We start from the raw sequence: 144,179 nt of genomic DNA on the forward strand, positions 1-144,179 counted from the left end.
CCTGCCTTCTTCCCGGAGGAACCCAAATCTCGGGACGAGATTCTTTTGAGTGGGGGTGAGTTGTCACATCCTAGTTAGCCATGCATTAGAGTGTTGCATCATGTTTACTCTTTCATCAGAAACTTGAAATGGGGATCTGTGAAACCCTCAGAATCATTTTTTGAAATGACCCAAATAAAAATTTCTCCAAAAGGGTCCAAGAAAATGCTCATGTTGCTCTCTGAAAATATTGGACAGAGATAAAAATCAAACCAATATTTTTAAGAGCTCATAGGTATTTATTTTGGGCATTTGGAATTAATGCATAAATATTTGCATTGGAAATATATTAATTATATATATTAATATATGTCCAAATATTATGCCAAATATAAAGGAGCTCTGGAATAATATATATAGCTCCTGCAAAAATTGGCATAAGTTAAATAAATGATTTAATATATTATTTAAATCAAAACAAATGTCAGAAATTAGAAAACAAAAAAAATAAAAGGGAGAAGCTTACTTGGGCTCCTCCCTGTGCAGCCCAGCCAGCTGGTCGGCCCAGCCAGCAGCCGGCCCAGCCCACCTCCCTCCTCTGTCGTCTTCGTCCCGACAGAGGGAGGGGAGTGTGGCCGGCGCGCGCGCGCGCCACCGCGCCACGCCACCTCTCTCCCTGCCTGCCTGCCCTCCCCTCCTCGCCTCGATGCCCTGGACGACACCACGCCTCCCCCCTGCTCTCTCTCACTCTCCCCCGGCTCTTCCCTCCTCTCCCTCGCTCTCTCTCTCACACGGCCGAACACCACCATCGCTGCCGTTCGCCACAGCAGCCGTCTCCGGCCACCCCTCGCTCCCCCGACTAGCTCAGAAGCTCCGCCACGACCCCCTCTTCCTCCCCACCGCTCCACAGCTCCCCGGAAGCCCTGCATCGCCGCCACGTCGCTGTTCCCCTCTTCGGGCTCCGACCATCGTCGCCGTCGAATTCGTCGTCTCCAGCGCGTCCCCGAGCCCGCTAACCATCCCTGCAGCTCCGCGGTGAGCCCTCGGATCGTTTCCCCCTTCTCCCCTGGCCTCTTCCGACCTCTAGGCCGTAGCCCCACCTTGGCCGAGAGCTCCACGCCGCCGGCGATGTCGCCGTCGTGGCCACGGTCACCGTAGCACCCAACCGAGCACACTATCGTGCTCCACACCTCACTAGGAGCACGCAGCACGCACTAACGCCTCCCCAAACCCCCTGCAACACCGATCCCGACCGCACCCGAACTCCGGTGGCCGCAGCCGAGCTCGCCGCCGTCGACTCCGGCCACCCCAGGCCCAACCACGGCCACCGTTCGACGCGCGGGAGCAAGAGCTCTCCAACGAGCCCAAGCACGGCCTCGCCCGTGCCCTGTAGCGCGATCCCGCGTCGCGCCGCCGTCTCGGGCCTCGCCGGCGTCACGTCGCCGGTGGGTTTGACCCACTTTGACCACGGCAGGACCCCCCCTGAGTCCCTGACAGGTGGGCCCAGCCCTGTAGCTAATTAGGATTAGTGCTAACCACTGTTAGTTAACCCCTGACACTGACCAGTGGGCCCCAGCGCCACTAATCCCTAATTAGGATTAAACTAACCCTGTTTAACCCCCCTGTCACTGACGTGTGGACCCCACACGTCAGGTTTGACCCCAGACAGCCGCAGTTGACCACTGACGTCATGCTGACGTCATGCTGGCGCAATAATTATAATTTCTAGATTTAATTTAAATCAGGAAATTCCAGAATATTATTTAAACTTCAAAAATTCATAACTTTTATTCTGTAACTCCAAATTGGACAAATTATATATGAAAAATGATCAGAAAAATCCAATCTATCCATCTGTACTATTTTCATGCATGATCAAACAAGTTAAATTGATGTTTTAAGCAGAACAAGGAAAAGCACTTTAAAAGGCCATGTTTGAGTTTGAAATTTGGATCTTTGATTCAAATTTGTTCAAACCCTTCTGGTTTTAGTTGCATTAGCCCAACACACTCATTTTGCCATGTATCATGCATGCATCATATTGTTGCACATTGTTTGGTGATGTTTGCGTATCGATGTCCTTTGCGACAGGTTCTGCCCCCGAGGAGTACCGTGATTACCCTAACGAAGAACCGTATCAGTGCATCGAACCATCAGGCAAGCAACCAACCATTTGATCATATCGATACAATCCCATGTTCTCGCTCCTGCTCTCTTTTACTGCATTAAGACAACGCGTTTCAAACTGCTGTGTGCTACGGTAGTTGAACCCATTTCCTCTGCATGACCTGTCATTGCCACAGTAACTAGATGAAACCCACTAGCATGTGTAGGAGTTGATTGAGCCATATGTATGTGTTGTTCCTACCTTGCTATGCCTGCTATGCTTAGAGTCGTGTCAGGTCTGGTTCATCTGGGTGATGGGCTAGAGTGAAATGATTATGTCGGTAATGAGAGTGGTGTGGTGAACACGATTTGGTAAAGGTATCGATGAGAGGCCATGTAGGAGTACATGGTGGGTTGTTTCATTGAAGCCGACCTTAAGCACTGAGATCTGTATGTGTGATTTAAGATACAGCTACTACCATGCATTGGGCCCTGAAATATGACCCCGCTCGACTTCTTATTCACCCTAGCTCTCTGTCCAGGAGTTGCAAGTAGTTTCTGGTGTTTGTAGCCTACTGGAGGCCGTGGACAGCACTGACCGTAGGGGTGGGCTGTGATACGGTAGGTACGTGGCACGGTGTACCGAATACCCGTTAGGTATCTCGGGAACCCTGTTCACATCGTTCGGGGCCGTATGGGAAACCTCAGCCGGACTCCCTGCGGATGGAACCTGAATAGGCGATAAACCTGGACTAGAGGCTTAAGTGTTTAGGTAGGTCGTGGTCTACACCCACGTCGGCTTTCGCTTGAAGTCTGCCGAGCACATGTCGTGTGCAGACGCTAAGTGGTGGAAACATGTATGAAGAAGTACACCCCTGTAGGGTTATCATAATCTATTCGAATAGCCGCGTCCGCGGTAAAGGACTACTGGGTTGCCTATACAGTTCATAGACAAGTAAATGGAAACTACTAAAAGCCTCAAGATAAGTGTGAGTGCCGAGGATGGCTCTTTCGTAGGAAGACGGAGGTGGATCCTCGGTAGTGTATTGAAGTGGTGAGTAGTGGACTCGTGTACGCAAAACCATTTCAAGTTGAAGTATCGTAGGATAGTCTAGCCAAGAGTCAAAGCTGGCTTGCTGCATTAACTCCACCAACCCTTCTTGATAATATGCATGTATGTAGGATCTGATGTAAGTCTTGCTGAGTACCTTTGTACTCATGTTGCTATAATCTACATTTTTACAGAAGACGCTGCAACCCCTTCTGATGGGTTCTATGTTGACGTTGACATCAACGAGTAGGCTAAGGACCCAGGTGGTGACCCTGAGCTTGTGATGGACCACGTAGTATAGCTAGGCTTTCCAAGCCTCTTTTATTTTACTAGTTGTCTGTACTCAGACAATGTACTTCCGCTGCTGGTTTGTATGACTGTATGACTTGTATGTTGGGTCGTGAGACCCGTACCTTTGTGTGTGTTATGTATGGCTCCCTGAGCCTTAAATAAAGTACTTGTGTCGTAGAGTCATGTTGTGATGCTTCGTTGTATTTGCACATATCGAGCATATTGTGTGTATGATTGAAATGCTTGGTATGTGTGGGATCTGACTATCTAGTTGTTTATCTTTAGTAGCCTCTCTTACCGGGAAATGTCTCCTAGTGTTACCGCTGAGCCATGGTAGCTTGCTACTGCTCTGGAACACTTAGGCTGGCCGGCATGTGTCGTTCTTCGTTCCTGTGTCTGTCCCTTCGGGGAAATGTCACGCTTTGAGTACCGGAGTCCTGTTAGCCCGCTACAGCCCGGTTTACCGGAGTCCTGCTAGCCCAGTGCTACAGCCCGGACCCACTTGCTGATGACCGACACGTTCGAAGCTGGGTCATGGATGCCTGTCCCTGTAAGTCTGTGCCACTTTGGGTTTACGACTAGTCATGTCAGCCCGGGCTCCTTATCATATGGATGCTAGCGACACTATCATATACGTGAGCCAAAAGGCGCAAACGGTCCCGGGCAAAGGTAAGGCGACACCCATGGGGATACCGTGCGTGAGGCCGCAAAGTGATATGAGGTGTTACCGGCTAGATCAATGTGACATCGAGTCGGGGTCCTGACAGCGTTGGTATCAGAGCCGGACTGCCTGTAGGTTCTCCAAGCCAAACTGGTCGATGTTGAGTCTAGAAATTCTTTAGTTATATGTAGGGGAATTGTTTGTGGGTTGGAACGTAAGGCTCTTTTTACTCCTTTATCTTATGACCTTCTGATCTGAGTCAGTCCATTCTTCCACCGGGGGTTAAGGAATTAGGATCTGTTCTCTCTATCAGGATCACGAGTTACTAATCAGTAGTACCTTATAAGTTTGATGGTTACAAGCCTAGTTCAGTTCTACTACCACATTATGTTGCTAGAATGGTTTCAGAACTTTGATATGATGATGTTGAGTGTGTACGAAATCCTTTGTCAAATGTCTCAAAATCCTTTTTGAGCATTTACAGCTGTTATGCTGCCGAAATTTTGCTAGGAATTCTAATGCCTTTGCATTATGATTGTGCTTTCAGATGGCCACTCGCGACCTCAATCAAGTAGTTCGCCTGACTCGATGCCTAGATGTACCCGGCCATACTGCCAAGTTGGTCAGGGTAATGGCTGAGGCTGGATACCGCTGGTATCCTGAGTACACGGTCGAAGAGCAATTCCGAGACTTTAATCAAAGCCAGTATCTCTGCACTGTCAGTATATTTCCATCTTATCCTGGATCCACCGAGCCTCTTCACTGCTCCTATGGACTCGGGGTTACTATTGAGATGGCTGTGCAGGACGCCGCCTACTCTATGATGACCATTATGCGAGTCAGATCTGGTTTATTTCGGGACTCTGATTTCCGGTATATGCCAGGATCACTTCCGGGAGCACAAGGGTATCTCCAGGCTATTTATGCTGACCCCACTCAGGAGGATTCACGGACTCGCACCACTGCTGAGATGCTCGAGGATAAGGACCGTGAAAATCGGGCCTTGAGGTTAGAGCTCTTCAATACCCGTGCTGACCACTGGGCCACTTTGACTCGGTTCGCACCGGCGGTGCAAGCTGGATGTTCAGATATGCGCGATCTCTATCCTGTGAGATCTGCTCTGCCGGACGTGATGGTTTGGCGTGATGTAGGAGGCATCACCCCACCTCGCGGTCGCCGCAGGCCACCGTCTGTTGGTCCAAGGCCTCATCCTAGCCCCTATGGTCCACAAGCTCCGCGAGACCGTCTGTTTCCGGATGATCATGTTGAACTTCCAGGCTATGGAGCCGACTTCTACGAGGACTACTACGGATCGGTCTGAGTTAGCGGCAGTATCACTAGTTCGCACTAGCTGTGTCGTCTATCGTCCCGCGTGACTCGTGGGATATGACCTAGTTTGTACTCCTTCCGGAGGTGTAGAAAAATAATGTATAGGAGCTTGGGATGCCTCCGATGAGATGTAATCCTCTTTTCACCGTATTAGTACTTTGTTTGGTCTTGTACTAAACCCTGTATGGTGTGTATGACGATGGAATAAAAGAAGCAGTTTCTGTATCTACCATGTCGTACGGATGATCATCTTGCATTCCGAGTTATTCCTTACATTATGTATCCTATGTCGGAATTATCATCCTGACTAACTCATTGTCTTGTTTACCTAGGATGGTCAACACGCGCACTAACCCTGCTCCTCAAGAGCAGGCCGAAGGCAGTGAAGTCAGGGATGCAAATCTGCCTCATCCTCCTTCACTAGCCGAGGTTATGATGGAAGCTGAGAGAAACAAGCGGGAGACCAACCGTTTGTTGGAGCGTATTGAACAGAACACAGCACATCATCAGAGGACTAACGTGGTGTCACTCAGTGATTTTATCAAATTACATCCACCCACGTTCCACCACTCCGTCGAGCCTCTCGACGCTGATGACTGGCTTCGCAGTATCTCTCACAAACTGCATTCCGCGCTGGTAGCGGAGGCTGACAAGGTCACCTTTGCTGCATATCATCTTGAAGGCCCCGCCAGTCTATGGTGGGAGAATTATGGAGCTATGCGCCCAGCGGGCCATGTCACTTCCTGGACTGAGTTCAGTGAGGCTTTCCGTGAACATCACATTCCGGAGGGTCTCATGGACCGTAAACGTGAGGAATTCTGCAATTTCACCCAAGGCCGACTTTCTGTGGATGTTTATAGCAAGGAGTTTGGTAATCTCGCACGATATGCAACCGAGGAAGTTTCTACTGACGCCAAGAAGCAAGCAAGGTTCCGTAAGGGACTTAGTCCTGAGCTTCGCCGCGACCTCCGTCTGCATGAGTGCACATCTTTTCAGAAACTTGTCAATAAAGCCATCAGTGCTGAAACTTGTCAACTAAATGCAAAAGACGCTCCAAGACTTGCACATAATGCATAAACGAAACGAATTCGAAAACATACCGATACTTGTTGAAGAAAGAGGGGATGCCTTCTGGGGCATCCCCAAGCTTAGACGATTGAGTCTCCTTGAATATTTACTTGGGTTGCCTTGGGAATCCCCAAGCTTGATCTCTTGCCTCTCTTCCTTTTCCTCATATCGAAACCTCCTCGATTAGACACTTCATCCACACAAAACTTCAACAGAAAACTCGATAAGATCGGTTAGTATAATAAAGCAAATCACTACTCTAAGTACTGTAGTAAACCAATTCATGCTTTGTATTTGCATTGTTTCTACTTTAATATAACTTTTTCATGGCCTAATCCACTAATATAAATTGATAGTTTCATCAAAACAAGCAAACTATGCATCAAAAACAGAATCTGTCAAAAACAGAACAGTCTGTAGCAATCTGAACATTCACCATACTTCTAGTACACCAAAAATTCTACAAAAATTAGGAAAAATAAACAAGTTGTATATCAAGATAACGCAAAAAGAATCAGAACCAATTGACGTTCCAGATAAAAATGTAAAATCGTGCACTACAGCCAAAGTTTCTGTCCTGCACCGTACAAACCAACAAGCATTGTAAACATCCTAAAGGCAAACCTTGGCACATTATTTTTATAATACAATGGAATTGTACAAGGGGATAATTATTTTTGTTGAAACGTTTCTGTAATCAAGATTCACAAAGTTTCCGTGAGCATGAACAAAGTTCAAGGCTAGCTCCCACTTCAACAATGCTTGTCTTTCTCACTTTCACTTTCCTTTTTGAAAATTTTTAGGTTCCCCTCTTTATTTTTTTGTTTTTAAACCATATGAAAGCACTCAACAGAAATAAATGACTCTCTAAAACTTCCGGGTTGTCTCCCTAGCAGTGCTTTCTTTAAAGCCATTAAGCTAGGCATATAGTGCTCAAGTAATGAATCCACCCGGATCCCAAGGTATATCAAAGCCAATTTTAATTAACAATGATTTGTAATTTAGTAGTGAGCACAAAGTAACATATATCAAGCAAGAATGAAGCTTAACTCTCTTCCGATGCATCGGCATGTCATAAAAGAACAATTCATGCACACCAAGTAAAGGCCAATGCATAGTATAAGCAGTTTCTTGCAATTCTATCGTATTGGATACATAAAGAGGCGAAGATGTAGTTCCTCTTTCATAATAATTGCGAGTAGGAGCAGCAAGCACATGCATATTACGTTCATCAAAATCATCATGTGCAATGGTAAAAGGCAACCCATCAATATAATCCTTAATAAGCACAAACTTCTTCGATAAAGTGTGGTAGGGAGAATTCAAAAAGATAATAGGACTATCATGCATGGGTGCAATAGCAACAGTTTCATGTTTAACATAAGGAACTATAGCAAGTTCATCTCCATAAGCATAATTCATATTGGCATCTTGGCCACAAGCATAACAAGCATCATCAAAAGGGGATATTTCAAAAAAATTCAAGGGATCATAGCAATCATCCTTCGGTAAGCACGAAGGGGAATTAAACAATGTATGAGTTGAAGAGTTACTCTCATTAGAAGTGGGCACGGGTAGCTAATCCGCTCTTCCTCCTTTTGTTCTTCGCTCTCCTCATCATCTTTTTCATCCAATGAGCTCACTGTTTCATCAATTTCTTCTACCATAGCTTCCTGCAAAATATTAGTCTCTTCTTGGACAGCGGAGAAGACCTCAATATATGGTTTAACATAGGCATTAGAAGCATAATTATCATAACAATATTCAAGTATGGCAAAACTTTCAGATTTTTAAAGAGTAGCATCATACTTTTCAATCAAAGAAACAATTTCAAAAGCACCCTTAAATGCAACAAATTCTTCAATTTGTTGAACATCATAGTAATTATAAACACCCTTAGCATATGAAGATACGATCCCATTATCAAACTCACATTGGTAGGGAAGGTGTTTCTTAGGGTTTTCAGAACAACAAGTAATATCATATAATTCACATAAAGTCCAAGCATAGCATTGCAAATGTTGAATTTGATCCCATAATAGTTTCCCTTTTTCCGATATACGGTGTCGCACATAACAAGCATGCTCATCTAAAGATTTGCCCTCAACTAAGCTAGTAGGGGTTTCAGCATAAGCACTAAGGGATCGAAGATGATCCAAGTAAAAAGCTTCAATAATGTGATAGATTTTGAGTGGTTCTTCAACTGTTGGTGCAGTAGGTACAACTAATGTTTTTGGTATTTTGCATTTCCTACCCATAACTAAAGATAGAAAACAACTAAGAACAACAAATAAAAATTACTTAGTGATAAAGCAAACAAGCACACACAAGAATATTCACCCCACGCTATGACTCCCCGGCAACGGCGCCAGAAAAAGGTCTTGATAACTGTCGGTGTCAAAACCGGCGGATCTCGGGTAGGGGGTCCCGAACTGTGCGTCTAGGCGGATGGTAATAGGAGACAAGGGACACGATGTTTTTACCCAGGTTCGGGCCCTCTCGATGGAGGTAAAACCCTACTCCTGCTTGATTAATATTGATGATATGGGTAGTACAAGAGTAGATCTACCACGAGATCAGAGAGGCTAAACCCTAGAAGCTAGCCTATGGTATGATTGTTGTTCGTCCTACGGACTAAAACCCTCCGGTTTATATAGACACCGGAGAGGGCTAGGGTTACATAGAGTCGATTACAATGGGAGGAGATCTACATATCCGTATCGCCAAGCTTGCCTTCCACGCCAAAGAAAGTCCCATCCGGACACGGGACGAAGTCTTCAATCTTGTATCTTCATAGTCCAGGAGTCTGGCCAAAGGTTATAGTCCGGTCATCCGGACACCCCCTAATCCAGGACTCCCTCAGTAGCCCCTGAACCAGGCTTCAATGACGACGAGTCCGGCACGCAGATTGTTTTCAGCATTGCAAGGCGGGTTCCTCCTCCGAATGCTTCATAGAAAATTTTGAACACAAGGATAGTGTCCAGCTCTACAAAACAAGTTCCACATACCTCCGTAGAGAGAATAATATTTGCACAAATCTAATATGCTGATGTATTCTGCAGTGTGACATCACGCCACGGCCAAGCCTTTATTCGAATCATTTTACTGTCCCACCTCAGCGCGTTTAGCGAGGCAGTTTCCTTGGCACGTCTTGTCAAAGCAGAGATCGTGTCCCCTTATTCCGGGATTCTCACAAACACGGGCGTGGGTAACGCAATCGTGCCTGTTGGTATGTATCCTCAATCGAAGGCGAGTCCCAAACGGTCACGGGGAGGGCTCTTGGTATTCAACCTCTTTATAAAGAGACCAAGGCTCGACTCCTTTCTTTCAATCTCAATCAAATCCGCCTCTCACCTTGAGTTCCAACACCCAAGGCTCCAGATTCAGGTGCTTCGGACCTCCGATGATGTCCGGCTCCGACCTTCAAGGCCGGTGGATGCCTTCCTCCATTATGGAAGAAGATGTGCAAAAGCTAAGGGATGCCAGGTATCTAACCGGCAAAATCTCGCATAGGCTGCCTGCTCAAGGGCGGGTTATTCCCACTCCCAAGCCTGGTGAGAGCATGGTGTTCGTGTCTCACTTCCTTCGGGTGCTAGGCTTCCCGACGAACCCCTTCGTGAGGGGGCTCATGTTTTATTACGGGCTGGAATTTCACGACTTAGCTCCGGAGTCCATCCTCCATATCTCATCGTTCATTGTCGTGCGCGAGGCCTTCCTCCATATTACTCCTCACTTCGGATTGTGGCTTAAGACCTTCAAAGTAGAGCCGAAGATGATCGAGGGGCAGCACGCAGAGTGCGGAGGTGCTGTTATAAGCAAGAATGCCGACGCTCCATGGCCCGAGGGCTCTTTTCAAGAGGAGTTCAGCTTATGGCAACGAGAGTGGTTTTATATCACAGCTCCCAGGGGCACCAAATGGGCGGCGCCACCTGCCTTTCGCTCAGGTCCCCCACCACAGCTAGCATCATGGTTCAATAAAGGGCTTAACTGGGGGCCATCCAAGGACGTGCCCTTGTTGCAGGGCCGCGTTCGAGATCTCCTAGAAAGAGATATCAATCTGGCCATAGTGACGCAGGTTATGTTGATTCGCCGCATCCTGCCGTGTAAACGTCGCCCCCTCCGCTTGTCGGAGTTTAATCCTGAAGGACCACGAGCCCTCCAACATTTTGTGGGCGCGACGCCCATGGAGATGTACAAATTGTTCTTCGGATAACAAGCAATGTGTCCGGACTCGTCCGAGCACGCAGGTCTGAGCTGCAATCGCCCGGATAATCAAGTAAGTAGCCCTGTACCCGGACATGCTATTCATATATTTATCATAAAACTGCCCTTAAAAGAGTTGTCCCTTAAACAGGAGTGGATAGCAAAAGCAAAGCTAATCAGGTGTCCGGCCCCCCTCCCTGAGACTACGCCGGATCCCATGTTAACCAGGATGCTGGAGGTTGCGTCTTTGGAAGAAGGCGAAGAGGGGAACAAGGAAGTTACCGCCTCCCCGAAGGAGGCTGTCAGGAAAGGAGGAATCAAGAATTCCTCTAACCAAGGGAAGAAGAGGACCGTCTCTGAAGACCCGGAGGCCATGGTCTCAAAGCGGGGGAAGAAATCTTTGTCAGAGGGTCCGGCACCGGGGGGTGCCTCGGTCACATTGCGCCCCCAAGGGAATCATCTCTCCACCGAGCCGTAAGTAAATAGGGGGGTTTCAAAATGAGAGACATCCCTGTTCTATTTCTGAGGAAGATATCCGAATTTTTACCTTGTAGTTCGGATCTCAGCCCTTCTCAGCAAAGCTCATCTTCAAGGGATCTTCGTCCGGAGATGATGGACAGCGGAACGCCTCCCCCTGCCGTACCCCCTTGCGAGGCGGGCGACCCTGAGGTGGTCGTCATGGAGGGTTTCTTCGAATCCAGCAGGGTCGGAAGGCAGTCGTATGGCCCCCCAAGGCCTTCCGTGTCTGGCCTTTGAAAAAGGCCATCGGACGAGTCCGGCACCGTCCAGTGCACGGTCGGAGGAGCTGAAGGATCTGCTCGGGCGAGCGTCTATCTCAGAAGAACACCGTGCATTGATGGATACAGTGATTGGAAGGATTTCATCCGCTGAGAGCAGGTTGTATGAGGCCGTCGGGAGTTTACTGACAGGTTTTGAGGTACGCGAAATGATGTACCTTTTGACAGATCCGCATATATAAGATGCGCCCTGTATAGATAGTAGCCCCTGAGACTCTGTGCGTTGTCAAAAATGAAGGCGCACTGAGGATCATAATCCCAGGTATAATATGCCGCCTTTCCTATGTAGGTGGCGAAGTGTCCGGTGGCTAGCCGGACTGATGAATTTGCCGAGCTAAAGCGGCAACTTGACGTGGCAGATGCCGACATCACGCTTGTCAACAAGCGGCTGGACGAGGCACAAGGTATGTAATTTCTTCGAAGACAGCTGGTAAGAGGAGCTTGATGCCCGTACCTTACAACATGTGTGTTTGATGCAGATGGTGTTGCTGCCATGGAGAACCTTCGGGTGGAACTTGCCCGAGCCAAGGAGCAGGCGAGGAAAAGCGATGCGGCTGCCTTAAAGGCGGCTGAAGAGCTGAAAGCCGAACAAGCTGCTCACTACCAAAGCAAGAAGGAAGTGGCCGAGATGGCTGTAAAGTTGAAGAATGCTGCCGACCACTGCAAGCTTCTTGAAAAAGAAGATCGGGTGGCACAGAAGGACCTAGAGAAGGTCACTACCGAGGCCAAGGATACTCGCTCTGCGATGAGAGCTATGAAGGAGGAGCTACGTCAGGCCGGAGATATCACGGCTGGAAAGCCCTTTATGCTGCGGATGAAGTTCGGGGATCCTAAATATGCTCCGTTGGACCGGTAGTGGAGTGCGGCGAACACTTATCTGGACTTGGCGGCGAGTGCCGCGGACGCGGCCGAACACTTCCGCGATCAAGAAGACCACGAAGTGGAAAAGCTTTTTTGATCGCAGTTCCACAATCCAGAACGCCCACTTCCATTAACTGATCGCTTAGCCGCATGGGCGGAGCTGAATAGGTTATCCGGACTTGCCATGAAGTATGTCGTGAGTCATCTGTGGCCGAAAAGGCCCGAGCCAAAGAGTTATTTTAACTTGGTGCAGCAGTTCCTCGGTGCGGTGCCGCATATTAATGCAATGAAGAGGTCAGTGTGCATAGAGGGTGCGCAGATGGCTCTTGCCCGTGTCAAGACATACTGGGCGGAGATGAAGGCCATTGCGGTTGCATCCCAAGATTCGGACGAGAGCCGAGTACCTGTTGAGCACTATTTTCAGGAAGTTCTGCAGGGCGCTCATTTAATAGAGACGCAGTGCTTGAAGGATGTTATGTTCGAATAACGTGTATTATTGTAAAACAATGTTTCGATGGAATATAAAAGCTTTTTATATTTGTGCCTTCAAGAATTAGAATACCTCCTATGCGGCCGTTAATGTATATGTGTATACAACCTGAAAGATGGCAGTCTTCGGGTTCATCCCCCACGCATATAATGCAGGGGGTGTTCACAGAAGGCGCATTTTCACACTTGATACAACGTCTTGGTCCTATGAGGGAGGTGATAGCGCAACGAACTAGGTAACCGCACTATAATGCTTTATCACTTTCACTTAGCCATAGGAGTTTGACAGTGGGGCTACGATATAGCCCCTAGGGGCACCACACTCACCCGAATTCGGGGCGCGTGTGTGCCTGGCCGGGAAACGTCCCTTCGTTAATGCGGAGGAATCCTAAAGATTCCGGAGGGTCATCGAGTGGTTGACCAGTCTCACGCTATATCATGACAACCAGTTTTCGGCTTTCTCTACTAAGGTGCTCGCTTGGCCGAACCGGGGCACAATCGCAGTAGTTCTCCTGGTGCTGCCTTAGCCGATAGAGTAGAACGTAAGGCAGCAAAACACAGGAGTCAGGCAAACCCAACATTTGACCAAAGACATGATTCAGAGCTGATGCATATAATGCCAAACTCGCGATGCCGAACACTCCCTAAGGTATTCGGTCTTTATGAAAACGGGCTGAACAACGCCCTTGGTAAGAAGCCCCTGGTGTCCAAGTACGCGAAAAATTCTGATGTGGCCACATGCCAAGACGCCAGCCTCCTCGGTTATAACAAGAAACCGAGGGATGTGTATCAACAAGAGACAATGAAAAAGGTTTACGCAGGGTCTTAATCTGAAAAGAATCCTTGGAACGGGTCCCTACTGCATGTCTGCGCCTGTGTCTCCGTTGTGCCGTATCCTGGACGGGTGTAGCACGGTGTTCATCTGTAAAAGAGAGGAACTTAGTTGAAAACAAATCGTGCGAAAATCTATGTTATGTTAAATAAACAAAGTATAATTTAGAAAATGGGTAGAATTGAGCTTTATTGTCTCTTGTTGTACACGCGCAGAGCCCCTTGTACGGGGATATGTGGCTAGTAAGCCCTTGTATGTTTACGCCGGACTCGTCTAGCCATGTCCGGGGACTGAATGACCTGTTTAGGTGCTTTGATTAGTGAAGCCGGTGTAGTGTGTGGCTGTCAAGGCAGCCGCACAGTCTTCCGCGCTCGAGGAACACTCGATATTCCCTTTAATGAGATGATGCCTCGCGGACCGGGCATTTTAAGCGTAAGGATGCATAATACGGTATTGCGTTAAAGCGGGCGAAAGCTTCGCGTCCCAGTAGTGTTTGATAGCTACTTGTGAATGGGGCGATGTGGAAGGTTAGCTTTTCGCAGCGGAAGTTGTCGGGGGAGCCGAACATAACTTCTAACAGGAGAGAACCCATACAATGGGTATCTGGGCCTGGCGTTACCCCTTGAAAGGAAGTGTTGCCATGGCAAATTTTTGTTGGGTTTATCCCCATTTCGCGGATTGTGTCCTGATATAGCAGGTTTAGACCACTGCCACCGTCCATTAGGACTTGTGTAAAGTGGAGTCCGTCAATTATCGAATCTAATATCAAGGCAGTCCAGCCTGCATTCTGGATACTTCTAGAGTAATCCTGATGGTCGAAGGTGATTGGTTTTAACAACCAGTGGCGGGACTCCTCTGGGACAGGCCGTATGGCGCGTATCTCTGTAGGCGCCACTCAGTTTTTCCCTCTTGTCACGTGAAGTGAGTTTACTATTTTGACTTCTTTTGGGAACTTCTTTTGTTCTCCGGTGCTCTGCTTGGGGGGTTCGTCATCGTCCTCGCTTGGTATGTCGAGCCCCTTGTGTTTGGCGTTGAGTTTGCCAGATTGCTTGAAGACCCAACAATCTCTATGGGTATGGTTTGCAGGCTTCCCGGGAGTACTGTGGATTTGGCATATTTTGTCCAAGATTTTGTTTAGGTTAGATAGCTCGCCCCTGTTATCCTTGAGGGGCGGCTTTTTCTGATTCTGCTGAGAGCTTTTGAATCCGGCATTGACTGTCGTGCTCTTCGGGCTATTTCCCTTGGTCCGGCACTGGTCCTTGCTACGTCGCGGTTTCCCGTTTCCATCCCTAACTTCGGATGTACTTGGGTCGCTGGTACTGCTTCTTGCCAACCAGCTATCCTCTCTTGCGCAAAAGCGGGTCATGGGGCTTGTTAATGCGGCCATTGTTCTTGGCTTTTCTTGGCCGAGGTGTGTTTGAAAGCTGCTAGGGCTTCGGCGTCCGGACAGTCGACTATCTGGTTCTTTTTAGTAAGAAATCTGTTCCAGAGTTTCCGGGGTGACTCTCCGAGTTATTGAGTTATATGACTTAGATCGTCTGCATCCGGAGGTCGGACATAGGTCCCTTGAAAATTTGCCCGAAAAGCATCCTCGAGCTCTTCCCAACTTCTGATGGTGTTTTCGGGAAGGCTTTTAAGCCAATGTCGGGCTAGCCCTTTGAGCTTGAGGGGTAAGTATTTTATGGCATGGAGGTCATCTCCTCTAGCCATGTGTATGTGGAGGATATAATCCTCAATCCAGACTCCAGGGTCTATTGTTCCGTCATATGCCTCTATGTTTACGTGCTTGAATCCCGCTGGAAATTCATTGTCCAGCACCTCATCGGTGAAACATAGGGGGTGTGCGGCACCCCTATATTTGGGTGTGCCGTGATGTTTGGATACTTGTTGTGTTGCATTGCTTACTAGAGCTTGCTTTCTTGGCCCGTAGATAGATCTGGCTGGGCCGTCTTTTTGACGCGAATCCTTGTGCGGATCGTGTGCCGGCTTGTGTGCGGCGCCATTTGCCGCTCTATGTTGGCCATGGGGTTGTTTATCCGACCGGGTGGCTTCCTTATTTTTTGATTGCGGGGGCTCTAAGGCCTCCTCATCAAATTCTGGCAGTAATTTTTGCTTCGGATAGCTCTTTGGGTGGCGACTGTCGCCGTATTTGTCTGCGGTGTTGAGTACTTTGCCCCATCTAATTCTGAGTGCATCTTTCGCTGTTTTGAGCTTCCGCTTCTGCTTTTTCAGGCTACGCCCAGTGGCGACGAGCCTTTTGTGGAGGTTCTTCTGCTCCAGCAATTTGTCCGGCATGAGGTCGTTCGGACTATTATATTCGCCGGGGACGGATTGTTCGGTTTGTTTACCCAAGTTTCCCTGTTCGGACGGTTGCTCAATGGCATGTTCGTCGTCCGCCGGTTCGCCCTCCTCTGTGGCTGGGTCTCTGTCGAGGTGGGGTTTGGAGCGGTGCTTACGCCGCTGCTTTGATTGCTTTTCAAGGGAACGATCCCTCGTTGTGTCCCTTTGTTCCTCGTCGTTGTTTCTTTTAGGTGTGTCCACCATGTATACATCGTGGGATGAGGTGGTTGTCCAGTGCCCTGCAGGCGCTGGTTCCTGTTTGTCTCCTACATCGTCGTCCATACCGTCGATGTCTTCGAAGTCGAAGTCGAGCATGTCGGTTAAATCATAGACACTGGCTACGAAATGGGTGGTGGGTGGGCTGTGAATTTCTTCATCGTCCGCATCCCAACCTTGCTGGCCATAGTCCGGCCAGGGCTCTCCTGATAAAGAGAGAGACTTTAGTGAATTCAGAATGTCGCCGAAGGGCGAGTGTTGAAAGCTGTCCGCGGCGGTGAACACCATGATCGGCGCCCAATCGGGTTCGATCGGCAGGGGCGCGGAAGGTTCGGAGTCCGGAAAGGAGTCCGGCACCTTGGAGTCACGAGCTTCGCAAAGGACAAGGCTGGTGTTCGGCTCGGTCGCCGTAGAGATTGCAGCCCCCGAGGCGGTGTCCAGCCACCCATCCTCGATTGGCGCAGTCGACTCCGAGCTAAGGGTCGGAGCGGACACTGGGGCGGCCTCCTGGGCACTGTTCGGCGGCAAAGCTAGATCATGCCCATCGTGACAGTGCGGCGCGCTCGGCTGTGGCTCGAACCCGTCGAAGATCAAGTCTCCGCGGATGTCAGCCGTGTAGTTCAAACTTCCAAATCTGACCTGATGGCCAAGGGCGTAGCTTTCGATCTGCTCCAGACGGCCAAGCGAATTGGCCTGCAATGCGAAGCCGCCGAACACGAAGATCTGTCCGGGGAGAAAAGTCTCACCCTGGACCGCATCGTTGTTTATTATCGAAGGAGCCATCGGGCCTAAAGATGACAACACAGAGGAACTCTCAATGAAAGCACCAATGTCGGTGTCAACACCGGCGGATCTCGGGTAGGGGGTCCCGAACTATGCGTCTAGGCGGATGGTAACAGGAGACAAGGGACACGATGTTTTTACCCAGGTTCGGGCCCTCTCGATGGAGGTAAAACCCTACTCCTGCTTGATTAATATTGATGATATGGGTAGTACAAGATTAGATCTACCACGAGATCAGAGAGGCTAAACCCTAGAAGCTAGCCTATGGTATGATTGTTGTTCGTCCTACGGACTAAAACCCTCCGGTTTTTATAGACACCGGAGAGGGCTAGGGTTACATAGAGTCGATTACAATGGGAGGAGATCTACATATCCGTATTGCCCAGCTTGCCTTCCACTCCAAGGAAAGTCCCATCCGGACACGGGACGAAGTCTTCAATCTTGTATCTTCATAGTCCAGGAGTCGGGCCAAAGGTTATAGTCCGGTCATCCGGACACCCCCTAATACAGGACTCCCTCAATAACCCACAAGTGTAGGGGATCACAATAGTTTTTGATAAGTAAGAGTGTCGAACCCAACGAGGAGCTAAAGGTAGAATAAATATTCCCTCAAGTTCTATCGACCACCGATACAACTCTACGCACGCTTGACGTTCGCTTTACCTAGAACAAGTATGAAACTAGAAGTACTTTGTAGGTGTGATAGGATAGGTTTGCAAGATAATAAAGAACACATAAATAAAAGCTAGGGGCTGTTTAGATAAAGATGCAATAAAGTAAATATAGCGAGTGTGGAAAAGTGGTGGTAGGAGTTGTGGAATTGTCCCTAGGCAATTGACTATGTTACTAGACCGGTAATCACTATTGTAATTCTATTTGAGGGAGAGGCATAAGCTAACATACTTTCTCTTCTTGGATCATATGAACTTATGATTGGAACTCTAGCAAGCATCCGCAACTACTAAAGATTCATTAAGGTAAAACCCAACCATAGCATTAAAGTATCAAGTCCTCTTTATCCCATACGCAACAACCTACTTACTCGGGTTTGTGTTTCAGTCACTCACGCAACCCACTATAAGCAAATCATGAACGCATTGCAACAACCTACAGCGGTAATCCCTCACGCTTGCGCGACACGGAGGGCACCATAGGACAGCACCAATAATAAGACATACAACTCAAACCAATCATAGCAATTCATCAATCACCGATAGGACAACGGAAATCTACTCAGACATCATAGGATGGCAACACATCATTGGATAATAATATGAAGCATAAAGCACCATGTTCAAGTAGAGGGTACAGCGGGTTGCAGGAGAGTGGACCGCTGGATATAGAAGTGGGAAGGTGATGGAGATGTTGGTGAAGATGACGGCAGTGTTGGTGAAGATCGCGGTGATGATGATGGCCCCCGGCAGCGCTCCGGCACCACTGGAAGCAAGGGGGAGAGAGGCCCCCTTCTTCTTCTTCTTCCTTGACCTCCTCCCTAGATGGGAGAAGGGTTTCCCCTCTGGTCCTTGGCTCCCATGGCTTGGGAGGGGCGAGAGCCCCTCCGAGATTGGATCTATCTCTCTGTTTCTCTCTGTTCCTGCGTTCCCTGATTCTACCCCTTCACTGTTTCCTTTATATCTAGAGATCCGTAACTCCGATTGGGGTGAATCTTTCGCCCAGATTTTTCTCATGAAATTAGCTTTCTTGCGGCAAAAGTAGAGCCTCAACCGCCTTACGGGTTGCCCACGAGAGCCCAGGGTGCGCCCAGGGGTAGGGGGCGCGCCCCCCTGTCTCATGGCCACCCCGGACACCGTTTCGCGTTGATTCTTACTCCGGAAAATCCCAAATATTCCAAAATAATTCTCCGTCCGTTTTTATCCCGTTTGGATTCCGTTTGATATTGGTTTTCTGCGAAACATAAAACATGCAACATACAGGAACTAGCACTGGGCACTGGATCAATATGTTAGTCCCAAAAATAGTATAAAAAGTTGCCAAAAGTATATGAAAGTTGAAGAATATTGGCATGGAACAATCAAAAATTATAGATACGACAGAGACGTATCACCCTGCAGCCACGATGAACATGACCTAAATCTGTCGTCGGACCACGCTCAGGAGGTAGCGCCTGCAACTATCCTGCCTTAGATCCAGAGCAGATTGCGCCATCCGAGGACAGGAGGCTTAACCCCGCCACGGAAACTGCTGACTCAACAGCGTTAGAGCCGAACACAGATCTGACCTCCAATGAGGCCCGTGTCATCCGGACTTTGTACTCATTTCCGGTCATAAGTTCTGAACCGCGTGTATCCGCGCTCATCGAACCTGACTGGGCGCCGATCTTAGAGTTCAGCTCTGCGGACATCTTCCAACACTCACCCTTAGGTGATGTGTTAAACTCATTGAAATCCCTCTCCTTGGCATTCTTGGCCGAACTATGTCCGGCTTGAGTGGGAAGCGGACAACGAAGAACTTCGTTACCCACCCACCACCCACTTGATAGCCACTATCGATGACTTAACCGACATGCTTGACTTCGACTCCGAAGACATCGACGGTATGGATGACGATGCGGGAGAAGAACAGGAACCACCGCCCACAGGGTGCTGGACAGCCACCTCCTCATATGACATATACATGGTGGATACACCCAAAGAAGACAATGGCGAGAACAAAAAGGATCTAGTCGAGGATAAGCTTCTCGAAAAGCAGCCGAAGCGCCGACGTCAGCGGTGCCGCTCTAAACCACGCCATGGTAAAAACAGCGATAACGGCACAAGAGACAGTAGCACTCCGGATGATGCCGAAGATAATGAAGACCCCGTCGGGCCAACTTCCGAACAGGCCGAACGGGAGGACGGGCGAGCCAACCCTGATGAACAGGCCATGAATGAAGACTCGGAGGACAGTAATTACATGCCACTCTCCAAGGATGAGGTGAGCCTCGGCGACGAAGAATTTATCATGCTTGAGGATCCCGCTGAGCAGGAGCACTTCAAGCACCGACTTATAGCCAGTGCAAAGAGCCTGAAGAAGAAGCAGCAACAGCTTCAAGCTGATCAAGATCTGCTCACTGATAGATGGACTGAGGTCCTGGCAACCGAGGAATATGGACTCGAATGCCCAACCAAAAGTTACCCAAAGTGCAAATTGCTACCTCAATTCGATGACGAGGCACTGGAGCCAGCACTACCAGTGCATAATGCGGCTGGCCGACCACCGCGTAGCCGAGATAAAGCGGCAATCAGCCTGAGCACCAGCCCACACCATGTCGCCGAACAAATAGAAACACAATAGCTCGGGGATACATACCTGACCTGCGGTATGACTTGCAAAATAGAGCAGGACAGACCAGATCGATCTATGGATTGCGGGGGTGCGCCCCAATGTGCAACGACGGCCACCACGCCGGATATAACAAATACAAACCCATCCGGGCTAAATAGCACAGACCAGCTTCCTTGGAGCTGCGTCGCAACGTAGCCCAGCTTAGAGGCGCCGCACACCCCCTATGCTTCACCGATGAAGTAATGGAACACGAATTCCCAGAAGGGTTTAAACCCATAAACACCGAATCATATGATGGGACAACAGATCCCGTGGTATAGATTGAGGACTTCCTTCTCCACATTCATATGGCCCGCGGTGATGATCTCCATGCCATCAAGTATCTCCCGCTGAAACTCAAGGGACCAGCTCAGCACTGGTTGAACAGTCTGCCCGAAAACTCTATTGGCAGTTGGGAGAACCTGGAAGGCGCATTCCTTGACAACTTTTAAGGCACATATGTCCGACCTCCGGATGCCGATGACTTAAGTCATATAATCCAATAGCCCGGAGAGTCAGCCAGGAAATTCTGGACTCGGTTCTTAACTAAAAAGAACCAGATCATCGACTGTCCGGATGCCGAAGCCCTAGAGGCCTTTAAGCACAACATCCATGACGAATGGCTTGCCCGATACCTCGGCCAAGAGAAGCCGAAGTCCATCGCTTTTGTGCGAGTGAGGACAGCTGGCTAGCTCGTAGCAACAGCACCTCAAGTAAACCTGGAACTTCTAAAGCTAGAGATAACAATGGCAAGCCCCGACGTAGCAGACACAAGCGTTGAAACAATGGCAATAGCACCAAAGACACGGCTGTATACGCCGGATTCAGTGGCTCTAAGTCCGGTCAACGGAAGAAGCCATTTAAAAGAAGCAATCTGGGTACGTCCGGTTGGGACCGCATACTCGACCGTCCATGTCAAATTCACGGCACCCCAGGTACACCAGCTAATCATACCAACAGAGAATGCTGGGTCTTCAAACATGCCGGCAAGTCAAACGTCTAAAGCAAAGAGAAGGGGTTGCAAAGCAATGACGATGACGAGGAGCCCCGGCCACCAAAAACATGAGGGCAAAAGAAGTTCCCTCCACAAGTCAAAACGGTGAATATGATATACGCCACCCATATTCCCAAGAGGGGACGGAGGCGCGCACTCAGGGACGTCTACGCGATGGAGCCAGTCACCCAAAAGTACAACCCATGGTCGTCCTGTCCGATCACTTTTGATCGCAGGGATCATCCGACCAGTATCCATCACGGCGGTTCAGCCGCACTGGTCCTTGACCCAATCATTGACGCATTCCACCTTACGCGAGTCCTTATGGACGACGGCAGCATCCTGAACCTGCTTTATCAGGACACAGTGCGCAAAATGGGTATCGACCCCTCAAGGATCAAACCCACCAAAACCACCTTCAAAGGTGTCATACCAGGTGTTGAGGCCTGCTGTACGGGCTCAATCACATTGGAAGTGGTCTTCAGATCCCCGGATAACTTCCGAAACAAAGAGCTAATCTTCGATATCGTCCCTTTCCGCAGTGGCTATCATGCACTGCTCGGACGGACCGCATTCGCTCGATTCAATGATGTGCCACACTATGCTTATCTCAAGCTTAAGATACCCGGTCCACGTGGCGTCATAACAGTCAACGGAAACACGGAATGCTCCCTCCGTACCGAAGAGCACACCGCCGCCCTAGCAGCAGAAGCACAGAGCGGCCTCTTTAAATCGAACCTCAATTCGGCGGCCAAGCTCCCGGACACTGTAAAGAGTCCAAACTACCATGTGGCAGGACAGCATAGCTCGTCAAGAGCTCAACTAACCACTTGGCCTTCATCCCAACCTCAACCAAACTGCAGCCCTCGTTCCGCGCGTACTTAACTACGCAATAAGGATACCATGGGGGTAGACAGAGGCACAACTAGGTTTTGTTCCACAATGCGGCTCAACCGCTCTCGGACATACACACATTATTTTACATTTTCTTTTCAGGTTAACTTTTTTCTAGGCCATGACTGGCGACCTGACGACCGAACCTATCAAGGGACGGATATACCAAGGAGGGAAGTAGCTCGAACGCGCGAGGGAATCCCTAGAGATTCTTCTTAATGATCATCCTATCGCTCTCTGAATCCGCACGCAGCTCCCCCTGGTCTCAGCAGGTTCCGAAGTCATATTTTTTATTGCACTACTTGTACTTATATGCTTTGACATATTATTCAATTACAATGAAAACAATCTGCGCCTTTATTTATATGACGTTCACTTGTTGTTCTTCTTTGTTGATATTTTTTGTCAAATAGCAGTCGTATGCTCTAGTACGCCTTAATTCGCCAGGGGCTTCATTGTACCCCATAACACGAGAAGAAAGTCTGAACACCTTCACGGTTGTTTGACACCCCGAACTTATAGAATTATATGCATCGGCTCCGAATCATGTCTTGGGTCTGGGTTTCCCGGCTCCTGTGCTTGCTACCCTACATTCCGCTATATCGGGTAGGGTAGTAAAGGGAGAAAGCCGAAAACTGACTGTCATTATGCGGTGAGAGCTGGTCAGCTATTCGAGCTTTCACAAAATCTTTACCGATTTATTCCGCATTATGCGATAACTAATGCATCGTGCGATGGATCGGTTTTTATCCGATCAAGTGTTTATAGAACCCCAAGTTTGGTTTTCCGAACACTAGGGGCTGCGCCTACCTTTCTTTTGTCAAACTCCTATGGCTAAGTGAGGGTGATAAAGACTTATAGTCCGATTACTTGGTTCGTTGCGCTAAACACCTCCTTCAAGGACCAAAATCTGGAGTAAAGATTGTTTAGATTTACCCCAAACACCCTCGTACTTCCTACGTGGGGGCAGAAGCCGACGACTGGCCAACTCTCAGAATTAACATAAAAACGGCTGCGCAGGAGGTAAAAATTTAAATAACCAGCATTATATTACATAACGACCTTGTTTCATATTACAGCACATGATAACATGAACATATTCATGGGAAAATAATGTCCTTGGCACATTGCTTCGCCACAAGGCGGGATCCCTCCAGGACACTGTCATAATACAACTCAGGCTTGCGGTGCTCCTTCCCTGCAGGCGGTCCTTCGGTCATCAGCTTTGCAGCATCCATCTTCGCCCAGTGCACCTTGGCGCGGGCAAAGGCCATTTGCGCACCTTCGATACAGACCGACCGCTTGATGGCGTCAAGCCGAGGGCAGGCACTAACCAGCTGCTTCACGAGCCCGAAGTAGCTGCTGGGAATCTCCTTGGCAGGCCATAGCCAGATAATCAAATCCTTCATGGCTAGTTTGGCCGCCCTATGCAGCTCGACCAGTTGTTTCAGCTGATCGATAAAGGGCACTGGATGTTCTGGCGCAAGATATTGCGACCAAAACAACTTCTCCGTACAGCTCCCCTCTTCGGCTTGGTAGAATAGTGCGACATCAGATACGCTGCGTGGAAGGTCCGCAAACACCCCTAGAGAACTCCGAATTTGGGTTAGTAAAAGGAATCTCTCCTTCACATATTTGCTTTGCATAGTAAAAGCCTTACCCACCGCGATCTTTCTGGCCTCCTGGATTTCTTGGAGGGCACCTTGGGCTTCACCCCGGGCATCGTGTGCGGCTTGACAAGCCTTGGTGAGTTCGGATTCTCTATCTGCCATACTCTGCTCCAAGGTCTCGCACTTCTTGATGGCCTCTTGGAGCTCTTGTTGAACCTCAATGACCCTGGCCTCATGTTTTTCACGAGTGGCCTGCTCCTTGGCTGCCTTCTTCTCGGCCTCGGCTACCGCCTTCTTAAGAGCCTCGACTTTGGTCGCCGCTCCTAATACATATCATGACATTTTTTAGTCACATTTAATCATTCATTCGTATTGAATACAAACAAGGTTTTGCATACATTGGTTATCCTCCGATTGCTTCTTCACTTGGACGAGCTCTTTTTCGGCCCGCTCCAGACTCTACTTCAATCCGGAGACTTCCGCAGTATGGGAGGTGGCAATCAATAAAGGTGCCTGCTTATTCAAATAGGTATTGCATGGTAAGTCTCCTGCGAAATATATTTGATCCTATGTCCGGCTTCTCTTTTCGACCACCAAACAGTGCATCAGGGGCTACTATCTATACTATGACACTCTTTTAACTTCACTACTTACCTCAAAGCCTGTTAGAAGGCTGGTGCAGGCTTCGGTCAGCCTGCTTTTGCCAGACTGAATCTTCTCAATCACCACACACATAAGGGTACGGTGTTCTTCAATGATGGAAGCATTCTTCAGCGCTGCCAATAAGGTATTCGACACCTCTAACTGGAGAGAGGTCGCCAGTGGAACAGGCGCACCCCCTTCTGTTGAAGGAGGTTTCTTGCCTGAATCCGGAGCCATATTGGTCTCCAGAACTGTGTCCGGCTCGGGGCCGAATCCAAGATGACCCCCGTCGTCAGTATCCAAGGGGGTCTGCTCCACCATATGTCCGGCTGCCAAGGTTTGACCCACTGGTGCCGCCTCGACGGTCTCCTGAGCTCCTCCCCGGCCTGGGCCCCTTTGGGACGACACTTCAGTGTTCTCCATGTGTTTGGGGGAGGATGCCGTCGGGAGAGTCCCGCTGTCCATCGCGTCCGGGCCCAGCGAGTCTTCTGATGAAGATTGCTCGATCTTGGACCTGGCCGGACTGCAAAATGCGTGACCAATACATTAATGCTATGCAATAGTGAGACTGGAAATATGAATGTGTCCAGGTTTCTTTGTACTCACGATCTGGCCAGGGGCTTGACCCTGGGATCCCACTCTGGGCTGCTGTCAGTGGTTGTGGTGGATTCGTCTGGAAGGGAGGCTTTCCCCTTCTTAGACGATTCATCCTCCAAACATGTGGAGGCCGTCCTCTTCTGTCTCCCCCTCACTGGGGGGGATTGGCTTTCCTTCTTCCTCCTCCTCTTCCTCATCTTCTTCGGAGGAGGAGTGGGCCTCAGAGTCTTCATACACCACGTCTGTAGTACCCTTGCGATGAAGACCGCCCCGGGTCTCCTTGGCCTACTTCTCGGCCTTCTTCTTTGACGCCTTATAGGGCGCCGGGACCAGCATGTTCATCAGAAGTGGGCCTGCTAGTTCCTCGGGCAGCGGGGCCGGATAATAGATCTGCTCTGCCTTCTTCACCCAGCCTGGGAGAATCGTTAGGGAGAGGTTAGGTGTTTTCCTTAAGCATGCAAATAAAGGGAACATCTTGAAAACATATAAGGATGTACCGAACTTGCGGGACGGGACAATTTGTACCCGCAGTCCTCGGTAGAGTCCAGCCATGACTTGTCGGGCTTGAAGAGCACCTTCCAGATGTCTTCATGCATTGTGTCGAAGAACTCCAGCAGGGTCTGGTGCTTGGCCGGATCGAACTCCCATAAATTGCAAGTCCTACGTTGACATGGGAGAATCCGGCGAACTAACATCACCTGAACCACATCAACAAGTTTGATGTTCTTGTCTCCCATGCTCTTGATGCGCGCCTGGAGCACCGTCAGCTCGTCTGACGAAGACCAGTCTAGGCCCTTCTCGGGCCAGGACGTAAGCCGCAATGGGGCTCTGGATCAGAATTTGGGAGCTGCGACCCATTTGGTGCCGCGTGGCTCAGTGACATAGAACCATTGCTATTGCCATCCTTTGACGGACTCATTGAATTTACCTGATGGCTATTTGACGTTGGGCATTGATAACCCACAAGTATAGGGGATCACAACAGTTTTCAAGGGTAGAGTATTCAACCCAAATTTATTGATTCGGCACAAGGGGAGCCAAAGAATATTCTCAAGTATTAGCAGTTGAGTTGTCAATTCAACCACACCTGGATAACTTAGTATCTGCAGCAAAGTATTTAGTAGCAAATTAGTATGATAGTAATGGTAACAGTGGCAAAAGTAATGATAGCGGTTTGTAGTAATTGTAACAGTAGCAACGGAAAAGTAAATAAGCAAAGCACAATATGTGAAAAGCTCATTGGCATTGGATCAATGATGGATAATTATGTCGGATGCAATTCATCATGTAATAGTTATAACATAGGGTGACACGGAACTAGCTGTAGTTCATCAATGTAATGGAGGCATGTATTCCGAATATAGTCATACGTGCTTATGGAAAAGAACTTGCATGGCATCTTTTGTCCTACCCTCCCGTGGCAGTGGGGTCCTAATGGAAACTAAGGGATATTAAGTCCTCCTTTTAATAGAGTACCGGACCAAAGCATTAACACATAGTGAATACATGAACTCCTCAAACTACAGTCATCACCGAGAAATATCCCGATTATTGTCACTTCGTGGTTGTCGGATCATAACACATAATAGGTGACGATAGACTTGCAAGATAGGATCAAGAACTCGCATATATTCATGAAAACATAATAGGTTCAGATCTGAAGTCATGGCACTCGGGTCCTAGTGACAAGCATTAAGCATAGCAAAGCCATAGCAACATTAATCTCAGAACATAGTGGATACTAGGGATCAAACCCTAACAAAACTAACTTGATTACATGGTAAATCTCATCCAACCCATCACCGTCCAGCAAGCCTACGATGGAATTACTCACGCACGGCGGTGAGCATCATAAAATTGGTGATGGAGGATGGTTGATGATGACGACATCGATGAATCCCCCTCTCTAGAGCCCCGAATGGACTCCAGATCAGCCCTCCGGAGATGTTTTAGGGCTTGGTGGAGGCTCCATATCGTAAAACGTGATGAAACGTCCTCTCTGATTTTTTTCTCCATGAAACGGAATATATGGAGTTGGAGTTGAGGTCGGTGGAGCAGCAGGGAGCCCACGAGACAGGGGGGCGCGCCCAGGGGGAGGGAGCGCGCCCCCCACCCTCGTGGACAGGGTGTGGGGCCCCTGACCTTGATTCTTTCGCCAATATTTTTTATATTTTCCAAAAGTTATCTCCGTGGATTTTCAGGTCATTCCGAGAACATTTATTTCTACACAAAAATAACACCATGGTAGTTCTGCTGAAAACAACGTCAGTCCGAGTTAGTTTCATTCAAATCATGCAAATTAGAGTCCAAAACAAGGGCAAAAGTGTTTGGAAAAGTAGATACGACGGAGACGTATCAAGTCCCGCAAGCTTAAACCTTTGCTTGTCCTCAAGCAATTCAGTTGACAAACTGAAAGTGATAAAGAAAAACTTTTACAAACTCTATTTGCTCTTGTTGTTGTAAATATGTAAAGACATCATTTAAGTTTTCAGCAAAGATTATGAACTAACCATATTCACAATAACACTTAGGTCTCATGTTTACTCATATCAATGGCATAATCAACTAGCGAGCAATAATAATAAAACTCGGATGACAACACTTTCTCAAAACAGTCATAATATGATATAACAAGATGGTATCTCGCTAGCCCTTTCTAAGACCGAAAAACATAAATCCAGAGCACCTTTAAAGATCAAGGACTGACTAAACATTGTAATTCATGGTAAAAGAGATCCAGTCAAGTCATACCCGATATAAACTAATAGTAATGCATGCAAATGACAGTGTGCTCTCTAGCGGGTGCTTTTTAATAAGAGGGTGATGACTCAACATAAAAGTAAACAGATAGGCCCTTCGCAAAGGGAAGCATGGATTTGTAGAGGTGCCAGAGCTCAAATTTGAAATAGGGAGATAAATAACATTTTGAGCGGTATACTTTCACTGTCAACATAACAACTATGAGATCTCGATATCTTCCATGCTACATACATTATAGGCAGTTCCCAAACAGAATGGTAAAGTTTATACTCCCCCACCATAAACAAGCATCAATCCATGGCTTGCTCGAAACAACGAGTGCCTCCAACTAACAACAATCCTGGGGGAGTTTTGTTTAATTATTTTGATTTGCTTTCATCTTTTTGATCATGGGACTGGGCATCCCAGTTAGCAGCCATTTTCTCATGAATGAGGAGCGGAGTCCACTCCTCTTGAGAATAACCCACCTAGCATGGAAGATACAGACAACCCTAGTTGATTCATGAGCTGCTCGAGCATACAAAACAGAATTTCATTTGAAGGTTTGGAGTTTGGCACATACAAATTTACTTGGAACGGCAGGTAAATACCGCATATAGGAAGGTATGGTGGACTCATATGGAATAACTTTGGGGTTTATGGAGTTTGGATGCACAAGCAGTATTCCCGCTTAGTACAAGTGAAGGCTAGCAAAAGACTGGGAAGCGACCAACTGAGAGAGCGACAACAGTCATGAACATGAATTAAAATTAATCAACACCGAGTGCAAGCATGAGTAGGATATAATCCACCATGAACATAAATATCGTGAAGGCTATGTTGATTTTTGTTTCAACTACATGCGTGAACATGTGACAAGTCGAGTCACTCAATGCATTTAAAGGAGGATACCACCCTATCATACCACGTCACAACCATTTTAATAGCATGTTGGCACGCAAGGTAAACCATTATAAGCTCCTAGCTAATTAAGCATGGCATAAGCAACTATAATCTCTGATTGTCATTGCAAACATGTTTATTCATAATAGGCTGAATCAGGAATGATGAACTCATCATATTTACAAAAACAAGAGAGGTTGAGTTCATACCAGCTTCTCTCATCTCAAACAGTCCATCATATATCATCATTATTGCCTTTCACTTGCACGACCGAACAGTGTGTGTAATAATAAGAGTGTACGTGCATTGGACTAAGCTGGAATCTGCAAGCATTCAATTCAAGAGAGAAGACAAAGTAATATGGGCTCTTGGTTAAATCAACAATCATGCATATGAGAGCCACTAAGCATTTTCATTATGGTCTTCTACTCTTGACCCCCATAGAAAATAAAAGAAATAAAACTATTTACACGGGAAAGCTCCCAGCAAGCAAAAGAAGAACGAGAAATCTTTTTGAGTTTTTCTTTTAGTTGTTACGACTATAGACATGGAAATCAAACTAACTAATTTTTTTGGGTTTTCTTTAAGGTTTATCAAACACACAAGAAGAAGACTAAAAAAAGAAATTAAACTAGCATGAATAGTACAATGAAAGAGTATGAGCACCGACACTAGAATGAGTGTGTGAACATGAATGTAAAGTTGGTGAGGAATACATACTCCCCCAAGATTAGGCTTTTGGCCTAAGTTGGTCTATGGCCATGGGTAGCCTGGCTGATATCCGAGGTTGTAACTGGGGTCGTACTGAGATGCAGCAGCCATTGCCTCCTGAGTTGTAGCCTGGCGGTGGGCTGCCTCCGCTCTTCTCTCGTACTCGTTTGCCTCCTCCCTGGTGACAACATATTTTTGTTTTGCCTGATAATCAAAAAGGGTAGGAGCAGGAAGAGTAATATGGATAGCATGACGTCTGTCGAAGATTAGTCGATACTGGAGGAATTGTTCATTCCTCTCAAGAAAATGATGACTAACCATGGCATTATGATCTAAATAAGCAGGAAGCAACTCCGTATCATTTTCATGTATAGGTATATCAAGATAATTAGCCACACGGGTTGCATAAATTCCTCCAAAAAAGTCTCCAGCTAAACCATTATGATGCAACCTACGTGCAACAATTGCCCCCAAGTTGTATTGTTTATCACCTAATACAACACTCTTGAGAACACAAAGATTAGGAACACACATGTGACATGCTTCATCTTTACCGTTAATGCATCTACCAATGAAGAGAGCAAAATAATGTATAGAAGGAAAATGAATGCTCCCTATGGTAGCTTGTTATTTCCCTAGATTCTCCCAGAGTGATACTAGCAAGAAAGTCTTTATATTCAGATTTACTAGGTTCGTTAACACTTCCCCACTGCGGGAGTTTGCAAGCAGTAGTAAAATCTTCTAGGTCCATGGTATATGATTTATCATAAATATCAAACAGGACACTTTGAGAATTGCGCGAGGATGTAAATTTAAATCTTCTCACAAATGAATCAGTGAAGTGCTGGTATTGCGGGCACTTATCTTGCATGAATTCCTCAAGGTCAGCATTACGCACATATGCATCGAATTCATCCTTGATACCTGCTGCAACCATAAACGGCTCTAACGGCCATTCACAAGGCCGCACATCAGCTTCCCTTAGTGGTTTGTCGTCGAGCTCACGTATCACGAGTCGGGGTCCTTTCTTCCTTGAAGAACTACCTTAATACATTTTCCTAAACATATTTATTTTTCTGCAATACTTCTGAAATTTTTAGTAACTTCAAAATAAAAGTGAAACAAACTAAACAAGATTGATACCAACTACTCCTATAGGTGCCTAGAGCCTATATCATGCATTAGAATTACTTGGGACCTCATAAATTTAACATGCAAGCTCAAGAATAGGGTCACCAAGGCAGCAGGAATTTGCAATGAATAAAGCACTAGAACAAAAACTAATTGGATCATTGGAGGAGTCACATACCAAGCAACAATCTCCCAAAGCAGTTTTGTGAATGGAGCTTTGAGCAAGGAGATCGAAAATCGCAGCAAAATAAGCTAGAACTCGTGCTTGAGCTGGATGGGGATTTTGTTGGCAGGAAGATGGAGTGTGTGGATGCAGGAATAAGTGGAGGGGAGCCACCATGGGCCCACGAGGCAGGGGGCGCGCCCTGTAGGGGTGGGCGCACCCTGGACCCTCGTGGCCAGGTGCTTGCTCCCCCTGCTGTGTTCTCAGTGCCAAATATTCTCAACTATTCCCGAAAAAATCATATTAAATTGGCATGGCATTTGGAGAACTTTTATTTTCGGGATATCTTTTTATTGCATGGATAATTCAGAAAATAGGCAAAATATACTATTTCTACTTTATTTATTCTAACTAACAGGAAGTAAAAGAAGGGTACAGAAGGTGGTGCCTTCTAGTTTCATCCATCTCATGATCATCAAAAGGAATCCACAAACAAGGTTGATCAAGTCTTGTTAACAAACTCATTCCGAATAACATGGAACCGGAGAAATTTCGATGTGGCACTATGTTACCTCAACGGGGATATGAACATCCCCAATAATAAGAACATCATACTTTTTCTTTGCAGTAGGAAGAGGAAACTCAAAACCTCCAAATATAATTGATGGAATTTTCCCAATAGAATTTGTGCTGTGAACTTGAGGTTGTTTCCTCGGAAAGTGTACCGTATGCTCATTGCCATTAACATGAAAAGTGACATTGCCTTTGTTGCAATCAATAACAACACCTGCAGTATTTGAAAAGGGTCTACCAAGGATAATTGACATACTGTCGTCCTCGGGAATATCAAGAATGACAAAGTCTGTTAAGATAGTAACATTCGCAACAACAACAGGCACGTCCTCACAAATGCCGACAGGTATAGCAGTTGATTTATCAGCCATTTGCAAGGATATCTCAGTAGGTGTCAACTTACTTAATTCAAGGCTACGGTATAATGAAAGAGGCATAACACTAACACCGGCTCCTCTCCTAAATCACATAAGGCAGTTTTAACATAATTTCTTTTTATGGAGCATGGTATAGTGGGTACTCCGGGATCACCAAGTTTCTTAGGTATACCACCCTTAAAGGTATAGTTGGCAAGCATGTTGGAGATTTCAGCTTCGGGTATTTTCCTTTTGTTTGTAATGATATCTTTCATGTATTTAGCATAAGGGTTTGTTTTAAGCATATCAGTTAAGCACATACGTAAGAAAATAGGTCGAATCATTTCAGCAAACCGCTCAAAGTCCTCATCATCCTTTTTCTTGGATGGTTTAGGAGGAAAAGGCATGGGTTTCTGAACCCATGGTTCTCTTTCCCTACCATGCTTCCTAGCAACAAAGTCTCTCTTATCATAACGTTGATTTCTCGATTGTGGGCTATCAAAATCAACAGCAGGTTCAATTTCTATATCATTGTTATTACTAGGTTGAGCATCTACATGAACATCATTATTAGCATTATCATTGGGTTCATGTTCATCTCTGGATTGTGTTTTAGCATCGGAGATAGAAGTGTCATTAGGATTCTCAGGTGTTTCTACAATAGGTTCACTAGAAGCATGCAAAGTCCTATCATCTTTCTTTTTCTTCTTTTTAGAAGAACTAGGGGTATCTAAATTATTTTTCTGAGAACCTTGCTCAATTCTCTTAGGGTGTCCTTCAGGATACAAAGGTTCCTGAGTCATTTTACCAGTTCTAGTAGCCACTCTAACAGCGAAATCATGTTTATTATTTAATTCATCAAGCAATTCATTCTGAGCCTTAAGTACTTGTTCTGCTTGAGTGGTGACCATAGAAACATGTTTACTAGTGAGTTTAAGTTCACCCTTAACTCTAGACATATAATCACTCAAGCGTCCAATCATATAAGCATTATTTTTCAATTGTCTACTACCATAATCATTAAAATTTGCTTGTTTATCAATAAAGTCATCAAATTCATCTAAGCAATGGCTAGCAAATTTAGTAGACGGGATTTCAACTTTATCATATCTATAGAGAGAATTTACCTTCACTACCTGTGTCGGGTTATCAAGACGATGTGTTTCTTCAACATGTGGTATATTAAGACCATGTATTTCTTCAATAGGAGGTAAATTTTTAACATCTTCAGCTTTAATACCTTTTTGTTTCATTGACTTCTTTGCCTCTTGCATATCTTCAGGACTGAGAAATAGAACACCCCTCTTCTTTGGAGTTGGTTTAGGAATAGGATCAGGAGTTGGCTCAATTCGCTCAGGAATTGGCTCGGGAAGAGTCCAATTATTTTCATTAGTCAACATATTATTCAATAACAATTCAGCTTGGTCGACTATTCTTTCTCTCAAACACAACCATCACAACTATCCAAGTGGTCCTTGGAAGCATCAGTTAGTCCATTATAAAAGATATCAAGTATTTCATTTTTCTTAAGAGGATGATCAGGAAAAGAATTAAGTAACCGGAGAAGCCTCCCCAATCTTGTGGGAGACTCTCTTCTTTGATTTGCACAAAATTATATATTTCCCGCAAGGCAGCTTGTTTCTTATGAGCAGGGAAATATTTAGCAGAGACGTAATAGGTCATATCCTGGGGACTACGCACACAACCAGGATCAAGAGAATTAAACCAAGTTTTAGCATCACCCTTTAATGAGAACGGAAATATCATAAGGATATAATAATAGCGGGACTTCTCATCGTTAGTAAACAGGGTGGCTATATCATATAACTTAGTGAGATGTGCCACTACAGTTTCAGATTCAGTGCCATAGAAAGGACTAGATTCAACCAAAGTAATTATCTCAGGATCAACAGAGAATTCATAATCCTTATTAGTAACAAAGATAGGTGAAGTGGCAAAAGCAGGGTCATATTTCATTCTGGCATTCAGAGTTTTCTGTTTCAGCTTAGCTAGTAATTTCTTAAGATCTGATCTATCATTGCAAGCAAGAAAATCTCTAGCAGTTTCTTCATCCATAACATAACCCTCAGGAACAACAGGCATTTCATATTTAGGGGGAGAACCTTCATCATCACTATCATCAATATTATCAATTTCAATAATTTCATTCTCCCTAGCTCTAGTAAGTTGTTCATCAAGAAATTCACCTAATGGCACAGTAGTATCAAGCATAGAAGTAGTTTCATCATAAGTATCATGCATAGTAGAAGTGGCATCATCAATAAAATGCGACATATCAGAATTCATAGCAGTAGCAGGTTTAGGTGTCGCAAGCTTACTCATAACAGAAGGAGAATCAAGTGCAGAGCTAGATGGCAGTTCCTTACCTCCCCTCATAGTTGAGGGATAAATTTTAGTTCTTTGATATTTCAAGTTCTTCATAGTGATCAGCAGATATAAATCCCAAGTGACTCAAAGAATAGAGCTATGCTCCCCGGCCACGGTGCCAGAAAATAGTCTTGATAACCCACAAGTATAGGGGATCGCAACAATTTTCGAGGGTAGAGTATTCAACCCAAATTTATTGATTTGACACAAGGGGAGCCAAAGAATATTCTCAAGTATTAGCAGTTGAGTTGTCAATTCAACCACACCTGGATAACTTAGTATCTGTAGCAAAGTATTTAGTAGCAAATTAGTATGATAGTAATGGTAACAGTGGCAAAAGTAACGATAGCGGTTTCGTAGTAATTGTAACAGTAGCAACGGAAAAGTAAATAAGCAAAGCACAAAATGTGAAAAGCTCGTAGGCATTGGATCAATGATGGATAATTATGTCAGATGCAATTCATCATGTAATAGTTATAACATAGGGTGACACAGAACTAGCTCCAGTTCATCAATGTAATGTAGGCATGTATTCCGAATATAGTCATACATGCTTATGGAAAAGAACTTGCATGACATCTTTTGTCCTACCCTCCCGTGGCAGTGGGGTCCTAATGGAAACTAAGGGATATTAAGGCCTCCTTTTAATATAGTACCGGACCAAAGCATTAACACATAGTGAATACATGAACTCCTCAAACTAAGGTCATCACCGAGAAGTATCCCGATTATTGGCACTTCGGGGTTGTCGGATCATAACACGTAATAGGTCACTATAGACTTGCAAGATAGGATCAAGAACTCACATATATTCATCAAAACATAATAGTTTCAGATTTGAAATCATGGCACTCGGGCCCAGGTGACAAGCATTAAGCATAGCAAAGTCATAGCAACAACAATCTCAGAACATAGTGGATACTAGGGATCAAACCCTAACAAAACTAACTTGATTACATGGTAAATCTCATCCAACCCATCACCGTCCAGCAAGCCTAAAATGGAATTACTCACGCACGGTGGTGATCATCATAAAATTGGTGATGGAGGATGGTTAATGATGACGATAGCGACGAATCCCCCTCTCCGGAACCCCGAACAGACTCCAGATCAGCCCTCCCGAGAGGTTTTAGGGCTTGGCGGCGGCTCCATATCGTAAAACGCGATGAAACTTCCTCTCTGAGTTTTTTCTCCGCGAAACGGAATATATGGAGTTAGAGTTAAGGTCGGTGGAGCAGCAGGGGGCCCACGAGACAGGGGGCGCGCCCCCCACCCTCGTGGACAGGGTGTGGGGCCCCTGACCTTGATTCTTTCGCCAATATTTTTATATTTTCCAAAAATTATCTCCGTGGATTTGCAGGTCATTCTGAGAACTTCTATTTCTGCACAAAAATAACACAATGGCAGTTCTGCTGAAAACAGCGTCAGTCCGGGTTAGATTCATTCAAATCATGCAAATTAGAGTCCAAAACAAGGGCAAAAGTGTTTGGAAAAGTAGATACAACAGAGACATATCAGGCATCTTGCTCACCATGGCGCCTCCACACTCGGCGTGCTCGTCGCCTATCACCTTCGACTTCCCATTGAAGATCTTTAGCCACAGTCTGAAGTGTGGAGGGATGCGGAGGAAGGCCTCGCACACGATGATGAATGTTGAGATGTTGAGGAAAGAATTGGGGGATATATCATGGAAATCAATCCCGTAGTAATACATAAGGCCGCGAACAAATGGGTGGACGGGAAACCCCAACCCACGGACAAACTGAGGGAGGAATACAACCCTCTCGTGGGGTTCCGAAGTAGGGACGACCTGTCCCGCCATCGGGAGATGGTGCGCGATCTTCTTGGCTAGGTACCCGGCCTCCCGGAGTTTCTTGATAACCTTCTCCTTGACGGAGGAGGCCATCCACTTGCCTTGCGCTCCGGATCTGGACATGGTTGGAGTGCTTTTTGGGCGGAAGAGATGAGAACTTGGGTGCTGGAGCTCGAGAATGGGAAGCAGGAGAGAAGGATTGGGTGAAAGAGGGGAATCCTTATCCCTTTATAAAGGCAGAAAACATCATGCGCCTCCCCACTCGCCCTAAAATTCGCTTATTCCCCAAGTGCCATGCTGATGGCACGGTTGGGTTACCCATACCCATATTGATGAGAATCCCGCGATAAGGGGACATGATCTCTGCCTTGACAAGACGTGCCAATAAAGCCGCACCTCGAAATATGTGAGGGCAGGCTAAAACGGTTTGAATAAAGATCGGGTTGTGGCGTGATGACATGAAGAAGTTGTCAGCAGATTGGACTCATGGGATGTTATACTCTCTACGGCGGTATGTGGAATTTGTTTTGTAGAAGCGGACACGATTCTGGTGTTCAAGATCTACTTTGAAGTATTCAGGGGCTACTGAGGGAGTCCTGGATAAGGGGTCCTCAGACAGCCGGACTATATACATTGGCCGGACTGTTGGGCTATGAAGATACAAGATAGAAGACTTCGTCCCGTGTCCGGATGGGACTCTCCTTTGCGTGGAAGGCAAGCTTGGCAATTCGGATATGAAGATTCCTTTCTCTGTAACCGAATTTGTGTAACCCTAGCCCCCTCCGGTGTCTATATAAACTGGAGGGTTTAGTCTGTAGGACAAGAACAATCATAATCATAGGCTAGCTTCTAGGGTTTAGCCTCTACGATCTTGTGTAGATCAACTCTTGTAATACTCATATCATAAAGATCAATCAAGCAGGAAGTAGGGTTTTACCTCCATAGAGAGGGCCCGAACCTGGGTAAACATCATGTCCCCCACCTCCTGTTACCATTAGCCCTAGACGCACAGTTCGGGACCCCCTACCCGAGATCCGCCGGTTTTGACACCGACACCCCTCCCCTAGGGTTTCCAAACCCTAGGTGCCTCGGGCCCTTGGGGTGGCGCACCAGCCCACTAGGGGGCTGGTTCCCTCCCACATTCAGCCAGTTAAGTCCCCCGAGGCAGATGGCCCCACCCGATGGACCCCCGGACACCTTTCAATGGTCCCGGTAAAATACCGATAACCCCCGAAACCATTCCGGCGACTGAAACTGGACTTCCCTTATATAAATCTTCACCTCCGGACTATTCCGGAACTCCTCGTGACGTCCGGGATCTCATCCGGAACTCCGAACAACCTTTGGTAACCACATACAATTTCCCATAACAACTCTAGCGTCACCGAACCTTAAGTGTGTAGACCCTACGAGTTCAGGAACCATGCAGACATGACCGAGACGTTCTCCAGCCAATAACCAACAGCAGGATCTTGATACCCATGTTGTGTCCCACATGTTCCATGATGATCTGATCGGATGAACCACGATGTCGAGGATTCAGTCAATCCCGTATACAATCCCCTTTGTCTATCGGTATGTTACTTGCCCGAGATTCGATCATCGATATCCCTATACCTTGTTCAATCTCGTTACCGGCAAGTCTCTTTACTTGTTCTATAACGCATGATCCCATGGCTAACTCATTAGTCATATTGAGCTCATTATGATGATGCATTACCGAGTGGGCCCAGAGATACCTATCCGTCATACAGAGTGACAAATCCCAATCTCGATTCATGCCAACCCAGCAAACACTTTTGGAGATACTTGCAGTGCACCTTTATAGCCACCCAGTTACGTTGTGACGTTTGGTACACCCAAAGCATTCCTACGGTATCCGGGAGTTGCACAATCGCATGGTCTAAGGAAATGATACTTGACATTAGAAAAGCTCTTAGCAAACGAACTACACGATCTTGTGCTATGCTTAGGATTGGGTCTTGCCCATCACATCATTCTCCTAACGATGTGATCCCGTTATCAACGACATCCAATGTCCATGGTCAGGAAAGACAATTATCATGAACAAAGAAATATAATAATAATCATTTTATTATTGCCTCTAGGGCATATTTACAACATAAATGTATACACCCCACCATACAGGGGGGCTTCTTTTAAAGAAGAATTTTATTGAAAAGCTTTTAAGCTTCTTTCGTCCATAACGGTTGTTGCTTCTGCCATTTTATGCACCTCTATGACTTAAGTTTTTGCCAAGCTGGGTTGCCTTGCTCCTTTGTTTATACCATATGTTCCCGATTGTTCAACTAGGGTGTAAAGGGAGTACCTCTATGATTGCTACAACTGGGTTATCCGGGCTTGTACCTCAGACAGGTGAAGCCGAAAGCTAGCGTTCTTAAGGGAATAATTGGTCGACACGTATACAATAGACTGTTTCTGGAAATTATGAAATTGGATGCCTGCATTTCGGACACGAGCCTAGGCATGCATCATTTGGCACGCCAGCCCAAGGAAAGGAACCCCTAACGGAACTATTTTTCTTGGAAGATGTTTCTTATGTTAAATAGTAATATAACATAACTCCCCTAACACTTTTTGTCTGTTCGAGCAATACGACCGGATTGCATGGTTTCCAAAGATACTAAACATTTCTTAGTTTAACATGGTATATGGAAACACTCCGACTTCTTGGTTCGGAGGTGGAAGCCGAAGGTATGCGATGACAATTTTTTTATAAGTTCGGCAAGAGATAAGTTCGGTCATAAAGTACATTGTTACATCGAATCGAACGCCTACTATCTTTCTATGCATCTAGTAGACTATCTAGTTTACAATCTTGTTGCAAATATGTCGCCGCTGTCATTACTTGGTCGTATACTGAGCTTACAGGAATTTCCTTCCCGTTAGGTCCTTGAGGTCCGACTCGGGCCATATGGTTCGAATCAAGTCCGGTGTAGCGTGTCTTCACCATGGCCCATGCCTCTCGTGCACCTTCATGGCATGCAGACGTCTTCCACAGCTCGAAGCAATGCCGATCACCCTTGAACAGATCTGCCAACTCCTCGATACTTTCTGGAGGGGCATAGGAGGACCATAAGGCTTTGGCCATATTCTTCATGGCCTTCCGGGCACGCTCGTGCAACTTTGACAATTCTTTTAGAATGTTGATTTCTAGCCCGACACTTCCTCCTCGTGACGCCCAGTCAACATACCTGTATCAACCGAACTATAACATTCACATTATATGATTATATTAATAATTCGGATGGGTCACAACTCATACCGGACATGCCGCTCTTCAGCTTCTGGTTTTCCTGTTGTGCCTCCAAGAGTTGAGCCTTTAAGCTCTCTATCTCTTCGGCTTGCTTCTTCACTTCTTCTTCTAGTTTTTCATTTGCCAAAGTACATCGAGGCACCCTTCATTTCTTCAAGCTCGGAGACAGCGGTATTTAGTTGTGTACAGCTTGCCTCGAGCTCCTGGGACAATGCACTGTTCTTCTCCTTGAGAACCTGCGGTCATAAACAATCCTCAAATCGGTTTGTTCCACCCGCTTTCAGTCTCGGGGGCTACTGCTATCTATCTACTAAATTTATATAAATTAATACATGTATATCTTTTGAGAACAGGCGAGCGACTCCTGTAAGTCCATCTCGGGCAGCTCGGATGTATGCGCCACGGTGCTAAGGGTGGTAAATTCCGGCTCTGTTAAAGCAGGAGTGTGCAGGGCTTCTTTCAAATGTCGATGATTCATCGCACTTTCCACTTCGGAGTTGCTGACGGACACCTCATCCGGCTCTTCATGGGGCAGATGGGTCTGCGCCGAAGCAACATGCGCCCCGGTCCTAGTTGACATATCCGGTGCCGGATTGGTTGCGGCTCGGCTGGTCGGGATCTTATTTACGTCCGTCGGGTACGCCTCCTGAGATCATAGAAGGAGGATGAAAAATGAAAATTTGGCTTCACGCCTGAAAACATGAAATTAGACACATACCTTTTTGGTGATGGAGCACGCTCAGCGGTGCTCCCGGTTCCCTTTTGCTTCACACGACCACCCCTTGAGGGTGTCTTCCTTCTTCTTGTTGCCCATCCTTGGGTGCGGTTTGCTGAACATCGATCCTGCGAAGTACTGTTCAGTGCGGAGAGTAAGTTTTGTGCGGAAATGTCACTCCTTTTTTGACTACCGAACACTTACCTTAACGAAGGGGTAGAGATTGGGGTAGTCGGCCATGATGGCTACCTCTGAGCCGTCAAGGCTCGCCTGGTAATAGACTCTGTCTTTGAATTCCACAAATATATCCAGATCTTCGTGGAATCTGGGATCTTCGTGACGTGCGTGGTCTTTTGGTTGGGGAGGAGGGCAATGGATGTTCTCGACTACCTTCCTCCACGACTGTTTTGAAACAACCAAAGTATTTAGTCAATTCACCCCAATGATAAAAAGGTGTTGAATGATTAAGCTTACCCAGTCAACAGGGTTGTACATGGAGTAGCCGTCCCGTCATTGTAGACAGGCGAAGTCTTCCTCCTCTCCTTTATAAAGATCCATAAGCATGGCGACCAATGCGGCTTGGTCATTCGGACCCTTTAGCGTATAGCGGGAAGCGTCGTCCTCCCCATTGTAGTTCCACAAAGGACCCACTCTGGATTGAAGCGGTTGGATACATCGCTTTATCACAATAGCCATGACTTCAATGATGGAGAGTCCGAAATGGGTCAACAATCTGAACTTGCTGACCAATCTCATTACTTCTGCACTATCCTCTTGTCTAGGAGACTTGGGGCGCCAGCTGAATAGCCTCTTTAAGGGAGCGCTGGAGAATTCGGGAAGCCCGTGCCGAATAGGGTCCGGAAGAGGAACATCCTCAATGTATAACCATTTCGAAGACCATTCGTCGGACCCCCTCTTCGGAGTCCCGACTAGATAACCGAATCCGGCTACGCACCATACTTTGGCACCGCCCACCTCAAATATAGACCCTCCGCCCTGATGGCGGGGGGCGAGGCAGAAGAACTTCTTCCATAGTTCAAAATGAGGCTCACAGCCTAAAAATAATTCGCAAAGGGCGAAAAAACCAGAAATGTGCAAAACGGAACCTGGTGTGAGGTTGTGCAGTTGGATCCCGTAATATTCCAGTAGACCCCTAAGGAAGGGATGGATTGGGAATCCCACGCCCCTCAGAAGGAACAAGATGAAGCACACCCTCTCTCCTTGGCTGGGGTTGGGGAAATTTTCTACTAATGCATCATCGCCCATGGAAGTTAACATTGCCAGTACGGAGAGTAGTTCCATGGGGGGGATGTCCTTGTGTCTGGAGCCGATTGAGCTAGAGATGAGGTATGGAGTAGCTCTGCTAATCCCCCTCTTGAGTGCCATGAGGACGCGAGGAGGAGCCGCGAACAATAGCCATGGTTTAAGTTTTTTCCGTGGTTCGCTCTGTAGCTCTTGGGGCTATGCGAGATGGCGTTTTGAATATCTAACTTTGCTATATAGGTGATGCCTGTACCTGTTGGAAACATTAAAATACAAGGGTAACAGACTGTTCGCATTCACTCAGGTGTGTGGAAATCGAGGCAACGGCAAGGAGGAATCATAAAGAATGGATGCAGAAACCGATGTTGGACTATAATCAATCCGGAGTATGCTGGCGAGCCCGCCTTGCAAAGCCGAAGACTTACATCCACACACAACATCGTCATTGAAGGCAAGTTCTGGGGCTACTGAGGGAGTCCTGGATTCGAGGGTCCTCAGGTGTCCGGCCCAGGAGTATAGGCCGGGTTGGATGGGCCATACAAGATCAAGCCAAAGATTACTCTTCGTGTCTGGATGGGACTTCTCAATACATAGGCGGCAAGATTAGAGTCGGCAAGCTTCCTTCCCTGATGAACCGACCTTGTACAAACCCTAGGCCCCTCCTGTGTGTATACAAACTGGAGGGGTTGATACGTCTCCAACGTATCTATAATTTTTGATTGCTCCATGCTACTTTATCTACTGTTTTAGGCAATATTGGGCTTTATTATCCACTTTTATATTAATTTTGGGACTAACCTATTAACCAGAGGCCCAGCCCAGATTTGATGTTTTATGCCTATTTTAGAGTTTCAAGGAAAAGGAATATCAGACGGAGTTAAAACGGAACGAAATCAACTGGAGAAGTTATTTTTGGAAGGAAAGCCACCCAATAGACTTGGACTCTACGTCAGAAGATACGGGAGCTGGCCACGAGGGTGGGGGGTGCGCCCACCACCCTAGGGCGCGCCCCCCTGCCTTGTGGGGCCCCCGAAGCTCCACCGACGTACCCCTTGCACCCATATATACCTACGTACCCTAAAACTTCCAGAACAGAAGATAGATCGGGAGTTCCACCACCGCAAGCCTCTGTAGCCACCAAAAACCTCTCAGGAGCCCTTTCCGGCACCCTGTCGGAGGGGGAACCCATCACCGGTGGCCATCTTCATCATCCCGGTGCTATCCATGACGATGAGGGAGTAGTTCATCCTCGGGGCTGAGGGTATGTACCAGTAGCTATGTGTTTGATCTCCCTCTCTCGTGTTCTCTCTCGTGTTCCCTCTATGGCACAATCTTGATGTATCCCGAGCTTTGCTATTGTAGTTGGATCTTATGATGTTTCTCCCCCTCTACTCTCTTGTGATGAATTGAGTTTCCCCTTTGAAGTTATTTTATCGAATTGAGTCTTTTATGAGAACACTTGATGTATGTCTTGCTTGGGATAACCGTGGTGACAATGGGTTATTCTATTGATCCACTTGATGTATGTTTTGGTGATCAACTTGCGGGTTTCGTGACATTGGGAACCTATGCATAGGGGTTGGCACACGTTCTTGACTCTCTGGTAGTAGCTATGGGGCACTCTTTGAAGTACTTTTATGTTGGTTGGATGAATCTAAGATTGTGTGACGCATATCGTATAATCATGCCCACCGATACTTGAGGTGACAATGGAGTATCTAGGTGACATTAGGGTTTTGGTTGATTTGTGTCTTAAGGTGTTATTCTAGTACGAACTCTTTTATAGATCGATTCGAAAGAATAACTTTGAGGTGGTTTCGTGCCCTACCATAATCTCTACGTTTGTTCTCCGCTATTAGTGGCTTTGGAGTGGCTCTTTGTTGCATGTTGAGGGATTGCTATATGATCTATCTATGTTATTATTGTTGAGAGAACTTGCACTAGTGAAAGTATGAACCCTAGGCCTTGTTTCCTATCATTGCAATACCATTTACACTCACTTTTACCACTTGTTACCTTGCTGTTTTTACAATTTCAGATTACAAATACCTTTATCTACTATCTATTTTGCACTTGTATCACCATCTCTTCGCCGAACTAGTGCACCTATACAATTTGCCATTGTATTAGGTGTGTTGGGGACACAAGTGACTCTTTGTTATTTGGTTGCAGGGTTGCTTGAGAGAGACCATCTTCATCCTACGCCTCCTACGGATTGATAAACCTTAGGTCATCCACTTGATGGAAATTTGCTATTGTCCTACAAACCTGTGCACTTGCAGGCCCAACAACGTCTACAAGAAGAAGGTTGTGTAGTAGACATCAAGCTCTTTTCTGGCGACGTTGCCGGGGAGGTGAGTGCTTGAAGGTATATCTTTAGATCTTGCAATCGAATCTTTTTGTTTCTTGTTTTATCACTAGTTTAGTTTATAAAAGAAAACTACCAAAAAATGGAATTGAGTTTGTCTCATACGCTTCATCTTTTTAATATCTTTCGTGAGTATGATGGAAAGGAAAATTGTGCTCAAGTGCTAGAAGAAGAATTACATAGAATGCTTGGCATAAAATATGTGAATGATGAGCATGGTTGCAATGTTGTTAGTATGAATTCCCTGAATACCCATGATGCTAATGATATGCAAAGCCACAAGCTTGGGGAAGCTATGTTTGATGGAGATGATATTTTTTGTCCCCCAAGCTTTGATGAGCAAATTTACTATGATGAAAGCATGCCTCCTATCTATGATGATTATTGTGATGACACGTATGCTTTAAAGAATAATAATAACCATGATATGTGTCATCTTGATCTTAATTTTCAATCATATGATAGTTATTTTGTTGAGTTTGCTCCCACTACTATTCCGAATGAGAAGAATTTTGCTTATGTGGAGAGTATTAAAAATTCTATGCAAGTAGATCATGAAAATAATGCTTTAGGTCCTGGTTATATTGTTGAGTTCATTCATGATGCTACTGAAAATTATTATGAGGGAGGAACATATGCTTGTAGGAATTTCAGTAATGTCAAGTTTCCTTCCTATGTGCTTAAATTCTTGAAGCTATGCTTGTGTTACCTTCCTATGCTAGTTGATTATTGTTCCCATAAGTTGTTTGCTCACAAAATCCCTATGCATAGGAAGTGGGTTAGACTTAAATGTGCTAGTCATATGCTTCATGATGCTCCCGTTATGTTTCAATTCTTATCTTTTATGTGAGCATCATTGCCATCATCATGCCTAGCTAGAAAGGCATTAAAGAAAAGCGCTTGTTGGGAGACAACCCAATATTTACCCTTACTGTTTTTGTGTGTCCACATGATTACGCTACTGTAGTAATCATGTTTTATAGCTTTTGTTTCAATAAAGTGCCAAGTAGAACCTTTGGGAAGACTTGGGTGAAGTTTATGTGATCTTGCTGTAAAAAACAGAAACTTTTGCGCTCACGAGATTAGCTGCCATTTTTTACTGGAGAGTGCTTTTAGGTTGATTCTTTTTGCAGATGATTAATAGAAAAATTTCTCAGGTCCAAAAATTTATTTCATAATTTTTGGGGTTCCAGAAGTATATGTTTGATACAGATTACTACAGACTGTTCTGTTTTTGACAGATTCTGTTTTCTATGTGTTGTTTGCTTATTTTGATGAATCTATGAGTAGTATCGGAGGGTATGAACCATAGATAAGTTGGAGTACAGTAGATATTACACCAATATGAATTTATAATGAGTTCATTACAGTACCTAAGTGGTGGTTTTAATTTCTTATACTAACGGAGCTTACGAGTTTTGTGTTGACTTTTGTGTGGTTGAAGTTTTCAAGTTTTGGGTAAAGATTCGATGGACTATGGAATAAGGAGTGGTAAGAGCCTAAGCTTGGGGATGACCAAGGCACCCCAAGGTAATATTCAAGGACAACCAAGAGCCTAAGCTTGGGGATGCCCCGGATGGCATCCCCTCTTTCGTCTTCGTTCATCGGTAACTTTACTTGGAGCTATATTTTTATTCACCACATGATATGTGTTTTGCTTGGAGCGTCATTTTCTCTTGTTAGTTTTTGCTTGATGTTAGTTATAATAATGTTTTGCATCTTTAGTTTCAATAAAAAAGTCAAGGATTGCCTTTGCCATGCTTATTTTGCTTGTATACATGTTGCTGTTTGAAAACAGAAAGTTTACCGTTGTTGCAAAAATTCCCTAGAAAAGTCAGAAAATGGTATAACGTTGAATCTTTTTGAATATTAAGATCTGATAAATTTATTACAGTGGTAATTTTAGTTCATAATTTTTGGAGTCAGGGAAGTATTGATACTCTTGCATTCTTTACAGACTGTACTGTTTTGGCAGATTGCTGTTATGTTTGCATTGTTTGCATATGTTTGCTTGTTTAATGATTCTATTTAAGGATAGTAGTATTAAATATGCAGAGGAATTTAGTATGCAATGTTGAATAATAATTTTAGTGATTTGTTACAGTATAAAATGATAAGGTTTTGCATTGGTTTATACTAACCTATCTCACGAGTTCTTGTTGAGTTTGTTGTGAATGAAGCTTTTGATAAAAAGAGAAACCATGATATGAGAGGAATTAAGGAGACACAAAAGTTCAAGCTTGGGGATGCCCAAGGCACCCCAAGATAATATTTCAAGAAGTCTCAGGCATCTAAGCTTGGGGATGCCCCGGTAGGCATCCCACCTTTCCTCTTCAACAACTATCGGTTAGTATCGGTTGAGCCTAAGTTTTTGCTTCTTCACATGAGTTGTGCTATCCTTGCAATGTAGTTTTCTTTAGCTTTGCTTGCTGTTTGAATAAAGTTTAAAGATCTAAAATTATTAAATGGGAGAGTCTTCACATAGTTGCACTATTATTGGACTACTCATTGATCTTCACTTATATCTTTCAGAGTAGTTTGTCATTTGCTCTAGTACTTCACTTATATCTTTTAGAGCACAATGGTGGTTTTATTTTGAAGAAACAGATGAACTCTCATGCTTCACTTATATTATTTTGAGAGTCTTTAATAGCATGGTAATTTTCTTAACATTAATATACTTGGTATTCAAGATATGTGAAACTTTCTTTTGAGTGCGTTGAATACTAAGATAAGTTTGATGCTTGATAATTGTTTTGAGATATGGAGGTGATAATATCAAAGTGATGCTAGTTGGGTGATTATGAATTTAAAGAATGCTTGTGTTGAAGTTTGTGATTCCCGTAGCATGCCCGTATGGTGAACCGCTTTGTGATGAAGTTGGAGCACAATTTTATTTATTGATTGTCTTCCTTATGAGTGGCGGTCGAGAACGAGCGATGGTCTTTTCCTACCAATCTATCCCCCTAGGAGCATGCGTGTAATACTTTGCTTTGATAACTTGTAGATTTTTGCAATAAGTGCATGAGTTCTTATGACTAATGTTAAGTCCATGGATTATACGCACTCCCATCCTTCCACCATTGCTAGCCTTTCTAATACCGCGCACCTTTCGCCGATATCATACACCCACCATATACCTTCCTCAAAACAGCCACCATACCTACCTATTATGGCATTACCATAGCCATTCCGAGATATATTGCCATGCAACTTTCCACCGTTGCGTTCATATGACACGCTCCATCATTGTCATATTGCTTTGCATGATCATGTAGTTGACATCGTATTTGTGGCAAAGCCACCATTCATAATTCTTTCATACATGTCGCTCATGAGTCATTGCACATCCCGGTACACCGCCGGAGGCATTCGTATAGGGTCATATTTTGTTCTAAGAATCGAGTTGTAATTGTTGAGTTGTAAGAAAAATAAAAGTGTGATGATCATCATTTTTAGAGCATTGTCCTAGTGAGGAAAGGATGATGGAGACTATGATTCCCCCACAAGTCGGGATTTGACTTCGTACGAAAAATAATAATAAAAGAAGAGAAAAAAAAGAGGCCATAAAAAAATAGAAGGCCCAAACAAATATATATATATATATATATATAAATGAGAGAAAAAGAGAGAAGGGACAATGCTACTATCCTTTTACCACACTTGTGCTTCAAAGTAGCACCATGATCTTCATGATAGAGAGTCTCCTATGATATCACTTTCATATACTAGTGGGAATCTTTCATTATAGAACTTGGCTTGTATATTCCAATGATGGGCTTCCACAAAATGCCCTAGGTCTTCGTGAGCAAGCGAGTTGGATGCACACCCACTTAGTTTCTTTTGTTGAGCTTTCATATACTTATATCTCTAGTCCATCCGTTGCATGGCAATCCTTACTCACTCACATTGATATCTATTGATGGGCATCTCCATAGCCCGTTGATACACCTAGTTGATGTGAGACTATCTTCCCTCCTTTTGTCTTCTCCACAACCACCATTCTATTCCACATATAGTGCTATATCCATGGCTCACGCTCATGTATTGCGTGAAGATTGAAAAAGTTTTGAAAATGTTAAAGTATGAAACAATTGCTTAGATTGTCATCGGGGTTGTGCATGATTTAAATACTTTGTGTGGTGAAGATAGAGCATAGCCAGACTGTGATTTTGTAGGGATAGCTTTCTTTAGCCATGTTATTTTGAGAAGGCATGATTGCTTTAGTTAGTATGCTTGAAGTATTATTATTTTTATGTCAATATGAACTTTTTTCTTGAATCTTTTGGATCTGAATATTCATATCACGATTAATAAGATTTACATTGAAATTATGCCAAAGTATCACTCCGCATCAAAAATTCTCTTTTTATCATTTACCTACTCGAGGACAGGCAGGAATTAAGCTTGGGGATGCTTGAGACGTCTCCAACGTATCTATAATTTTTGATTGCTCCATGCTACTTTATCTACTGTTTTAGGCAATATTGGGCTTTATTATCCACTTTTATATTACTTTTGGGACTAACCTATTAACCGGAGGCCCAGCCCAGATTTGTTGTTTTATGCCTATTTCAGTGTTTCGAGGAAAAGGAATATCAGACAGAGTCAAAACGGAACGAAATCAACTGGAGAAGTTATTTTTGGAAGGAAAGCCACCCGATAGACTTGGACTCTATGTCAGAGGATATGGGAGCTGACCACGAGGGTGGGGTGCGCGCCCCCTGCCTTGTGGGGTCCCCGAAGCTCCACCGACGTACCCCTTGCACCCATGTATACCTACGTACCCTAAAACTTCCAGAACAGAAGATAGATCGGGAGTTCCGGCGCCGCAAGCCTCAGTAGCCACCAAAAACCTCTCGGGAGCCCTTTCCGGCACCCTGCCGGAGGGGGAACCCATCACCGGTGGTCATCTTCATCATCTCGGCGCTATCCATGACAAGGAGGGAGTAGTTCACCCTCGGGGCTGAGGGTATGTACCAGTAGCTATGTGTTTGATCTCCCTCTCTCGTGTTCTCTCTCGTGTTCCCTCTATGGCATGATCTTGATGTATCCCGAGCTTTGCTATTGTAGTTGGATCTTATGATGTTTCTCCCCCTCTACTCTCTTGTGATGAATTGAGTTTCCCCTTTGAAGTTATTTTATCGGATTGAGTCTTTTGTGAGAACAATTGATGTATGTCTTGCGTGGGATAACCGTGGTGACAATGGGTTATTCTATTGATCCACTTGATGTATGTTTGGTGATCAACTTGCGGGTTTCGTGACATTGGGAACCTATGCATAGGGGTTGGCACACGTTCTTGAATCTCCGGTAGTAGCTTTGGGGCACTCTTTGAAGTACTTTTATGTTGGTTGGATGAATCTGAGATTGTGTGACGCATATCATATAATCATGCCCACGGATACTTGAGGTGACAATGGAGTATCTAGGTGACATTAGGGTTTTGGTTGATTTGTGTCTTCAGGTGTTATTCTAGTACGAACTCTTTTATAGATCGATCCGAAAGAATAACTTTGAGGTGGTTTCATACCCTACCATAATCTATACGTTTGTTCTCCGCTATTAGTGGCTTTGGAGTGGCTCTTTGTTGCATGTTGAGGGATTGTTATATGATCTATCTATGTTATTATTGTTGAGAGAACTTGCACTAGTGAAAGTATGAACCCTAGGCCTTGTTTCCTATCATTGCAATACCATTTACACTCACTTTTACCACTTGTTACCTTGCTGTTTTTACAATTTCAGATTACAAATACCTTTATCTACTATCTATTTTGCACTTGTATCACCATCTCTTCGCCGAACTAGTGCACCTATACAATTTGCCACTGTATTGGGTGTGTTGGGGACACAAGAGACTCTTTGTTATTTGGTTGCAGGGTTGCTTGAGAGAGACCATCTTCATCCTACGCCTCCTAAGGATTGATAAACCTTAGGTCGTCCACTTGAGGGAAATTTGCTACTGTCCTACAAACCTGTGCACTTGCAGGCCCAACAACGTCTACAAGAAGAAGGTTGTGTAGTAGACATCAGGGGTTAGTCCGTAGAGGGGACCTCTCTACCATCATTAGAATACTCATAGGCTAGAGATCTAGGGTTTATGATCTCGATGTAGATCAAGTCTTGTAATCTTCATACTCGTCGAATATAATCAAGTAGGAGTAGGGTTTTACCTCCCTTAAGAGGGCTCAAACCTAGGTAAACACCGTGTCCCCTGGTCTCCTGTTACCATTGATCCTTAGACACACAGCTTGGGCCCCCCCTACCCAAGATCTGCCAGTTTTGACACCGACACCAGGTAATACACCAATTTGGGTTAGTTGTGCATCCATGGAAGAGAGCTTTGTAGCAGGATCAGGTGGTGTAGGAACCCGAGGAAGTCCATTACCAGGTGAGCTTGTCCGGCCCGTCAGACAAGTTAACAAGGCGGAGCCGGCACCATAGAGCGACGTACTGCACCGCCATGGCCGCGCCCATGGCTCCCTGGATATCCACAATCCAGGCACGATCGAGTAGCCCATCACGCACGGAGCACACCTTGCATCGTTGCTTGGGCACGACGCCATAACAGTGGCACGATCTCAACCATGGATTGGCCATCGAACCAATGGTCCTCCCAGAACTTGAATGTGCGTCCATTGTCGATCGTCCATGCGGTGGAGGCTCTGAAGATGGCCTGGACCTCTAGGCAGCTCAGGATGTGTAGGTGCTACCATGGGCGTGAAGCGTTTGTGCTCTTAAGCTAGAGCCGACGAGTGTGCAAAGAGATGCCGGTGCGCTAAAGATCAGGGATACCAAGGCCACCAAGGAAGATCGGTCGATAGACTCGACGCTGGCTCACAAGGCAGTGTCCACCACTGGCCTCCTTGCACCCATACCAAAGGAAGCTGTGGATGAGGCGTTTGATCTGCTTGAGGACTAGGGTGTTGATGTCCATCGTGGTGAGGATGTGCATGGGCATGGTGGATAGCACGTGCCTGCAAAGCACGAGGCGGTCTCTGCAACATCAGGGAAGCCCACCAGGGCGAAAGCCTCTGTTCCAACTTGTCGATTATAGGTTGCAGGTCGTTGGTGTTGATCTTGCGAATGAAGAGTGGCAATCCGAGGTAGGTAGTAGGGAATTCCTGGAGCGGGCACGCGAAGTTGGCGCGCCGTGGTCGCGGCCCAGTCCATGGGCCCGCATTGGATGGGGGTAGCAACACACTTGGCAAGGTTAGTGTGCAAACCAAAGGCAGCACCGAAGACATGCAGAAGCTGGCAGACGGCAGTGAGGTCACGCACGTCCAGATGGCAGAAGATCACCACATTATCCATGTACAAGGATATGCTCGAAGACATGTGGCACGAAGTAAGGCATTGAAGCACGTCATCATGGGCGGCCCGGCAGATGAGACTATTGAGGGTGTCAATCACCATGACAAACAGCATAGGGGAGACAAGGTCTCCTTGCCGTGGCCCACAACGGTGAAGGATAGGCGGCCCCGGGGCGCCATTGACGAGGACACGTGTGCTAGCCGTGCCAAGAAGAATACAAATCCACTCGTGTCATCGGTTGCCAAAGCCGAGGTGTAGGAGAGTCTCGAGGAGAAACGCTTAAGAGACGGAGTCGAAGGCACGCTGTCGAGCTTGAGCATGATGCGTGGGTGCCGGAGATTGTGCAGCTGCCATGCAGTTTGCTGGACGAGCAAGCAATTATCCTGAATGCATCTACCAGCAACAAAGGCACTCTAGTTGGTGGAGATCATAGCGCTGAGGCGGGGCACTAGGCGGAGTGAGAGCACTTTGGCAAAGAGCTTGGTAGCAAGAAGGATCAAGCTGATTGGCTGAAATCCAAGAGCGTGCCGGCGTCAGGCCTTTTTGGGATCAGAGTAAGGAGTGCCTCATTGAGCCACTGGAAACCTTCGCCATTGAAGTGGTAGAGCTTTTCAAAAGCGTCGACCTAATCATCCTTAATGATCGTCCAAGAGGCGTAGAGGAATTCGGAGGTGAACCCATCAGGTCCCGGCGGACGCCCCTTTGGCAGTTGCTTGATAGCTGTCACGCCCAATATGCGACCCTATCCTAAAGGAACTCGAAGGTCCCACTAAGGATAGAAGCGCATATTGGAGACGCTTTTGCAAGGTGGATATCATTACATAAACATTACATAATAGATGGGGATACATACAAGAGGCATACAATGCCACACGAATACAACATCATTATACACAAGATCAACATCCGACTACGGATGAAGCACAAACAGAAACTCAAACGACATCCACCCTGCTAGCCCAGGCTGCCGACCAGGAACCTATCCCCTGATCGAAGAAGAAGTAGAAGAAGAACTCCAAAACAAGCAAACATCACTCTGGCGTCATGATCATCGCATAACCTCTACCTGCAACAGTTGTTGTAGTAATCTATGAGCCACGAGGACTCAGCAATCCCATTACCATGGGTGTCAAGACTAGCAAAGCTTAATGGGTGAGGAAGGGGTAAAGTGGTGAGGTTGCAGCATCGACTAAACATATATGGTGGCTAACATACACAAATAAGAGCGAGAAGAGAAGCAAACGGAACGGTCGTGAAGCTAGCAATGATCAAGAAGTGATCCTGAACTCCTACTTACGTCAAACATAACCCAAAACCGTGTTCACTTCCCGGACTCCGCCAAAAAGAGACCATCACGGCTACACACGCGGTTGATGCGTTTTAATTCGGATATGGTGTCAAGTTATCTACAACCGGACATTAACAAAATTCCATATGTCACATAACCACAGGCACGTCTCTCGAAAGTTTAAACCCTGCAGGGGTGTCCCAACTTATCCCATCATAAGCACTCATGGTCAACGAAGGATATTCCTTCTCCCAGGAAGACCCGATCAGACTCGGAGTCCCGGTTACAAGACATTTCGACAATGGTAAAACAAGACCAGCAAAGCTGCCCGATGTGCCGACAAATACCGATAGGAGCTGCACATATCTCGTTCTTAGGGCAACACCGGATGAGACTAGCTACGAGTAAAACCAGTCCTCAAGTTTCCCCAAGGTGGCCCCGCAGGCAGCTCAATTCGGACCAACACTCGAAGGAGCACTGGCCCGGGGGGGTTAAAATAAAGATGACCCTTGAGTCTGCAGAACCCAAGGGAAAAAGGCTTAGGTGGCAAATGTTAAAACCAAGGTTGGGCCTTGCTGGAGGAGTTTTATTCAAATCGAACTGTCAAGGGGGTCCCATAAATCACCCAACCGTGTAAGGAACACAAAATCAAGGAACATAACACCGGTATGACGGAAACTAGGGCCGGCAAGAGTGGAACAAAACACCAGGCATAAGGCTGAGTCTTCCACCCTTTACCAAGTATATAGATGCATTAATTAAATAAGAGATATTGTGATATCCCAACATAATCACGTTCGTCATGGAGCAATCTTCAACTTCACCTGCAACTAACAACGCTATAAGAGGGGCTGAGCAAAAGCGGTAACATAGCCAAGCAACGGTTTGCTAGGAAGGGTGAAAAAGGTTAGAGGCTGACATGGCAATTTGGGAGGCTTGAAGAGTAAATGATAGGTAGCGCAGCATAGCGATAGAACGAATCAACTAGCATAGCAATGATAGTAGTGAGATCCAGGGTAGCGGTCATCTTGCCTGAAATCCTGCAAGGGAGAAGAATGAGTCCATGAAGAAGATGAAGCCACGAAGACGAACCAAGCGAAGACGAACGAATCCTCACGATCGCAACGAAACAGGAACTATCGAGAAGAAGCACACAACATGGTAAACACACCACACATATACAAGACATGATGCTCAACCAAGTATGATGCAAGGCAAGACTACATGAAGCTACTCATGGCAAGAGAGGATACATACAAGAACAACACATCAAATCAAGGTTAAATGAGGTTGGAAACAACGTGTAACAATTTTGGTAAGTCCTCATATGCAAATTTCGAAATTGGTCCAGATCTGAATAAACCTTATATTCAAGTTGTTAAACAGCAAGTTAAGATGCACAAAGATAATCTACACGAAATTCTAGTCAAGTTACATATAAAGTTCATTTAGTTCGGAGCTACGGCCTAGAAGATATGGGCAAAACAAGTTAAACATGGCATTGATGCAAAATGCATTCAAACATCAAGCAAACACACCAAACCAATGATGCAACATGATAATATGAAACTACATGCAAACCTAAGCAAGTTACATATAGAGCACCCTCAAAACGGAGTAACGGTTCAACACACTCTCCAAACATGATAACAACAATCTGTCCAAAACAGCAACTAGGCATCTAGCAAGCATCAAAACAATATGCTACAGCACCCCAACATAAGAACAAAAGCCATGGACATCATGTACAAATGAAGCTTGACAAAACATGAACACTGAGCTATCTCCAGAAATCACTCGAACATGCTCAAAAGGACATGGCAAGATTGCATATAATTATAGTTTCAGACTTTGCGGAAATAATATCAGGTTGCAATGTTTAGAGCTATCAAACAACCTTCTACATGAACTTATCATGTCATACAAAGGCATGGCATGCTAGTTCTAAAGACAAAGAACAAATCTCCCTTACTGAACTAATTCCAAAGATCAACAGAAAATATGGTAGCGTCCATGCAAACATGGCAAATGATATTACAGATTCAGAATAACAACACATGGCAGGAACAACGATAAGTAGGCATGTTGGTGAGCTTGTACCACTCACCACAGAGCATTTCATGGCATGGCAAGGAAACCAACAGTAAGAATACATTTTTATGAATCTAATAATGGAAAAAGAAAGTTCATAGGGTGCATGGATCACTAGCAAAGCACATGGCAAAACTGAACTTAATGTTAACAGGCTGACAGCAACATTATTTAGCAAATTCGGAGCAAGATTGCAACAAGCTACAGCAGGCTATAAATTCAACAAGGGGCACGGATGGATAGAATATGACCTGTATAACAAAACATCCTTAGTGAACATCCCCAGATTATGCACTGAATGACTTGAGGAAGCAGGTTTACATAGCATCATGATATAGCAGATTCAGACTAGCAAAACAGCAACAGCAAGTACCCTACTTCACGAGTCTGATGCACTCACTACACAACTCACAAAAATACATAGATTGCACCCCTGTAAAGATGGCATGTCATAGTTCAAAACTCATGTAGACATCAAGCTCATAAGACGCACACACAAAATGCAACAAAAATGACAAATCATCAAGTTCTATTAACAGACATCAGTTAACATCATATAGCATTCTTGCAACAATGATTCAGGCATCAACATGACCTCAAACAAGCATGGCCCAATGGCATGAAATGTAGGCCACCTCATGATGAACATTTTGATATATTATACATGCAAAACGGATCTACGGGCATGGAGATATGGCATGATGAACAGAGCAATATAATGCAAAAATTATAGGACTTAGAAAAATATACCCCTCCGAAAACAGATCTAGGGTTCTTGTGGCACGAACTTCGAGGCAGGCGGCGGCTCGCCGGAGAAGCTGCCGGGGAGGAGGGAGATGGCCGGAGTGGAGGGAGGCGCCGTCCGGGCTCGGGGTCGCCGGATCCGGCCCTCCTGCAGACGGATCTGGCCAGAGATGGAGACGAGGGAGCGCGGGGACGCGCGGGTAGTGACCTCGAGCGGCGGGGAGGCGGCGAGGCGGCGGCGATCTGGACGGCGACCGGCGAGGGAGTTCGCGGCAGCGACGGGCGGCGAATAGGAGGCGCGGGCGCGCGGGGCGACGCACAGGACGGCGGGGAAGGCGCGGGTCGTCGGCGGCGCAGGGCACGGAGGCGGCGCGGCGGGGACGGCGCGGTCCGCGCCAGCGAGCTGCTTGCCGGCGGCGGCCGGGGACGAAGGCGGCGAGCGGCGGCGGAGGCTCGGGCCGGGGCGGGCCCCGGATGGGCTGACGTGGCATCACCGGATTGGCCGGGACGACGTGGAGGCTGGCGGCGGACATGTCCAGCGGTGGAGAATCTGTCTGGTGGCGTAGGGAAGAGAGGAACTAGGGTTTGGACTGCGAAAATTGGAAGGGGAGGGCCTTTATATAGGTAGAGGGAGCTAGGAGTGTCCAAATGGGGTGCGGTTTTCGCCCACACGATCACGATCGAACTACCGAGAGCATGGAGGGGGTTTGGATGGGCTCATGGGCTGTGGTGAAGAGGGGCTGGGCTGCAAAGGGAAGGGGGTTTTGGGCTACCCGGTTAACCGTTGGGGCATCAAACAAACTCCGAATGCGACAAAAATTGACATGCGGTCTACCTACTCTAAAACATCACCGCACGCCAAGTTTCATCCCATCCCGAGAACATTTTTATCCCGCTCACGAAACAAGGTCTGATAGGGGGCGACGGGAGACATAGGAGTGCTGGATTGCAAAACAGACATTGAGGAAAATGCTCGGATGCATGAGACGAACACGAATGCAATGGAATGCAATGCACATGATCACATGGCAAAATGCAACACGCAAGCAAATGACATGGCAACAACGACGAATAGCTGGAAGACACCTGGCGCATCGAATCCGGGGCGTTACAACACTCCTCCACTAACAAGAGATCTCGTCCCGAGATCTTAGGACCGAGACGGAAGGGAAAGGGGGATGAGTTGAAATAAGAACGCAAGAGAGAAGATGAACAAAGACGAGAGCACTCGGGTAGAAAGAGAAAAGGCGAATATGACGAGAATCAAAAGCTCAAGGAATATGATAGACTCTAAAACCACTCCGGTTAGACAAGGCAGAAAAGAATAAGCACGAAAGAATTTGGACATCACTCCGGCTGAAAATGGAAGGAAAAGAACACGAGCTTGAGAAGATGGAATGACACTTGATGAGATGAACAACGCAATGCCTCCGGAAGAATTGAGATAGAATGAAAAGAACTTAGAAGGAAGGATTGAATGGAGTTGTTGAGAAAATCAATAACGAAAAGAATAAGCTTGTTGTGGACTTATAGGTAACATCTCAAGATCATAAGGTGATAACCGGCCACAAACGGAAAAGATTGGATAGCTGAGAAGAACGAAGAAATGCAAAACTCCACTTCAAAAGAATACGGAGACTTAATTGCACTTCGAGACGCGAGAAGAAAAGATACTTGAACTCCACCAACAAAATCTTGATGAAAACTTGAAGAATGAATTAAATCATGAAGAACCACCATGAAGAACTCCGGTGACAAAAGGATGATGAGATAGAATGAAGGATGAAAGAATAAGATGAGCCTTGTGGTGATTTAGATGGAGGTTCCGACGAAATGGCCGAGTAATTTGAACTCCGGGAAAAGAAAAGATGAAAACACTTGGAACTAGAATTTATTCCTCATGAACAAACTCCGAAGAAAAGGGATTACTAGACGATGATGAAATAAGAATAAGAATTACATTATGCTTATCCTCATCCAATTTAATGGGTGACGAGCAGATTTGGCATGCAACTTATTCCTCTTGAAAAGGATTGAGAAATGACATATCGCAAACTTGAGAAAGAATTCATGAACCACCGGTAGGATTTGGAAAGAACGAATGAATTGGTATGATAATCAAGGAAAAATAATCGTGAACAAACCATCATAAGAATTCGAAAATGATTGATGAAAGAGACCGAATCACCGGGAAGAATTAGAAGAACCAATATGCTCGAGGGGATTTAGATGCAAAAGAACAAAGAGATCATGAGCTGATTAAAGAACACTTGAACGAAGCACCGGGATAATTGGATAACGATAGCTGAAATGTGAGGACGAAGAATTCTTCTAGAATGATGGCCTCCGGATGGTAGAGAGAGAAGGCAACTCACGAAATGCATCAAATGATTGAAAAGAATTTTCATGATTGAAACAATTTGATAGGATGACATCGAGCTAGCACCGCGAATCTCCAGGAGAACGAACAAGATTTAGAGGAAAACTCTTCTTCGGTCTTCAAATGACGAGGGGAAAACACCACCAAAATACTGAGATACTCCGGTAGAATGGAAAGCAAAGAGGTTGAGCCAATAATGAAATGATTTGAAATCGATCTTGGAAAAGCATCTGACTAATGAAATTCATTCTTACGTCAAACTTCAAAAAGGATTTGAGAATAGCTCCGGGAAATTAGAAGAGTCAGGTAAGATCCTGGAAAAAGACCTGTGGGTTAGGGCCCACTAAAATAGAACACCGTTGGAAAGGGTTGTTGAAGAGATAGATGATGCACCAGAATTATTGAAATATTTGAATGATGTGACAACCTCAAATTAATTCACACACAGACGAATCTCCTGAGATGTCTTCCGAACTCTGGAATGATTGAATGGCGAGAGGCAAACAAGCAAGGAGAACACTTGATCCAAGGAAAAGAATGTGATCAACCAAAAAACTTGAATTGAGTCCACCGGAAAAGAGATGAAGAATGTCAAACAAAAGAGAATTCACCAGTTGGAACAATTGACGAAAGACTAAAGAGGCTCTGCACGAATGAAATGGCTTCTTGAATAAAGGCTCAGACTCTAGTAAGAAAAAGGGTGGTAGGCCGGGTAAAACAAAGGCAGTTGGACGGGAGGACGGACGAATATCTTGAAGAGAAAACACCGATTGAAAGAAAGCGAAGGCTTCGCACGAGTAGGATGGATACTCGATTACGGACACCGGCTCCAAGGAGAAAAAGGGTGGGCGGGTGGGAAAAGAAAACAAATGAGGATTGAACTTGCAAAGATGAAGAGGCTCGAGTCAACTTGATGAGAAATGCACCGGATGAAAAGAGCTGAGACCCAACGATCGGAAAACCAACTGCGTGATCCTAAAGAACGTTTGAAAGGGAAGAGGAGTAACTCAAAACACCTACGTCAAGATTCCTCACTAGAGCGACGAAGGGGGCTGAGGAGTAAAAAGAATTCCTACTCACGATATAACTAGACTCCGAAAATAGTTTTCTTCTAGACTCGACAGCGGCCAAACTACACGATCAATCAAGGGGCTCCTATGGTCGATCGAGGCTCTGATACCAATTTGTCACGCCCAATATGCGACCCTATCCTGAAGGAACTCGAAGGTCCCAATAAGGATAGAAGCGCATATTGGAGACGCTTTTGCAAGGTGGATATCATTACATCAACATTACATAATAGATGGGGATACATACAAGAGGCATACAATGCCACACGAATACAACATCATTATACACAAGATCAACATCCGACTACGGATGAAACACAAACAGAAACTCAAATGACATCCACCCTGCTAGCCCAGGCTGCTGACCAGGAACCTATCCCCTGATCGAAGAAGAAGCAGAAGAAGAACTCCAAAACAAGCAAACATCGCTCTCGTGTCATGATCATCGCATAACCTCTACCTGCAACAGTTGTTGTAGTAATCTGTGAGCCACGAGGACTCAGCAATCCCATTACCATGGGTGTCAAGACTAGCAAAGCTTAATGGGTGAGGAAGGGGTAAAGTGGTGAGGTTGCAACATCGACTAAGCATATATGGTGGCTAACATACACAAATAAGAGCGAGAAGAGAAGCAAACGGAACGGTCGTGAAGCTAGCAATGATCAAGAAATGATCCTGAACTCCTACTTACGTCAAACATAACCCAAAACCGTGTTCACTTCCCGAACTCCGCCAAAAAGAGACCATCACGGCTATACACGTGGTTGATGCGTTTTAATTCGGATATGGTGTCAAGTTATCTACGACCGGACATTAACAAAATTCCATCTGTCGCATAACCACAGGCACGTCTCTCGAAAGTTTAAACCCTGCAGGGGCGTCCCAACTTATCCCATCATAAGCACTCACGGTCAACGAAGGATATTCCTTCTCCCAGGATGTGACGCCCCCGATTCAATCGTACACTAATCATGCACGCAAATGTGTACGATCAAGATCAGGGACTCACGGGAAGATATCACAACACAACTCTACAAATAAAATAAGTCATACAAGCATCATAATACAAGCCAGGGGCCTCGAGGGCTCGAATACAAGTGCTCGATCATAGACGAGTCAGCGGAAGCAACAATATCTGAGTACAGACATAAGTTAAACAGGGTGCCATAAGATGGCTAGCACAAACTGGGATACAGATCGAAAGAGGAGCAGGCCTCCTGCCTGGGATCCTCCTAACTACTCCTGGTCGTCGTCAGCGGGCTGCACGTACTAGTAGGCACCTCCAGTGTAGTAGGGGTCGTCGTCGACGGTGGCGTCTGGCTCCTGGCACAACCAGAAAGAAAGGAAAGGGGGAAAAGGGGGGAGAAAGCAACCATGAGTACTCATCCAAAGTACTCGCAAGCAAGGAACTACACTACATATGCATGGGTATATGTGTAAGGAGGCCATATCGGTGGACTGAACTGCAGAATGCCAGAATAAGAGGGGGATAGCTAGTCCTATCGAAGACTACGCTTCTGGCAGCCTCCGTCTTACAACATGTAGGAGAGAGTAGATTGAAGTCCTCCAAATAGCATCTCCAAGTAGCATCTCCAGTAGCATCGCATAGCATAATCCTACCCGGCAATCCTCTCCTCGTCGCCCTGCGGAAAAGCGATCACCGGGTTGTCTGTGGAACTTGGAAGGGTGTGTTTTATTAAGTATCCGGTTCTAGTTGTCATAAGGTCAAGGTACAACTCCAAGTCGTCCTGTTACCGAAGATCACGGCTATTTGAATAGATTAAACTTCCCTGCAGGGGTGCACCACATAGCCCAACACGCTCGATCCCATTTGGCCGGACACACTTTCCTGGGTCATGCCCGGCCTCGGAAGATCAACACGTCGCAGCCCCACCTAGGCAAAACAGAGAGGCCAGCATGCCGGTCTAAACCTAAGCGCGCAGGGGTCTGGGCCCATCGCCCTGAGCACACCTGCACGTTGCGTGGGCGGCCGAAAGCAGACCTAGCCTAGTGGCGTTCCAGTCCAATTCGGCGCGCGCCGCTCCGTCGCTGACGTCTGAAGTGCTTCGGCTGATACCACGACGTCGGGATACCCATAACTACTCCCACGTAGATGGTTAGTGCGTATAGGCTCGTAGCCAGACTCAGATCAAATACCAAGATCTCGTTAAGCGTGTTAAGTATCCGCGAACGCCGAACAGGGCCAGGCCCACCTGTCTCCTAGGTGGTCTCAACCTGCCCTGCCGCTCCGCCACAAAGTAACAGTCGGGGGCCGTCGGGAACCCAGGCCCACCTCTACCGGGATGGAGCCACCTGTCCTTTCAGCCCCCTCATCAGAATCACTTGCGGGTACTCATCGAGCTGACCCGACTTTAGTCACCATCTGTATAGTATGTATGTATGTATGTATAGTATATACCCGTGATCACCTCCCGAGTGATCACGGCCCAATAGTATAGCAAGGCAGACTGACAAGAATGTAGGGCCAATGATGATAAACTAGCATCCTATACTAAGCATTTAGGATTGCAGGTAAGGTATCAACAGATGTAGCGACAATGTCAGGCTATGCATCAGAATAGGATTAACGAAAGTAGTAACATGCTACACTACTCTAATGCAAGCAGTATAGAGGAGAATAGGCGATATCTGGTGATCAAAGGGGGGGCTTGCCTGGTTGCTCTGGCAAGAGAGAGGGGTCGTCAACTCCGTAGTCGAACTGGGCGGCAGCAGCGTCGGTCTCGTAGTCTACCGGAGAGAAGAGGGGGAAGAAACAATGAATACCAAGTAAACAGATGCATATCGAGGCATGACATGTCAAGAAGCGATGCTAGGCGTGCCCTAACGTGGTATGAGGTGGTACCGGTGAAGGGGGGAAACATCCGGGAAAGTATTCCCGGTGTTTCGTGTTTTCGGACAGAGGAGCCGGAGGGGAAAGTTGCGAGTTCGATAGGTTAGGGGTGTGTGGCGGACGAACGGACTGCGTATCCGGAATCGTCTCGTCGTTCTGAGCAACTTTCATGTTGAAAATATTTTAATCCGAGTTACGGATTAAAAGATATGATTTTTAAAAGATTTAATAATTTTGGAATTTAATTAATTAATTATTTAATTTGAAAACGAATTTATGACGTCAGCATGATGTCATGCTGACGTCAGCAGTCAACAGGGTTGACTTGGTCAACCCTGACATGTGGGTCCCGTTCGTCATTGACTGTTTAGTCTAATTAATGTTTAGCTAATCTAATTACCGTTTAATTAAACTAATTAGTTAATTAGGTTAATCTAATTATGATTAATTAACTTAATTAATTCCTTAATTAATTAATTAATTTAATTATTATTTATTTATTTAATATATTTTTTTTGGTTCCTCTTTTTTTTTATAAAACCGTTCTGGGGGTCGGGCCCCACATGTCTGTGGCCCATAGGGGCCAATCGGGCGCCGATAGCGGGCGGGGGCGTCAGACGCACCGGAGCGGGCGCACGCCCAGTACGGGCGGACCTGGCAGGGCACCGGCGCCGGAGGTGGCCGCAGGGGGGGTGCGCCGGCGGGAGCGCTGGGGGCCAGCGCCGCTTGGTAGGGGCGGCACGAGCGGCCGGTGCAGGACGTGGGGCGCGCGCGGCCAACGGCCAGCGGCGACGCCAGAAGAGGGGCGAGGCCATGGCCGAGACGGCCGGAGCAGGGGAGTTAGCGGCGCAAGGCGGGGCCGGAGGCCACGGCGCGGCCAGGCGCCCGGGACGGCAAGCTGCGGTGGCGGAGACGCACGGCGACGTGGTCGGGGGCAACAGGCGCGGGTCGGGCGAGCCCAGTGCGCAGCCGGAGCGCGGTGGTCGTGCGCGGCGTCGGGACGGCCGCGGTGAGCGCGAGGGAGAGGGGGGAGCTCACGGTGGGGGAGTAGGGACTAGGCAGTGGGGGATGAGGAAGAGGGCGGGGACGACGGCGTCGAGGAGGCAGTCCGGCGACGCGGTCCTCGTGCGGCGGGGGCGAGGTAGCTCCGGGCGGGGGCCCGCGTCAGCGTGGTCATGGACGGGCGGCGAGGGAGGCCGGATCCGCGGCAGGGCCCCCGGGATCCGTCCCCTCTCCGGCAAGGAGGCGGCTTGGCGATGGCGGAGCGGTGGTGGCGACGGGCGCCAGGGGCGGCGGGGTCTAGCAAGGGGGGGGGGCGTTGCGTCCCGATCTGGTTCGGGGGAAGCGAGAGGAGCGAGGGTGAGGAGGGATGGGGATCGATCCCGATCCAGGGGAATCGGGGGAGGGAGTGGAGCGAGTGGGGGGTTAGGGTTTCGGTTTAGTGGGGTTATGGGGGAGTGGGGGCCGGTCTGGGCCAGTGGGCTGGTCCAGTTGGGCCACGGCCCAGGGAGGGGGTCTTCCATTTTTTTTTTCTGTTAGCTTTAGGTTTTAATTCTTTTTTTTCTTTTGTATTGTTTTCTGTTTTTGTGTTTTCTTTTATTTCTCATTTAGTAAGATACTACAGTGGCACCAAAAGAGAGTATGCAAACTAAGCCACAGCCACAAACCACTTAGCACCGAAACAAAATAGTTTTGAAATTGTTCAACATTTTGAAAGCATATAAATGATTATTATTGTTACTTTTTTATTCATTTTAGAGTGTTTAAACATTTTATAAAGGTGTGCTTTCTCCACCATAATTACCTATGCAACATTTGGTTCACTCCGAACATTCTAGTTTTAATATTTGAAAACTTTTATTCTTTGGTTGATTTTGAATTTGAATTTGAATCAGTTTCGAACTAACACGTGATTAGGAACAGTAATCGAGGTGACGTGGCATCATTAGCAGAGGTTCACCGTAGTTTAATTACCCGGGCGTCACAATTCTCCTCCACTACAAGAAATCTCGTCCCGAGATTTAAGCGGTGGAGTAAGGGGCGAAGGTGTTGGTAGCGAAAACCTAACGAGTCTTCTCGGTCTTGGCTGCCCTTTCTAAGAGGTTGATCCACTTCGTTGATGTCTTCATTTCACTGCTTCTAGTCACCATGATCAATTGTCATCCTTTCTTCGGGACCTCCATCATACTTATGAATAGGTAAGGGGCAGCTTCTACAACGATAGGATTTTATAAGGGGAAATCTTCTGAGGGTTTCCCAAGTATGAACATATGAGTATCTCTCGAGCTGAACAAACGAAACACATCGAGAGCAAAGTAAGACGGTGCAATAAGAAGTTTCAAGCGGATAGGCAATCGTTCATTGCCTGAAACAGAGTGTGAATGGGGTTTAGAGCAACAGGAATAAGTATTGTGTCCGATATCAGACCTGAAGGTGGCTCGTGAATTACATACGAGGTCACGCGTGAGGAACAACCTTGGGAACAGGGGGTATAGGAGAGTCAGGTTTCGATCCTGTGGAACTGTGGGTTATGGGCCCACCATGTGGGTTAAGAGTAGGAAGGGAGGTAACGTCTTGCACGATCATGTAAGCAAGGCATGTCAGAGGATAGCCGGTCAGTTATGTCGGCAACAACGTCGGTACCAAGGGCGAGGGACGAAGAGAACCATTTTCCTGCTCGTGTACGAGGCGGACCAATAGGCAAAGTTCTCATCCATCAATGGTTACTGGAATGTCATCAACAATAGAAACAGGGTCTTAGTGACAAAGTTGTACATCGAGGTGTTTGCACAAGCAGTGGATTATTACTGCTTATATCATATAGATCATAGAAAAGGTTTAAACAAACCAATGGAAGGAAAATATGATCATCAGATTAAACAGAACAATGGAAAGGAAAATATGTTTAAACACATATTTCAAGGGTATGTCCTTCCCAAGGACAAGCAGAGCAAGATATCCATGGCAGGATATAAAGTAGAAAACCATTTAGGTAAGGGGGGGAGGAATCTCATGATATTACCCACACCACGGTGTTAGGATAAATGATAAATAAAATTTAGCATCGTGCTTCAAAGGCTCCTGTTGAAAATCGGAGTACCATTGACATGCTTCGAGATAGCATTGACAAGGTCTTCAGGTGAAGATCAGACTTTGGAAACACAAAGGATCCATCAGGAATAACTTGTAGAATAAGTCTTACAGTTTCCTCATGGATGAATGGATAACCTTGCTGAAAAGGAATCTATAATGATAGGTCCTCCAGCCGGGGGGGGGGGTGCTAGGCATGACATCATGTTACCGGGTCATCAAAGGATCAACATCATGACTCTTAGAAAGTTGTCCCAACCATCATATCTGACCGAGATTCAGATCCGATTGGTGTCAGGATACCTCAGACTTAGGATACCTGAGAAGAAAAGGTGCAACGCAAATTGACGAGATGACATTGTAAGATTCTCGGGGAAATGAACTATGAAGTGATTTCCGTTAACAAGAGTCCATCATTAACCCAAGGAGAGGACAAGGAGGTGTCTGGTGAACTCAACGGCAATTCACCGAGATTCCCAAAAGATGGATTTCCACCATTAAGTGAACAAGGAGATAACATTTGTCAGATCAAATGATAAAGGAAGTATGCTCGAGGAAAACATACACAATTAAACATTGGTTGAAAGGTGCGCCCGAAATATGGGTTGGGTTGCACGACCAATGTCAGAATGGTGATTCAATTAGCGAAGGACTTAGAATGAACTATCGCCCATTCACTTCAAAGCAATAGGGTTGTTAGAAGTTTTGAATTCACACGTCATAGCTCCATTGTCGGTATTCCGGTTGAAAACAATACGGGGACCAAGGAATGAACGAAGATGGCAAGAAGTATTATGATATCAAGAATTATTAAGAGGTGGTGAAATTCTCACCACATTCTTGACAAAAAGAGATGGTAATACTTCCAAGGTAAGGAAGATCAACTGCTGGGTAGCAGTGATCTCAAGGTTTACACAAAACACGAACAAGTTGTGTTGAACGGAAGGCAATAAAGTGGTCGATGAGAACAGGAATCATCGAGGGGCAAGGATGGTATTACCCATCATGAATTCAATTGAATTCCTGGAAGAGCTCATAGGGTTGATGATGACCACGACACAATTGTCGAGAGATTTCATGCAGATGTAGTCAATCAGCGACGACATCAAGTCAAAGGAATGATGAAGCAAGAGGTTATTGGAACCACAGTTACGACACAAACTCGATCTCAAGCTTGTTGTTTAAGGTGAAAGGGTATGACGAGGAAAATTGACGTAAGGTTAGTTCATCGTCGAAAATTGGTGCTCCGAGAATAAGGACCAGGTAGCACCGTTAGAATCGTCACGACAATGATATAGCCAAACAGGCTAGGAATGGCGTGATCGGGTACAAACTCGTACTTATAGAAGCTTACTGAAGAGTTGTTGAACCGTAGAGCGGACTCGGTTCAGTTATCGGTGTCTTTGAGTGTTTAATAACTCAGAGCCCGTGAAAAATTGGAATCAGTGGGAAGGTAGTACTTGATGAAGAACTCATAAGAAGTTATGCAGTTCCATGATAATCTCGAGATACCAGGGGGTAATACTCGAAGGTAGAGTAGAATAGAAGCTTGACAGGTGAAATGATGTGCAAAAGACAAGTAATTTAACTTGTCCGAGAAACGGGATCAAAGAAGAACAATATGGCCGGAACCACGATTGCAAAACATCAAATCCCAGATATAAGATGAAATTATACCAAGGGGATAATTAATTTAAGAGAAGCTTCCATGATAAGATCTACATCGTGTCCATGGGCATGAACACCAAGTTCAAGGTCGACTCCCACTTCTCCAATGCATAACCTTTCATTCACTTCTCACGTTCGATGAAGTTGCAGTGTTGAAATTTTATCTGGTGAAGCACCAGAAGAGTATGACTCGTGAAAACTTTCGGGTTCACACAGTTTAGAGAAGGCATATGTTCAACCCATAGGGGCTTCTTAGAAGCATATACCACAAGTTTCAAGAGGAAACAACACAAGCCCGAAAGCAGAGCATGGTTGGCCAAGCAGAGGATACAACTTAACAAAGGCATTATGTATCAGGGGAAGAACTCACAAAGTGATCAAATGTGAAGGACACTGGCGGATAACAATCCAACAAAGGACTTGATGGTCCACAAAGGATCTGATACGAGTATCGGTACTCAACTAGAGGAAGAAGAATGCAAGGAGATCAGATTATAGAAACAACTAACTAACTCATTTGTCAAATGCAAAGGAAATATGATTTCCAAATCAAGGGATCAGAAGCAAAGCTCTGATTAGGGATGGATAAGTTGAATAGCCTTAGGGTACAATCAACGACAATTGGATTGGTCGAGAATCAATTCCAGTTAAAAGAATGGAAGCTCAGCCGGAAAGGTAATTTATAAGGATCAATGATGATTGCCTGTATTCGCCACATATTGAGTCAACAGACTCAAAATGATAATGACAAGGAATGTCAATAAGACTACGAGAGTTATGGGATTAACCATAAGGCAAGCAAGCAAGAATTTCAAGAGCCAAAGGCTCCAGAGGATTTTCGGAAGATCGAATATTATTTTGAAGACTTTTGTGAAACACAGGAACAACTGGGGATGAGCGGATACTCGGCAAGCGTGAGTAATTATCCATAGGGGTATTCATGCAGCAAGGAACTGCAGGGCAGTAAGCGTAAAGAATTCTCGGAATACCGAAGAGTATTTCAGGACATCTTGTAATAACAAGAGCAACTGGGGATGACAATATGAACGATAGGTGTAAGTAGTTATCCAGAGGGATTTATCGATGGAAGTGAATTGCAAAAGCGATGGCACATAGTCTCGAGAGCACATCGTAGAGTATCTTCGGAATCTTCTGGTGCAGCAGGCGGTCATCGGTAACAAGTGGCTCTCCGGGAGAAAGTACTTGCGAGAACCTAAAGTTAGTTTTGTTTTTAGCAAAATCATTTAACCCGAATAGAAGAGAGCTCAGAGTCCCAGAGTAAAGGTCGAGGAGTAAACGATCCTAATACCACCCAATGGCGACGTGGGCCCATGGGCCGCACAGCCAAGTTAGTAAAAATTTTCATCGACTAGACTCAACTTCGGCCAAGGAGTTGGAAAGGGGGATTCCTACAGGCAGTCGGCTCTGATACCAACTTGTGACGCCCCCGATTCAATCGTACACTAATCATGCACGCAAATGTGTACGATCAAGATCAGGGACTCACGGGAAGATATCACAACACAACTCTACAAATAAAATAAGTCATACAAGCATCATAATACAAGCCAGGGGCCTCGAGGGCTCGAATACAAGTGCTCGATCATAGACGAGTCAGCGGAAGCAACAATATCTGAGTACAGACATAAGTTAAACAAGGTTGCCATAAGATGGCTAGCACAAACTGGGATACAGATCGAAAGAGGCGCAGGCCTCCTGCCTGGGATCCTCCTAACTACTCCTGGTCGTCGTCAGCGGGCTGCACGTACTAGTAGGCACCTCCGGTGTAGTAGGGGTCGTCGTCGACGGTGGCGTCTGGCTCCTGGACTCCAGCATCTGGTTGCGACAACCAGAAAGAAAGGAAAGGGGGAAAAGGGGGGAGAAAGCAACCGTGAGTACTCATCCAAAGTACTCGCAAGCAAGGAACTACACTACATATGCATGGGTATATGTGTAAGGAGGCCATATCGGTGGACTGAACTGCAGAATGCCAGAATAAGAGGGGGATAGCTAGTCCTATCGAAGACTACGCTTCTGGCAGCCTCCGTCTTACAACATGTAGGAGAGAGTAGATTGAAGTCCTCCAAATAGCATCTCCAAGTAGCATCTCCAGTAGCATCGCATAGCATAATCCTACCCGGCAATCCTCTCCTCGTCGCCCTGCGGAAAAGCGATCACCGGGTTGTCTGTGGAACTTGGAAGGGTGTCTTTTATTAAGTATCCGGTTCTAGTTGTCATAAGGTCAAGGTACAACTCCAAGTCGTCCTGTTACCGAAGATCACGGCTATTCGAATAGATTAAACTTCCCTGCAGGGGTGCACCACATAGCCCAACACGCTCGATCCCATTTGGCCGGACACACTTTCCTGGGTCATGCCCGGCCTCGGAAGATCAACACGTCGCAGCCCCACCTAGGCAAAACAGAGAGGCCAGCACGCCGGTCTAAACCTAAGCGCGCAGGGGTCTGGGCCCATCGCCCTGAGCACACCTGCACGTTGCGTGGGCGGCCGAAAGCAGACCTAGCCTAGTGGCGTTCCAGTCCAATCCGGCGCGCGCCGCTCCGTCGCTGACGTCTGAAGTGCTTCGGCTGATACCACGACGTCGGGATACCCATAACTACTCCCACGTAGATGGTTAGTGCGTATAGGCTCGTAGCCAGACTCAGATCAAATACCAAGATCTCGTTAAGCGTGTTAAGTATCCGCGAACGCCGAACAGGGCCAGGCCCACCTGTCTCCTAGGTGGTCTCAACCTGCCCTGCCGCTCCGCCACAAAGTAACAGTCGGGGGCCGTCGGGAACCCAGGCCCACCTCTACCGGGATGGAGCCACCTGTCCTTTTAGCCCCCCTCATCAGAATCACTTGCGGGTACTCATCGAGCTGACCCGACTTTAGTCACCATCTGTATAGTATGTATGTATGTATGTATAGTATATACCCGTGATCACCTCCCGAGTGATCACGGCCCAATAGTATAGCAAGGCAGACTGACAAGAATGTAGGGCCAATGATGATAAACTAGCATCCTATACTAAGCATTTAGGATTGCAGGTAAGGTATCAACAGATGTAGCGACAATGTCAGGCTATGCATCAGAATAGGATTAACGAAAGTAGTAACATGCTACACTACTCTAATGCAAGCAGTATAGAGGAGAATAGGCGATATCTGGTGATCAAAGGGGGGGCTTGCCTGGTTGCTCTGGCAAGAGAGAGGGGTCGTCAACTCCGTAGTCGAACTGGGCGGCAGCAGCGTCGGTCTCGTAGTCTACCGGAGAGAAGAGGGGGAAGAAACAATGAATACCAAGTAAACAGATGCATATCGAGGCATGACATGTCAAGAAGCGATGCTAGGCGTGCCCTAACGTGGTATGAGGTGGTACTGGTTAAGGGGGGAATCATCCGGGAAAGTATTCCCGGTGTTTCGTGTTTTCGGACAGATGAACCAGAGGGGAAAAGTTGCGAGTTCGATAGGTTAGGGGTGTGTGGCGGACGAACGGACTGCGTATCCGGAATCGTCTCGACGTTCTGAGCAACTTTCATGTTGAAAATATTTTAATCCGAGTTACGGATTAAAAGATATGATTTTTAAAAGATTTTAACAATTTTGGAATTTAATTATTTATTATTTAATTTGAAAACGAATTTATGACGTCAGCATGATGTCATGCTGACGTCAGCAGTCAACAGGGTTGACTTGGTCAACCCTGACATGTGGGTCCCGTTCGTCATTGACTGTTTAGTCTAATTAATGTTTAGCTAATCTAATTACCGTTTAATTAAACTAATTAGTTAATTAGGTTAATCTAATTATGATTAATTAACTTAATTAATTCCTTAATTAAATAATTAATTTAATTATTATTTATTTATTTAATATATTTTTTTTGGTTCCTCTTTTTTTTTTATAAAACCGTTCTGGGGGTCGGGCCCCACATGTCTGTGGCCCATAGGGGCCAATCGGGCGCCGATAGCGGGCGGGGGCGTCAGACGCACCGGAGCGGGCGCACGCCCAGTACGGGCGGACCTGGCAGGGCACCGGCGCCGGAGGTGGCCGCAGGGGGGGTGCGCCGGCGGGAGCGCTGGGGGCCAGCGCCGCTTGGTAGGGGCGGCACGAGCGGCCGGTGCAGGACGTGGGGCGCGCGCGGCCAACGGCCAGCGGCGACGCCAGAAGAGGGGCGAGGCCATGGCCGAGACGGCCGGAGCAGGGGAGTTAGCGGCGCAAGGCGGGGCCGGAGGCCACGGCGCGGCCAGGCGCCCGGGACGGCAAGCTGCGGTGGCGGAGACGCACGGCGACGTGGTCGGGGGCAACAGGCGCGGGTCGGGCGAGCCCAGTGCGCAGCCGGAGCGCGGTGGTCGTGCGCGGCGTCGGGACGGCCGCGGTGAGCGCGAGGGAGAGGGGGGAGCTCACGGTGGGGGAGTAGGGACTAGGCAGTGGGGGATGAGGAAGAGGGCGGGGACGACGGCGTCGAGGAGGCAGTCCGGCGACGCGGTCCTCGTGCGGCGGGGGCGAGGTAGCTCCGGGCGGGGGCCCGCGTCAGCGTGGTCATGGACGGGCGGCGAGGGAGGCCGGATCCGCGGCAGGGCCCCCGGGATCCGTCCCCTCTCCGGCAAGGAGGCGGCTTGGCGATGGCGGAGCGGTGGTGGCGACGGGCGCCAGGGGCGGCGGGGTCTAGCAAGGGGGGGGGGGCGTTGCGTCCCGATCTGGTTCGGGGGAAGCGAGAGGAGCGAGGGTGAGGAGGGATGGGGATCGATCCCGATCCAGGGGAATCGGGGGAGGGAGTGGAGCGAGTGGGGGGTTAGGGTTTCGGTTTAGTGGGGTTATGGGGGAGTGGGGGCCGGTCTGGGCCAGTGGGCTGGTCCAGTTGGGCCACGGCCCAGGGAGGGGGTCTTCCATTTTTTTTTCTGTTAGCTTTAGGTTTTAATTCTTTTTTTTTCTTTTGTATTGTTTTCTGTTTTTGTGTTTTCTTTTATTTCTCATTTAGTAAGATACTACAGTGGCACCAAAAGAGAGTATGCAAACTAAGCCACAGCCACAAACCACTTAGCACCGAAACAAAATAGTTTTGAAATTGTTCAACATTTTGAAAGCATATAAATGATTATTATTGTTACTTTTTTTATTCATTTTAGAGTGTTTAAACATTTTATAAAGGTGTGCTTTCTCCACCATAATTACCTATGCAACATTTGGTTCACTCCGAACATTCTAGTTTTAATATTTGAAAACTTTTATTCTTTGGTTGATTTTGAATTTGAATTTGAATCAGTTTCGAACTAACACGTGATTAGGAACAGTAATCGAGGTGACGTGGCATCATTAGCAGAGGTTCACCGTAGTTTAATTACCCGGGCGTCACACAGGAAGACCCGATCAGACTCGGAGTCCCGGTTACAAGACATTTCGACAATGGTAAAACAAGACCAGCAAAGCCGCCCAATGTGCCGACAAATCCCGATAGGAGCTGCACATATCTCGTTCTCAGGGCAACACCGGATGAGACTAGCTACGAGTAAAACCAGTCCTCAAGTTTCCCCAAGGTGGCCCCGCAGGCAGCTCAATTTGGACCAACACTCGAAGGAGCACTGGCCCGGGGGGGTTAAAATAAAGATGACCCTTGAGTCTGCAGAACCCAAGGGAAAAAGGCTTAGGTGGCAAATGTTAAAACCAAGGTTGGGCCTTGCTGGAGGAGTTTTATTCAAATCGAACTGTCAAGGGGGTCCCATAAATCACCCAACCGTGTAAGGAACACAAAATCAAGGAACATAACACCGGTATGACGGAAACTAGGGCCGGCAAGAGTGGAACAAAACACCAGGCATAAGGCCGAGTCTTTCACCCTTTACCAAGTATATAGATGCATTAATTAAATAAGAGATATTGTGATATCCCAACATAATCATGTCCGTCATGGAGCAATCTTCAACTTCACCTGCAACTAACAACGCTATAAGAGGGGCTGAGCAAAAGCGGTAACATAGCCAAGCAACGGTTTGCTAGGAAGGGTGAAAAAGGTTAGAGGCTGACATGGCAATTTGGGAGGCTTGAAGAGTAAATGATAGGTAGCGCAGCATAGCGATAGAATGAAGCAACTAGCATAGCAATGATAGTAGTGAGATCCAGGGTAGCGGTCATCTTGCCTGAAATCCCGCAAGGAAGAAGAACGAGTCCATGAAGAAGATGAAGCCACGAAGACGAACCAAGCGTAGACGAACGAATCCTCACGATCGCAACGAAACAGGAACTATCGAGAAGAAGCACACAACATGGTAAACACACCACACATATACAAGACATGATGCTCAACCAAGTATGATGCAAGGCAAGACTACATGAAGCTACTCATGGCAAGAGAGGATGCATACAAGAACAACACATCAAAGCAAGGTTAAGTGAGGCCAGAAAAAACATGTAACAATTCCGGTAAGTCCTCATATGCAAATTTTGAAATTGGTCCAGATCTGAATAAACCTTATGTTCAAGTTGTTAAACAGCAAGTTAAGATGCACAAAGATGATCTACACGAAATTCTAGTCAAGTTACATATAATGTTCATTTAGTTCGGAACTACGGCCTAGAAGATATGAGCAAAACAAGTTAAACATGGCATTGATGCAAAATGCATTCAAACATCAAGCAAACACACCAAAACAAGGATGCAACATGATAATATGAAACTACATGCAAAACTAAGCAAGTTACATATAGAGCACACTCAAAATGGAGCAACGGTTCAACACACTCCAAACATGATATAACAACAATCTGTCCAAAACAGCAACTAGGCATCTAGCAAGCATCAAAACAATATGCTACATCACCCCAAAATAAGAACAAAAGGCATGGACATGATATACAAATGAATCTTGACAAAACATGAACACTGAGCTATCTCCATAGATCACTAGAACATGCTCAAAAGGACATGTCAAGATTGCATATAATAACAGTTTTAGACTTTGCAGAAATAACATCAGGTTGCAATGTTTAGAGCTATCAAACAACATGCTACAGGAACTTATCATGGCATACAAAGGCATGGCATGCTAGTACTAAAGACAAAGAACAAATCTCCCTTACTGAACTAATTCCAAAGATCAACAGAAAATAAGGTAGCGTCCATGCAACCATGGCAAATGATATTACAGATTGAGAATAACAACACATGGCAGGAACAACGATAAGTAGGCATGTTGGTGAGCTTGTACCACTCACCACATATCATTTCATGGCATGGCAAGGCAACCAACAGTAAGAATACATGTTTATGAAGCTAAGCATGGCAAGAGAAAGTTCATAGGGTACATGGATCACTAGCAAAGCACATGGCAAAACTGAGCTTAATGTTAACAGGCTGACATCAACATTATTTAGCAACTTTGGAGCAAGATTACAACAAGCTACAGCAGGCTATAAATAAAACCAGTGGCATGGATGGATAAAGCATGACATGTGTAACAAAACATCCTTAGTGAACATCTCCAGATTATGCACGGAATGACTTGTGGAAGCAGGTTTAAGCATCATGATATAGAAGATTCAGACTAGCAAAACAGCAACAGCAAGTACCCTATTTCACGAGCTTGATGCACTCACTATACAACTCACAAAAATACATGGATTGCACCCCTGAAAAGATGGCATGTCATAGTTCAAAACTCATGTAGACATCAAGCTCATAAGATGCACACACAAAATGCAAAAAAAATGACAAATTATCAAGTCTTGTTAACAGACAGCAGTTAACATCATATAGCATTCTTGCAACGATGATTCAGGCATCAATATGACCTCAAACAAGCATGGCACAATGGAATGAAATGTAGGGCACCTCATGATGAACATTTTGATATATTATACATGCAAAACGGATCTACGGGCATGGAGATATGGCATGATGAACAGAGCAATATAATGCAAAAATTACAGAACTTAGAAAAATATACCCCTCCAAAAACAGATCTAGGGTTCCGGCGGCACGGACTTCGAGGCAGGCGGCGGCTCGTCGGAGAAGCTGCCGGAGAGGAGGGAGATGGCCGGAGTGGAGGGAGGCGGCGGCCGGGCTCGGGGTCGCCGGATCCGGCCCTCCCGCGGACGGATCTAGCCAAAGAAGGAGACGAGGGAGCGCGGGGACGCGCGGGCAGCGACCTTGAGTGGCGGGGAGGCGGCGGCGATCTGGACGGCGACCGGCGACGCGGCGGCATCGGGCGGCGAAGCAGAGGCACGGGCGCGCGGGGCGACGCGCGGGACGGCGCGGAAGGCGCGGGTCGTCGGCGGCGCAGGGCAGGGAGGCGGCACGGTGGGGACGGCGCGGTCCGCGCCGGCGAGCTGCTGGCTGGTGGCGGCCGGGGACGAAGACGGCGATCGACGGCGGGACTCGGGCGCCTGCGGGCCTCAGTGGCGGAGGCTCGGGCCCGGGCGGGCCCCGAATGGGCTGATGTGGCGTCACCGGATTGGTCGGGACGACATGGAGGCTGGTGGCGGACACGTCCGGCGGCGGAGGATTTGTCCGGTGGCGCAGGGAAGAGAGGAACTAGGGTTTGGACTGCGAAAATTGGAAGGGGAGGGCCTTTATATAGGTAGAGGGAGTTAGGAGTGTCCAAATGGGGTGTGGTTTTCGCCGACACGATCACGATCGAACGACCGAGAGCATGGAGGGGGTTTGGATGGGCTCATGGGCTGTGGTAAATAGGGGCTGGGCTGCAAAGAGAAGGGGGTTTCGGGCTACGCGGTTAACCGTTGGGGCATCAAACGAACTCCGAATACGACGAAAATTGACAGGCGGTCTACCTACTCTAAAACAACACCGCACGCCAAGTTTCATCCCATTCCGAGAACATTTTTATCCCGCTCACGAAACAAGGTCTGAGAGGGGGCGACGGGAGACATAGGAGTGCCGGATTGCAAAACGGACAACGAGGAAAATGCTCGGATGCATGAGACGAACACGAATGAAATGCAATGCAATGCACATGATGACATGGCAAAATGCAACACGCAAGCAAATGACATGGCAACAACGGCGATTAGCTGGAAGACACTTGGCGCATCGAATCCGGGGTGTTACAATAGCATCCCAGATCTCGGCCTCGAAGAAGGGCAGCTCAAGATTGTGCAGCTCAAACGAGCATGGGTCGAGGGCGTCGAGGTTGATGGAGGATAGGCGCTCGGCCTGGGTGCCGAGCATAGCCGTGAAGTGATCAAACGCAACCTCTGCGATCGTCGTGTGACCAGACACAGGAGAGCTGTCAACTTGGAGCTGGAAGATGGAGTTTTGTGGGCCCGTTGAGTAGCATGCAGATGGAAGAAATTCGGGTTGGTGTCACTGGCCTTGAGGAAGTTGAAGCATGCACGCTGTCTGGCCAAGGAACGCTCTAGAGATGCCAGCCCGATGTACAAGGCCTTAAGTTTGTGACATAGCCAAGTCTCCGCAGGCGTGAGGGGTTGATACATCTCCAACGTATCTACTTTTTCCCATGCTTTTCCTCTTGTTTTGGACTCTAATTTGCATCATTTGAATGAAACTAACCCTGGGTTGACGCTATTTTCAGCAGAACTACCATGGTGTTGTTTTTGTGCACAAATAAAAGTTCTCGGAATGGAACAAAACTTTGCGAGGATTTTTTATATCAATAATAAGAATTTCTAGAGCCAAGACCTGCGGGAGAGGGGCACCTAGGTGGGCACAACGCACCAGGGCGCGCCCCCCTCTCTTGGCGCGCCCAGGTGGGTTGTCCCCACCTGGTGGCCCCACAGAGAACCCCCCTGATACTATAAAATCACATATTTCCAGAAAAAACAAGGAGAAAGAATTATCATGATCCACGAGACGGAGCCGCCGCCAAGCCCTGTTCTTCCTCGGGAGGGCAGATTTGGAGTCCGTTTGGGGCTCCGGAGAGGGGGATCTTCGTTCTTCGTCATCACCAACCCATCTCCATCGCCAATTTCGTGATGCTCCCCACCGGGAGTGAGTAATTCCTTCATAGGCTCACTGGTTGGTGAGGAGTTGGATGAGATTCATCATGTAATCGAGTTAGTTTTGTTAGTGCCTGATCCCTAGTATCCACTATGTTCTTAGATTGATGTTGCTATGACTTTGCTATGCATAATGCTTGTCACTTAGGGCCCGGGTGCCATGAACTCAGATCTGAACCATTTATGAATTCATTATTATATCCATGTTTTAGATCCGATCTTGCAAGTTATAGTCACCTACTACGGTTATGATCCAACAACCCTGGAGTGACAACAACCGGGCCCACTCTCGGTGATGACCGTAGTTTGAGGAGTTCATGTATTCACTATGTGTTAATGCTTTGTTCCGGTTCTCTATTAAAAGGAGGCCTTAATATCCCTTAGTTTCCAATATGGACCCCGCTGCCACGGGAGGGTAGGACAAAAGAAGTCATGCAAGTTCTTTTAATAAAGCACGTATGACTATTTACGGAATACATGCCTACATTATATCAATGAACTAGAGCTAGTGCCATATCGCCCTAGGTTATAACTGTCACATGATGAATATCATCCAACAAGTCACCGATAACCTACAAATTTATCATATATTGTTCTTGCTAAGTTACTACTATTGCTACTGCTATCGTTACTGCTACAATATCACTGCTACCACTGTTACCATTATCATTGTTGCTGTCACTACTATCAAAACTATCAAACTACTTTGCTACTGATCACTTTGTTGCAAATAATTAATCTCTAGGTGTGGTTGAATTAAAAACTCAGCTGCTAATACCTTCAAATATTCTTTGGCTCCCCTTGTGTCGAATCTATAAATTTGGGTTAAATACTTACCCTCGAAAACTATTGCGATCCCCTATACTTGTGGGTTATCAAGACCTTTTTCTAGCGCCGTTGCCGGGGAGCATAGCTATATTGGTTGAGTCACTTGGGATTATTATCAATTTATCAGTATGAAGAATCTGAAGGATGCTAAGACTAACATATTTCCCTCAAAGACGAGGGGAGGTAAGGAACTGCCATCCAGTTCTGCTTTAGATTCACCTTCTGTTATGAGTAAACTTGCAACACCACCACATGCTTAATTCTGATATGTCGCAAGTTATTGATGATTCTACTTCTACTATGAATGACGCTTATGATGATGCTAGTACCATGCTTGATAATGATGATGTGCCACTTGGTGAATTTCTTGATGAACAAATTGCTAGAGTAATACAACATGATGTTGTTGAATCTGATGATGAGCTTGAAACTGAAACTCCTGAAACACTTACTAGAGCTAGCCCTCCTAGATATGAATTGCCTAAGGTACCGGAAGGCTATGTTATGAGTGAAGAGTGTTGGAGATATGCCCTAGAGGCAATCATGTATGATTATATTTCCTATGTGTTTATGAATAAAGATAGTCCTTGGACATTATCAATGATGTGTATCAGCAAGTACGTGACTTGTTTGTGGGACTATGCATTGTATGATGTGAAGGAAATAAGCCCTAGAGGCAATAATAAAGTTATTATTTATTTCCTTATTTCATGATAAATGTTTATTATTCATGCTAGAATTGTATTAACCGGAAACTTAGTACATGTGTGAATACATAGACAAACAGAGTGTCACTAGTATGCCTCTACTTAACTAGCTCGTTGAATCAAAGGTGGTTATGTTTCCTAGCCATAGACATGAGTTGTCATTTGATTAACAGGGTCACATCATTGGAGAATGATGTGATTGACTTGACCCATTCCGTTAGCTTAGCACTTGATCGTTTAGTATATTGTTATTGCTTTCTTCATGATTTATAAATGTTCTTATGACTATGAGATTATGCAACTCCCGTTTACCGGAGGAACACTTTGTGTGCTACCAAACGTCACAACGTAACTAGGTGATTATAAAGGTGCTCTACAGGTGTCTCCGAAGGTACTTGTTGATTTGGCGTATTTCGAGATTAGGATTTGTCACTCCGATTGTCGGAGAGGTATCTCTGGGCCCTCTCGGTAATGCACATCACTATAAGCCTTGCAAGCAATGTGACTAATGAGTTAGTTGCGGGATGATGCATTACATAACAAGTAAACAGACTTGTCGGTAATGATTGAACTAGGTATTGAGATACCGACGATCGAATCTCGGGCAAGTAATATACCGATGACAAAGGGAACAACGTATGTTGTTATGCGGTTTGACTGATAAAGATCTTCATAGAATATGTGGGAACCAATATGAGCATCCAAGTTCCACTATTGGTTATTGACCGGAGACGTGTCTCGGTCATGTCTACATAGTTCTCGAACCCGTTGGGTCCACACGCTTAAAGTTCGGTCACGATTTATATTATGAGTTATGTGTTTTGATGTACCGAAGGTAATTCGGAGTCCCAGATGAGATCGGGGACATGACGAGGAGTCTCTAAATGGTCGAGACGTAAAGATCGATATATTGGACGACTATATTCCGACATCGGAAAGGTTCCGAGTGATTCGGGTATTTATTGGAGTACCGGAGAGTTAAGGGAATTCGCTGGGGAGAAGTATTGGGCCTTATTGGGCCATACGGGAAAGAGAGAGGGGCTGCCTAGGGCAGGCCATGCGCCCCCCAAGGCCTAGTCCGAATTGGACTAGGGGGAGGGGTTGCGCGCCCTCCTTCCTTCCCTTCTCTCTTCCCCCTCCCCCTTCTCCTACTCCAACAAGGAAAGGAGGAGTCCTACTCCCGGTGGGAGTAGAGTAGGACTCCCCCCTTGGCGCGCCCTCCTCCTGGCCGGCCGCCTCCCCCCATTCCTCCTTTATATACGGGGGCAGGGGGCACCCCAAGACACACAAGTTGATCATTGATCTTTTAGTCGTGTGTGGTGCCCCCCTCCACCATAATCCACCTCGGTCATATCATAGCGGTGCTTAGGCAAAGCCCTGCGTCGGTAGCTTCATCAACACCGTCATCACGCCATCATGCTGACGGAACTCTCCCTCGAAGCTCTACGGGATGGTGAGTCCGTGGGACGTCACCGAGCTGAATGTGTGCACATCGCGGAGGTGCCATACGTTCGGTACTAGGATCGGTCGATCGTGAAGACGTACGGCTACATCAACCGCGTTGTCATAACCCTTGCGCTTACGGTCTACGAGGGTACGTGGACGACACTCTCCCCTCTCGTTGCTATGCATCACCATGATCTTGCGTGTGCGTAGAATTTTTTTTGAAATTACTACATTCTCCAAGAGTGGCATCCGAGCCAGGTTTATGCGTAGATGTTATATGCACGAGTAGAACACAAGTGAGTTGTGGGCGATGCAAGTCATACTGCTTACTGATACGTCTCCAATGTATCTATAATTTTTGATTGTTCCATGCTATTATATTACCTGTTTTGGATGTTTATGGGCTTCACTTTACACTTTTATATCATTTTTGGGACTAACCTACTAACCGGAGGCCCAGCCCGAATTGCTGTTTTTTGCTTGTTTCGGTATATCGAAGGAAAGGAATATCAAATGGAGTCCAAACGGAATGAAACCTTCGGGAGCGATCTTTTTGGAACAAACGCAATCTATGAGACTTGGAGTGGATGTCAAGAAGCAGCCGAGGCAGCGACGAGGGTGGCCGGCGCGCCCAGTAGGGGTGGGCGTGCCCCCCTGACTCGTGGGCCCCTCGTGGCTCCCCTGATCGACTTCCTTTGCCTATATATATCTTCGTACCCCGAAAACATCCAGGAGCACCACGAAAAACTATTTCCACCGCTGCAACCTTCTGTATCCACGAGATCCCATCTTGGAGCCTTCGCTGACGCTCCGCCGGAGGGGGAATCGACCATGAAGGGCCCCTCCATCACCACCAAGGCCTCTCCGATGAGTTGTGAGTAGTTTACCACAGACCTTCGGGTCCATAGTTATTAGCTAGATGGCCTATTCTCTCTCTTTGAATATCAATACAAAGTTCTCCTTCCTCTTCTTGGAGATCTATTCGATGTAACTCTTTTTTGTGGTGTGTTTGTCGAGATCCAATGAATTGTGGGTTTATGATCAAGTTTATCTATGAGAAATATTTGAATCTCCTCTGAATTCTTTTATGTATGATTGGTTATCTTTGCAAGTCTCTTCGAATTATCAGTTTGGTTTGGCCTACTAGATTGATCTTTCTTGCCATGGGAGAAGTGCTTAGCTTTGGGTTCAATCTTGCATTGTCCTTTCCCAGTGACAGTAGGGGCAGCAAGGCACGTATTGTATTGTTTCCATCGAGGATAAAAAATGGGGTTTATATCATATTGCATGAGTTTATCCCTCTACATCATGTCATCTTGCTTAATGTGTTACTCTGTTCTTATGAACTTAATACTCTAGATGCAGGCAGGAGTCTTTCGATGTGTGGAGTAATAGTAGTAGATGCAGGCAGGAGTCGGTCTACTTGTTACGGACGTGATGCCTATATACATGATCATGCCTAGATATTCTCATAACTATGCACTTTTCTATCAATTGCTCGACAGTAATAACTATGCTATCTTGAGAGAAGCCACTAGTGAAACCTATGGCCCCCGGGTCTATCTTTTATCATATAAGTTTTCCATCTACTTTTGTTTGCATCTTTTACTTTCCAATCTATATCATAAAAATACCAAAAATATTTATCTTATCATATTATCTCTATCAGATCTCACTTTTGCAAGTTACGGGTGAAGGGATTGCCAACCCCTTTATCGCGTTGGTTGAGAGGTTCTTGTTTGTTTGTGTAGGCATGTGGGACTTGTGAGGAGCCTCCTACTGGATTGATACCTTGGTTCTCAAAACTGAGCGAAATACTTACGCTACTTTGCTGCATCACCCTTTCCTCTTCAAGGGAAAAACCAACGCATGCTCAAGAGGTAGCAAGAAGGATTTCTGGCGCCGTTGCCGGGGAGGTCTTTGCTCAAGTCAAGACATACCAAGTTCCCATCACAAACTCATCTCCCTCGCATTAAATTATTTGCCATTTGCCTCTCATTTTCCTCTCCCCCACTTCACCTTTGCTGTTTTATTCACCCTCTCTTTTCCATTTTCCTCTCTCTTTCGCTTGCCTTTTTGTGTGCTTGTGTGTTGGATTGCTTGTCACGATGGAGCAAGATAATACTAAATTGTGTGACTTTTCCAATACCAATAATAATGATTTCCTTAGCACTCCGATTGCTCCTCTTAATGATGTTGAAACTTGTGAAATCAATGCTGCTTTATTGAATCTTGTTATGAAAGATCAATTCTCCGGCCTTCCTAGTGAAGATGCCGCTACTCATCTAAACAATTTTGTTGATTTGTGTGATATGCAAAAGAAGAAAGATACGGATAATGATATTGTTAAATTGAAGTTATTCCCGTTTTCACTTAGAGATCGTGCTAAAACTTGGTTTTTGTCTTTGCCTAAAAATAGTATTAATTCTTGGAATAAGTGCAAAGATGCTTTTATCTCTAAGTATTTTCCTCCCGCTAAGATCATCTCTCTTAGAAACGATATTATGAATTTTAAACAACTTCATCATGAGAATGTTGCCCAATCTTGGGAAAGAATGAAATTGATGATTCACAATTGCCCTACTCATGGTTTGAATTTATGGATGATCATACAAAAAATTTATGCCGGATTGAATTTTGCTTCTAGAAATCTTTTAGATTCGGCCGCGGGAGGCACTTTTATGGAAATCACTTTAGGAGAAGCTACTAAACTCCTAGATAATATTATGATTAATTATTCTCAATGGCACACCGAAAGATCTACTAGTAAAAAAGTTCATGCTATAGAAGAAATTAATGTTTTGAGTGGAAGGATGGATGAACTTATGAAATTGTTTGCTTCTAAGAGTGCCACTATTGATCCTAATGATATGCCTTTGTCTACTTATGAGAATAATAATGAATCTATGGATGTGAATTTTGTTGGTAGGAATAATTTTGGTAACAACACGTATAGAGGAAACTTTAATCCTAGGCCGTTCCCTAGTAATTCCTCTAATAATTATGGTAATTCCTACAACAACTCTTATGGAAATTTTAATAAGATGGCCTCTGATTTTGAGAATAGTGTTAAAGAATTTATGAATTCTAAAAAGAATTTCAATGCTTTGCTTGAAGAAAAATTGCTTAAAGTTGATGAATTGGCTAGGAGCGTTGATAGACTTTCTCTTGATGTTGATTCTTTGAAACTTAGATCTATTCCTCCTAAGCATGATATCAATGAGTCTCTCAAAGCTATGATAATTTCCATTGATGAGTACAATGAAAGAACCACTGGGTTGCGTGCTAAGAAAGACTGCTTTGTTAGAGCGTGTTCTTCTAGTTTTCATGAAAATAATGATGAAGATATAAAATTTATTGATGTGTCCCCTATTAAATCTTTGTTTTGCAATATGAATCTTGATAATGATGGGACTGGAAGTAAATCAACTTTAGTTAAAAAGCGTTCCGATGATTTAGAGTATTATGATCTTGATGCTAAAATTGGTAAAAGTGGGATTGGAGAAATTAAAACTTTGCATAGTAATGAACCCACCACTTTGGATTTCAAGGAATTTTATTATGATAATTTCTCTTTGATAGATTATATTTCCTTGTTGCAATCCATGTTGAATTCCCCTCATTCTTATAGCCAAAATAAAGCTTTTACTAAACATATCGTTGATGCCTTGATGCAATCTTATGAGGAAAAACTTAATTTGGAAGTTTTATCCCTAGAAAACTTTATCATGAGTGGGAACCTACAATAAAAATTAAAATAAAAGATCATGAATGCTATGCTTTGTGTGATTTGGGTGCTAGTGTTTCCACGATTCCGGAAACTTTATGTGATGTGCTAGGCTTCCATGAATTTGATGATTGCTCTTTAAATTTGCACCTTGCGGATTCCACCATTAATAAACCTATGGGAAGGACTAATGATGTTATTATTGTTGCAAATAGGAATTATGTGCCCGTAGATTTTATCATTCTTGATATTGATTGCAATCTTTCGTGTCCTATTATTCTTGGTAGGCCTTTCCTTAGAACGATTGGTGCAATTATTTATATGAAGGAAGGAAATATTAGATTCCAATTTCCATTAAGGAAAGGCATGTAACACTTCCCTAGAAAGAAATTTAAATTACCTTATGAATCTATCATGCGAGCCACTTATGAATTGAATGCCAAAGATGGCAACACTTAGATCTATTCTCGCTTTTATGCCTAGCTAGGGGCGTTAAACGATAGTGCTTGTTGGGAGGCAACCCAATTTTATTTTTGTTCCTTTCTTTTTATTCCTGTTTAGTAATAAATAATTTATTTAGTCTCTGGTTAGATGTGTTTCATGTTTTAATTAGTGTTTGTGCCAAGTAGAACCTATAGGTAACCTTTGGCGAAAGTTAATTTGATTCTGCTGAAAAACAGAAACTTTGCATGCACGAGAAAAAATTCAATAAATCACAGAAATGTGTTTTTGCATTGATTCTTTTTTCTGTAGATCAACAGACAAATTACCTAGGACTTCCTATTTTGGTAGTATTTTTAAGGTTTCATAAGTATTCGAAAGTTACATATTGCTACAGACTGATCTGTTTTTGACAGATTATGTTTTCCGTGTGTTATTTGCTTATTTTGATGCAGCTATGGCTAGTATCGGGGGGTATGAACCATATAGAAGTTGTAATACAGTAGGTTTAATACCAATATAAATAAAGAATGAGTTCACTACAGTACCTTATGTGGTGGTTTTTCTTTCTTGCACTAACGGAGCTTATGAGATTTCCTGTTGAGTTTTGTGTTGTGAAGTTTTCAAGTTTTGGGTAAAGATTTGATGGACTATGGAATAAGGAGTGGCAAAAGCCTAAGCTTGGGGATTCCCATGGCACCCCAAGATATTCAAGGACAACCAAAAGCCTAAGCTTGGGGATGCCCCGAAAGGCATCCCCTCTTTCGTCTTCATCTATCGGTAACTTTACTTGGAGCTATATTTTTATTTACCACATGATATGTGTTTTGCTTGGAGCATATTGTATGATATGAGTCTTTGATTTTTAGTTTACCACAATCATCCTTGCTGTAAACACCTTTTGGGAGAGACTCACATGATTCACAATTTATTAGTATACTCTATGTGCTTCACTTATATCTTTTGAGCTATGCAGTTTTGCTCTAGTGTTTCACTTATATCTTTTTAGAGCACGGTGGTGATTTTATTTTGTAGAAATTATTGATCTCTCATGCTTCACTTATATTATTTTGGGAGTATTTTGAAACAGCATGGTATTTTCTATGGTTATAAAATTGGTCCTAGAATGGTGGGCATCCAAGTTGGGTATAATAAAAATTATCATAGGAAGTGAATTGAATACTATGATCAACTTGATGTTTAATAATTGTTTTGAGATATGAATGTGGTAATATTAGAGTCATGCTAGTTGATGTAATTGTGAATTTAAGAAATACTTGTGTTGAGGTTTGCAAGTCCTGTAGCATGCACGTATGGTAACCGTTGTGTGAAAAATTTGAAGCATGAGGTGTTCTTTGATTGTCAACCTTATGAGTGGCACTCGGGGATGAGCGATGGTCTTTTCCTACCAATCTATCCCCCTAGGAGCATGCGCGTAGTGCTTGGTTTTTGATGACTTGTAGATTTTTGCAATAAGTATGTGAGTTCTTTATGACTAATGTTGAGTCCATGGATTATATGCACTCTTACCTTACCATCATTGCTAGCCTCTACGGTACTGTGCATTGCCCTTTCTCACCTTGAGAGTTGGTGCAAACTTCGCTGGTGCATCCAAACCCCGTGATACGATACGCTCTATCACACATAAACCTCCTTATATCTTCCTCAAAACAGCCACCATACCTACCTACTATGGCATTTCCATAGCCATTCCGAGATATATTGCCATGCAACTTTCCACCGTTTCGTTTATTATGACACTCTTCATCATTGTCATATTGCTTTTTGCATGATCATGTAGTTGACATCGTATTTGTGGCAAATCCACCATGCATAATTTTTATACATGTTGCTCTTGAGTCATCGCATATCCTGGTACACCGTCGGAGGCATTCATATAGAGTCATACTATGTTCTAGTATCGAGTTGTAATTCATGAGTTGTAATTAAATAGAAGTGTGATGATCATCATTTTCTTTAGAGCATTGTCCCTAATAAAAAAAGGCCAAAAAAAGAAAGGCCAAAAAAGGCCCAAAAAAAGGGGGGACAATGTTACTATCTTTTTCCACACTTGTGCTTCAAAGTAGCACCATGGTCTTTATGATAGAAAGTCTTCTATGTTGTCATTTTCATTTACTAAATGGGAATTTTTCATTATAGTACTTGGCTTGTATATTCCAACGATGGGCTTCCTCAAAATTCCCTAGATCTTCATGAGCAAGCAAGTTGGATGCACACCCACTTAGTTTCTTTTGTTGAGCTTTCATACATTTATAGCTCTAGTGCATCCGTTGCATGGAAATCCCTACTCCTCGCATTGACATCAATTGATCGGCATCTCCCTAGCCCGTTGATTAGCCACGTCGATGTGAGACTTTCTCCTTTTTTGTCTTCTACACATAACCCCTATCATTATATTCTATTCCACCCATAGTGCTATATCCATGGCTCACGCTCATGTATTGCGTGAAGGATGAAAAAAGTTTGAGATTACTAAAGTATGAAACAATTGCTTGGCTCGTCATCGGGGTTGTGCATGATGAGAGCATTATTGTGTAACGAAAATGAAGCATGACCAAACTATATGATTTTGTAGGGATGAACTTTCCTTTGCCATGTTATTTTGAGAAGACATGATTGCTTAAGTTAGTATGCTTGAAGTATTATTATCCTTTTGTCAATATAAACTTTTATTTTGAATCATTTGATCTGAACATTCATGCACAATAAAGAGAAATACATTGAGAAATATGCTAGGTAGCATTCCACATCAAAAATTTTGTTTTTATCATTTACCTACTCGAGGACGAGCAGGAATTAAGCTTGGGGATGCTTGATATGTCTCCAATGTATCTATAATTTTTTATTGTTCCATGCTATTATATTACTGTTTTGGATGTTTATGGGCTTTACTTTACACTTTTATATCATTTTTGGGACTAACCTACTAACAGGATGCCTAGCCCGAATTGCTGTTTTTTGCCTGTTTCCCAGTAGGGGTGGGCGCCCCCTGCCTCGTGGGTCCCTCGTGGCTCCCCTGACCTACTTCCTTTGCCTATATATATCTTCGTACCCCGAAACCATCCAGGAGCACCACGAAAAACTATTTCCACCGTCGAAACCTTATGTATCCGCAAGATCCCATCTCGGAGCCTTTGTCGGCGCTCTGCTGGAGGGGGATCGACCATGGAGGGCCTCTCCATCACCACCAAGGCATCTCCGATGAGTTGTGAGTAGTTTACCACAGACCTTCGGGTCCATAGTTATTAGCTAGATGGCTTCTTCTCTCTCTTTGAATCTCAATACAAAGTTCTCCTTCCTCTTCTTGGAGATCTATTCGATGTAACTCTTTTTTGCGGTGTGTTTGTCGAGATCCGATGAATTGTGGGTTTATGATCAAGTTTATCTATGAGAAATATTTGAATCTCCTCTGAATTGTTTTATGTATGATTGGTTATCTTTGCAAGTCTCTTTGAATTATCAGTTTGGTTTGGCCTACTAGATTGATCTTTCTTGCCATGGGAGAAGTGCTTAGCTTTGGGTTCAATCTTGCGCTGTCCTTTCCCAGTGACAGTAGGGGCAGCAAGGCACATATTGTATTGTTGCCATCGAGGATAAAAGATGGGGTTTATACCATATTGCATAAGTTTATCCCTCTATATCATGTCCTCTTGCTTAATGTGTTACTCTGTTCTTATGAACTTAATACTCTAGATGCAGGCAGGAGTCGGTCGATGTGTGGAGTAATAGTAGTAGATGCAGGCAGGAGTCGGTCTACTTGTTGCGAACGTGATGCCTATATACATGATCATGCCTAGATATTCTCATAACTATACACTTTTCTATCAATTGCTCGGCAGTAATTTGTTCACCCCCCGTAATAATTATGCTATCTTGAGAGAAGCCACTAGTGAAACCTATGGCCCCCGGGTCTATCTTTTATCATATAAGTTTTCCATCTACTTTTTATTTGCATCTTTTACTTTCCAATCTATATCATAAAAATACCAAAAATATTTATCTTATCATATTATCTCTATCAGATCTCACTTTCGCAAGTTACCGTGAAGGGATTGACAACCCCTTTGTCGCGTTGGTTGCGAGGTTCTTGTTTGTTTGTGTAGGCGCGTGGGACTTGTGAGGAGCCTCCTACTGGATTGATACCTTGGTTCTCAAAACTGAGGGAAATACTTACGCTACTTTGCTGCATCACCCTTTCCTCTTCAAGGGAAAAATCAACGCATGCTCAAGAGGTAGCACTTACCAGCATGTCATACTTTGGTTCGGCGGTATTGTTGGATGAAGCGGCCCAGACCGACATTACGCGTACGCTTACGCGAGACTGGTTCTACCGACGTGCTTTGCACATAGGTGGCTGGCGGGTGTCTGTTTCTCCAACCTTAGTTGAATCGAGTGTGGCTACGCCCGGTCCTTGTGAAGGTTAAAACAACACTAACTTGACGAAATATCGTTGTGGTTTTGATGCGTAGGTAAGAACGGTTCTTGCTCGGCCCGTAGCAGCCACATAAAACTTGCAACAACAAAGTAGAGGACGTCTAAGTTGTTTTTGCAGGGCCTGTTTTGATGTGATATGGTCAAGACGTGATGCTATATTTTATTGTATGAGATGATCATGCTTTGTAACCAAGTTATCGGCAACTGGCAGGAGCCATATGGTTGTCGTTTTATTGTATGCAATGCAATCGCCCTGTAATTGCTTTACTTTATCACTAAGCGGTAGCAATAGTCATAGAAGCAATAGTTGGCGAGACGACAACGATGCTAGGATGCAGATCAAGGTGTCGCGCCGGTGACGATGGTGATCATGATGGTGCTTCGGAGATGGAGATCACAAGCACAAGATGATGATGGCCATATCATATCACTTATATTGATTGCATGTGATGTTTATCCTTTATGCATCTTATTTTGCTTTGATTGACGGTAGCATTATAAGATGATCTCTCACTAAATTTCAAGATAAAAGTGTCCACCCTGAGTATGCACCGTTGCCAAAGTTCATCGTGCCGAAACACCACGTGATGATCGGGTGTGATAAGCTCTACGTTCATCTACAACGGGTGCAAGCCAATTTTGCACACACAGAATACTCAGGTTAAACATGACGAGCCTAGCATATGCAGATATGGCCTCGGAACACTAAGACCGAAAGGTCGAGCGTGAATCATATAGTAGATATGATCAACATAGTGATGTTCACCATTGAAAACTACTCCATCTCATGTGATGATCGGACATGGTTTAGTTGATTTGGATCACGTGATCACTTAGATGATTAGAGGGATGTCTATCTAAGTGGGAGTTCTTAAGTAATATGATTAAATTGAACTTTAATTTATCATGGACTTAGTCCTGATAGTATTTTCCAAATTACGTTGTAGATCAATAGCTTGCGTTATAGCTTCCCTATGTTTTTATATGTTCCTAGAGAAAAACTATGTTGAAAGATGTTAGTAGCAATGATGCGAACTTGGTCCGTGACCTGAGGTGTATCCTCATTGCTGAACAGAAGAATTATGTCCTTGATGCACCGCTAGGTGACAGACCTATTGCAAGAGCAGATGCACACGTTATGAACGTTTGGCTAGCTCAATATGATGACAACTTGATAGTTTTGTGCACCATGCTTTACGGCTTAGAACCGGGACTTCAATGGCATTTTGAACGTCATGGAGCATATGAGATGTTCCAGGAGTTGAAGTTAATATTTCAAGCAAATGCTCGGATTGAGAGATATGAAGTCTCCAATAAGTTCTATTGCTAAAAGATGGAGGAGAATTGCTCAACTAGTGAGCAAGTGCTTAGATTTTCTGAGTACTACAATCGCTTGAATCAAGTGGGAGTTAATCTTCCAGATAAGATAGTGATTGACAGAGTTCTCTAGTCACCATCACCAAGTTACTAGAACTTCGTGATGAACTATAGTATGCAAGGGATGACGAAAACGATTCTCGAGCTCTTCGTGATGCTGAAATTGACGAAGGTAGAAGTCAAGAAAGAGCATCAAGTGTTGATGATTGACAAGACCACTAGTTTCAAGAAAAAGGAAAGGAAAAGAAAGGGAACTTCAAGTAGAATGGCAAGCAAGTTGTCACTCCCGTGAAGAAGCCCAAAGCTGGACCAAAACCTGAAACTGAGTGCTTCTACTGCAAAGGAAATGGTCACTGGAAGTGGAAATGCCCTGAATATTTGGTGGATAAGAAGGATGGCAAAGTGAACAAGGGTATATTTGATATACATGTTATTGATGTGTAAGTTACTAGTGTTTGTAGTAGCCCCTGAGTATTTGATACTTGTTCGGTTGCTAAGATTAGTAACTCGAAATAGGAGTTACAGAATAAACAGAAACTAGTTGAGGGTGAAGTGACGATGTGTGTTGGAAGTGGTTCCAAGATTGATATGATCATCATCGTACACTCCCTATACTTTTGAGATTAGTGTAGAACCTAAATAAATGTTATTTGGTGTTTGCGTTGAGCATAAATATGATTAGATCATGTTTGTTGCGATACGATTATTCATCCAAGACGGAGAATAAATTGTTATTATGTTTACATGAATAAAACCTTCTATGGTCATTGAGGGAGTCCTGGATTAGGGGGTGTCCGGATGGCCGGACTAAGACCTTTGGCCGGACTCCCGGACTATGAAGATACAAGGTTGAAGACTCCGTCCCGTGTCCGGATGGGACTTTCCTTGGCGTGGAAGGCAAGCTTGGCGATACAATACGAAGATATCCTCCCATTGTAACCGACTCTGTGTAACCCTAGCCCTCTCCGGTGTCTATATAAACCGGAGAGTTTTAGTCCGTAGGACGAACAACAATCATACCTGTCGGGGAAACTGATCCACGAACACCTATGGGGCCGGCGGACCGTGGCCCCTTTCGGTTCGGCGGGGGGCGGAGATCGCATGAAGAGCAGATCGAGGCGAAGCACACGAGCAGTTTACCCAGCTTCGGAGCTCTCCGGAGAGATAATACTCCTACTGCTGCTTGTCTGATTGTATTGTGTTCTTGCTAGAGAGAGCTAGGTGTTTTTCTGGCTTCCGAATGAGCCGAACCTCCTCTACGTTGCGCATGGGCCTCCTTTTATATGCTCAAGGGGTCACCGACAGGTGGCAACGCAGAGAAGGGTAAAAGTGGAAAAGGGGTTGCGGTTGGTACAACCACCTGCACAGTGCATCCTACCTAACCCTGACGGCAGGGGACAAAGGCATTAAATGCCCATCTGCGTCGCCCAAACAGTGTAAAAAGGGACCGTCAGGGGCGCCACCGCTCGCCACGATGGCAGTCTTGTCAGCTTCGCATGCCACCGCGCACCGCTAGCTGCACAGCCTCCCGCCACGCGCGCCTGGAAAGGCCCCCAGAGCGACACGTTGGTGGATGTGCTGGAGCGTGGGTACAGAGTGGTAGCCTGCCGCGGCCGTTGTCTTGTCGGGTCCGGAAGCTTGTCGCTCACCGGGCCTTGCCGGGACGCGCGGCGCGTTGCGGCAAGTTCCTCGAAATGCCTTGGTTGGCCTTCCCGGCAACCTCCTCTTGCCGGGGCCTTGTCTCCTGAGCTTAAATACTTTGTTCTTGAATGGCTCCAAAGGAACCACGGAGGACCTTGGAGGCCACCCGGCAAGCATTGCCGCGGGGTGCTGCAACTGCCCGTGCACAAGTTCGGGATACTAGGGTATCCCTACTCTAGTACACCGACAGGAGCCCCCGGGCCTGGGCCACACACGGTGCCGAGCGCTGTTGGGCCAGGCCCAAAACAGGGCATGGGCACACGCGGCCTGGGTTACGCCAAATCTTACTCCGTATCCACCGCGCCCTCCCCGAACGGCACGCGTTGAATGCGGCATCGTGGGAGAGATCGTGGGTGGCTTCTTTATTCGGAATGGCAAAACGTCCGCCCCCTCCCTCTTTATAAGCAGGGGAAACAGGGGCAGTTCGCCCACCTCGCCGGTTCTTGCTCCAACTCCAAAAATCTCCGCCGCTCCTCCCTTCTTCCCGAAGCCGAAGGAGAGCAGCGCTCCGCCCCCCATTGCCACCAGCATCACCAACGCCGCCGATCTCCCCCACCACCTCCGCCATGGCTCCAAAAGCCGACAAGGGGAAGTGCGTGAAGTCGGCCGAGGCGCAGCGGCTCGCGGCGCTGCGGAAGGAGCGGGCCCTCTTCTCCCCTCAGCTTGGTGTGAAGGAGCTGAGGGAGTTCTACTACCTCTTCTGGTCGACGGAGACGCGAGCGCATCCGCGCACGAGGGTACTCCCGACCACCACTTCGAGACTGGCTCCGAACGGGTATCCCTTTTTCGCGTTGTTCTTCTACTGCGGGCTCTGCCCGCCTTTCTCTGAATTCTTTTGCGACATCATGAACACCTACGGGTTCCGCCTCCTTGATTTCACCCCCAATGCCGTTCTGACCATGGCAGTTTTCGCACATCTGTGCGAAAACTTTGTCGGCGTCCACCCAAACGTAGCCCTTTTCCGCCACTTCTTCATGCCTCGGGTTGAGAGAGGAGAGCCTCTTGCCGGCGGGATCGCTTGGATCTCGAGAGTCGGCAAGAAGGAAGCATATCTGGAGGGTGAGCTCCGCAGCAAGTGGGAGGAGTGGAGAGCAGAGTGGTGCTGGATTGTCGAGGAGAACCCGCAGCCATTCACTGCCTTGCGCCAAGCCCCAATAGTACGCGGCAATGATTGGAGCAATGTGGCCCCGGAAGACGACAGGATGAAGATCGCCATCACCCGGATCCTTCGCCTCAGGCATGCCGAGCTCACCGTAGGCGCTGTCGGCGCAGATTTTCTTCGCCGCTGCATCGCCCCCCTGCAGGAGAGGGGGAGACCCGCCTGGGAGTTCAAGAACTCGGCGGATATCATGAGGCTGCGTCCGGGCCTCAACTTTAACTTCACCGTCCTGGAGCTGGATGCGATGCTCCTGGAGTTGTTCAAACGCGATCCTCAGCATCCATTCACGTTACCGAGGACTGTTGTTCCGTTGTGCAACAATTCTTCGCTCGACCGGATCCGCGCAATGATGCCATTGTGCGATTCGCACGGAATTGCCCCAACTTGGCAAGAACCTGCGGATGACGTCGTGCGGGCGTTCTTCGATGACTTGGTAGAAGTGCCGGTCCGCGCTGATGAACAGAAGAGCCTCACCCGCGACACCACTGATGATGAGATGCAGCGCATCGCCACCAGGCTGAAAGAGGTGGCGGCAGCAGTTGCCGCGGGCGAGTTCGGGTTCACCATGGAGGAGACAGAGGCAGCAGAGGCGGCAAGCCTTGCCGAGCGCGAGGAGTTTGCCGGCGAGGAAGATCTTGCCGGCCCTAAAGCTGAGCTGAGCGAGCCCGGTGAGGAAGAGCCCGAACCTTCAGACAGCTTGCCGCAGGCGGAGCCCCCGGCCCCGCCTAGAAGGCGTCTCCACAAGGCCGCGGACGTAGCGGGGCGGCAGACGGGTCAACAGCCGCCGAGCCGCGCGACACGCTCTACCGCGGCAAGCACCGTTGCCGCGGGAGCGCCTCACGCCGTTGCGGCAACTGGAGCGGGGTCTTCCCGGTCTGCCACCACTGCTCCTGCCAAGCGTGCGAGGGAGCCTACTCCTCCGCCTCGCCGCACCGGAGGCGAGCCGGACTTCGATCTCTCCATGCTCAGCTCCGACGACGAAGAAGAAGAGTAAGATCCCCTTGCTGTCCTCGTAGTTCTTCAATTCTTGCTATCTTGTTGCTTTCGTCTTGTATCTGACTTGCTTCGATCTGAATCCATTCCTTTTCAGGACGCTGGCCCAGAGAGCAGCGAAGAGAGCCAAGGCCCCGGTGATCGTCATCGAAGATGATCCCACCGTGTCAGCGGGGGGTGTGTCTGAGACCACCTTGACGGACCCGGCAACTACTCCCCAAAGCAGCCCCCAGCGCAGCCCCCAGCATGAGTTTATAGTTTACTTCCTGCCTTCAGGCGCGCATGGATGCTTTTTTCTCTACTGATATCTTGACTGTTGATTTGTGTAGGAGCAGAACAGCCTCACCAGGAGTGCCCGGAAGCTGCTCCCGAAGTGCCATCTGCTTCGACTACGCCGCCAAGGGAGGAGTCCCCGGCAAGGGAGCGCTCTCCGGCAAGGGAGAACTCTCTGGCAAGGGACAGTTCTCTGGCAAGGGACGGCACCAGTGATCCTCCGGCGGTTGAGACCGCGACCGCAGATCCCAGCACAGGTAATCTTCTTGCCTGAAAACTTCCCTTGGGTTCTTCTTCTTCTGAATTTCCTTTCTTGGATTTTTGCTTGACTTTTCTCCCTTTTTCGTTCCTCAGATCCATCTGCCACGGAGCCAATGGAAACCGAGGACGCCGGCGGGGAGAACGCGCGCGGCAACAACGACGACGCCACCGCCACCGAAGAAGAGGCCAGTGCTAATGATCCCACCGTCGAAGAGGCCGCCAAGGCTGCCGCCGCAGAAGCTGGCGAGGAATCCGGCGATCGCACTGACGGCCCCGAGGCCACAGGAGCGCCAGGCGCTGCACCGACCGCCGATCCCCCCGCCGCTGCTGCAGAGCCAGGCTCCGAAGAGCCGCAGCCCGGCGCCTACCTGTAGGCCGGCGGTGGCATCTTCATCAAGCTCCCCTGGGCGTCGAGCTCTAGGGCGCCGGTCGAAGGAGAAACCTTCGACGAAGAGGTGCTCGCCTCCGCTGGGCTGGCGCTGGTCGATGCGCCAAGCAGCAGCAGCGACGAGTCTGAGGAGGAGCGGCTGCTGCGGAAGCTGCTGTCTCTTTACCGCGCCCGCCAAGCCAAACTGGCGTCCCGAGAGGCGCTTGTCGCGAAGGCGGGGGTTGACATTGAGAAGCGCGCAGAGGAGCTCCGGGGCCTCAGGCAGGAAACTCTCCGGTCCTTGGCGGAGGAGCGGGAGCAACTTCTCGAGGAGCGGAAAGCCTTCCTCCTCGAGAAGGCTGAAGCTGAAGAGAAGCAACGGCTTGTCGCCGAAAACTTATTCGCGCAGGAAGGAGAATTGGCGCAGCGCAAGGTCAATCTTGACAGCCACGAGGAGGAGCTTGCCGCGCGCGAGCAAGCGATTGGCGGGGCTCTCAAGGAGGCAAGGGATGTTGCCGCAGCTGCTAAGGCCGCCAAGAAGGAGCTGGAGGTGAAGGTGGCGCAGCTGGAAGCTGATCTCCGGGCGAGCGACGAGGAACTCGTCGTGCTCAAGCGTGAGCGCGAGAAGGATGCTGCCGCTCATGGTGAGCTACAAGGCCTTCTCGCAGAGAGGAGCAAGGAGCTTAGCGCCGCCAAGGATTCCAATGCGGATCTCGAGCTGAAGCTGGCCACGTTGAGTCAGACGCTGGACGGCGCCAGGGAGCGGGAGGTGGCCTTGTTGGAGAAGATCAAGGCCGACGAGGCGCTGCTGGCGAATGCTGCTGCCGCCCACGACGCCTTCAGGGAGACAGTGGAGCATTGGACTGAAGGTCTTGTGGATGCTGCCGCTGCCATCGACGGGAAGTTGGTGCAGCTAGGGATAGAGGATTTTGGGTATCCCTCCGACGAGCATCTCCAACCCAGCGCCAAGCTCAGCATGTTCTTCAAAGGCATGGCGACGGCCCTCCAGCGACTCCGGGAGAGGATCCCAAAGCAGCTGGCCGACGAGTCGCGCAGGATTTGCACGGGGGCTCTCCAGAAGGTGCTGATGAAGGTGGCGTTCCGCAATCCAGGCCTCAACCTCACCAACGTCCTCAAATCCTTACCGTCGGATGCTGATCTGGATGCGCTCAAGGCCCTTGTCGCACCCATTGTGGACAAGGTGAGCGAGATCAAGAGGGTTGAGGGTGATCGCGTAGACTAGGCCGCCCATTTCTTTTTCTCTTTGTCGCTGCTGGTCATGTCACGAGAACAATCTATTAGAGCTGCGACAAGCTATCTTGTAATATAACTCTATTTCTGGTATCGATTGCTACGTTATTTCCTTTACTAGATTCCTTCCTTTGTATGTTTTTACCCTACGCTTTTAGGGAACTTGTCGGCGCAGGCACCCGAGCCGCGAGCGCTGAGTGCGGGACGTCACCAGCCTACTGGCGGTGCCGCTTCCAACAAGAAACCTTGTCGCGACTAGTTGCAGCACACTTAAGTTGTTGAGCGGACTCGAAACAAAGTAAGGGCGCAACTAGCTACGAGTTGGTTCCTCCGCGCATAGGTTTTCCATACAAAGCACGGTCGTTCGAGGAAGATAACTTAAAAATTAAAACTAATTGCTCAAACTTTGGCAACTTAGCTTTTTTGTCGTTTGCTTCCCGGCAAGGCGAAACTTCCTTAAACGACGCCTGGTCCACATCATAATCTTCTCCTTTCCCCCCGGCAAACTTGTGTGCGAGGGAACCTTGCTTTCCTTTATTAGAAAAAGAAAGAAGAGAGAATAAAGATATGGTGCCTTCCGGCTCGTTATTGCTTACCGGGGGTTGTGCTGCACAAAGTGTCAGATAATGCATGCAAATATAAGGTAGAAAGCATGAAATTGACAAGACGTGCGGAGCACATGAGCTTTACTTATGCACGGGATCTGCGCCTGGCTTTGTACAAAGGATTACATGCAACATCGGCAAGACTTGTACAAAAGGTGGTTGCCAGAACGGGTTCCGGCAACCGCGCCCTACGGGTAAAACTTACGAAGATGCTCAATGTTCCAGCAGTTGCTCACTGGAGTGCCATCTTCGGTCTCAAGGCGGACAGCGCCAGGCCTAGTGACTCGTTTCACCCGGTAAGGGCCTTCCCACTTTGGCGTCAACTTGTTGGAATTCTTGGCGGACTGAACGCGCCGAAGAACAAGGTCGCCTTCCTCGAAGCTTCTGGCATTAACTTTGCGGCTATGGTAGCGGCGCAAAGCTTGCTGGTAGCGAGTAGCTCGTACAGCAGCCTGAAGACGGTCCTCCTCAAGGAGCAGCGCGTCATCTTGTCGCAGCTGCTCTTGCTCAAGCTCATCATAAGCGAGCACTCGAGGCGACCCGTATACGAGTTCTGTGGGGAGAACTGCCTCTGCTCCATAGACTAGAGCGAAAGGTGTCTGGCCAGTGGCTCGATTTGGCGTTGTTCTGATCGACCAAAGAACCACCGGCAGCTCCTCGATCCAGTTTCTTCCGCACTTGCGCAGCCTGTCGAAAGTTCTGGTCTTGAGCCCGCGCAGCACTTCAGCATTTGCCCTCTCCGCTTGACCGTTGCTTCTCGGATGAGCAACAGAAACGAAGCAGACCTTGGCGCCAAGATCTTGGACGTACTGCATGAAGGTGCGGCTCGTGAATTGTGTGCCATTGTCGGTGATGATCCTGTTAGGGATCCCGAAACGGCAAACAATCGACCTGAAGAACTTGACTGCTGACTGTGCTGTCACCTTCCTCACTGGTTCCACTTCCGGCCACTTTGTGAACTTATCGATTGCAACGTACAAGTACTCAAAGCCCCCGACAGCTCAGGGAAAGGGGCCGAGGATGTCGAGCCCCCAGACCAAAAATGGCCAGGATAAAGGGATCGTCTGGAGAGCTTGAGCTGGCTGGTGTGTTTGCTTAGAATGGAACTGGCACGCTTCACACTTGGTTACTTGTGCAGTTGCATCTTGGAGGGCAGTCGGCCAAAAGAAACCTTGCCGGAACACTTTGTCGGCAAGTGCTCTTGCGCCAATGTGGTGGCCACATATGCCTCCATGTATCTCTGCCAACAGCTTTTGTCCGTCTTCCCGGTGAATACACTTCAATTTCACACCGTTGAGTCTTCTTCTGTACAGTGTGTCGTCGACAAACTGGTACATGCTTGACTGCCGGGCTACTCTTTCTGCTTCTTCTTGCTCTTAGGGAAGTTCTCCTGTCTAAAGGAAATGGACAATCTGTTGTGCCCATGCTGGAGCTTGCGGCTCGACAACAAGGACTAAAGGCACATCTTCTGCTGCGGGAACATCTGCTTCTACGGCGAGAACTTGTGGCTCTGCCGGAGCTTGATGTTCCCCGGCAAGCTTGCCGGAGCAAAACTTGTCGGGAGCGTCTGCTTCAACGGAACAAACCCTAAGGCTTGTCGGAGCAAACTGCTCCTCAACATCCTTGGTGTTGATCTTGGGGACCTTCTTGGCGGCGGCTTCGGGGAGCTTTGCCGGAAAGTAGTCACCAGAAATCAACTTCCTCTTCTTGCTCTGACCAGTTGATGATGTTACGGATGGTTGAGTCAGCTTGAGCACAAAGATCCATGGTTCCACAGGTAACTTCAGTGCGGCGCACTTTGACAGGCCATCGGCAATGTCGTTCTGAGCTCTTGGAACATGTTCCATCTGCAGGCCGTCAAAGTGCTCTTCTAGCTTCCTCACTTCATCAACGTAAGCTTCCATCAATGGACTCTGATAATTCTTGTTCACTTGGCGGACGACAAGTTGTGAGTCACCCCTGACAACGAGCTTCTTGATCCCAAGGTCTGCTGCGATCCTGAGACCGGCAAGCAATCCTTCATACTCGGCAGTATTGTTCGTTGCTTGCTCCTTGGGAAAGTGCATCTGGACTACGTACTTGAGGTGCTCTCCGGTGGGTGCAACAAGTAGCACGCCTGCACCGGCGCCTTGCAGCGAGAAGGCCCCATCAAAGTACATGAGCCACTCTCTGCTTGCCTCCTTGACGGGGATGCTCGTCTCTGGAATTTCTTCATCTGGTGTTGGCGTCCACTCTGCTATGAATTCTGCCAATGCTCTGCTTTGGATAGTTGAAGTGCTCTCAAACTTGAGGCCAAAGCTTGACAGTTCCAGTGCCCACTCGACAATCCTGCCTGTCGCTTCTGGATTTTGTAGTATCCTCTTCAGCGGAAAACAAGTGACGACTGTGATCTCATGTGCTCGGAAGTAATGGCGCAGCTTTCTTGAGGCCATGAGGAGGCCGAAAAGCAACTTCTGCACACCAGAGTACCTTGACCTAGCCCCCTGCAGAAGGGAACTGACAAAGTAAACTGGGCGCTGCACCATTCTCTTCTGCATCTTGTCACACGCCTGCGCAGATCCATCCTTGTCGGGACCAGAGCTTGTCGGCGAAGCCCCCTGCTTGTCGCTGGATGCATCTGCCGTGGTTGCTGGCTCATCGTCTGCCTCCCTCTCTGCCACTAACGCAGCACTAACCACTTGATTGGTTGCCGCTAAATATAGCAGCAACTTCTCTTGTGGCCTAGGTGGGACAAGTGTTGGAGTGGAGGACAGGTATCTCTTCAAGTCCTGCAGCGCAGCCTCCGCCTCTGGAGTCCATTTCATTGGACCTGCCTTTTTCAATATTTTGAAAAACAGCAGGGCGCGCTCAGCAGACCTAGAGATAAACCTGCTGAGAGCAGCCACGCAACCGGCAAGTCTTCGTACATCCTTGACGTGCTTTGGTGCTTCGATCTGCTCAATGGCCTTGATCTTGTCGGGATTGGCTTCAATTCCCCGTTGAGACACGAAGAACCCGAGAAGCTTGCCGAAGGGGACTCCAAACACGCACTTCTCGGGGTTAAGCTTGAGGTTGATCTTGCGCAGATTTGCAAAGGTTTCGTCCAAATCTTGAATCAGAGTTGCTTTGTCCTTCCTCTTGACCACTATGTCATCCATGTAGGCTTCCACATTTCTGTGCATTTGCGGTTCAAAAGCGTCATGGACTACCCTTGCAAATGTTGAACCAGCATTCTTCAAACCGAAAGGCATCCGTACGAAACAATACGTGCCACACGGGGTGATGAATGCGGTCTTCTCCTCATCCTCTTCTACCATGAAGATCTGATGGTATCCTGAGTACGCATCAAGAAATGAAAGCAAATCACATCCGGCCGTGGAGTCAACAATTTGGTCGATGCGCGGCAAGGGAAATGGGTCTTTGGGACAAGCTTTATTGACATCGGTAAAGTCGATACAAAGCCTCCATTTCCCGTTTTCCTTGCGCACGACTACAGGATTGGCCAACCACATAGGATGGAGCACTCCTCTGACAAGGCCTGCTGCTTCCAACTTCTTGATCTCTTCTGCAATGAATTCTTGGTGCCCCAATGCCTGTTTCCTGACTTTCTGCTTGACGGGCCGCACATGAGGACAGACGGCAAGGTGGTGCTCAATTACTTTCCTGGGAACACCGGGGATGTCAGACGGTTGCCATGCAAACACGTCGACGTTCTCCTGCAGGAAAGCAACGAGCGCGCTTTCCTATTTAGGGTCGAGAGTGGCACTGATGGTGAAAGTACCACCAGTGCCGTCCTCCTTGGCGGACACCTTCTTGGTCTCAGGTGGAGCTGCCATTGTCTTCTTACACTTACCGGTGGAGCTCGATGGTGCGTCCTCGACGGTAGCGCGGCACTCCGAAGAGGTGCGCTTGCCGGAGTGGGCATCAGAGCTCTTGCCGGACTTGGTCTTCTTCTTCGCCCCGAGAGCTTCAGTGGCAAGTGACTTGCGATCTGTCGCGGCTGTTGCTTCCCGGTAGATCTTGTCGGTGCAGATAAGAGCATCCTTCTTGTCGCCAGGGACAGAGATGACACTTATCGGGCCTGGCATCTTCAGCACATTGTATGCATAGTGAGAAGCTGCCATGAACTTGGCGAGTGCTGGGCGGCCGAGTATCCCATTGTAGGGTAATGGAAAATCAGCAACATCAAAAGTGACCCTCTCGGTTCTGAAGTTCAACTCGCTGCCAAATGTTACCGGCAACGTGATCTTTCCCTTTGGCTTGCTCCTTCCCGGGTTGATTCCTTGGAACGTGCCGGTCTCTTCGAGCTCGTTGTCAGGGATCTGGAGTTTCTGGAGCACCGCGGAGGAGATCAGGTTCAAGCCGGCCCCGCTGTCAACTAGCATCTTAGTGACCTTGAGGTTGCGGATAGTTGGTGATACCAACATCGGCAAGCACCCGACCGCAGTTATGCGATCAGGGTGGTCCTCAATATCAAAGATGATAGGCGTGCTGGACCATTTCAGAGGCTTGCGTGACTCAACGGGTGGTTCTGCTGCATTGACTTCCCGCACCCACTCCTTGAGCTGGCGGTGTGAAGTATGCAGAGAAGCACCACCGTCAATGCACAGGACCTCTGTGGCTTTCTAGAACTCCTGCTCATCGGTCTCATCTTCATCCATATCTTCATCGTCGACTTCATCTTCATCCTTGTCGCGGCCGCAGGGAAGTCTGTCTCCTTGCCGCTGCTTGGCCTTGCTGCAGCGCCCTCCTTGGCCGGGACGTTTCTTGCTAGCTCCTCCAGCACCTTCCTGGGCTTTCTCCTTGTCGCGCCACTCATATTCAGCCTTTTGCTGCTCAACAAGCTGCTCGACCTTCTTGTAGCTCTGGAGGTCATGGCCCTTGGTGCGGACCCACGAACACCTATGGGGCCGGCGGACCATGGCCCCTTTCGGTTCGGCGGGGGGCGGAGATCGCACGAAGAGCAGATCGAGGCGAAGCACATGAGCAGTTTACCCAACTTCGGAGCTCTCCGGAGAGATAATACTCCTACTGCTGCTTGTCTGATTGTATTGTGTTCTTGCTAGAGAGAGCTAGGTGTTTTTCTGGCTTCCGAATGAGCCGAACCTCCTCTACGTTGCGCATGGGCCTCCTTTTATATGCTCAAGGGGTCACCGACAGGTGGCAACGCAGAGAAGGGTAAAAGTGGAAAAGGGGTTGCGGTTGGTACAACCACCTGCACAGTGCATCCTACCTAACCCTGACGGCAGGGGAGAAAGGCATTAAATGCCCGTCTGCGTCGCCCAAACAGTGTAAAAAGGGACCGTCAGGGGCGCCACCGCTCGCCACGATGGCAGTCTTGTCAGCTTCGCATGCCACCGCGCACCGCTGGCTGCACAGCCTCCCGCCACGCGCGCCTGGAAAGGCCCCCAGAGCGACACGTTGGTGGATGTGCTGGAGCATGGGTACAGAGTGGTAGCCTGCCGCGGCAAGCGCCTTGCCGCGGCCGTTGTCTTGTCGGGTCCGGAAGCTTGTCGCTCACCGGGCCTTGCCGGGACGCACGGCGCGTCGTGGCAAGTTCCTCGAAATGCCTTGGTTGGCCTTCCCGGCAAGCTCCTCTTGTCGGGGCCTTGTCTCCTGAGCTTAAATACTTTGTTCTTGAATGGCTCCAAAGGAACCACGGAGGACCTTGGCGGCCACCCGGCAAGCCTTGCCGCGGGGTGCTGCAACTGCCCGTGCACAAGTTCGGGATACTAGGGTATCCCAACTCTAGTACACCGACAATACCATAGGCTAGATTCTAGGGTTTAGCCACTCCGATCTCGTGGTAGATCTACTCTTGTACTACCCATATCATCAATATTAATCAAGCAGCAGTAGGGTTTTACCTCCATCGAGAGGGCCCGAACCTAGGTAAAAACATCGAGTCCCTTGTCTCCTGTTACCATCCGCCTAGACGCACAGTTCGGTACCCCCTACCCGAGATCCGCCGGTTTTGACACCAACATTGGTGCTTTCATTGAGAGTTCCACTGTGTCATCACCATCAGGAAGGATGCCGCATCCCGTCTTTAAAGACGGTGTCGTTGCTAAAGGAGCTTTGGCTGTCGGCCAAACTCTCCGGCTAGGCAGGTTTTTGATGACCGCCTGTCCGGCCATCGCGCCGACGATGACCTCTCGGGCCATCAAAAGCAATCTTCGCATCAGCTCGGAGCTTGCCGAGCAGTTAGATCCGATGGAGCTCTTCTCCCTGAACGAGCTCTTGGATCGCATCGTGGCCCTGGGAGTCGCTACTGATTACGACCAGATTGGGCTTAAACCCGATCAGAGAGAGATTAACTCTCCCCAGATTACCCACCACGTCGAAGTGGTGAAAGAACAATGCGGCGAGTCTTCGCCCGCCCTAAGGACCAGATGCGTCCGGATTCCCGATCCCTCCAAGCCGGATACCCGCGGAGGGGAGGGTGTCGCCCAAACCCTGAACCTAAAGTCAGGCAGCAGGCCCGATTCATTGAATAATATCCGAGAAAGCAAGCTTCCAAATTCGGAAACCGCTCGACCCCTGAATCCTACATCGGGCAGGGTTCCGGATTTAATTCCACCCACCCACCCAACTATACGGGATTTATCCCTAATACGGCAAGAGTCCAAAGAAACAGTACACCACTACTGGGCTAGATTCCTCCTGGTTATGAACAGGATAAAGGACTTCCGTGAGAAAGAAGCAATTTCACTCTTCTTTAACAATTGCACGGACATCGGAATCCTCAACGCCATAAGTCACCGCGAAATCACACGATTCGCCGACTTGACATCCATAGTACGAAAGTACTGTGCGACTGAAAGCGTTCGGAAAACCGAAGATAAATTCTGGGACAATCCGGCCCCGAATATAACACGAGTCCGAAACAAAGGGCGCATTATTGCCAGGCATTTGAGCCAAACATCAAAAAACAAAGGATGGCTCAACGGACCTTGTAAACTTCATAATTCAGGGAAAGCCACACCAACACACAGCCTTAGAGCATGTTGGATACTACGGCAGGTGGCCAGAAGTGGCGAGGAGCTTCTAACTCCAGCACCCGAAGAATACCTCCCCAGTACGATGTCGACAGTCTTCGAGACCTTCACATCAAACAATGCAAGGAAACGAACGCTCCGCAACCTTGCCGAAGTCTACCAAGTAGCAACAATAAACCCATGGAGTGACACGGCTATCACCTTTAATGCCAGTGACGAACCTAAATTCCGGACAGCCCGAGCACCAGCCGCATTGGTCCTCAGTCCGATAGTGGATGGCTTCCGACTTACAAAGGTACTCATGGATGGCGGCAGCGGACTCAACCTCATCTACGAGGAAACCCTGCGAAAAATGGAAATTGACGGGAGCCGCATTGAGCGAAGCAACACAACTTTTAGGGGAATAATCCCAAGCCGGGAAGCGTGCTGTTCAGGAAAAATCACACTGGATGTGGTGTTTGGCATGCCGAAAAATTACAGATCTGAGGAGGTCACGTTTCAAGTGGCCCCGTTCAACAGTGGATACCACGCTCTGCTAGGGCGAGAAGCATTCACAATTCTCCAAGCCATACCCCATTACGGGTACATGAAGCTCAAAATGCCCGGGCCCAACGGAATCATCACTCTCGCAAGTGATCCGGACATAGCGCTCCGCGCTGAAAACAAGACAGCCGCACTGGCCCTGGAGGCATTATCTGACGCCCTAGCGGCCGAGGAATTAACGGCGTTGCGCTCTACGGTGGACAGGGACGATGTGATACTAGACAAGAGATCCAAGTCCACCTCTTTTAAACCAGCGGACGAAATAGTCAAATTCCAAGTCCATCCAATGGACCCTACAAAAACAGCCTCCATCGGGGCACAATTAAAACCCGATGTAGACGCAGCACTTAGAGACTTCTTGCGAGAAAATTGGGGCATTTTCGCCTGGCACCCCTCGGATATGCCAGGAATCCCACGCAGGCTAGCCGAGCACAGCCTGAACATCATAAAAGAGTTTAAACCCGTCAAGCATACCCTACGGTGTTTTTCCGAACCTAAGAGACAAGCCATGGGAGAGGATCTAGCAAAACTGCTGGAAGCCAGATTCATCAAAGACATAAAACATCCGGACTGGCTAGCAAACCTGGTGATGGTACCAAAGAAGGACAAATCTTGGCGCCTATGTGTCGATTTCAAAGACCTAAACAAGGCCTGTCCAAAGGACCCTTTCCCACTCCCCCGAATTGATCAAATCATCGACGCCACCGCAGGACACGACTCATTGTGTTTCCTCGATGCATACTCTGGCTACCATCAAATCAAGATGGCAGAGTCAGACCAAGCCGCAACAGCATTCATCACCCCATACAGCCCATTCTGCTTCAACACGATGCCCTTCGGGCTCAAAAACGCCGGCGCAACATATCAGCGCATGATTTAGACATGTGTGGCCAACCAGATCGGCAAAACAGTCGAAGCATACGTAGATGACGTGGTTGTCAAAACAAAACATGTCGATACTCTAGTAGACGACTTGAGGCTCACGTTCGACAATCTCCGAACATATGACATTAAGCTCAACCCGAAAAAATGTGTTTTCGGTGTACCAGCCGGAAAGCTCTTGGGCTTCATCGTATCCGGTAGAGGAATTGAAGCAAACCCAGCAAAGATCTGAGCTCTGTCACAATTGGATACCCCAAAGGACCTCAAACAAATACAAAAACTAACAGGATGCGTGGCGGCTCTAAGCCGCTTTATCTCCCGCTTAGGAGAAAAGGCATTACCCCTCTATCGCCTCCTGCGGCGCACCGACCACTTCGAGTGGACGGATGCCGCCACGGCCGGACTCGAAGAAATAAAAGCCCTACTGGCAACACATCCGGTCCTGGTCGCGCCCAACACGGGCGAACCAATGCTATTATACATCGCGGCAACCCATCAAGTTGTAAGCGCGGTGCTCGTCGTCGAACGAGAAGCGGACGGACACAAGTTCCCCCTCCAAAAACCAGTGTACTACGTGTCCACTGTGCTAACGCCATGCAAGTCACGGTACCCACATTATCAAAAGATAGCATACGCGGTGTTCATGGCATCCCGGAAGCTGCGACACTACTTTCAAGAGTGCTCCATAACAGTGGCATCCGAAGTACCCCTTAATGATATTATAAACAACCGCGACGCAACTTGCCAATGGTCTCATTATGAGCGGCATCAAACCCAGACTAGTGCGATCCCTCAAGGAATCTAACATGCACTGGGTAGAGGAGCTTGACTCCGTACTCTGGGGGTTGCGGACCACGCCGAATCGCACTACCGGATTCACACCATTTTTTATGGTATACGGCGCAGAGGCAGTACTGCCATGCGACATAATCCATGACTCACCTCGCGTGCACATGTACAAAGAAAGAGAAGCCGAGCTCGATCGGCAGGACAGCTTGGATGCATTGGAAGAGGAGCGCGATGTGGCAAAGGCTCGTTCCGCATTCTATCAACAGCAGGCTCGAAGATACCAAAGCAGAGAAGTACGGGCCAAAACCTATAACGTTGGCGAACTAGTTCTACGCCTGCCGGACAAGAAAAAGGATAAATTAAAGCCCAAATGGGAGGGCCCCTTCATCATCGACCAAGTACTGACCGGCGGAGCGTACCGTCTGCGAAGCGCATCGGATAACCGACTCAAGCCGAACCCATGGAACGTAGCACGCCTACGAAGGTTCTACGCCTAGCGCTGGACTTCGTGTTTGTTTCCTTCCCTTGTCCCTTTGTTTTATTTTTTATTTTTATTTTTATTTTTGGCAGTCCGGGATTTTGTTCCGTCTCCCTACCCCTTCCTTTTTTTTCTTTCTCACAAGCCCTTAGGGGCTTGCATATGCAATATTCGCACATACCAGACGCGCTACCTGCGCTCATAATACCTGGGGGCTTCGCTACCAAGAAGTTTATATAAAACGGGCCTCATGCCCAAAACATGTGTGATGCTTCCGCATGAACCTTTTATACACCATTATATGCATCGATATGACTTAAGTTTTGGCCAAGCTGGGTTGCCTGGCTCCTGTGCTTACCCCTACGTTCCCGTTCGTTCGGCTAGGTGGTAAAGGGAGCACCTCTGCGATTGTTACTGCCGGGTCAGCTGGATGTGTACCTCAGACTGGGTGAAGCCGAAAGCTAGCATTCTTAAGGGAATATTCGGTCGGTGAACTAAAAGATGATTTTTCGTATTCATTCATTTGCCCCCAGATGCTTTTCTGCTCTTTCTGGCAGTTCGGACATGCACTTCAGGGCATGCCTCCCAGGGAAAAGGAACCCCTAACGGAACTATTCTCTTTGGAAGATGTTTCTTACTAACCATGTAATATAACATAACTAGTTGGGCACTTGTCTACTAAAGCACTTATGACCCCTACGCCTTGTCTCCATGCATGCCCCGGTTCTTACATAACCGAGAGGGTATTCGGACACACTCCAGACTATAGGGTCCAGAGGTCAAAGTGAAAAGGTCCACAACGACAAACGATCTACAATCTGACTAGAAGACATTTTTATGTCATTTTTACAGAGTCAATTCGACTCGGCATATTCTTCTTCAATGCCATCCAACAGGCGGTCTAATTTACAGTCCTGTTGGGAATACTTTGCAGCCAGTTCCACCTGGCCAAATGCTAAGCTGACCGGGATCTCCTTTCCGTCCGGACCTACAGGGCCGACCTCGGCCATGTGGTTTGGGTCGGCCTTCGAGTACCGAGTCTTCACCATGGCCCAGGCCTCCCTGGCACCTTGACGGCAAGTCGATATCTTCCACAACCGGAAGCGCTGCCGCACTCCCTCTAGCTTCTTGGCAAGCTCCTCAAGGCCTTCGAGCATGGAGAGGGATGGCTACATAGCCTGGATAACGCTTTGCATTGCCCTCCGAACTCGCTCGTGTAGTTGCACCAGCTCGGGAAGAAGGCCTCCCGATGAACCGGGCATTTCCTCTGTCGGACGACCCGTCAGCAGACCTACAGACATAGCTCTGTCAATCGACTTCCTCGCCAAATTCTTTTTTCGAAGATTCGTTCAAGCACTTACTAAAAATGCCGCGTCGAAGTCGCCGATTCTCCTTCACGACAGAAGACAGCTGAATATGAACATCTTTCAGTTCCTCGCCTAGCTGGGTATTGGCGTCTTGAAGCTTGTTCTTCTCTTGCCTCACCCTCGTCAGCACACTCTCGCCAGCCTTTAGTTGGCGTAGGAGTTGTTGCTGGTCCAGATTTACTCCGGCCTCATCTACATTATTATCGTCAGGGTTGCACGCCTACCGCATTTCGAAACAGAAGTACCTTTCAAAGCACATATTACCTGCGGGCGTCCCCTTGACATTCTCTGGAGTGGCCAATGCGGCCTCGAGCTGAGCCTTGCACTCTTCGAGCTCCTGGGACAATTGCGTGTTCTTCTTTGTAAGCCACTGCATAGCACATGATCCTTCAAACAATTATCTTCACTGTTTCAAGTCTCGGGGGCTACTGACACATATAACCTTCAATTTTACTTACCTGTATGTCTTTCACATACTGCTCCGTGGCTCTGGCTAGACCATTTTGAGCAGCACGGAGATACGCATCTCCTGTATTATAGGCGTCCGACACCTCTGGGGGAAAACACGCGTCACGAAGAATAGTCCGGCGACGCCTGTGGTTCAGGGCACTCTCCACCTCTGAATTGGTGGCAGATAACCAATCGGCGCCCTTTGTCGGAGGAGCGCCCGAGGCGCGTCCCGTGTCCGCCTCCGCTTTCGGACCCAGCCTCGAACCTTGGCCGGCGGACATAGTCCGGCGGGCTCTCTTCTTCCTAACAAAATCATGAGCATTAGTAAGACTCAAGGGCATAAACCCTAGGCGTTAAATCCGCGCCATACCGTTGCGCCGGAATCTCGATCCGGTCCGCACTTCTTTTTGGCCCACCTGGCTTCAGCGGCCCTTGTTGGCTGCCCACCGTGGACTCGGCCTTCCGCCTCAAGGATTTACCCTGTGAAACGTTGTTAGTACACGGCATGCAAGATAAAACATGAGAATGCTGGGACTTCGGTCTTAGTTACCTTGGAGGCTGGAAGTAGTTCGGGATAGTCGGTCATGATGGCCACTAAGGAGTTATCCTTACTCAATTGGTGAAATACTCCATCAATCAACTCCAGGCATAAGTCCGGATCTTCTTGGGAGTCCGGATCGAGGGGCCGTCCCAGGTCCTCGGGTTGCGGAGCAGGGCTGTTTATTTCCTTCACATCCTGGCGCAGCTCCTGCGTTTGAACATTACTAGTCTAAGTACTCAACTACGGGAATTTCACAAACGGATAGGCGAGTGGAAGTATCCTCTCACCCAACTAGGAGGATTGTACATAGATAATCCGCCTTCCGGGTTGACACGAAGGAATTCTTCCTCTTCCCCCTTGTACAAAGTGGATAAGATTCTCGTTAAAGTGGCGGCCGAATCTAGCCCCTTGCGACCGCACCGGGTGGCGTCATCCTCCCCGTTGAAATCCCACATGGGGTGGCCTCTGTATTGAAGCGGCTGCACCCCTCGCGTAATGCAAACGGCCATGACCTTAATCATGGTCAGTCTGGAGTGAGCCAACAACCTTATCCGGCTCATCAGGTACAGGACGTCCCTGTCAGCTTCCCTCTGAGGGTTCCGTGGCCGCCAACTCAGGCGCTTCTTCAACGGGGCATTATTGAACTCAGGGAGGCCGATCCGTACAGGGTCCAGCAGGGGGACGTCATCTATATAAAACCACTCCGTGGGCCATTCTTCGAATGCCCTCTTTGGGGTGCCGGATAGATATCCGGTTCCGGCGATGCGCCATAGTTCGGCTCCGCCCACCTGATAGATAGACCCCTCCTAAGAATGGGGCACAAGGCAAAACAACCTCTTCTACAGCGCGAAATGGGACTCAACACCCAAGAACAGCTCGCAGAGGGCCACGAAGCCTGCGATGTGCAGAATGGAGGCGGGCATGAGGTTATGTAGCTGGAGGCCGTAGAACTCTAGCAACCCTCGGAGAAATGGATGAATTGGAAATCCTAGTCCTCTCATCAAATAAGGGACTAGGCATACCCGCTCTCCTTGAGAGGGATTGGGAACGCCCTCCACCTGCTCTCCGCCGCTATAGGCAGCAATCCCGGCCCGAACGGGGACCATATATGCTGGGGGGAGAAGCCACTTGGACTGAAGCACTACTAACTTGCTATGTGGGACGGAGCACCGCCCCCAATCTCCGGGCCGAGGGCTGGAGGAGCGAGAGGAGGAGTGGCATCGACTGGCCATGTTGGAATGGATCTCTGTCAGAGGCGCTCTGATGAAGACTCGTGGAGGGAAGATGGTGCGAGTTGGATCTAAATCCCCGTCTCTTTTATGGGCGGCTCGTTAATGCAACCAGGGGGTAAGTGAAAAGAAAACCCCCTGGCTTTTCGCATTCGCTTGACGCGTGGAAGATGGTCATTATGGGACATAGAAGCCGAGGAGGACAGCACACACTGGAAGCCGGACACTATTCGACGGATACAGAGAATTTGCAGGGGAACCCGCCTTGCAATGCTGAAGACAACTTGCGCGCCGGACTCGTCGTCATTGAAGCCTGGTTCAGGGGCTACTGAGGGAGTCCTGGATTAGGGGGTGTCTGGATGGCCGGACTAAGACCTTTGGCCGGACTCCCGGACTATGAAGATACAAGATTGAAGACTCCGTCCCGTGTCCGGATGGGACTTTCCTTGGCGTGGAAGGCAAGCTTGGCGATACGATACGAAGATCTCCTCCCATTGTAACCGACTCTGTGTAACCCTAGCCCTCTCCGGTGTCTATATAAACCGGAGAGTTTTAGTCCGTATGACGAACAACAATCATACCATAGGCTAGATTCTAGGTTTTATCCACTCCGATCTCGTGGTAGATCTACTCTTGTACTACCCATATCATCAATATTAATCAAGCAGGAGTAGGGTTTTACCTCCATCGAGAGGGCCTGAACCTGGGTAAAAACATCGAGTCCCTTGTCTCCTATTACCATCTGCCTAGACGCACAGTTCGGGACCCCTACCCGAGATCCGCCGGTTTTGACACCGACAGTCATACACCCAATGTTGATGGTTTATTGAATCTCGATCGTGGTAATACACATATTCACAATATTGATGCCAAAAGATGCAAAGTTGATAATGAAAGTGCAACTTATTTGTGGCACTGCCGTTTGGGTCATATCGGTGTAAAGCGCATGAAGAAACTCCATCAAGATGGACTTTTGGAATCACTTGATGTTTGCGAACCGTGCCTTTTGGGCAAGATGACTAAAAATCCGTTCTCCGGAACAATGGAACGAGCTAGTGACTTATTGGAAATAATACATACCGATGTATGCGGTCCAATGAGTGTTGATGCTCGTGGCGGGTATCATTATTTTCTGACCTTCACAAGATGATTTGAGCAGATATGAGTATATCTACTTAATGAAACACAAGTCTGAAACATTAGAAAAGTTCAAAGAATTTCAGAGTGAAGTGGAGAATCATCGTAACAAGAAAATAAAGTTTCTATGATTTGATCATGGAGAAGAATATTTGAGTTATGAGTTTGACCTTCATATAAAACAATGTGGAATAGTTTCACAGCTCATGCCACCTAGAACACCACAACGTTATGGTGTGTCCGAACGTCGTAACCGCACTTTATTGGATATGGTGCGATCTATGATGTCTCTTATCGGGTTACCACTATCGTTTTGGGGTTATGCATTAGAGACAGTTGCATTCACTTTAAAATTAGGCACCATCAAAATCCGTTGAGACGACGCCTTATGAACTGTGGTTTGGTAAGAAACCAAAGTTGTCGTTTCTTAAAGTTTGGGGCTGCGATGCTTATGTGAAAAAGCTTCAACGTGATAAGCTCGAACCCAAATCGGAGAAATGCGTCTTCATAGGATACCCAAACGAAACTATTGGGTACACCTTCTATCACAGATCCAAAGGCAAGATATTCGTTGCTAAGAATGGATCCTTTCTAGAGAAGAAGTTTCTCTCAAAAGAAGTGAGTGGGAGGAAAGTAGAACTTGATGAGGTAATTGTACCTTCTCCCTTATTGGAAAGTAGTTCATCATAGAAATCAGTTCCAGTGATTCCTACACCAATTAGTGAGGAAGTTAATGATGATGATCATGAAACTTCAGATCAAGTTGCTACCGAACCTCGTAGGTCTTCCAGAGTAAGATCCGCACCAGAGTGGTACAATAATCCTGTTCTGGAAGTCATGTTACTAGACCATGATGAACCTACGAACTATGAGGAAGCGATGATGAGCCTAGATTCCACGAAATGGCTTGAGGCCATAAAATCTGAGATAGGATCCATGTATGAGAACAAAGTAGGGACTTTGGTTGACTTGCTCGATGATTAGCAAGCCAAGTTAAATAAATGGATCTTCAAGAGGAAGACGGACACTGATAGTAGTGTTACTATCTACAAAGCTCGACTTGTTGCGAAAGGTTTTCGACAAGTTCAAGGTGTTGAATACGATGAGATTTTCTCACTCGGAACGATGCTTAAGTCTGTCCGAATCATGTTAGCAATTGCCACATTTTATGGAATCTGGCAAATGGATGTCAAAACTGCATTCCTTAAGTGGATATTTCTTAAAGAAGTGTTGTGTATGATATAACCAGAAGGTTCTGTCAATCCTAAAGATGCTAACAAAATCTGCAAGCTCCAACGATCCATCAATGGACTGGTGCAAGCATCTCGGAGTTGGAATATACGCTTTGTTGAGTTGATCAAAGCATATGGTTTTATATAGACTTTTGGAGAAGCCTGTATTTACAAGAAAGGAGTGGGAGCTCTATAGCATTTCTGATAAGTATATGTGAATGACATATTGTTGATCAGAAATAATGTAGAATTTTCTGGAAAGCATAAAGGAGTGTTTGAAAGGAGTTTTTTAAAGAAAGACCTCGGTAAAGCTGCTTACACATTGAGCATCAAGATCTATAGAGATAGATCATGACGCTTGATAAGATTTTTCAATGAGTAAATACCTTGATAGGATTTTGAAGTAGTTCAAAATGGAACAGTTAAAAAGGAGTTTTTGCCTGTGTTGCAAGGTGTGAAGTTGAGTAAGACTCAAAAACCGACCATGGCAGAAAATAGAAAGAGAATGAAAAGTCATTCCCTATGCCTCAGTCATAGGTTCTATAAAGTATGCTATGTTGTGTACCAGATCTATTGTATACCCTACACTGAGTTTGGCAAGGGAGTACAATAGTGATCTAGGAGTGGATCACTGGACAATGGTCAAAATTATCCTTAGTGTATAAGGATATGTTTCTCGATTATGGAGGTGAAAAAAGGTTCATCGTAAAGGGTTACGTTGATGCAAGTTTTGGCACTGATCCAGATGACTCTAAGTCTCAATCTGGATAAATATTGAAAGTGGGAGCAATTAGCTAGAGTAGCTCCGTGCAGAGCATTGTTGACATAGAAATTTGCAAAATACATATGGATCTGAATTTGACAGACCCGTTGACTAAACTTCTCTCACGAGCAAAACATGATCACACCTCAGTACTCTTTGGGTGTTAATCACATAGCGACGTGAACTAGATTATTGACTCTAGTAAACCCTTTGGGCGTTGGTCACATGACGATGTGAGCTATGGGTGTTAATCACATACAAATGTGAATATTTGTGTTAAATCACATGGTGATGTGAACTAGATTATTGACTCTAGTGCAAGTGGGAGACTGAAGGAAATATGCCCTAGAGGCAATAATAAATTTATTATTTATTTCCTTATTTAATGATAAATGTTTATTATTCATGCTAGAATTGTATTAATCGGAAACTTAGTACATGTGTGAATACATAGACAAACAGAGTGTCACTAGTATGCCTCTACTTGACTAGCTCGTTGAATCAAAGATGGTTATGATTCATAACCATAGACATGAGTTGTCATTTGATTAACGGGGTCACATCATTGGAGAATGATGTGATTGACTTGACCCATTCCGTTAGCTTAACACTTGATTGTTTAGTATATTGCTATTGCTTTCTTCATGACTTATACATGTTTCTATGACTATGAGATTATGCAACTCCCGTTTACCGGAGGAACACTTTGTGTGCTACCAAACGCCACAACGTAACTGGGTGATTATAAAGGTGCTCTACAGGTGTCTCCGAAGGTACTTGTTGAGTTGGCGTATTTTGAGATTAGGATTTTTCACTCTGATTGTCGGAGAGGTATCTCTGGGACCTCTCGGTAATGCACATCACTATAAGCCTTGCAAGCAATATGACTAATGAGTTAGTTGCGGGATGATGCATTACATAACGAGTAAAGAGACTTGCCGGTAACGAGATTGAACTAGGTATTGAGATACCCACGATTGAATCTCGGACAACTAACATACCGATGACAAAGGGAACAACGTATGTTGTTATGCAGTTTGACCAATAAAGATCTTCATAGAATATGTGGGAAGCAATATGAGCATCCAGTTTCCACTTTTGGTTATTGACCGGAGACGTGTCTCGGTCATGTCTACATAGTTCTCGAACCCTTAGGGTCCGCACGCTTAAAGTTTGGTGACGATTTATATTATGAGTTATGTGTTTTGATGTACCGAAGGTAGTTCGGAGTCCCGGATGAGATCAGGGACATGACGAGGAGTCTCGAAATGGTCGAGACGTAAAGATTGATATATTGGACGACTATATTCGGACATCGGAAAGGTTCCGAGTGATTCGGGTATTTATCAAAGGACCGGAGAGTTACGGGAATTCGCTCGGGAGAAGTATTGGGCCTTATTGGGCCATACGGGAAAGAGAGATGGGCTGCCTAGGGCAGGCCGCGCACCCCCCAAGGCCTAGTCCAAATTGGACTAGGGGGAGAGGCTGCGCCCCCTCCTTCCTTCCCTTCTCTCTTCCCCTTCCCCCTTCTCCTACTCCAACAAGGAAAGGAGGAGTCCTACTCCCGGTGGGAGTAGGACTCCCCTCTTGGCGCACCCTCCTCCTGGCCGACCGCCTCCCCCCTTGCTCCTTTATATACGGGGGCAGGGGGCACCCCAAGACACACAAGTTGATCATTGATCTTTTAGCCGTGTGCGATGCCCCCCTCCACCATAATCCACCTCGGTCATATCGCAGCGGTGCTTAGGCGAAGCCCTGCGTCAGTAGCTTCATCAACACCGTCATCATGCCGTCGTGCTGACGGAACTCTCCCTCGAAGCTCTACTGGATGGTGAGTTCGTGGGACGTCACCGAGCTGAACGTGTGCAGATCGCGGAGGTGCCGTACGTTCGATACTAGGATCGGTCGATCGTGAAGACGTACGACTACATCAACCGCGTTGTCATAACGCTTCCGCTTACGGTCTACGAGGGTACGTGGACGACACTCTCCCCTCTTGTTGCTATGCATCACCATGATCTTGCGTGTGTGTAGGAATTTTTTTGAAATTACTACGTTCTCCAACATGATGACTGTCCTAAAAGATCCCTAGTCGAAAGGGTTGTGTGGACGCACAGCCAACTATTCTAGCATATGACACGATCGATGGTTTGGTCTCACTAGCCATGAAGCATTGGATGCTAACCGGATAATATGGACTTGGAAAGGTCTGGTCGGATTCAAGGTAGTCGGATCCGAGTCGAGATAAGGTCCGAGTCGGACAGACCCAACTATGAGACGCAGCATATGTCATCTGTGAGTCTCTAGTACAACATATGTTCTATGTCCTAAGACCTGAGATGGCGCATGTACTCGGGATGGAGACAGACCTGCTTTGGGCCGACCAAACACTACTCCGTAACTAGGTAGTTACAAAGGTAGGTTTCAGGCTTGTCCAGACCCATGCTGCGAGACATGGTCGAGCAAGATGGGATTTGCCCCTCCGATTAGGAGAGATATACTCTGGGCCCCTCGTGTGATCCGACCAGGATAAGCATGGCCATGCAACAAGGATTATGAGATAATCTGGATAGTGGTCGGGATCACTGGAATGAGAAAGAGGTCGGGCTATCACAAGGAGGACAATCTCGCCTTGAGCCCGACAACGTATATCGTGTCGCAAAGGGAACAGAAGTGTGACATGTTGTACAGGTTCGCCTAACCATCTTCACAGTCTGCTTGGTGTTCGGCATGCCTTGCTAGAGGCCACTACCAACCGTGTAGTTTGGAGGTGATCCAAACTGCGACCAAGCCGACTTGAACCTAAGGGGTCGCGTGCTTAAGGGAAGGAACCTATGAGGTCGGAGCCAAGAGGACACTGGTCGGATGTGATCCGAGCTGTATTTGGATTGTGGCCGAGTAGACTTGTGGGCTTTAGGGTCCATGTGAGGCCCAAGTTTTGAGCCCGCGACAGATGCCTATATAAAGTGGGGTGTGGCACACTCATGCGGTTGATCGCTTCGGCGCCATTGTTAGGGCTTTGCATGTGTTGCAACTAGCCACCTCCACTCACCGCATGTTGTGTGATCGGACCTAGCAGTCCGCCGCACGAAGTTCCTCCTGCATGCATGGATACCGTTAGAGGTGGTGCACTTGCACCGCTCTGGCGAACCTGTTCGCGGGATCTGATCGTCTACGTGGGAGACCGGCAAGGAGGAGACGACTCCGGGAACGCGAGGCGACTCCGGGAACGCGCTGCCTCAACTCTACTTCCGCTGCACGGCACTGTGCATCTAGTGGTAATGATATGTGATCCATCTCCCATAGAATGTTCCTAGTTGTTCTGCGCGTAGGAAAATTTTAATTTGTAGTTGACGCACCCTACCGTAGAACCCAACAGTGGTATCATAGCCTCTGCTATAGGATTTGGATTCAGATCGTATGCATATTAGATATGTGGAGGCGGCAGATGAGATCTGTTGTCATTGATAAGATCGGCTGTGTGCACGGTTGATGAGATCAACTGCACATGGGGATTGATGTGGCTATGTTTTCTGATGATCAGAATCGATAAGGTCGTGACACAACCTACCCCTACCGGTCGGTATCCGCCATCGGGGTTAACAGTGAAACATAAATCCAAATCGGATTCGCGATGATCGATAAGATCGGTCATATCAGAAGATTCGGCGTGAACGGAGTTCAGATGCGATCTGTGATTTCTGAAAATTCAGCGGGACCGCCGTGTGCGTAGCGCCGTGTATTTCATACCCGACACACAAACCGGCGGAATGCGATTCTATGCATAACTTTGTTTTGCAGGTTTGATGTGAATAGTATGGCTCATGTGTATGTGATGCATGTGTGTAAATTATACATGGCCTGCGTGTCATGTTTGTCAGCCGACAGGAGCCAAAGTGTTGTCATTATATTGTATAACGACCTGCATGTTGACTTGTGACTCTATGTAAAGTTCATTGCTAGTTGTAGTAGTTGGGTAATAGAGATCAGGTTGGTGGCTTGGCGTCCCGGCGTGACAAACAAGATGGAGTTCCTAGATGGTCATCGGAGTCGGAGCCGACCCGGAAGAACATCCATGAAGGAGCCATACTATTTCACAATATGTGTTTATTTCTGATTGATATGCTTCTTTGTTTCTATGCATGTTAGAATGGTAGAAGGATCCCTCATGAATATCAAGTGAATTGCCATCCCCGATGTTGCACCTTCGCACGTCAAGTACGTCTAGTAGTGGGCTCATAAAATTGGGGTGCTGCTAGGTGTCCTTGAACTGAAGGGTTCTTGTCGGACACGGACATGCACTGCATCAGGTTAACTTGAGAAGGCTATCAAAATGGTTTTGGGCCTTGTGGCAAAGAAGGTTGGGAGCCGGGGTATGAGATACCTTCCCGACCGATAGGAGTCGTATAGAGATGCGATTAGCAAGGAGTTGCTTACCGGATAGGTATGTTGGCTAGCAGTGATGCTAAAACTCACTAGTCGCATGCTAGTCGGATCCTGAATCACTGAGAGCCTGCGGAGGGATGCTGACTTCAGTGGGAGTATTTCTATTTAGGCCAGAATTACTCTACATAAACACAATGCTTAGTGATTGCATATTTTCTGTTGTAGATCAATGGCACCACCTGCTCAACACAACTTTGCATTGAAATCAATTCTGGAAAAGGATAAACTGAATGGAACAAACTTTACCACCTGGTATAGAAATATGAGAATTGTTCTCAAACACGATAAAAAGGAACATGTTCTAGAGGATCCACTTCCAGAGGAACCTGCCGATAATGCTAATGCCACAACTAAGAATGCCTACCAGAAACTCATTGATGAATCAACGGATATCAGCTGTCTGATGCTGGCTTGTATGGAGCCCGAATAGCAACAGCATTTCGAAAATGTTGAGGCTTACAATATGATCGAGAGTCTCAAGAGCATGTTTTAGACACAGGCTAGGACGGAAAGGTTCAACGTCTGGCGATCCTTGATGGATTGCAAGCTGAAGGAAGGTGATCCAATGAGCCCACATGTGATCAAGATGATCGGATATGTGCAAGCTTTGGATCGGTTGGGCTCCTGCTCTTGGATGAGCTTGCTACAGATGCGGTTCTGGGTTCTCTTCCGGACAGCTATGGGACATTCATCTCAAACTGTCATATGCATGGCATGGATAAGAAGCTCACTGAATTATATGGGATGCTCAAAGTGGCAGAGCAGGATATTAAGAAAGGCACACATCAAGTGTTGATGGTGCAGAAATCGGCTAAGTTCAAGAAGAGTTGGTCCAAGAAAAAGGCTAAGGCAAAGGGCATGGAGACGGTAACCTCCGCCATTGCGCTGAAGTCTGGACCGGACTCGAAGACCATTTGCTATCATTGCAAGGAAACTGGTCAGTGGAAGAGGAACTGTAGCAAGTGGCTTGCAAAGCATGGCAAGAAGGCCGGAAATGCTTCTTCAGGCAAAGGTACACTTGTTGCATATGTTATAGACATTTACCTTGCTGTCATACCTAGTAGCTCTTGGGTATTTGATATCGGATCGGTTGTTCATATTTGCAACTCAATGCAGGGGATGGTAAGAACTAGGTGTGTGGCACAAGGGGAGATTGACATAAGGGTTGGCAACAAAGCAAGAGTTGCTGCGTTGGAGGTCAGCACGATGCAGCTCCAGCTTCCTTCTGGATTTATTTTGGAATTGAATAATTGTTATTACATTCCTGCACTTAGTGGAACATTATTTCCGCCTCATGCTTGATGAGTCAGGGTTATGAATTCAATTTAAAGGACAATGGTTGTTCGTTTTATTTGAATAGTATGTTCCATGGCTATGCACCCATTGTTGATGGGTTATTTATATTGAATCAGGAACAGGAACCGGTCTATAACATGAATGTCAAGAGGCATAAGCCTAATGAGATAAACCCGACATACTTCTGGCATTGCCGGCTTGGACACATTAGTCAGAAACGCATGAATAGAAAAATACCGGAAGCTGGAATCTCCACTATGCTTGCTAACTATACTTTTAAGGATGGAGTACCTAAAGAACTTGGAGATCCGGGTATACCAACTATACCTTACTCTATCAAAAAGAATTATGTGAAAACTGCTTTGTGTGATTTAGGAGCTGGTGTTGGTGTTATGCCTTTCTCTTTATATAAAAGACTTGACTTGAATAAACTCACACCTACTGAAATATCTTTGCAATTGGCTGACAAATCAACTGCCATACCTATCGGTATCTATGAGGATGTGCCCGTTGTTGTTGCTAATGTTACTATTTTGACTGACTTTGTTATACTTGAGATACCCGAGGACGACAACATGTCACTTATCCTTGGTAGTCCGTTCTTGAATACTGTAGGGGCTGTTATTGATTGCAATAAAAGCAAGGTCACTTTTCATATTAATGGTAATGAGCATACGGTGCACTTTCCGAAGAAACAATTCCAAGTGAATGGTATTAATGTTATTGAAAAATCTCCAACAATCACTATTGGAAGTTTTCAAATACCTCTACCTACTGTCAAAAAGAAATATGAAATGCTTATTGTTGGGGAAATGCATATCCCCATTGAGGTAACTTAGCGATTTACGAAAGTTCTTCGGTTTCATGCTAATCGAAAGTGGTTGTTAATAAGACCCGATCAACCTTATTAATGAATCATTTTTGAGCGGTATGAAGTTGATGAATTTAGTGAGCACTAGCTTCTGTCCCTACTTTTTGTTTCCTGTTTTTATTAGTTAAATAAAATAAAATGCCATCTTTTGTCCGTTTTCTGAATTTCCCGTGCAATAAAAAATGACCCAAAATAAAAGTTCTCAGAATGCTCTGAAAACATGATATGATTTTTTCTGAATGTTTATGAATTTTTGGTGCAAACAATACCATAGGGAGGTGCGCCAGGTGGGCACAACCCACCTGGGCACGCCAGGACCCCCAGGCGCGCCCTGGTGGTTGTGGTCCCCATGTGGGCCCCCTCACTTATCTCTTGAGCCCACATCATCACTTACCTTCAGAAAAAAAAATCCCCACTGCTCTCTCTCTCCCGTGTTCTTGAGCTCAAACCCGCGGATTTCGATCTCTTAGCCCGAAGCTCCGTTTTCGAAACTGTTTTGGGGGATTGTTGCTTGGTATGTGACTCCATCATTTGTCCATTTAGTTTTTGTTTTAGTGGTTTATACTTTGAATAATTAGCTACTCTTGGTGCTACTGTAGATGAGCTTGCATGTTGAATTCTTAGTGTTCTAAGTAATTTAAATACTTGTTATGGCCTCTCTGTATCCCTAGGAGTAGTTGCTATCAATTTTGTGAAGTTTTGTTGACAAACTTTTGTCACCTCAAATTTTTTATTTTCAGAAAATTGTACGCGGACATGATGAACCTATTTGGAAGGAGCTCTTCGAGGATACAATCCTCGGGGGCATCTTCTAGTGACAGTTCTGCTCGACGGTCTTATGTCGAACCAAGTGAAAGTTCTACGCGTGATGCCGCCATCAAAACATGCTTATGGCCTTGCGATGAATATATGGTGCGTGTGGGCATTAAGGAGGAATTTGAGAAATATGTTCACAATGCTCGCCTCGGTCCCTACCTTTCAGATAAGTGTGAACAATGCCAACTTATCACTGAGACATTTGTCAAAGGATTTACATTTTTCCCTTGTGAATCTAGGGTGTCTTTTAAGCTTTATAATAATCCATTTACCATCTCACTGGAGAAGTTTGCTTACCATTGCAAACTGACATATTGGGGTTCGCTTGATGAACCACCGAGGGCTGAGTACGAGTCTTTCTTGACTAGCCTTTGTTACGGTGAAAATAGGGGAGTGATACAAGGCAGAATAAAGAGCATCCACTTTCCCGCAATTCGGTATTTTGCATTATTTAACGGGAAATGCATAGTAGGCAAGCAAGACTGTAGCATACTTTGTGCGCCAGACTTGAGCCTCATTCACACCGCTCTCACTGGTGAATGGAACTATAACCTTGGAGTGATTGTTGCACGTAGACTTCAGAATAATGCTAACGGTGGATGTTTCTATGGGGGAATTTATGCCACACGTTTGGCATGAGAGTTGGGTGTTTCACCTTTACCCTTTGACCCTATCCTACCCATGCAGTATTTAGATTTTGCGGCTTTAAAAAGCCATAAGATCCTCAAAGGAAAAATTCATGACTTCACTTATAATTTGTTGTTTAACCAAACCTCTATTGTGCGCACACATTTGCCTGCGCCTGCTCTTTTTGATTATCATAGCAAGGGGAGATATTTTGTTCTTGAGAGCGAGGCCCGAGCTCATAACGCATCAGTGGTGGCAGCACAGTGTGCCGAGGCATCCGCATCGAGAGCCTCTGTGAGCTTCCACGCAGACTTCTACCCTCCAGGCTATTGATCGACTACCATGTTAGGTCAAAAGCCTAAGCTTGGGGGAGTACGTGTTCCCACCGACATTATATTCATGTCCACATACTTCATTAGTCGGTGTTCACACTTTTTCAATGTATCATCCATGCTTAGATTTATTTTCTTGCTTTCTTCTTGTGTGTTTGAAAAACTTTAGAAAAAACAAAAAAATTAGTTGTAGCTACTTTACTTTCTATGCTTGCTTAGTAGTAGTATTAAAAAGAAAATCCAAAAAGATTTCCTTGTTCTTATTTTGCTTGTTGTGAGCTTTCCCGTGTAAATAGTTTTTCTCATTTTTGCTTTTCCCTTCTATTTGCCCGTTCTAGAAAACCAAAAACTCCAAAAATATTTCAGTGTGTTTCTCTGAACTTCTTTTCTTTTTATTCGAGTCTTACCAAGGATAAGACCACGATGACACTACTGGAATCTGGCACTTTGCCATCTGCCATGGCAGATGGCAAAGGCATGGTCGGCGGATGGCAAAGGCTTTGCCATCTGCCAGCAGATGGCAAACAGTTTGTCTAAAACCCTGCCGGTAAAGGCTTCTTTGTCGTCTGCTGGCTGATGGCAAAGAGCCTATGCCTTTGCCATCAGCTGGCAGATGGCAAAGCCTCTTAACGGGGTTAGCCCCGTTAGAAGGCTAACGACATACTTTGCTGTCTGCCAGCAGATGGCAAAGGCTGCATGCTTTGCCGTCTGCCAACAGATGGCAAAGAGCTTTGCCATCTGCTGGCAGATGGCAAAGAGCCCAAATAGGCCAGCCCAAATTTTACATGTAGATGACACGTGGCCTCTTTGCCATCTGCCAGCTGATGGCAAAGCTCTTTGCCATCTGCCAGCAGATGGCAAAATGACTATATTGCCCCATTTAATTTTGATCATATCAGTTCCTTTTCACAGAAAATCAAACACAAATATATTTATATGACCAATATAGCATATTCAACACATATTACCAATAGTCATGAACACATATATATCCAACACATGTTACCAATAGTAACAAGTTTCATCCGTACATATACATAGTTTCATCAATATTACACAGTTTCATCCATAGGTAGCAAGTTTCACAAGGTCAAAACAAAAACTAAATACAAGCACTCCATCAACCCAAGCTTCCGTGATCTTAAGCAAAACTGTAAAATGGGAAAGAAGAAAGTTAGAAGAAGAAGACTAGAAGAAGAAGATTATTATGATGCGGAAATATGCATGGATTGTCAAAACTTGCATTATCCTACTATCACTAGTACAACAAAGCTGCAGGTTGGCATAGTTCATCTCCATTTTCACTTGACTGATTTTTTTTTACTAGCAAAAGGGCCCGTGTGTTGCAACGGGAGAACCAACCCAAATTCAAGCTTGTCCCTAGCGAGTCATCTATGTTACCACTTGCCCTCTTCGTCACCGTCGCCGATGGTGATCAACTGTTTACTTTTGCAAGCACTGTCAAAAGAGTTCGTGCATGACAATGGGCACAGATTAAATAAAAATATGTGCTTCGAAATATGAAAAATTGGTAATATTCCCTACATAGTTATTGCTCACCTAACCGAAGAGCCCACATCTTCATCTTTTGCCATAATTCTCTCTCGACCTAACAATATTCCTTCCAATTGCAAGCAATTAACCAAAGTGGTGGCATGGAGCATCCAACTGCTAGTACCTCTGCTCAAAAACCTTTTATAGCATAGCATTTCTTGTCCCTAGTATGCACCACATGAAGGTTCCATGGCCTTATCTCAGGCATGTTCTTTTTCAGTGTGACATGTACTTCAACATCATCTATAGTCTGTACAGAGATCACCATTACCCACATAAAAATCATAGAGCAACAGAAAATGCTACTTACTAAGTGTGATTGCATAAAGTTACCCCTGGTGCTAAACCTCATATTAGTGCATGTTACTGCTAATTATTATTTTATCACACCCTCATGCTGTCGTCGCTGTCAATCTGGGACACCTGGCCGCTCAAAGACATGCTACACGATGGAGGAGGTAGACCGAGAGGACTTGATGTGGGTGCCGAGGCGGATTGGGGAGGCTGCCGCGCGGGACATGACACATCGCCTGCTTCGGCATGCTGCAACAAACATACATATTAAAGTATAAATATGCAACAAAACCAACATCACAAAAATGATAGGACAATATAATATTGCTGGAACAAAAGGTGTATCGATCATCAAATTTCTTTGACCTACAAACCAGCCTAGGAGAAGTTCATCTATGTGAGAAAACCAAACATCAACTCAGCTAGTGGAGAACTAAGCATAATATTGTAAGCAAGAAAAGATAAATAAGTAAACAAAATAAGTTATCTCGGCAAGCAAACACTATGCGGCCCCTCTCATCACCACCATTCTGCTCATCTATTTTCTTGGCCCCTCTACCGTCTAAACAAAGTTGCAAGCTTTTCTGGAAACAAGAAAGCTTGTCACCTTTGCTTCTCAAGAAAAACCTTGAAACCCATCACCATTGCATAGGTGCAGTTTACAATAAAGCTAACCTGGTTTTACCAAACAGGAAATAAAGCCATAATCAGTAGATAAGCTAACAATTAACAACTATGAAAAGATCATTGATGCTTTTCAAGTTGAAGTAGTAGTTCACACTGCAATATCTGGTGGGTTCAGAAATTATTTGAAGTTTTACATATGATCTACTTCAAATAATTCAAGAAAAAAGCCTGATTCTCTATTCAACACTGTGAACTTCTAACCCCAGCTCATCATATCACTATTTTTTACTGCACTTCCGGGCAGCCTAGATTATATGTGGTACAAGCATATGCTATTCATATGGTCGTACCATTCAGCTAACAAAATGAATTAAGTCATCTTGGAGATTTATTCCACCAAGCACAAATATTGTATCATGAATCAGACAACAAACTTTTATTTGATTAGGAGTCTACCTCTAGAAATAGTAGCACATGAGGACATGACTTCCTATGCCACATCTGAAGAAATTGAGTTGTTGCGACTGTACCTGTTGAGCATGCGCACACACTGCAGAGGCATCAAAACCGGGCCAAATCAAACTAAGCTCATGAAGGAAGCGCTTCTTAACATCGACTAAAACAACAGGGACAAAAAGCTATAATTAAAACATTTAAATTTGAACCACTGTGAACAAGAACTATTTGTTTGGCCCATCATACTTCTCACTGCACACTATCAGTGTAGAGAAACCTGGCAGAGCCACAATCAGTCACTATAGGAAGCAGCTTGCCTACCTGTTGAGCATGCGCACACACTGCTGGTAGGAAAGGTCGAAGTAGAACTTCTTTGAGATATAGTAGTTCTCTTCAATGGCAGGAAAAAATTCATCCTCAGTGAGCGGTCTGCACTTCCAAACAATATTGAAGCAAACCTAGGGGAAACAACATCTCAAAACCAAATTAAGAGTTATTATTGTTAATCAATAAGTGGCACTCAGTAATACAAGGAAAGCAACATCTCGTCACAACTAAATCTTAGACAGTTCACCATAACCTTTTACACCATGTTCCTCATTATAAGTGGCTAGTAGTAGATGAATGATGATTTTCAACAATATTTCAGAATACATAATCCCACCAACTATTAAATACAGTTGTGAATGAGCCTTTAGAATCTTTATGTGAACCAAAGAAAAGGACAATTGCAATTTACAAATCATTCAACTAATACTTTCTCGAGTTCTCTGAACCTAACAGAACCATATTATGATCATCAACAGTGAAGAAACATGGCACTGGAAATTGCAGTTCATAGATCATTCAATCACTACCTTTTTGGGGTTTTCTAAGCCCAAGGGTTTAACAGTAGCATATTATACTGGATTAATAATCAAGAGGCAAACAAGGGTCATTGCAATTCACACTTCATAGATGATTCAATCACTAGCTACTCGTGTTCCCCATGCCCAAGGGTGTAGCATAACAGAACCATAATACTAGTAATTATTATGAATAATCAAGAGGCGTATGGCAAGCGCGGATTACCTGTGCGGGGTACGTGCGGCCGGTGGACGGGAACACGGTCCTGCTAATATCTATGCCGCCATCCGAGGCGGACTCTTAGACACCGTAAAGCTTACGGAATATGTAGTCAAAGAGGAACAGGGGCATCCCCTGCTTGACATTGGCCACAAAGGGCCCGTACTCTGGCGGTAGCCCGAAGACTCCCGTGTTGAAGCAGTGATCCCTTGTCTCGCTGTTGGACATGAAGATGGCGCCCGCCATGTTGGCCGCGTCCTCCCGGAACGAACACTTGGGGCCCTGGAACCTCATCCTGCACTGCACAGGAGAAATCCGTTAGATCAGAGATAAATAAACCTTGAAACGAAATGATGGGTTTGATTAGAGAAACAACAGTGCCAGATTCAATAGAGCGCACATTTGATTCCAAATGAGGCGGGAAGTGAGCTAATAGGGAGAGGAAACCCCCAAAAGAAAGGCAAAAAGGCAGAGGTTGTGGTCCATGGGAAGGACGCATCTCATCTCAGTCTGGCATTTTTTTGCAGTATAATAAAGATAAAAAGAGCAGGCGAAAAAGAAAGCGGCCAAGAACTGGTGGTGGCGTAGTCTTGAAAAAGACGGCGGATTTGATATGATTCGTCGATGGTGATTCTTAGGCGAAATCACGTTTGTTATTTTCAGGTTGCTATTACCCCCGGCCTCCCGCCCGCGCATGAAAATACATATCGAAATCGAAAAAAGGGGCTAAAATTAGCCGGGAGGCGGCCACGCGTGGATCCAAATTTGACTGGCCGGCGGAACCGGGCGGCAAAAAACTAGCGCTGCAGCCCTATCTTGTTCTTCGAAAAAGCAAACAAACAGAGCACGGCCGACCGGAGGCCGGCACGGCAGGATGAACTAGTAGTACGGTAGCAGCAGGGGAAAGAACATACATGCATGCACCGGCGGTTTGTGGTGCGTCGGCGGCGGCGGCGGAGGGGCGCTTGCTTGTCGATTCTAGGGGCTCGCGACGCAACAGGGCGAGCCGGTGGAGGAGTAGCAGCAGGGTGGCGGCGGGGCTCCTAGGGCGCAGAAGGAGGAGGAGGAGGAGGAGGTGGTGGGAGGGAGCGGCGGCGGGTGAGGAAGGAAGGAGCAAGGGGCGTGGGGCTATGGATTGGGGCTAGGGTGAGGAAGGAAGGAGCGAGCGACGGCAGATGTTTGTTTTACCTGGATGGGTGGGGAGAGAGGGAGGGGATAACCCCACAGTTTTTTTTACCTGGAAAAAAATAACCCATCTCTTTGCCATCTGCCAGCAGATGGCAAAGACGTGGGGCTGGTACGCCGTTACACTTGTGACGGCCACAGGATTTGCCAACCTCTTTGCCATCTGCTGGCAGATGGCAAAGATTATTTGCCATCCACTAGCAGATGGCAAAGAATTGGTTGATGGCAACCATGTTCTTTGCCGTCTGTCAGTTCTTTGCCATCTGTTTTTTATAAGCAGATGGCAAAGACGTTCTTTCCCATCAGCTGGCATATGGCAAAGAGCTGGCTGATGGCAAATTCCCTGTTTCCAGTAGTGTGAAAATGTTGAGTGGCTCTCATATGAATAATTGTTGAACTAATAAGAGCACATTTTACCTTGTCTTCTCATGTTGAATAAAATGTTTGCAGATTCCAGCTTAGTCCATGGTACTCTTGCACTATTATTATTTTCATATCGTTCGGTCGTGCAAGTGAAAGGCAATAATGACAACATCCGATGGACTGGCGTGGCAGGGAGAAACTGGTATGAACTCGACTTGTTTTGTTTTTGTAAATAGGTTTAACCTAGTATCCATGATTCATCCCATTATGATTAAACATGTTTGCAATGACAATTAGAGATTATAGTTTCTCATGCCATGCATAAGTAGCTGGGAGTTGATAATGATTTATCTTGGATATCAACATAGCGTTAAAATGATTGTGATGTAGTATGATGATATGGTATCCTCCTCTGAATATTCGAGTGGCTTGACTTGGCACATGTCCGTGCATGTAGTTGAATCAAAACCAACATAGCCTCTATGATATTTATGTTCATGGTGTTCATATCCTACTCATGTTAGTGTCCAATGTTACTTATGCATAATGCATGGTTATAATCGTTGTTGCTCTCTAGACGGCCGCTTCTCAATCTTAATTGCTAGCCTTCGCCTGTACTAAGTGGGAACTCTGCTTGTACATCAAAAACCTTGAACCTAAAGTTATTCCAGATGAGTCCACCATACCTACCTATATGGGGTATTACCCTGCTGTCCTAAGTAAATTTGCATGTGCCACCTCTAAAAACTTCTAAAAATTATCCTTTTTGTGTGCCTGGATCGTTTGTGGACGACAGGAGGTGGTCGGTATCTTCCATGCTAAGCAGGTTATTCTCAGGTGAGTGTTTATTCACTCGCCATCGCACGAGAAAATGAGCGGTAATAGGGATTCCCAGTCCCGAACTCAAAAATGCAAATAATTAAACAAAACTCCCCCGGACTGACATTGGTATGGACGACACCCGTTGTTTCGGACAAGCCGTGGAGTGTGATTGATGGTGGAGGGGGAGTAAATCTTTACTTTTATCGCTTGGGAACCGCCACTAGCGTGCTTAGCATGGAAAATATTGATAACTGATGATCGTGAAGTGAATAAGAAGGGTGCATGTCTCAAAATATCATTTATCTCTGTTTTAAAAATTGAGCTCTCGCACCTCTGCAAATCACTGCTTCCCTCTGTGAAGGGACTATCTATTTACTTTTATGTTGTGTCACCACCTTCTAAAACAAGCGCCAGAAACTGAGTAGAGCACAACTGTCATGATTGATGCATTATGTGTAGCTAATGTTGGGTGCATCATGACTGGATCTTTTCTACCATGAATTACAATGTTTAGTCGCTTCTTGAACTTTGGAGGTGCTCTACATTTATGTTTTGCGGTCTCAGAAAGGGCTAGCGAGATACCACTATTGTCATATTATATCATGGTTATTTTGATAACGTGTTGCTGTTTGAGATATTTTATTATTGCTCGCTAGCTGATTATGTCATTGATATGAGTCATTATAATCTTTAAATGTTATTTTTGACATGGTTAGTTATAATGTTGGCTGAAAACCTGGGTGATGTTTAAGCTTATTTATGCAAACAAGAGCAAAAGGGTTCGTAAAAATTTTTCTTTCTCACTTTCAGTTTATCAACTAAATTGCTTTAGGACAAGCAAAGGTTTAAGCTTGGGGGAGTTGATACGTCTCCAACATATCTACCTTTTCTCATGCTTTCCTCTTGTTTTGGACTCTAATTTGCATGATTTGAATGAAACTAACCCCGGACTGATGTTGTTTTCAGCAGAACTACCATGGTGTTGTTTTTGTGCAGAAACAAAAGTTCTCGGAATGGAACGAAACTTTGTGAGGATTTTTTATATCAATAATAAGAATTTCTGGAGCCAAGACCTGCAGGAGAGGGGCACCTGGGTGGGCACAACCCACCAGGGCGCGCCCCCTCTCCTGGTGTGCCCAGGTGGGTTGTCCCCACCTGGTGGCCCCGCAGACGACCCCATGATACTATAAAATCACATATTTCCAGAAAAAAAATCAGGGAGAAAGAATTATCACGATCCACGAGTCGGAGCCGCCACCAAGCCCTGTTCTTCCTCGGGAGGGCAGATCTGGAGTCCGCTTGGGGCTTAGGAGAGGGGGATCTTCGTTCTTCCACATCACCAACCCATCTCCATAGCCAATTCCATGATGCTACCCACCGGGAGTGAGTAATTCCTTCGTAGGCTCACTGGTCGGTGAGGTGTTGGATGAGATTCATCATGTAATCAAGTTAGTTTTGTTAAGGCCTGATCCCTAGTATCCACTATGTTCTTAGATTGATGTTGCTATGACTTTGCTATGCTTAATGCTTGTCACTTAGGGCACGGGTGCCATGAACTCGGATCTGAACCGTTTATGAATTCATCATTATATCCATGTTTATATCCTATCTTGCAAGTTATAGTCACCTACTACGGTTATGATCCAACAACCCCGGAGTGACAACAACCGGGATCACTCTCAGTGATGACCGTAGTTTGAGGAGTTCATGTATTCACTATGTGTTAATGCTTTGTTCCGGTTCTCTATTAAAAGGAGGCCTTAATATCCCTTAGTTTCCAATATGGACCCCGCTGTCACGGGAGGGTAGGACAAAAGATGTCATGCAAGTTCTTTTAATAAAGCGCGTATGACTATTTACGAAATACATGCCTACATTATATCGATGAACTGGAGCTAGTGTTGTATCGCCCTAGGTTATAACTGTCACATGATGAATATCATCCAACAAGTCACCGATAACCTACGAATTTATCATATATTGTTCTTGCTAAGTTACTACTATTGCTACTGCTATCGTTACTACTACAATATCACTGCTACCGCTGTTACCGTTACCGTTGCTGCTATCACTACTATCAAAACTATCAAACTACTTTGCTACTGATCACTTTGCTGCAGATAATTAATCTCCAGGCGTGGTTGAATCGACAACTCAACTGCTAATACCTTCAAATATTCTTTGGATCCCCTTGTATCGAATCTATAAATTGGGGTTAAATACTTACCCTCAAAAACTGTTGTGATCCCATATACTTGTGAGTTATCAGGGGCCTGGTATCTTGGGCCGCATCGAGCCGCATGATGAGCTCCCGAGCGACGCCAAGCTGGAGCGAGATGTTGCCCACAAACTTGGAGCTCCAACGCTGCATATGCTTTATCGTGGAGCGTAGGCGTGTGAAGATGCGATGGAAGGGGTCCGGCTCATGTGGTGTGGAGGCCCAGGCCACAGCCACGACCAGGTGATAGCCATCGAGCCTGGGCCAAAACCGCTCAAAGTGAAACCGCCTCGGCCGCGAGGATACACTCTTCTTCGCCAATCTTAATGAAAATGACAAGCAACGATGGCTGCTTCTTCTTGAAAAAGTCCCGAGAATATGATTCGGTTGTTTAATTCGGCGATGCGGTGGGTGGAAGGTGGAAGACTAGCTTTGCTTCCTAGTAGAAAGAAATAGGGAAGAATAAACATAATCTTGTTACTAGTTATGATGAACCTACATATCATGGTTTTCTTATAGGTAGAAGAGTTGATGACTGAAATCATTTCCAAACATTATTAATCTTGGCGTGGTATATGATTCAACACCGTTCTTTCTCGCAAAGGCAACAAATTAGGCGTACTAATTGTTCCACAACTTTTGCCGGTGAGTCCGGTCCAAGGGTTGCGGAGCGATAGCACCGTAGGCGTAGTCGATCACGTAAAGGTACACGAAATAAAACTGACACTGAGATGTAGGGGTAGTGCCCTCTTTATTAATCTCTGTACAAAGGGTGCTCTCCTCTGTATATAACTAGGGGGTGGAGGGATAAATGCCCACTTTACATTAAGCGAGGGAAACACTCGGTCAATAGGAGGGTGCTGCCCGAGTCAGGCTGTCAGTTTCCCAACACCCCCCTTGGGCAGTTATCCGTATATTCATGCCTCAAAACTCCAAAAATCTTAGTGAGAAAGATATGGAGAAAGAGCGCATAGTATACGTTATTGTATTGCATGAATTGCCTGAGAAACGACAGAAAAACTCACTCAAGGAAAAAAATAGTACAATCCACTCAACCGTGAAGTTGAGTATTCGATCATCGGGACCTAGATTTTAACGATGAGTTTGTGAAGTTTCTCCCCCTGAACCTTGCATCTCCCTAAGTCTCATCATACCGATTCCACAGACACATCTCTCAAAGGATGGCGCCGGTAATGATTTAGTGAACAAATCAACAAGATTGTCACAAGACTTAGTATGCTCAATAACAACAAAGAGAGAAAAGTTTTGGTAAGTTTGCCTCGCTAAGGATAAACAAGAGTTATGCCACTTGCTTGCTAGATTATCTTTTTATATTATCTTGTTTATCAAGATACTAATATCATTCTCCATCAATGTAAAACTTGCATTATATAGTTTTATGATGTATTAATATTGTATTTTACTTGTTGGCGACATTTGAAAACTCACTTCCCTATTTGTGCAAATTATTTCCTAGTGGTTTTTTTAGGGGTAATTATTGCCTAGTGGTGATACACTATCAATGTAGTGATTGTTGATTGCTATTATTGCCTAGTGGTGATACACTATCAATGTAGTGATTGTTGATTGCTATTATTGCCTAGTGGTGATACACTATACACCTAGTAACCGATGGTCATTTTTTTGTTGAAAACATGCCAACATATAAATCCCTAGTCGAGACGAAAACGACAGTAAAGAAGGACCGCTAATTGGATTAACTGCTTGTGATATAAGTAGTTTTTTTAGAGTGAAATAAGCCTCTTTTTAGAATCAAGTTTTTTAAATAAGTATTTTTTTAGAATCAAGTTTTGTTTAGCAATAAGTCTTTTTTAGGTGAATTTTGATAAATAAGCCTTGTTTTTTTAGCAATGAGAAATAAGTCTTTTTTTACTGCAATGAGAAATAAGTCATGTGTGTGTGTAACTGTGGGGATGTATGTGGTGCACCGGGGCAATTTGTGCTACCGGTGCACCGGTCGCCCGTTGCACATTCAAAATTGTTCGGAAAAATGCGGGAAAAAAATTAGTGCATTGACACAACATGAATGTGTATTGTCACAAAAATTTAGATCAATATTTGAAATATTGCTCGAGATACAAAAATAATAAATTTAACACTGAATAGTACATAACACAAGTTGGGCTTCAATTTTGGCCCATTGGCGCATTGACGCTAAATTTGTCATTTTTGTATCTCGAGCATTGTTTTAAATTTTGATTTGAATTTTTGTGACGACATACATTGATGTTGTATCGATACACTAAATTTTCTCTGGATTTTTTTGAATATTTTTTAATGTGCAACTGGGTCCGGTGCACCGTAGCACCAATTGCCTTGGTGCACCGGATACGTTCCCGTGTAACTGTGTATGTGTGGTTAGATTGGGCCAAACGACCAATTCATCTAACTACCTGCATGGTTAGCCCATTTAACCTAACCTATGAAGCGCAGCGTTCCTCCGAGTTCAGGCCCCTGTCCCATCCAATCACTACCGGTGCCCAATTGGTGGTGCCGGCGACAACGGCGGCGATGCGGCTGCTCTCCGGCGCCTCGGCCTCCCGCCTCCCCTTTTTGGCGCGGGCAAGGCCTAGATGTGTGTCGCGCTATTCCTCCGCCTCCGCTTGCCGGGCCGCCTCCTCGTCAGCTGCCCCCGTCGGTGACGGCGGCGCGCGGAAGCCGTGGCTGTTCGTTGGGCTCGGCAACCCCGGGAAGATGTACCAGAGGACTCGCCACAACGTAAGCTTCCGTACATGCTCTATTCACTGCAAAACCCATCATTCTGCTCGGTGGGATTGTGGAATTATCCTAGTTACTCGTGGGTTGAAATGTTGAGAATTGGTACATATTGGAGTTGGACGCCAAAATGGTTGCACGCTTTGATCAGTGAATAGTGAGGACGTAGGCATGAACATTTGGTATGTGATTGTAGGAACATGCTAGCAGCAATTTTGCGAGTGTAAACCTGCTTTCTGTTTTAGCTGACCGATTGAAGATATTGTCTTTGTGATTGGCTGTTAACCTGTTGTTGATAAACACATTTCGTAATCATGGTGGTTATCAGAATTTCATCTTATACTATCTCAGTGTGACAATATCCGTATCTGGATGGTTATCTAGACCAATCACCACTTTTTGGTAAAGAATTTGGAGCAACAGCTAAATGTCCTAGCCAGATACTTATTTATCCAAGGTATACTAAAGTTAAGTACAAAGTTGAGACACTTATTTTGGGACGGAGGGAGTATATATTACGAAGGATACTACCCTTTATAGGCAGCAAAACTGGTTATTCTGCACTGCTTGTCATTTCGTTTAAGTTTGCTCTTGTTTCATACTTTGTTGTATAGAATTGAATTGCACATAACTTCTATTTACAGTATCTCTATTTAAGTAAAGGTTGTATCCATTTTTTCACAGGTTGGATTCGAGATGATTGATGCTATAGCAGAAACAGAGGGTGTATCACTCAGCAGTATGCAGTTCAAGGCAATGATCGGCAAAGGTAATATTCTCACCAAAGTTTTCAGGATAACCTATTCCTGATTATTTAACATCACTAGATGCATGTTACTCCTTTAAAATTCTGTAGGCACATAGACATTTGTAAAATTGTTTGTAATCGTTCAGGTCGTATTGGAGATGTTCCTATCATGCTTGCCAAGCCGCAAACATTTATGAATGCAAGCGGTGAGTCTGTAAGTATAATGCTTGCAAAACAAACTTGAAACTACTTCTTCCGTTGTTCCCTTGTTTGACGCCCTGAACTGTACAGGTTGGGCAGCTGGTTTCATATTTCAAGATACCACTTAATCAAGTCGTTGTGGTAAATGTTAATCTTGATTTGGTTCCTTTTATCACAGATGGATATAATTTGGTTCCAACATCATTCTTCTCTTCTCTGCAGATGTACGATGATCTGGATTTGCCCTTCGCGAAATTGCGTCTACTGCCAAAAGGTGGACATGGCGGGCATAATGGGTACTCCAGTCTTTTCTAATTCTTTAATGAAACACATTTCCTGTATAAATACATAACCTATTGTCCCGTCCTTTCTTTTATGAACTATAGGATGAAAGCCTCATGACTTTGTAGGCATATAATCGCAAAGCACTCTTAAGTTTAACTAAGCAAAAGTATAGAATAATCATGTACTTTGTGGAACTGTTCTTTGAACTCAGTGCAATGTAATGGCATTGTGATCTTAAAAACTGACTGTAACTTGTAAGGCCTTGTACAATGCTAGGTGCTTAGGGAGATGCTTAGCAAAATAAATCGGGTTTTTTCTAAAGCACCAGTGCCTATTTCTACAGGAGAGACGCCTAATTAAGCGTCTGCCCTGTACAAATAAGCACCGGTGCTTAAGGAAAGCTTGGTTTATTTCTCCAGCACCTCTCCTTAGCACCTTGCATTGTACAAGGTCTAAGGTTCCAGGCTGTGTTGATGTTATGTACGCACAGTACATGGCCCACCCAATGCCAATTTAGTGAAATGATTCCCGTGATCTCTTAGTTAGATAGTTTTGAATTAGGAAGATATTATTTTGCTTGGTCCTTGAGCCAATTAGAGATAAGATCTATGATTTGTTCCTTAGGTTGGATTGTTAGGCCTCTATATAAAGAAGACCCTTTGTAGAATAAAACAAGCAATAATTAGGAGAGCAAGAAAAAACTCTTCTGTCTAACCCCCAGGGGCAAGAGCCTCTCCCTAAGCCTAGTACCCAACAGACAAAATTAGCATGCATACATTTGTACATTTATTTCTCCCTCATTTACTCATATATAGATCTTATTACTAACAGTAAAAAATGTAAATGTAATAATTTTTATCCTTGTGAACCTTTCCTTTGTTATTGTTCTGGGAAGAGCTTGGCAGAACCTAACAAAATAGTTGCAATGAGCTGGGATTCTTTCTTGCATTTTTTGTTCTGACAAGAGCTATTTTTCTCTTGGCATTCATCCACCATCTGAAGGATGAGAAGCATTATCAACCATCTCAAACAGAATCGTGATTTTCCACGTCTAAGAATTGGTATGTCACTTTGTCTGTCGCTTTTCTCCTTTTCTAACATTGTTACTATTGTCTGAAATATTCTTGGTGATATTTTTGCAGGCATTGGACGACCACCTGGGAAGATGGATCCTGCCAACTTTGTTCTCAAGCCATTCACCAAAAAAGAACAAGAAGAGGTTTGGAATGCTTGATAGAAATTTAAAATATTCAAATATTTACCGCTTCTCTGTCATGCTTAGGCACCATTCGCCTATCCAGTGTATATGCTTTCGAAAAAAATGATCTTTATATTGATTCAAGTGCGGCACAACTGAACAATAATGCAAGTAATCTGCTTCTGCAGCTTGATTTCACATTCCATAGGGGCTTGGAAGCAATAAGAATAATGGCACTTGAAGGATTCAACAAGAGCGCTACTTTCGTGAACACTGCCCAATCATCCGAAATGCTGAATAGATGACAAACCAATTGATTCATTTTCTGCGCCAAAGAAATTTGAGTTCCAAGTGATGAATTAAAGTCAAGGAGCTAGATATGGGTTTTCAGTTATTTGTGTTGCGGCCATCTTTCCTGTAAGAAGACCCCACCCTGAAAAGTGAAGCTTTATTTGTTCATATACTGCAATTTTTGGATGATAATAATTTATGTGTACCAGCAACGTGAAACATTGTGAACTACTCTCTGTATCAAAATATAAGATGTTTTTGTAGGCTAGGGTACAGAGGTAGTAATCGATGTCATAACATTTGAGTTTATGTATACCTGTTGCTGCCATGTTCATTAGGAGTAAGTAATACTCTCTCCGTACCATAATATATGCTAAAACGACATGTATTATGATACAGAGAAAGTATCTTCTAATATTTGTCTGCAAATTGACAGACGTATATATTTAGAAAAAACAAGTCTTGCACAGTACATAGTTTTCGTTGTATATATACTCGTACATAGTTCACTAAAGATGGTATGTATTCTGCCTCTTCATCATACAAGGTACAGTTTGAAGGGCCTACTACTTCATATCTGGTGCAATCGGTCTGGAAGGTGTGGGCTCCTCCGATGTCTGATCGGTTAGTTAGGCGGGGTTGGCCCAATTGTGGTGTATGCCCTCTATGCAAACAATGTCAAGAATCTGCGGCTCATCTCCTCTTTCAATGCCGATTCACTCTTCGGGTGTGGAACGATATTATTCCGTGGCTTGGATGCACCACGTCAACACAGCCACCTGGGTGACAGGGTCTCGGTGAGAGATTGGTGGACCACCAACATACACATTCAGGTTGGATCTCCCAAGGCGTTGGCCTCTCTGATGATGCTGATCTCTAGGGAGATTTGGACCGAACGCAATACTAGAGTCTTTCGTAACATGACCGTCCCTTCGATGGTTCTCATTTGCAAGATTAAAAAGGAGGTGTCTCTTTGGGCTTTGGCTGATGCGAAGCAGTTGTGTATTATAATGCCGCGAGAGTAGTTCTTTTTCTTTTCGCTGCTTTCCGGCTTTGTTCTAAAACTTCTTCCTTACTCGATGAAATGACAAATCTTTTGCCTTGTTTAAAAAGCCAAAACCTACTGTGTGATCTCGGTTGTTGACCTCCACTCACTGAACCGGGCAAAAAAGAAAAGAAAATGAAATGACATGAAAGAAAAGAAAAGAAAACGAGACCAGCACTCGGTGTCCGTTTCTTTCTCCTGTCGTGACACACGAGCAACGGCATGTCTGACTGAAAACATCAGGGGATATTCGTATTTCCATCTCGGGAAAAGCCGGGTGGAGGCGTCGAACGTCGTTCGCACTGCAGGTGCGCTGCGGCACATCCATCCCTCGGACGCGACCACCTGTGGTGGCCGTGAGCCCGGGGCCCTCGACGCTTCCCTCCAGCCGTCCAAAGTCGATCTTCAGCGGCGCTCTCGATTCCATTCTCCACGTTCTAAATGTTCGGGATAATCTCTCGTTTTCGTTCGATTTTCCACGTTCCGGGGAGGGATAAGTTCGTTTTGCCTTATCGGCTCTGCCAGAAGCCACAGTCAGGTTGCCTTTTGCCCAGCTCAAGCATCGACTGCGAGACAGCCAGACAGGATATCGATGAACCTGTGCTCCTTCGGGCTCGGCGATCTTGGTTGGGTACCAGATTCAGAGTGAAGGGGTCAATATATGTAGTCATCTACCCATTTAAGTTTATTTAAGGTGCAAAATTGTGATTTCAAACCACACAAGAGGATATAATTAAATGTTTTAAAGGAAAAGGTATACTAGCAATTATTGCCTTCCTGTTTAATTGGCACTAGTATGATCTAATTCCTTATCTGTGAAAGTGAAAAGCTATGCTAGCCCATAAGGAAATTTGTAATTATAATATTAGCCATTGGAACATAAAAGAACTTAATGGCTCATATCCATTTTGGGACGTGCAAACTGTGACAGCTGAATGTACGTGTATGTTTTCTTTTTCGAGTACCAGCTAGGAGCACTGCCTTCTTCATATAGAAGAAAAAAACAATAGACGATGTGTTGTTTGCCTTCTCTTTCTATCCCGCGTATGTGTTTGCCAGATGTATGTGTGTTGTGTGTGATGCATTGTAAGTGTTCGACGAAACATATGAACAAATTGTAAGCTATAGTGAGTTAAGTTTATGGGTTCAGCGTTTATGGATCTGGATGTAATTTATATTATTTCTAGTGTTCGTTGTACTACCATGATTGAACATGAATAGATTGAAAGTTTTTCCCGTAAAAAAAAGTTGAGGAATCAAGTTTTGAGGGGTTAAAGTTTAGGGTTCAGCTCAAGATGCTCTTGAAGCAGCTCTAGCAGAGTGGTCATATCAACAATTGCCAATACGATGATTTCGGTCAAAAAGGCCACTCTACTAGAGTCACCACCCGGTCCCAAGTCATCAAAATTTATGGAGCGCCCTCCATATATGTCCCGCGAGACTCCATATTTGAAGGTTGGGGGTGTTGAGAAACGTAGTAGAAATAAAAAAAATCGCCCTACGAACATCCAGGAACAATATGAAGATGCATATCGTGTTTGGATCAACGATCGTTACCGGCTCCGGAGTGCAGCGGAAGTAGACGAGTCGGTGCAAATCGTACTTGGAGTCCCTCGCACGTCGATGATGATCCCGTGAACCGCCCTCGAACAATCCCTTGAACGGAAGCCCGAAAGTACAATCTCTCTACTTGGTTGCAAGCATACGGTCTTCACAATCCGGCAGCGCTTCGCCGTCCAGAGCTAATCGTCGTCGAAAAATTAGAGGGAGGAGATTATAACCACACGGGGCTTCTAATTGTGAGGATTATAGGTGGCTAGGGCTAGCTCTAATTAGTCAACTAGGACCAACTAGAACTAGAAGTAGATCAACTAGAGGAGGCTCCAAAACTTGTGTTGCATAGGATGGAAATCCTCTAGTATATATAGGTTTAGGGCAGAGGAGGGGGCACCACAAAGGGGGGAAGGACTCCCCTCCCATTGTGCCGGCCAAGGGGGAAAGGAGGAGTCCTTCCCCACTAGGATCCGACCTCCCATCGGGGAAAGGGGGTGCTTCCCCTAAATCCTTCTCCACCTCTTGGTATTGTTAGGCTCATTGATACACACACACACACACACACACACACACAGACACACACACACATATATATAATTTAACACCCCCTGAAACATTTTAACCTATATATAATTAATCGGTAATACCCGACATTCACTGAAACCCTTCTGGTGACCCCGAAACGCTTCCAGAACCTCTCAAAAACTATTTCGATATTAATGAAACAATTCCACAAATATATTCGCATTACTCTTGTACCACTAACACTCAGCAGATTGGGATTACCTTAAGCTTGTGACCCCGTAGGTTCGGTAAATCATAGACATGAACGAAACCCCTTCGTTCAATGACTGATAGCGGAACCGTGGACATCCATATCGGTCCCTATGATTACACGAATGATATTCGAGTGAACCTTTGGTTATCATGTGATGTTCCCTTTTCTTTGCGATACTTTACAAAACCCGGTGTGCATCGGTATCCTCCTGAATTATCATCATGCTCACTATACCGTTGCTCTCGTTATCAGTTTTGTTATTCATTCTCGTTAACGTGTTCTGGCATCCCCATGACGTAGTCACTTGTGTCTAGCCAGACGATGATGGATGCCGTCACACTGAGAGGTCCCTAAGAATATCTCTCCATCATCGGAGGAGCAAATCCCACTCTCGAGCTATTCGGTCACTTGTGAAACTTTCCCGTGAGCCTGAAAGTTGTCGTTATGATCACCTTGTTACATATGACGTTTGAGCAACCCCAAAGCCACCGTCTGGTAGGAAGTGACCGAGACACTCTCATGGTCTGAGGAACTAAAAACACATGCTAACACTCTGTGTTATAAAAGATGATTTCAGACAATATAATCACAAAGTATAACATACAAGTATTATGTCGATTCAATATGATCGCTCTTCTAACATCATACCCTCAATGTTGTTTTAGGACTATCGTTACACTTAACGGTATCCTAAGATCCGGAAAACGTGATCACCAACAAGACTTGAGCCAGTCTTAGAGGCAAGACCGGGAACCTATTATTTACCATTTTTCATTTCGCACGCGCATATGAGTTTTCCATTGAATCGCATATTGAAGGATCATAGCAGTTATAGCAGGAAATATAAAATCGTAATTATGAACAATGGAAATATAGTAATACAATATTATTTCCCATAGGGCATATTTCCAACGGTTTCCCACTTGCACTAGAGTCAATAATCTAGTTTGCATAGTCTCTTTAACACTTATGGCTATCTGGTGTTTGATCATGCATTTCTCGTGGTAGAGCCTTCGTCATCGGGTCTGACACATTCAAATCCGTGTGAACCCTGAGGAACTTCACAAAACCCTTCTCGACATACTGTCGGATAATCTGATACTTGCACTCGATATGTCTGGTCTTCATGTGGGATCTTGATTCCTTTGCTTAAGCAACGACACCACTATTATCACAATAGAGTGCCATTGGGTTCATCACACTTGGGACCACACCAACTTCTTCAAGAAACTTCTTGATCCAGATTTCCTCCTCCGAAGCTTCTGAAGCCACAGTGTATTCTGCTTCTGTCGTAGAATCCGCAATAGTGTTTTGCTTGAAACTCTTCCAAACCACCGCACCACCATTAAGGGTGAAAATATAACCCGATTGAGATTTATAGTCATCTATACTAGTCATGAAGCTTGCGTCGGTGTAACCATTTACAATGAGTTCTTCATCTCCTCCATAGACTAGGAGCTTGTCCTTTGTCCTCCTGAGTTACTTAAGAATATTTTTAGCAGCTGCCGAGTGAGCCAATCCAGGATTACTTTGGTACCTGCTACTAACACTTAGTGCATAAGAAACATCCGGTCTAGTACATATCATAGCATGCATGATAGATCCTATTGCCGAGGCATATGGGACTCGACTCATTTGCACTTGCTCATGAACTATCTTCGTACATTGATTCTTGCTAGGTGTTGTGCCATGTGACATTGGAAGAAAACCTTTCTTCACATTCTCCATTTTAAACCTCTTTAAAAAAATCAATGTACGTGCTTTGGTTCAGCGCAATTAGACGTCTCGATCTATCTCTATAGATCTTTATGCCTATCATATATGCAGCTTCGCCTAAATTCTTCACTGAAAAGACACTCTTCAGATAGTCTTTTATTGCGCTAAGAAACTTTGTATCATTTCCAATCAATAATATGTCATCCACATTTAAGATTAAAAATGCTACAGAGCTCCCACTAAACTTCTTGTATACACAAGCTTCTTCATCATTTTTAATGAAGCCAATCTTTTTTACCACTTCATCAAAACATTGATTCCAGCTCCTTGATGATTGCTTCAAACCATAGATTGATTTTTGAAGATTGCAAACCTTTTTGACATCCTCTGGATCAACAAAACCTTCTGGTGTATCATGTATACATCCTCTTTCATAAATCCATTTAGGTAAGCAGTTTTGACATCCATGTGCCATTTCTCATAGTCGAAATATGCAAAGATTGCCATCATAATCCGTACAGACTTCAACATTGCTTCTAGAGAGAAAGTTTCATCATAATCAACTCCCTCAACTTGCAAAAACTCTTTCGCTACTAGCCTTGCTTTATAGATGGTAGGATTACCATGTGCATTTGTTTTCCTTTTGAAGATTCATTTGCAATATATGGGTTTCACACCCTCTAGATGATCAACCAAGTTCCAAACCTGATTCTCGTACATGGACTCCATTTCAGATTGCATGGCTTTATGCCATTCTTTTGAGCTGGGCGCCGCCATCACTTCTTTGTAGTGCACATGTTCATCTTATTCCAAGATGAATATTTCATTGTGAAACCATTCAGGAGGTTTGACAACTCTGCCTGAGCTATGTGGTTCAGTTACAGTTTTAACCGGTGTTTGAACAGCTGGTGTAGTAACTTCTAGTTCAGTTGTGTGGATGACTTCTGGAACAAATTCTGTTTCGTTAGTCCTCTCAACTTCTGGAGATTCAGTAATCTCGTCAAGTTGTATTGTCCTCCCACTTACTACTTTAGCGAGAAACTCCTTCTCAAGAAAGTGTCCATTTTTTCTGACAAACACTTTGTCTTCGGACTTTCGGTAGAAGGAATACCCAGTTGTTTCTTTGTGGATAACCTACAAAGTAACATTTTTCTGCTTTGGTATCGAGCTTATTTGGTTGTAAACATTTTACATAAGTCTCGTAGCCCAAAATCTTGAGATGTGACAAGTTGGGTTTCTTCCCATTCCATAACTTATATGGTGTCGTCTCAACAGACTTAGACGATGCTCTATTTAGTGTATATGTTGTTGTTTCAAGTGCAAATCCCTAGAATGACAAAGGCAGATTGGTAAGAGACATCATTGACCTCACTATGTCTAACAAAGTTTGGTTACGTCTTTCTAATTCTCCATTTATCTGTGGAGTTCCGGGAGGAGTAAGTTGTGAAATAATTCCACAGTCACTTAGATGTTTGCTAAACTCATGACTTAGATATTCTCCTCCACGATCTGATCGCATAAATTTTATCTTTTTGCCACAATGATTCTCAACTTCATTATAAAATTCTTTGAACTTTTCAAATTTCTCAGACTTGTGTTTCGTCAAGTAGATATAACCGTATCTACTCAAATCACCAGTGAAGACTATGAAGTATAAGTATCCACCACGCGCCGGAATACTCATCGGACTACATACATCACTATGTATTATGTTCAATAATTCTCGCGCCCATTCAGGATGACCTGTGAACGGTGTTTTGGTCATTTTACCCATCAGACAAGCTTCACATGTATCGAATGATTCAAAATCAAACGATGTTAATACTCCATCTTTGTAAAGTTTTTACATGTGTTTCTTTCCGATACGACCAAGACAGTAGTGCCACATGTAAGTGGTATCATTAGTCTTCTTAAGACATTTAACATTAATGTTAAAGACATCTTTTTCATGTTAAAGATCCATTATGAATAAACCACCAACAATGGGTGCAAATCCATAAAACATATCCTTATAATATATCGAACAACAATTGTCTTCTGATTTATAAGAATATCCGTCACTTATTAAAGATGATCCAAAGATAATGTTTTTACATAACTTCGGAATGAAATAACAATTATTCAATTCTAAAATAAATCTTGAAGGTAAGCTCAAAGACATGACACCGATGACTTGAGCGGCAATCCCATCACCATTCCTGACTCGCATCACAACTTGATTTCTACTCAGCTTCTGAATCTTCCGTAGTCCATGCATCATGTTGCAAATGTGAGCAACAGATCCGGTATGAAATACCCATGACTTGGAGTTTTCAGCAAGTAGAATATCAATAACATTAACTTGTATAACTTTTATACTTTTACCAGAAGACGAGTTCTTGTTATCCGTCAGATACTTCACTACAAAAAAACACTTCTGTGATGATACGTGTTTGTCATAGTAGGTCACGTTTTCTGTCATGCATCTACATCCATGACGATTTTATGCCATAATGAAGATAGTCATACATGTGCTATCGTAGAAGTGTTCCATGAAAATACCAAAATTATCATCACAGAAGTGTCCACTTCCATGATGATAAATGTCGTGTCATGGAAGTGCTTTCGTCAAGGGTAACCGACACGTGGCATCGACCGTAACGGGTCACCATTAAGCTATCAGGTTCCGGTTTGGATCCGATAACCCATTAACAGCTCAGACCAATGTGAATTTTCCACGTGTGAAATCCTCATTCGCCGAAGGTTCCACATGTCGGCTTAGCGTTGGAACAGATGTCATCCATACATTGGAGGGAACACGCCTATGTTAACTCGACACGTGGTAGGGCCCAATGCTACCTCTCGAGCTTGTGTTGGTTTTCCCTTGAAGAGGAAAGGGTGATGCAGCAAAGTAGCGTAAGTATTTCCCTCAGTTTTGAGAACCAAGGTATCAATCCAGTAGGAGACGACGCACAAGTCAACTAATACCTGCACAAACAATCAAGAACTTGCAACCAACACGATAAAGGGGTTGTCGATCCCTTCACGGTCACTCGCAAAAGTGAGATCTGATAGAGATAATGAAGTAAATAGTTTTGGTAATTTTTATGTATAGATTGGAAAGTAAATATTGCAAAATAGTAAACGAGATTCAATAATATGGAAAAGAGATGCAATATAATGGAAAAGAGACCCGGGGGCCATAGGTGTCACTAGTGGCTTCTCTCGAGATAGTATGTATTACGGTGGGTGAACAAATTGCTGCCGAGCAATTGATAGAAAATGGCATAATTATGAAGACATCTAAGGTAATGATCATGAACATAAGCATCACGTCCGTGTCAAGTAGACCGAAACGATTCTGCATCTACTACTATTACTCCACACATCGACTGCTATCCAACATGCACCTAGAGTATTAAGTTCATAAGAACGGAGTAACGCATTAAGCAAGATGACATGATGTAGAGGGATAAACTCAAGAAATATGATATAAACCCCATCTTTTTATCCTCGATGGCAACAATACAATACGTGCCTTGCTGCCTCTACTGCCACTGGGAAAGGACACCGCAAGATTGAACCCAAAGCTAAGCACTTCTCCCATGGAAAGAAAGATCAATCTAGTAGGCCAAACTAAGCCGATAATTCGAAGAGACTTGCAAAGATATCAAATCATGCATATAAGAATTCAGAGAAGAACCAAATAATATTCATAGATAATCTTGTTCATAAATCCACAATTCATCGGATCTCGACAAACACACCGCAAAAGAGTATTACATCAAATAGATCTCCAAGAACATTGAGGAGAACTTTGTATTGAGAATCAAAGAGAGAGAAGAAGCCATCTAGCTAATAACTATGGACGCGAAGGTTTGTGGTAAACTACTCACGCTTTATCGGAGAGGCAATGGTGTTGATGTAGAAGCCCTCCGTGATCGATTCCCCCTCCGGCAGATCATCGGAAAAGGCCCCAAGATGGGATCTCACGGGTACAGAAGGTTGCGGTGGTGGAAAAGTGGTTTCGTGGCTCCCCCTGATGTTTTTAGGGTATAAGAGTATATATAGGCGAAAGAACTAGGTCGGTGGAGCTAAGGGGCCCACGAGGGTGGGGGCGCGCCTACCCCCTGGGCGCGCCCTCCTGCCTCATGGATGCCTTGTTGCGTCTCTGACTTCAACTCCAAACCTTATGGTTTGCTTTCGGTCCAAGAAAGATCATCGCGAAGGTTTCATTCCGTTTGGACTCCGTTTGGTATTCCTTTTCTACAAAACTCTAAAATAGGCAAAAAAATAAAAAGTGGCACTGGGCCTCCGGTTAATAGGTTAGTCCCAAAAATAATATAAAAGAGCATATTAAAGCCCATTAAACATCCAAAACAGATATAATAGCATGGAACAATAAAAAATTATAGATACGTTGGAGACGTATCAAGCATCCCCAAGCTTAATTCATGCTCGTCCTCGAGTAGGTAAATGATAAAAACAGAATTTTTTATGTGAAATGCTACCTAACATATTTATCAATGTAAATTTCTTTATTGTGGCATGAATGTTCAGATCCGAATGATTCAAGACAAATGTTTAATATTGATATAGAAATAATAATACTTCAAGCATACTAACAAAGCAATCATGTCTTCTCAAAATAACATGGCCAAAGAAAGTTAGCCCTACAAAATCATATAGTTTGGTTATGCTCTATCTTCATCACACAAAATATTTAATCATGCACAACCCCGATGACAAGCCAAGCA

At 45.9% G+C, this 144,179-nt stretch overlaps 1 protein-coding gene across 1 annotated transcript; it reads left to right on the plus strand.

Annotated features, from left to right (window-relative positions):
• Positions 1-131,298: 131,298 nt before the first annotated feature.
• On the plus strand, positions 131,299-134,678 carry LOC123070502 (peptidyl-tRNA hydrolase, mitochondrial). The gene is made up of 8 exons (XM_044493742.1): positions 131,299-131,630; positions 132,312-132,396; positions 132,522-132,589; positions 132,667-132,717; positions 132,799-132,872; positions 133,864-133,922; positions 134,004-134,080; positions 134,248-134,678. The coding sequence occupies exons 1-8, from the start codon at positions 131,310-131,312 to the stop codon at positions 134,362-134,364; spliced, it is 852 nt and encodes a 283-aa protein (XP_044349677.1). The 5' UTR covers positions 131,299-131,309; the 3' UTR covers positions 134,365-134,678.
• The last annotated feature ends 9,501 nt before the right edge of the window (positions 134,679-144,179 follow it).

The sequence above is a fragment of the Triticum aestivum genome, chromosome 3B, assembly GCF_018294505.1.
Source record: "Triticum aestivum cultivar Chinese Spring chromosome 3B, IWGSC CS RefSeq v2.1, whole genome shotgun sequence".
NCBI lineage: Eukaryota > Viridiplantae > Streptophyta > Magnoliopsida > Poales > Poaceae > Triticum > Triticum aestivum.

Coding starts and splice junctions, on each gene's coding strand:
- LOC123070502 (XM_044493742.1), top strand. CDS start 131,310: ATGGTTAGCCCATTTAACCTAACCTATGAAGCGCAGCGTTCCTCCGAG. Junction 131,631..132,311: donor ACCAGAGGACTCGCCACAAC/GTAAGCTTCCGT, acceptor ATTTTTTCACAG/GTTGGATTCGAGATGATTGA. Junction 132,873..133,863: donor GGACATGGCGGGCATAATGG/GTACTCCAGTCT, acceptor CACCATCTGAAG/GATGAGAAGCATTATCAACC.